Below are 110188 nucleotides of genomic sequence, written 5' to 3'. Positions count from 1 at the left end.
TTTCACCCGAGAACTGGACCCGTAACGGTTTTTCATCCGATCCGATTCTAAAAACCACCTCGTGCACTCACTCCTAAGCTTCTGTCAGGTCGGGTATGATTACCTCTGGGCTCCTGCCAGTTCGGGTGTCATCCCCTCTGCTGGACAGAACCGCCAGTGCTCCCTTTTGTCGGAGCCGTCTCTACGACTGGCGATGACGGTGGCAGGTGGCGGTGGCAAGTGACCGTTGAAGTGCGGCTGTCAAGCGTCAGATCCCAAGTCAGTCAGGTGCGCCGCCCTTGGATACGGACCTCCTCGGTGTCAGGTACGGTACGTTTGTTCAGTTCGGCGTCCCAGAGGCGAAGTGCTGGAGTGGCGAGCGAGGTGAAGTCTTGAGTTCGGATAGGGGAGTGTCCTGAACTGCCATGAGGCGGGTCAGTTCGGGTCATTGCCTTGTGTGGCTTGGGGCCTAAGGGAGAGTTCGGGCTCCTCGTAGGGAGTTCGGGCTCTTAGTAGGGAGATCGAGCTTCTCGTAGGGAGTTCAGGCTGCTAGTAGGGAGTTCGGGCTCCTCGTAGGGAGTTCAGGCTCCTTGTTCGAATTGCTGGTAGGGAGTTCGGGCTCCTTGTAGGGAATTTGGACTGCTGGTTTCCTCCCTTTGGTGCTCGCGCCCTGGGCGCGCTGTTGTGCCGAGCTGTTTGCCTTTGCCACATATTGAATGATTACGAGGTCGGGCCAAATCTTCCTTCATCAGATTGTGTAAACTAGTTGATGTGGCATGTGCAGATTCTACGTGCAAGAGGGAGAGATGATTAGAGTAAACTGTAAAAGAAAAGAAAATAAATAGAAAAAAACATGTTGTGCAACATTATATAGCAATAGATAGATGAGCAAACTTCTCGTCCCCTTGGGTGATGGCATTGTCCTCCTTAGCAATTTGGGTCAATTAAAAAGGGTTGGGTATTTAGCGCAAATAAAATAAAAAAAAAGGATTGGGTTAGATTGAGTAAGAATTCAGATTTCAAGAATTTTAGTTTCAATCTATTGTTTTTCTTTAATAATAATGGCTAGAGACCAGGATTAGTGTCCATGATGGCTCTGTTTTCCCAATTTTCTTTTCTTCATCGTCTTCTCTTCAAATTGGATAAAAATTGGAAAAAAGGGGCATTTGAATCCATTAAGAGGAACTAATGTAATGTTGAGCATAATCGGCTATGATATGAAAAAGATATAATATCTAAAAAACATCTGACCAATCAACTGAAATCACAAATGTAATAATAAATTTGATGTTATTTATCAAAATTTATGGGTGGATTTTGATTAATCAAAACTCTTTCCTCAATATATCTTTCTCACATTAGAGATTTTTCCTTGTTCTACACTAATTTTAGCAAAGAAAACTTGGTCGGCGAGAATTGGAAAAACAGAAATCTGAATTGAGGAACCCTGTTCATAGTGCGACTTTAGTATCAGATCCTATATGTTGAAAGCCTAGGATTGTCAATGAGTCAGGTCCGGATCGAACTGGGACAAGTCCCAACTACTCCCAAATCAATTATATTCAGGAAAATATCATAGACCCAGAGCCATCCCATTTAATAATCAGGAAAATTAGTTATGACCCAATGCACTTGGTTACAATAATGATACGTACATACATATTATATGAATAATAAATCAAAACTTGATTTTTGATAATATAATCTTAATAAAAAAAGACAGTAAAATGGTAAATTATAAATGACGTTTATAACTAAAATTATCTTATATATTGTTCAAACTCTCTTATTAATTAGGAAGCCTTTATATGCTATTAACAAAATAATTAATTCCGAACTGAATCAGTTTGGAACAAGCAAAAACCAGAAACGATCCAAGCGGTCGTAGGCAAAGTTCAGGCTTGTTAACCTTTTATTGGCCCTTACTCACCACAAATTCTTATTCTTAACCGATAGACCTCACGTCCCAACGAGCAGCGAGCGTCTTCCTTCATGGTTAGATCAAGCATTTTCTTTCTTTTCTAATCCAAAACATTAGATCAGATGACTGAAATAATAAAAGGGTAAATTGCTGAAGCCTCCCTGAATTTTCTGGTTGTGGAAACATTTCTTAAAGTTTGGTAATTGTAATTACATCCCCTGAATTTTATGATATAGTTGCAAGTAGATTCTCTTTGGTAGATTATTTAAAAAAAAAAAAACATAAAAATGTTCAAAATATTCATACAGTTAATTTGACAAAAATATTTATTTTCCAAAATTTCTCTTCATATGAATCACTACTTCAAATCCTTTCTATTTCTCTTTTGAAATTGATTTATTTTTCAAATTTACCCCTCATATCAATCACTCAAAGGTAAAGCTACGTTTTTTAATTCTCCTTCTTTTCTTTTTGTTTTTCATAAAGTTTGAATAATTATTTTTCCAAGAAATTGACATTAATAATAATTTTATGGGTATTTTGGATATTTTGGTGGCTCTTGTTAGAGGATTCTAAGGCCATGTTTGGGAGTGCTTAAGTTAAAAATAAGTACTTATTGAATAAGTACTTAAACAAGTGCTTATTCGAATAAGCTCTTATTTATATTTGACACCCAACTTTTTCAAGTGCTTAGTTTTTAAAATAAGCACTTATTTTATACTAGGGCGTTTGGTAGTCTTTTTCTCTAATAAGCACTTAAATAAGCATTTGTAACTATTTTGTCCTTCATTTTTCTTAGTTTTACGAAAGCACTTTTATAAAAGCATTTTAACAAAAACACTTTTAAGAAAGTACCCTTACGAAAGCACTTTTGTGAAACTACTTTTATGAAATTACTTTTACGAAAGCAAGCACTTTTATAAAGTGTTTTCATAAAAGTACTTTTGTAAAAATGCTTCCGTAAAAGTAATTTTATAAAAGTGCTTTTATAAAATTCTTTCATAAAGTACTTTTATAAAAATACTTTCATGAAAGCACTTTCATAAAATTCAACTAGGGGTAGTTTTGGAAGAAAAAAGATTGAACAAGTGCTTATTATATAAGCACTTAAAAACAGCTGGAAATTTGGGATTAAAAATAAGCCTTCTTTTTTAAAATAAGCACTTATTTCAGATTTATTTCCTAAATATCACTAAGTATTTAATGACCCAAATAAACACTTTTTAAGCAGCCTTAACCTTCTATTTTAATTATAATTAAAGAACATAAATATGAGTTTCCATGTCGTCTTATTAAAACTAAATTAATTAATTAATTGGATTGAGTTGTTTAGAAAATCTAATAATCTTTCTCGAATTAGGAGTTGTGCATGACGGTATTTTCATGGGTAATGTGCCAAGGACAAGGAGGGCTTCCATGGATCTATCGTGTTCGAACCGGGGAACATAGGCAGCGAAAATACAAGGTTGACGGCCTTGAAGCCTGAACTGCTGAAAGATTTTGTGATATAAATTTTGAAGCTATGGGATTTAGAGTAGCACAAGAAAAGATATGTCGACAAGTCGTAGTATAGTGGTGAGTATTCCCTCCTGTTATGCGGGCGAACCGGGTTCGATCCCCGGAAGCGGCGTCATTTTCTTTTTGAAAAATCAATAGTAGGATAAATAGGGAGTGAACTGCATTTTTTGGATACGTTAAACAATGGGTTTCTGGTCTGGCTACGTTGGTTATTATAGTTTGGACGGTGGGGAGAAGAATCGAAGATCCATTCAAATGACACTTGATAGAATAAATTAGTTAAACAGTTGGGATGGTACGCCAACGCACAAACACGCTTGCATTGGAATCATTATCATCCATCCAAAGGAGCTACGAATTTGGCAGTAGACTTTGATTCACAAATTTCTTTGTTGACCACTGATTATATTATATATATATATATATATATATATATATATATATATATGACGTGGAATGAGGAGGCTGTCCTTCCCTCTCATCTCATGGTTCGCAATTTTTTCCTCCAGTTTCTTAATTTGGTCAAAGCTCATGGGAAGATCACAGTAACCGGATGAATGAGATATGATGATATGTCATTAATTGATCCGTGTTGCTGGGCCATCCCAACTTCTGTCCTGTGCATTCATGCAAGTGGATGAGGATGAGACTTGAGAGATGAGAGTTGAGAGGCCCACCAACTTCAGAAATCAGAATTCAGAACGAATGAAGGTTGATGTGCTTTATTTAATTTGAAACTCATCCAACCAGCACATACCTAATACGATGTATACCACACCACACCACACCACGCCACGGCAACCAAACCAACCCTCCTCTTGAGTCTTGGCTCTTGGAAACTTCATGAGTGAGTATAAATACAAGCACATCAATCAATCAATTGTTGATTAATTTGGCATCCTTAAGTCAACTATTCTTTCTGTGCCTTCCAATTTCCAAAACAATAATAAAATATCATGGAACGAGGGACTATTGTACAAGAGAGAGAGAGAGAGAGATGGGGAAGCTGAATTATGATCCAGTGGTTCAACATTTCAGCCACCCACATCCCTTGGAGATCTGCTGCAATCACCAACAACAACAGAACTTACACGCTGTTTCATGCTCTGGGTGCAAGCTCAAGCTGGCCTCTGCTGGATCCATGTACACATGCAAGTCCTGCAACTTCTTCATATCTCATGTTCCCAGATGCCTCACCACATCATTCATCCCGTTGATCGAAATCATGTACTTGTTCTCCTTCCTCATCCCGCATGCCCAGAAGGTTTCTTCAACTGCAACAGGGTTATGGCTTCTCCTACCACTGCCAATTCTGCAGTATCGATATCCATACTGCCTGTGCTTCCATGCCCTTGTCCCTTACTCACCAATCCCACTATCACCCGCTCAACCTCACCTTCACCCCTCCCTACAACAACAGAAGTTTTAATTGTGATATATGCAACAACGTGGGGTCCAACCATTGGCTCTATAGGTTCAACGTATGCGGCTTCGACGCCCATTTAGCTTGTGCAGCAGCAACACCACCCAAAGCTGCTGTGCATACTCACAATTTAAATCATCCTACTACAGTGCTACCTAGAATAATGCCTTTGCAGTATCCGGCCCTTGGGACTACTCCATCCGTGGCCGCTGTTCAGCAGAAATACAATATGGGAATAATCCCATATAGGACCATTAATGGGCCTGGGAGGGTTTGGCAGGGAAACAATAATTTTTTTAATCAGGCACTTCAAGGTTTATTTACTAGTGCATCTCAGCAGCTAGGGCAGAGTCAGCAAGTGCAAGGCATCACCGGTGGCGGTTCTGCAGATAATTATGGCGGCACCAGTGATGATTATAATGGCGGAGAATGTGGTGGAGATTTTTCATCAGGGTTTGATGGCATGGGTGAATTCGGCGATTCTTTTAGCGGAATAGATGTGGGAGGATTTGCGGATTTTTCACTTTGAAACCTCTCGTTAGTTTGACAAAAAAGAAGCAACTGATGCGTTTTCTTTTTCTTTTTACTTTTGCATCTTTCCAATATTGCAATAAAATTTTAAATTAATCACTGTAAACCGTAAGGTGTATAGTGAGATCTTTGTCTTGATCGATATTTCAATAATCGACATTGTGTTCCAACAGGTGTATTGATCCTCCTCATGATATTTTCTTCTGCTGCCAAGACATCAAAGTCATTGCTGAGAAGAGAAATTTTAAGTTCCGCTGGTGTTCAAGAAACCAAAATATGGCTGCCAAGTCTGGTCTTGAATCGCGTTTTAATTCCTGAATCCCATCTGTTGGGACCTTCGTTCTGTTTTGTAATGCTGTTTTGGGGTTTTAATGAATATGTTGATTACCAAAAAAAAAAAGAAAAGATATTGTTACCCTAGACTTTAGTCCCCAATACCCTTCACATTATCATCAAAATATGAAGCACACTTACAAAGCATCATGTGGCAGATGTGTCGTATTTTCAACTAACAACAATGACACCAAACACCACCTCCAACGAGTCCTGTTTAGTCCAATCGTACGTCCAGACAGGAAAACGATCCATGGAGTTGCATGTAGCTTTCAATTTCTAAGTAATCCTTAAAAGTAACCAGACATCATCATCCACGACAAGGAGCTAGTCGAAATTAATGGCAATGATAGCTCAAGTCAGCTCCTATCATGTTACTCTCTCTACCCACACTGCCACTGCCACTGCCACTGGCACGGCACACACACTCTACCCGCCGTGAATTGCTAATCTGCGGAGAAGAAATTAGGTACTTATTTTGTCTAGCGGGTGAACTTAAAAGGATGTCCGTCCTTGGCATATAATATCTTTTCTTTAGAACGACAAGCCCATATTGGGCCTACTTAAAAACCAGTTGAAATTGTTCGGTCTACACCTAAAAAAAAGAGACCGGCTTCAGTCGGGGTAAATCAATAACAGTCTTTTCCAACCTTTGCATTGGAATATCTCTCCATGAAATCAAGCATACAAGTATGGAGATATTTTCAATGCAAGACAGTAAAGGGTTTGCCCTGATTGAAGCCCAACTCCTAAAAAAACATGTGGGTTGGATATATTAGCGCATTATTCACTATTCAAAGAAACAAGGCTAGGGTTGCAAGTCCGGGGGTTTTGTATATAATTCTCCGAATTTGTCTCAAATCCGATGATAAGTTTAAAATTAATTTTTAAAATATCTTTAAGTTTTTCTCAAATTCTTAAATTCCTAATATCCCATAATTCCATTTCTAAAATACCTTCAAATTTCTGTAATTCAATTCCTAAAATACTCTCAAATTCCCATAATCCTATTTTTAAAATATGTTGAAATTAAATGTATTTTAGGTGGTTGCCTCAGGATGGGGAAAATTTGGAGATTCCTCCATCCCTGATAGGGAGTGGGTGCCCCGCCCTGAACTCGCCCCATTGCCTTTTCTAGGCCCAACCTAAGAATTGGGCATAAGGCTTAAGCCTGAGGTCAAGCCTGAATTGCCAACCCGAGCCTGACCTGAACTAAAATTTGATGGGTTGGGCATGGGTCGTGGCTGGGCTCAGGTTGCATATATGTATGTACATAGGTGGGTTATGGGTAGGGCTTGGGCCGGGTCTAGGTTATCTAAAGGCTAGGCTCGGGTCCGGCCCAAAAATAAAAAAAAAAAACAAATTTTTGGGCCCAGGCCCAGTGCAAAGCCATAAAATCCCAACCCGTGTAAAATTGCAAGCCGTGTCAATCTGGGCTTGGGTTGGGCCCGCCCACGTTACACCCCTAACCAAGGCCTTTTGTTCTTTACTTATCTTCTCAGTAGATACTAGATACCAATACCATAGACGGTACCAGCAGTTAGGCTCTGTTTGTTCGGAGTGCAAATGAATATAAATGCATGAGTTTAAATGACAAAAAAAAGAAAAAAGATCGTCCACTTTTTCTTTTGGGTTTTACGCTTTTCACTTCGCCTTAGGTTATTTTACTTTATTTACAATGGGAACAAACAAAATAGAACAATGGCTGAAACAAAGAAAAAATAAAATAAATCAAACTTTTGACTGAAATCATTTATAATACTTTTGCACCAGTAGTGCAAAACTGCAAATGAAATTGCACTGCAAGCCTAATCCTAAATGAAAGTAACTTGAACAAAGACCAAGAATCTGTGGAGGAAACAACGATTCAATAAAAGCCTGGCATACATGTTATATCAATAATAGCCACCGCTACTTTTTTTTTTTTTTTTTTTTTATTTGTTCCTTTAGTTGGTAAGGTCTCTAATACTAACTATATATTATAGAAGAGTAGTATTGCATTTTATATGCTATGGCATGTTGGGCAACCGAGAAAAAACAATTCATTGATGGAATACTTGTGCATCGGGAAGAAAAGACTCTCTTGGGTGCGTGTGTTGCACATTCAGAGCCATTGGATGGATCCCACAAATGCTTCCATAAAAAAATTAGCTTAGCCATCTAATCAAACATACAATTCTTCATTCAAGCAGCTTTCTGAATTTGTGAAAGATTCGTTTCCTCCTTCCAAATGTGGACATTGATTACACTTAGAAGCATCAATCACTGTTTCAAGGCGTCTCACCATTTATATATTCTCAAGAAAAAACATTTCAAAGTTTTGTGTAGCTCTCCAATATATGGTTGGATGCCTTTTAGTATCTAATCATTATATAGTGCAAGTCGTCCAAATAAGCAATCCGCCCAAACCAATGTTTTAAAACCAATTTGGTTATTGGCTCGACTTTATGGTCTAAATGGATCAGCCTGCTGTGACGTTTTAAAAATAAATTGGCCCAAAAACAAATATGATTTTTAAGAAAATAATGCATGGTTCAGGGCTGCAACGGAACTTGCAAGTTGGAACCAATGACGGGTTTAAAACCAACCATGTCGCCCATAGTCGTTTGAGGGATTGCGCTCCAAAGTCCAAACCCCAGGCTAGGCTTTTCCCATAGAAAACTTGAGACAAGCTTTCGTGGCCGACTGCTTTTTAGTTGGATCTCCTACACAGCTGGTTGAAGACAAAAATATACAACTAAACGCTTTCTAGGGCGCCTGCTTGCAAATATTTTAAACATCAATCAACTATTTAAGTTAGAAAATATTCCTCCATAGCTTTTCTTTTAGTATCTTAGCACATGATAAGTAGGTCAAACTTACATGGTGGATGGGGTCCATCTGACTGATTAACAAACTATGCCACGCTCAGCTCATAGTCTTAATGCTAAAGGATATGCTGCACACCACCCAAATTATTTGACAAGATTGGGACTGGACCAACTCTTCGGAGAACTCGAATGCTCTCGAAACTGGGTACGTGGCCAGCTGAGTTTGAGTTTGAGTTTGAGGCCAACCCAACACCAACAATAACAACGAAAATGGTTTCCCCGGCCGGGCCGTGATGTCCGGACCTGGACTATGGACCCATTCAGCCACGGTGACGTGGCTCAATCCAGCTGGTCCATAAGCTGGGTTCATCTCTAGATTTGAATTTGGTACCAAAAGGGTATAGCTCAAGAGTCCAGAATAAATAACAGGTTTCATATAATTTGATCTCAGCATAATGGAAACATGGGAGATCAGGGAGTCTTGTCAAAGCAAACTTTAACTGTGCAATTAACAGTGTTATACGTGATTAATTCATACCTGTAATAAGCACCGCGCCACCAGTGCAGTAACCACCATCACCACCAATAAAGAAGCTCCAATAAATATCATCCTTTTTATAGCTCTTTACACTTTTGTTGCTCAATTGGCGTTCATAGTCTTCCATGGCTATTATCACTTCTTGTCGCGACTGTGTTTTCTGTTAGGCCTAGTAAACTGCTTATGGATCGAGCTTTCACTATTCCGATCTTCTTTCTTTTCTTTGTAATCATCAATGGCTTTTCTTCATCGTCATCGTCATCCTGGCCCTCGTGTAACAACGTCTGTTCATCATGTTTCTTCTCCGACGATAACGACCTCATACTTCTGTCTCCAGCAGCAGCGGCGGCGGCGGTAGAATCTTTCTTGGGCCTAGCAACGGCTGAAGTACGACTCCGAACGCTGCTCATGCTCCTGAGCCTTCCTTTACCCAGATGGTGCTCACATAGAGAGTACCCAACAAGTGTCTGTTGGCAACATCTCCATCCTCTCCCATTAACGCGACTGCACCTCGAACCCTCCATCACCACCCTTTCGCTCCCACTCCTCCTCGCGTTATTACTATTCTCGGTGCTGCTTCCCTCCTTCCCTTCTGGTTCTCGCTTTTGTTCTTCTTTATCCTCTTCCTCCTCCTTTGCTTGTTGAGCCAATCTCTTGTTCGTCTTTGTTTTCAGTTTACTCTTCATCTTCTTCTCGTTCCCCAGTGTCGTCGTCTCGTATGTTGCCCGCCGGTCAAAGCTCCCTCTTCTTTTCTTCAATGGGATTGCCTTCTCTCCTTCACCCCACCTCCCAACTGTGGTGGTGCAATAAAACAGAAACAAACAGCTCAATACTACCTGATGACAAAGCAATAAAAATGTTTCTCTTCGTGGCTACTGATCTCACCTTGGTCATAGCAAGACGATGACACAGAAATTCCGTCAGCAGCTTCTGCACCCAAGCTACTTTCCTTCCTGAAGAGGTAACCAAGAAGGAGAGCATCCACAACCATACAAGGAAATACGAAAGAAACTGTGAGTGCACAATTCGGAAAGGTGTATTACAGCTGGGGACCAGTCTCTCGTGCTAATGTGCACCTTGTGCGCATTTTGTTGAAAACAAGCAAAGAAGTCATGGTCATGCTAGGTCTGTGTTTTACACCGGGTGGGGGAGAAGCTTGGTCTTGGTAGAGTATAGCCAACCCCAATGAGTTTGCCTGAACTGAGTTGAGTTTCAGAGAGAGAGAGAGAGAGAGAGGGGGAGGGGGGGGGGGGAATGGCGGATAATGAAAGCGAACATGAAACAGAAGTGCTACTTTTTGTACAAGGGAAGAAGGGTAAATTGAATTCCTTCATTTCTCCCATATGTTCTCTTATTTTCAGTTTTTCCATGAAATCTGAGATTTTCCAAGAAAACGAAAACGAAACCAGCGAATATTCCTTTACCTGAGATTGTTGGTCTTAACTCTCCAGTTCTTCCTTTCTCTTTCATCTCCTCCTATCAATTCCTGCAAAGACCCCATTGGGAGAGACGAACTGAGCCTAAGTGACCCAACAAAGTTGCACCGGTGGAGAGATAAAGAGGGTAAAGCCGCTAATGCTAGCCGATTACAAAAGCGATTGAACTGAAGATTGCCCAACTAATGCAGTTTTCAAAAGAAAAAAAAAAATTACTAAAGAGGAACTTCTTTGGGGGAGAAAAAAATTTCAGAAGCCTACCTCGTCGACTTGGGTTGGACTATCGGAGGACTGCATCATGCAAAAATCTCTTTCGATTTTCTGGTCTTGGCCCTCCTTCCCATCGCAGAAAAACCATCCGTTACCTCCTCTCACGATCGTCAGAAGCAGATCCGGGCAAGGCTGGTGCTCTTCCACCTTCGAGGGAAGTTGGGGACATTGATCGGGGGAACGGCAGGGCCGATTAAGATAGGTATTCTGTTCTTGTACCACTAAATCCCTACCTGGCTGCAACCCCGTCGCCTTTTCCTCCTCTTCTTTCACTTGTGCATCACTTCCTACCTGGTTATGTTCAAGTGATGCCGGTGTGGATGGTTGGGGATCTAATAGAGTGACGGGGCAAAGGGAAGAGAACGGCAATGGCTGAGATCGCTTTCTGATCCTCATCGATGGGTTAGGGTTGACAGATTGAATAAAATATGATAGAGGAAACCAGAGCGAGAGAGACAAATTTTGCAGGTCGGATTCCGGGGAAGAGGAGCCTGATATGGTGAGAAGAGGTGCAAAAACCCCCCAAGAAAATTAATAGAAGAGGAAACCCCCTTCCCTTCCTTCTCTCTCTCTCCCCCTCTCCCTCTCTCTCTCTCTTACTTTATTTGTTGCACCACCACACAGGCATTACGCACGTACAGATGTGGGCGCTGAGCGCGTGTAGTCTCGCTTTCACCGCTTTTTGGTCGCACCGGTAACCGGGATAAATAGGTAGAGCAAGACGACAAGTACGGAAGACACTCCGAGGAGTAGGTGGTTTTTTACCTTTTTTATTGCATCGTTGATGGAGGTAGTGGGTCCCAGATTAACAACCACCAATCCAAATGGAAGAAGGAAAAGGAAGAGATCTCGGCTAGGCTGGACCACTACTTGTCAATAACTCAAACCACAGGGGATGTTTGCCTTTGCCTTCCACATCCCTTCGCCGGACGATCACCCATGCCACGTGTACGGAACATATTGTGTGGGTAATTCGAAATATCCGTCAGAAAAGGTTTTTCTTGTCATTTCAGCTGATGTGGCATAAAGCCCCTGCCATGTGGCAAACTAAAAATATACGGTATAACCGTATAAGTTTACAACGAATTAAGCACTTGGAGGTTAGAGACAAACAAAAAAAATAGTAAACTTGGAAATGTGAGCCAAACATGACTTCACAACTAATGGTGCACCATTTTGCATAGGAGTTCACTTTGTTGGGACATGGTTTTTAGCGAATCATGACCTTAGATTTAATGCTGTGGTCCACCACGATTTAACTTCATCTATTTCAAGGTGGGGCCACAAAAATACCATCTCAGAAGTTTTGATTTCAGTATTTCACGGTTTTAGCGCAGGGCTAAAACCATGTCCTAGAAAAAATAGTGATCTGTTTATATACATGATCGTATAAAAGGATCTGTTCACACTCACCTCATATGTATATCTTAGCATGCATTAGTAATGTCTTTTGTACTTATAAATTATTCATAAAAAGATATTCTCAATGTATGGTGAATGTGACTTTGAGGTGCCTATTTGTGAGGAGCAGATCTCGTTCTGAAAATCTCTTTCTATGACCTGGATTATATTGGTTGTGTTGGTTGGACTACAATAGCTATATGCCATGTGCTGTGCATTGATCATACTTCTACGAGGTTATTTTTCCCTATAAGGTGATGAATCAAAGTATATTCCATACGATTTGAGTTCTCCTGCCCACAAAAATCCTTTCCAACGCCTTCTAACATGACTTATGTCCATACATCCATGCATGGTGGGTTTCTAGTCTATGGTGGGTCTCACATATGATGCATGGACTGATGGACATAGTGTCACAGGTGACCCCTTCGCTGCGCCATCAAGCACCTACAGTGAGCAATCAGAGTACCAACCGCGTGCTTTCATGGTGTCAACATGTGTATCATGGGTGGGTTTTGCTTGTATTTTGTAAGGGGAACCGCCAATGGTGTTATTGTAATTACTTAGTGTGTTTTTCCGTCCTTTTGATGTTTCCTTTTGTCATTCCCCCAAAAGCTTAACGTACTCTTTGAGGGGAGGTAGGTAGTCGAGTGAGCTCATAAGCGTGTAAAGGTTAAGCACGAGATCCCCTCGACACTGTACTGTGTGCTTGTGCTTACCACTGATTGATGCAATACAAATAGCCTTTTGCTAATTCGTGTGCCATCTTGTTGCCTTTTTGTGTGTGTTTGCTTTGTTTCGTAGGCTTACTCGCCCATTTCGAGTGCCGCACGGGGCCCCAACAATTACCCCCGTGACAGTTGGTATCAGAGCAGGAGCTCCTACACACACTCTGGACCTTGCCTTCGTCCCTACATCAACACAATGAAGAGCAATCGGGGCATTGCCGATAACACACCGCATGGGCGGCTTCAAGCCCACGACTCTGATGACGCTCCACTTGACGATCCTACCAAGACACAAGCCCCAAAGGGGCGTACAACTAAAGCTAGCAAGCACGACAAATCAGTCGACCAACTAGCTACCGTGGACATGCGCCTCCTACATTGCGAGGTGACAGTGGGAGAAACTCGAGATCGGGTTGATGAACTCCACCTCAACCTAGAGATGGTTGAGAATGCAGTGGTGGAACTAGAAGGACGTTTCAATGGCACCTTCAGAGACATGCACACCACCATACAGAATTTGGGAGCTGGGCCTTCCCAAAGCAGCCTACAGGGCTTGCTAGACAGATTTCAAGCGCAATTAGATGAGATGAGAGATGAGATGACTTTCCTAAAGAGGGCAGTGGCCAATGCACCTAGCACTCCCTCCACCCTAGCTTCCATGAACATCAAGATCCGAGAGCCAACACCTTACTCGGGTGCTCGGGATGCTAGGGAGCTTGACAACTTCTTGTGGCAATTGGAGCAATATTTCTCCGCCATTGGCATCGTTGACAACCAAACTCAGGTACGTACAACTGCTATGTATTTGACTGATATCGCAATGTTATGGTGGCATAGGTGTTGTCAACGTGGAACCCGCACCATCGACACTTGGGTTGGATTCAAGCGTGAGATCAAGCGGCAGTTCTACCCAGAAAATGTGGAGTACTTGGCGCACCGAAGAATGAAGAATCTTAGACATCAAGAATCACTACATGACTATGTCAAGGAGTTTTCGGCCTTGACGTTGGAGATCACTGACATGTCAGACAAGGATCTTCTGTTCAATTTTATGGACGGTCTCAAGCCATGGGCCGAGCTCGAACTCCAGCGACGCGGGGTTGAGGACCTCGCCACCACCATGGCCGTAGCTGAGCAGCTTGTTGATCTGAGAACACCTAAGGAAGATGTGCAAAGACCATCCAGCCCAGGTACCATGAGTCTGAGTGGGGGAGATCCACAATCAACCTCTACAAAGGAGAAGCCAGTTCCCGCGGACAAGCCCTACAATTACCAACAAGGGAAGCAGCCACAAGGAAACCCAAGCTATCAGGGCCACCAATCCACTAGGAGACCTCCTCCTGCGCCTTGTTACCTTTGCAACGGGAAGCATTGGACGAGTGACTGTCCAACCCGAAAGAAAATAACTGCCCTCATCATCAAACTCAACGATAGTGAAGAGAGCGATGAGGAGAAGCCCACAACGGCGCCAAGAGTAGGCGCCCTCCAATTCATCAACGCCATGGTCAAGAAAGAGGCCACATCAAAGCGACCCACCAAAGCCCACAAGGGGCTGAATTATGTAGACATCACCCTCGGCGGGAGGCCGACCCAAGCCTTGGTGGACACTAGGGCCACCCACAACTTCATTTCTCTTGCGGAGGCAAAGCGACTCGGCTTGACCACCACCAAACAAACTGGGTGGGTCAAGGCTGTCAACTCTGGGGCCAAAGCAGTAGAGGGCACGACCTGTGGAGTAGAACTCTGAGTTGGACCATGGAAAGGACCCATCAATCTATCTGTGGTTCCCTTGGATGATTTTCAGGTTGTTCTTGGAGTGGAGTTCCTCAAGCAGGCGGAAGCAGCACTTATGCCACACATCAACGGTTTGCTTATTCTGGACGAACACTCCCCTTGCATGGTTCTTGTCTCATCAGTCTTGCAGATACTTGGGAAGCAACTTTCAGCCTTGCAGTTGTACCAAGAAACCAGCAACCATGAAGACAGCGCTACGTCAACAAGGAAGAACCCCTGTCAAGGACCTCACCTCGACACTGGAACTGGTTGGGAAGTCGTCACCAGGAATAAGTCACCCCCAAGACAGTTCCATTTCCAGCGCCAACGCCAATGCCAGCGCCCAAGTCAACATCAGCAGCAGCATTAGCTTCAACACCAACCACATCAGCAGAAGTTGACTTCGCAGCAGAAGCCGCAAGCGCCCGCAATTGGTGGGCCCAACAGAAGAAGACCCAAGGCCGTGTCAAACCTTGCCCACATTTACTACCACAACCACCGGGGAGAGTGAGTGCCACCCAAGCCATCTAGGGACCACATTTCACATCATCCCTAAGGCTAGTTCTCGTAGTATCCCTGTGAGTTACCCTTGGGGAAAAATGCATGGGAATCCATACCTTAATAATTCAAAACACCCATTTTGATCCTTACCTGGCCCAAACCTACCCCTTAGCCAAACTAAACCAGCCACTAACATACCTTGAGCTGCCAGGAAAGGACTTAGCCATAGGAAACCCCAAAAGAATGAGCCAACTCAACCATGCCACCAAAGTATAAACCTTGGCCTTGGACGACAACCGGTTCGGGGAGCAGTAGAAGAACCCTCCTTCCGCAATAGTGACTCTAAGGGACCAACCGAAGCCGATCTCCGAGGACGTAGATCAAATTGAGTAGGGGAGAATGTCACAGGTGACTCCTTCGCCGCGCCATCAAGCACTTACAGTGAGCCATCAGAGTGCCAACCACGTGCCTTCATGGTGTCAACATGTGTGTCATGGGTGGGCTTTGCTTATATTTTGTAAGGGGGACCGCCAATGGCGTTATTGTAATTACTTAGTATGTTTTTCCATCCTTTTGATATTTCCTTTTGTCACTCCCCCAAAAGCTTAACGTACTCTTTGAGGGGAGGTAGATAGTCGAGTGAGTTCATAAGCGTGTAAAGGTTAAGCACGAGATCCCCTCGACACTGTACTGTGTGCTTATGCTTACCACTGATTGATGCAATACAAATAGCATTTTGCTAATTCGTGTGCCATCTTGTTGCCTTTTTGTGTGTGTTTGCTTTGTTTCGTAGGTTTACTCGCCCATTTCGAGTGCTGCACGGGGCCCCAACGATTACCCCCATGACAATAGGTCATGCACTCATGCTAAAACACAACTGCCAACGCGTATTGGTGGGGTCCTTTCCCCCTTTCCAATTTTTTTGTTAAAATATTTACTTATATGGATATTTAGTGAAGGCTGGGTCAAAAAATGTAATAAAGTGGGTCTCTAAAATTTGAACTAAAATGTAAAGGATCATTTTAAATTTGTAGATCTAAACCTTTTCTTCCCATTTTTTCCAAACCCTATTTTTACTCCCTATCTAATTTTCTTGTTTAACTTAAACCCCTTAAAAGAAAATTCCTAGCTCCACCATTGGCTGGAAGGGATTTTTGTTGGCAAGAGATCCAAACTCCATTGACTCAGGCGTGCTATGTACAAAAGTTGTGTATCGTCCAATTCTAAACAACTGATCATAATCTATAAAAATGGCACTACTTAGGAACAAGATTTGATATCTTTGTTATCTATATTTTCAACATCTTTGTTCTCCCAATTTTCCTAAAACAAAGGGGTGCAATTTGGGTGGACTTGGGTTGGGACTTTGTCAAAATTTGAATGGGCTCAATCTGGAAACCCAAGCACGATGCAGTGTAAACTCTTTAAACCGGGTATGCAACCTGCACCTCTAGCTAAAGCTGTTATATATTGTAGAATATATTACGTTGTATTGGATGTTTTCTCCTTTATTACAAAGTATACAGCCCGTCCTAACATAATCTTGACATTATTAAGGCTGTGTTTGGTTTGAAGGAAAAAAATAGGGAAAGGAAGGAAAATGTAAGAAAACCTTTGCAAATCTTATATAGGTTTCTCTACCTTTTATTTCAAACCAAGCATAGTCTAAGGGATTCCTAATTTTCAATTTCCATTCTGCATTTACAAAACAGGGATTTGCTTCTCTCCTCACACCACATTGCAGCCGCACATCAGAAACATCTCCCATGCTTATGTTGTCACTCATTGATTCCTAATTGGATGTGGTGTGAAATTGTAAATTGGGCCATGCCACCCGTGGTCTGGCATGACAGATTGTGGGCCATGCCAAGTATATAGTACAATCATATGGGCCATATCGGGCCTGGGGTTCAGGTTCATGGGCAGGCACAACATGGCATGACCGAATGCTGATATGACCCAACACAATCCATAGTTTTATTTTCAAATTTATTATATCATTTCATTTTATTATTGCATATATAAACAATTGTATACATCAAAATTCATATAAAATAAAATTTTAAGATCTTTTTAATTTTTTGTCTATATTTTTAATTCATGTTACATTTTTCATTAATTTTTTTAAATTTAAAAAAAAAACATGACTTGACCTGATCCGCAACCTAGCCTGACCCAAGGCTTGGCTTATGGACGAGTGTGATCCACGGCATGGCATTGACCCATGTGAGCTCGATCCATAGGCCATGCCGAACCAACCCCCAAAATATGATAGAGAAGGGAAAACACAACCCGACTAATCCCACAAACTGATATGACATAACCTACACTTTACACAAACCACACGCAAGCCATGCCATAATGGCCCAACACGACCCAACACGACCCATGACATAACCTACTCTCAGCCTCATCTCATCCGATAACGAAACCATCTAATAATAAGTTGGATTTTAATTTAATGGATGGGAGGAAATGATTTATCAATAAGTGTGAGTTGAAGAGTTGGTTCTGGTAATTGACTGAATATTAATCTTTGATAATAGAAAGGCTTGAGAACTTAAGTATGTGTGTGTGTTTTGTTGCTTTCTAAATTGAAACAAAAAAAAAAAAAAATGTTTTTGGTTTCTTTTTTTCATCAGTACTCCATAATTTGTTTTTATTTTTTCAAAAAAAAAGGTTTAATCTTAAAAACCATTATCTTGATGATTAAAATCTTTTAGAAATAAACCATCTTAATTTTGCTAATGTATTAATATTCAAAAGAAATAAAAGAGAAAATTGTGACTGTTGGCCAGGTTGTTGAAAACGTTCTTGCGCATGACACGTCAATCCATTCCATTCAATCCCTGTTTGTCTTTATGGTCAAAAAGAAATATTGAAGACAAACTATCTCTTATCCCAAAAGCCCATGCTGCTGGCCATTAAAAGCCAAAAGTTTTTTTTGTTGTTTTCAAATAAAAACAAAAGCATTAATTAATATTGTGGAACCGAACGTCCCCTAATAAGAGTGCTAGTCCTCCATCCAAATCCTACTCGACTTGCGTGGAATGTACGCTAAGATTGGCCATGAAACGTTCTTAGAAAACACTTACAGTCCACTGCCATTCCATTATCAATCAAATGAATCATTGTAACAATCGATCTACTTTTTTTTTTTTTTCAAATAACATGACTATAATGGCAACTGCTTGACAAGCATGTAAACAAAGAACAACTGATAACTACAAGATTGCGATCTGTTGATAGCATGTGCACTGTCGACGGACTGCCCTGTACCGGGGGCGTTTTCCAATATGAATGTCTTTATTTTCACTTGTCTTTAGAATCGTTACATCATGATAAAAAAATAAGAGTATGTTATTGAGCTCTGTTTTTGTTTTCAACAGAAAAAAAAAAAAATAAATATATATATATATATATTAGTTTTTTGAAATTAATAAAATATTGGTTTTTAAAATAAAAATAAATTTTATAATATAGAAATTATATGATTTATGGAACATCATATTAAATAATCAAATGAAAACATGATTTTAAAATCAGATTCTCCAATATATTTTTCGCTTCAGTTTTAAAAACAAAAAATACATACACAACCAACAACGTATTTTTTGTGTTTTATTTTAAAAAACAATCTAATATCAAACAAGATAGTTTTAATTTATTTGTGAAATCAGTAACAAAAAACCATTCACATTGTAAAACGCCCTTACATTCTACTCCATACAATACACCCAATTGGAGTTAGCAATTCCATGGCTCTATTAATTGGTGAATGGATTGTCTTCCTCATACTGATCGTAATGGTACCGTTTCATCAGAGTAAGAAGACAAGTATAACAGAGGGTCAGTAAGTGCACATCACACACACAAAAGCGTATTCCAATTGAATATCGTCTGTCTTGCTAAGATTCTAATCCTCATTGCTGGAAAAGATTTGAGGAATACAGATTTAAAAATAAATAAATAAATAAATAAATAAAAAGATTTACATGCAGTCGGGATTTTGGAGAAGATGGAAAGGTCAGAGAAGAAGAAATTCTGTGCGTCTTATCTGATCTGCAGTAGCTTAGGATAGGTATGGGCTGCACGGAGCGTGAGGACGTAGCTTTTGGGTGACCGGCTACCGGAAAATTGGGTTTTAATATTAGATAAGTACGAGCAATGGCTCGATGCCAGGGTGGAGAGAACCAGAAATACCAAAATGACGGGATGGGGGTGGGTCCGCGGGACAGGGAGAGGAATGGCCAGTTGGTGTTCTTTTATCGTCGTGGGATAGTGTCTGGTCCCACTAAAAACACCCACCAAATACCACCAATTAATCTTTCTTTCATGTGTTCTTTGACAGTTGACAGCAGCTGAGTGCTTCGTAGCTTTTTTTTTTTCCTCTTATGGATTACTAAGCAAAAGCCCATGCCAGGTACACTGGATTAATATCTGTTTCAGAGCCCATAAGTTAGGGCCCATTATATAGATTGGGGGTAGGCCCATGCCAAATGGGTGCAAGTAGGGTGCCCGATTTTAAGAATTTATAGTGCATTGGCTCCAAATGACTACTAGAATTGGTCCAGACCTATTTAAATCTTAACAATTTTTCAATGTGGGCCCACCCAAGTTGCACCCTGGCCATTGACCTAACTACAGAACCTGTTAACTTATTAGATCCAAAAGGCTATTATTTATTTGATCATATGGAGTCTGACCCAAGAATAATTGATTATACTTGGCAAGCCTTTAGCTTTGTATTTTGATCATATATCTACTGATTTTTTGTCCACTTATCACTATAAAATGATAATCTAAGTTATTATGGATAAACCATAGGAAACAAGTTCAAAACATGGGGGATATTTTGTTTTTCACGTGTCATCATTCATATGTATTACACAATCAGTTCAGGGTTTGATCGGGTTAAAATATATAAATGAAACCAGTCCTGTCCCAATAATCGGAACGCAAGATTCAGATTCATACTCTGTATAATAGTGTCACTGTGTTGGATCAGGTGTATCGGGTTGACCCAAACAATTCGGTCTTAATCCAAAAATATATGATTTTGAAACAAATATTTAAACAATAACCAAACGTTCTGTTCAAAGTTTAACCTCTAGTGATTTGAGATTTGAGCTGCACGTGCAAGAGATTAGAGAAAAATGAATTGAGGGAAAAGCCAAAGGCAAACATACCAAGTCCAAATTGTGGCATTGACGTGAGGCCAAGACAATGCATGGATCAGATGGTCCAATTACATCTAATTAATCGTGTACACCCCTTGAAATGAAACCATTTTAGCATAAAAAGTGGGCGAGTGTGTCGTGGCCCGATTTTTGGTGACTAAAGCCAAAACCCACCTAACTCTTGAACCTAAGTTATGTTTGGTTTGAAAGGAAAAGTTAGGAAAAGAAAGGGAAAAATAGGGAACCTATTCAAGGTTTGTAAAGGTTTTCCTACCTTCTCCCTCCTTTTTTGTTAGGATTATAATTAGGATTGAAAGTCTCTGTTGTAATTGTAATTGAATCAGGAGTCTCCGATCCTTGTATACGTAGGAGACTCTTGAGTGTATATATTTGGGTATTGTTAGTGAATAAAATACGATGGTAGAAACCAGAGAAGCTCTGGTTTTACATGGTATCAGAGCAAGGGCACTCTGGAGATCAACGGTGGCAGCAACGATCGATCAGTGGCGACTTCGAACCAGTGATCAGCGGCGACTTCGGATCAGCGATCAGCGGCGACAACGTTCTGCGTTGTGCTTTTCAGTCCGGCGCTGTGTTTTCGGACCGGCGGCGGCACTTCGGTGATCGTTGTCTCCTTCGACTTCGAACAAGTGATCAGCGGTGACTTCGGATCAGCGATCAGTGGCGACAACGTTCTGCACTGTGGTTTTCAGTCCGGCGCTGTGTTTTCGGACAAGCGGTGGCACTTCGGTGATCATCGTCTCCTTCGGTGAACAGCAGTGGCGCTTCTTCTGGTTTCGGACCAGTGATCAACTGCGCTGTGTTTTTTAGTCTGGCGCTGTGTTTTCGGACCAGCGGTGGCACTTCGGTGATCATCGTCTCCTTCGGAGAACAACGGCAACACTTCTTCTGGTTTCTGAAGTATCACTGTTCATCGTCTTCTTCGGTGAACAGCAGCGGCACTTCGGACCAGTGATCAGCGACGACAACGTTCTGCGCTGTGCTTTTCAGTCTGACGCTGTGTTTTCGGACCAGTGGCGGCACTTCGGTGATCATTGTCTCCTTCGGTGAACAGCGGCGGCACTTCTTCTGGTTTCTAAAGTATCACTGTTCATCGTCTCATTCGGTGAACAACGGCGGCACTTCGGACCAGTGATCAGCGGCAACAACGTTCTGAGTTGTGTTTTTTAGTCCGGCGCTGTGTTTTTCACAGACCAAATCAGTGCGGCACTGTGATTTTTCGTAGTGTTCTTCCGGTGAATCAACATTCTGCGGCAGTTTCTCTTCAGCGACACCAACACTATACTCGACATGGTTGAAAACAAGGATCAGGGCGGCAGTCAATGTCCAAGGAACGTGATCTCACCCTATCTTCTATCAACCAAAGACAATCCAGGGAGCGTTATCACATAGATCCAGCTTAGAGGTGACGACTATGATGAATGGGCTCAAGCAATAAGAACAACGCTGCGAGCCAAGAAGAAATTCGGCTTCATCGATGGATCGGTGAAACAACCTTTGGAAGATTTAGTGGAATTAGAAGATTGGTGGATGGTGAATTCCATGCTTGTGTCATGGATTCTGAATACGATTGAACCAAATTTACGTTCAACCGTAACATACACAGAGATTGCGAAGACACTCTGGGATGACATAAAGGAGTGATTTTCTGTTGGTAATGGACCACGAGTCCAACAACTCAAATCCAAGCTGGCAAATTGCAAACAAAGAGGTATGACGATTCTGAATTACTATGGCAAACTCAAGATGATATGGGAGGAATTGGGAAATTATGAGCAATATCCCACTTGTCAATGTGGCAAGTGCAGCTGCGACATAAGCAGGGCGTGGGATAAGAAGCGAGATGAAGAGAAACTTCATCAATTTTTGATGGGGCTAGATGACACGGTCTATGGAGGTGTGTGTTTGCATATACTGAGTACGAAACCCTTGCCAAATTTGAATCGAGCCTATGCCATAGTGGTTCAAGAAGAGCAAGTTCGAACTATGACGCACGCAAAGGAAGAGAAAGCTGAAGCTGTGGCCTTCGCAGCCCACACAGGAAAGAGGCAAAGCGAAGACAGAGACAAGAACACAATATGTACTCACTGCAACAAGACAGACCACGATGTAGAATCTTGTTTCCAACTGATCAACTACCCTGAATGGTGGGGTGATCGGCCGAAAAATAATACCCGTGGAACAGGCCGAGGGCGTGGTGGACAGAAACAACGAACAGGGGCAGGAGGAAAAGGTTGTGACAGCCAAGCTAAGGCCAATACAACCAAAGCCTCGGCGCAAGGCAATACGTCTCAAGGAGAATCAGTCGATGCAGCCAAGACCGGGTTAAATGGACTAAGCAGTGAGCAATGGAACATGTTACTCAACCTTTTGAACACACAAAAAGAAGGGAGTCAACGACTAAGTGGTAAGCAAAAATTGTCAGAATGGATAATAGACACAAAGGCCTCTCATCATATGACAGGAAACCTCGAGTCGATGAGAGACATAAAGAATATCATTCCGTGCTCTGTCGGGCTGCCAGACGGGAAAGCGACGATAGCAGAAAAAGAAGGCACAATTGCACTGGACGATCACCTGAAACTGACTAGTGTTTTATATGTGCCTAGTTTGAATTGCAAATTACTTTCTGTATCACAATTAATTGAGGAATCGAATTATATCGTCCAGTTCACTAACAAATTCTGTGTGATACAGGACCGCACTACGAGGATGCTGATTGGAGCGGGTGAGCAGCGAGAGGGACTCTATTATTTCCAGAGCATTGCATCAACAAGAGCAATGAAGACTATAGAGTGCAGAACGTCGGATATTTGGCATCAAAGGTTGGGGCATCCTTCTTATAGAATTATTAAATTGCTACATTTTCGTACTAAGCATACTGACAGTATTAAGGGTTGTGATGTATGCTTCCGAGCTAAACAATGTCGGGAAGAGTTTGTTCCTAGTAATAATAAAGCATCCAATATTTTTGAGTTAATTCATTGTGATTTGTGGGGTCCTTATAGAACTGCAACTTCTTGTGGTGCACATTATTTCTTGTAGTGGACGATTTTTCTAGAGGCGTTTGGATTTATCTTCTGATTGATAAGAAGGAAGTGGGACAAGTCTTTTGAATTTTTTTTGCTATGGTTCAAAGGCAATTTAACAAACCTGTCAAGGTGATCCGTATTGACAATGGGACTGAGTTTGTTTGCTTGGCTGGTTATTTTGTTGAAAGTGGCATTATTCATCAAACCACTTGTGTCGGGACCTCTCAACAAAATGGGAGGGTTGAACGCAAGCACCACCACATACTCAATGTTGCCCGAGCCTTGCGCTTTTAAGCTAGATTGCCTATTGATTTTTTGGGGGAATGTGTCTTGACCGCATGTTATCTGATCAATCGGACACTGCCCATTCTGTTAAAGGGAAAGACTCCCTATGAAATGTTATTTGGGCAACCTCCTTCTTATGATAATGTGCGAGTCTTTGGTTGCTTAGCATATGCACACAATCCTGGTCATGGAGGGGATAAATTTGTTAGTTGAAGCAAACGATGTGTTTTTGTCGGCTTCTTTTGTTGAAGCCGTAAAGGATGAAAAATGGAGGGATGCTATGCAGAAAGAAATACCGGCACTTGAAAATAATCAGACATGGACTGTGGAACCTTTGCCATCCGGAAAACAAGCCATAGGATGCAAATGGGTTTATCGAATCAAGTATAACGCTGATGGGACAGTGGAAAGATATAAAGCTCGTCTCGTGGTTTTTGGGAACAAGCAAGTTGAGGGAATTGATTATAATGAAACTTTTGCTCCAGTTGCAAAAATGGTTACTGTCCGTACCTTCCTTGCAGTCGCTGCAGCTAGAAATTGGGAGCTTCATCAAATGGACGTACATAATGCATTTTTGCATGGTGATCTACATGAGGAAGTCTACATGCGAATGCCTCCGGGTTTTCAGTCAGATAAATCAGGTATGGTGTGTCGGTTGCGAAAATCTTTGTATGGGCTTGAAACAAGCGTCGTGATGTTGGTTTGCTAAATTAACCGCAGCCTTGAAGACATATGGGTTTCAGCAATCATGTTCAGATTACTCCCTCTTCACCTTTCGTCAGGACATGGTGCATGTGCTTGTTCTCGTATATGTGGACGATATTATCGTGTCGGTAATGATCGTATGGCAATTCAAGTCTTCAAGGAATATTTGAGTGACTGCTTCCATATAAAAGACTTGGGATCATTGAAATATTTTTTGGGCATTGAAGTTGCCCGAAACTCAACAGGAATTTTTCTGTCACAATGAAAGTATGCTTTGGATATTATCTCTGAAGTTGGATTACTTGGTGCAAAACCTGCTCCTTTTCCTCTGGAGCAGAATCACAATCTTGCCTTGACAGACGATGCCCTCTTATCTAATCCTGAGCAATACAAATGCTTGGTGGGGAGGCTTATTTATCTCTCAGCAACGCGTCCAGAGTGGTCTTATTGTGTGCATGTTCTGTCCCAATTCATGCAACAGCCGCAAGAAAGACATTGGGAGGCTGCGTTGTGAGTGGTGCGCTACTTGAAAGGAAATCCTAGTCAAGGAATTCTCTTGCGTTCAGATTGTGACTTGCAGTTATATGCATGGTGTGATTCAGACTGGGCGAGCTGCCATTTGTCCCGACGTTTTCTGTCTGGGTGGTTTGTTATGCTTGGGAAATCGCCGATTTCCTGGAAAACTAAGAAACAACACACTATGGCTCGTTCTTCAGCGGAAGCAGAGTATCGGTCTATGGCCACGGCCACATGTGAACTGAAATGGCTGAAGGGATTGTTATTGGCTCTTGGAGTTACACATTCAAACCCAATACGATTATATTGTGATAGTCAAGCAGCCTTGCATATTGCCGCAAACCCAGTGTTTCATGAGCATACGAAACATATTGAAGTTGATTGCCATTTTGTACGGGATGAGATTCAAAATGGTTGCATACGTCCTGCTTATGTGTCGACTACCGTTCAGCTGACTGACATTTTTACAAAGGCATTGGGTCGCAAAGAATTTGAGTACTTTCTCCGCAAGTTGGGCATTCACAATCTGCATGCTCCAACTTGAGGGGGGGGGGGGGGGGTGTTAGGACTACAATGGATTACAATTAGGATTGAAAGTCTCTGTTGTAATTGTAATTGAATTAGGAGTCTCCGATCCTTGTATACGTAGGAGACTCTCGAGTGTATATATTTGGGTATTGTTAGTGAATAAAATACGACAGTAGAAACCAGAGAAACTCTGGTTTTACCTTTTTCTATTTTTTCCTTCAAATCAAACACAGCCTTAAGTACCAACTAGGGGGGGCCATCTGGGGGATATTTCTGACCAATACCATAGAGGTCCTTGGCCAAATACCATTTGAGTCGTGTTAGTTTTAGCCCTATCTTTCTCTGTGTGCTTTGTGTTAACTGTCAAGGTTTCAAGGGAAGGGGTTTCAGTGGGTTGGGTTTACATGGGCCTCCGGTCTACATGGTAACAGTGGGTTTTGATTTTGGTAAAATCAAGTTGGGCATATTTCGGTTCAGCCCAACCAGTATTAAGCACAAATTATCACCATAGATCCCTGCTTACATAAGAACCCATATACAGAATGATAGTGCTGATCCTCTAAATGATTCACTCCCAAGCTCCTGTTGTAACTGTTTCTTTAAAGGATAATGGTCCAATATTAAGATTGTGTTTGGTTTGAAGGGAAAGGGATGATTATTTACACGGAGAAATATATTCAATCGATGGGTGGTTTGGTTTGATAGGAAATAAGAGAGAAACAAAAAAATTGAGGTCTCTTAATTATTTCTGTCAAATCATATGAAGTCTAATATTTATTTAGATTTTTTAATAAGAGAAAAATTTATTCAAATATTTGTTTGGATTTTATTGGTAGACTAAAATAACAATAACACTGTTGTTGTGATATTAAACTTGGATCCAAGACAGGGCTGCAACTTGGACTGGGTTAGCCCAAATCCAAACCGAATTCAGCCCAAAAAACTATGGTCGTGTTGAGTTCAATTTAGATTAGGGTTAGGGTTAAAAGTATGAATCTCACTTAACTTTATATTTACATGTTTAAATGTGTATTTACACATGTAAGTAATTATGTATGTGTATTCACTATTCATACATCTGCAACTATTCATCCTTAAATGTATATATTTTATATATTTATGTATTTTTTTATTGCAAGTATTAATATATTTATCTATTTACATATTAAAAATTTTAACTTTAAAGGCGAAGTTCTTCGTTGAATTAATATGAACCCCGAGAATCTTAGAAGCAAGTACATCTAATACAAGGAAAAGGAAATAGAAGAATGGACCAACCCGAGAAAGCGAGACCAACCTGAACCCAACCTGAGCCCAGCCTTGGGTTAAGGTTTGTGTGGCTTCTCAAACCAAAAAGTAATGCCCTTGGATGAGCTTTTATTAATGGTGTAGAATATTTTATTTTATTTCATTTCTACTTTATTCTACCAAGACTTGCCTATGGTCTGGCCAGCCGGTTCTGGCCTCAACTCTGAACCATCTACCAGCAGAGAGTAAGATTACTTACAAATTGCCTACAATTACAGGAAGAAAAGCTGGGGACTCAAAGAGGCAGGCCCGGCCCCTACAAAGAAGTTAAGAACTTAAGGATAAGAAAAAAACCCCTGTTATAGAGAGACCCTTGATATGGATAGTTCATGAGTTCTGACATTAATAAAATGCAAAATAAATTGGAAAAACAAAGTACCAACCAGCTGGTTGATAAAGTCTTCTACTAAGGTCCCATTCGCTTTCGGTAAGTTATTTATCCGGATAAATGTAGTTATGTAGGTAAGTTTTTCCTGGGAAGTGCATTTACCCATGCTCTTTTATTTCTCATGTAAATAAGGTAATGACTATTTTAGCCATAAAAATTCATTATTAAAAAGGTATTTTTGTCCCATTCAAGTCTTGACAACTTTCCCCCTATATGGAAAAGTTATTTGTCCACCTAGGAGATGGTACCCAAGAAAATAAAATTTCCTTAGCCCCTACATAAATCTGAAAAAAATAAAATAAAATTCTTAATTAATGAAAACCAAAATTCTATTGACCAACTTTATCCCCTCTCAAAATCTAAAAAATGAACACCCCCTAAATGTAACAAACACTTGAGATCCATCGGTTCCTGCCTGCACCTGAATTGAGGGCTTATGAATTGGGGGATGGGCTACAAACAGGCTGCAGCATGCATATTCCTACATAATATACTAGTGCATCTGGGTAATGCATCTTTAAGTTGTATCTTAACCACTAGCACCGAATATCAAAATATATATATATCTTAATCACTCGGTACGTACGGTTGACCATTTGTGCCAAACCAACCTGTGTAAGAAAAGATAGGAGCGAAGGGACAAAACAATGGGCGAAAGTGCATTCCCACTCATTCCTCACACCTCACGTACATTAACGGGTGGCACCAACTCTGGTCATACTTGTCATGTATCGGATGTATTTGGGTTCGAAATACTTTTTTACAAGTGTTTTCCAAAATTCCTTTTTTTAATAAAATTTATATATATAAAAACCAAATTTTAAAACTAAAAAGCATATGATAGGACTTGCGAAATGGTAACCTATCTATTTTGATATAGTGAACAACCTTGAATTGAATTAATTGATGACCAGTCCTATCTATTTTGAGCTAGGCTATGGTAGCCTATCCCGAAAATGGATGGAATTATAAACTTGAGATTGTCTTCTATAAGGGAAAACCTGTGCTTACACTGTTTTAATAAACCTTTTTGTAACTTTGCATTGCATTGAGAATATCTCCCCGTAAAATACAACATTTAAGTATAGAGATATTCTTAATGGAAGGCAAGATGGGTTTTGCCCCGACTGAAGCCGAACTCTATGAACTTTCCTATCGATGCAATGGTCAATAGTACGTACCGAGATTTAATGGTAATCGAGGTTTAAGGAAACAGAGATGGGAGGTTGTAGAGTAGCAGATGGGGAAGTAGAGCTCCTACAGAAAAAGGAAAAAGGTTTGGGTGAAGGGAGAGATGGAGAAGAGATGAAGAATCGTGCAATTATAGGATTCTCATGTATGGTTTAATGTTAAAGCCCAACCCAACGGTGGAATCTGTTAAGTTAATCACACATGAGAAGAACACCACTTGTGCAAAGAACAAGTGACGATCGGTGATTCGATCTATACAGATGATCGGGATTTACTAAAGCACGCTTGATCATACAAGTGGTGTTCCAACTTTTAGAACATGAACTCATGAACTGATAAAGCATTACCGACCTAAAAAAAGTCTAGAATAATTCTTCAACTTTTTTTAATGGAATTCATGAAGAACCACCACGAATGATCAATTAATAGTAATAGATAGCAAACAAACAAGCAAAGCCCGTCAGTTTAAAACGTGCACGCAAGTGTCAATTAAATAATACAACCCACGTTTCTCCTCTTGTTTTTATGTAAGCACTAATGGCTTGTTAGTGTGCATGCAGTGCAATTCCCTTATATTTTTTCCTCTTTCGGTAATGGTGCTCTTCGGTTCATGACCTTGCTTTGTGTTGGATGCTTATGTCAAATGCAATCTGATAGCTATTATCTCCATAATCACCTCAGCGTCGGCACTATTAAAACCCTACTCACTCAACTTTTTTCAGTACTAAACTAAGATTAATGTGGACTAATGAAGTCTGTGACTCGAATACAGCCAAACGCCATTCACAGCCGCCTTACCTCACACACTCAGAGCACTAATCATCTTTTATAAATGTGACTTATATACATAGTTTTATTATTTATTTCGTCTCGTAGAGTTTTGGTTATAAATATGTTCCCAAATCCCAATGGAGGGTGGTGGATCACAAACACATTAACCTATACTACTACTAATACATTTGTTGCAGTAAGGCTCTCTCTGCCTGTCAACTTTCCTCTGGGTTTCATCAACGTGAAGCAACCATGAGGAACTGGACCAGTTTTGGTGGTCAGGCTTTGCTTGTATCATTACTGATCTTGTGTTTAGGTATACCAGATGTAGTGAAGTCCCAGTTAAGCACTGACGTCTATGATGCAACATGCCCAAATGTTTTCCAAATCGTTCGGAAAGAGGTGAAGAAAGCTCTCAGGAGCGAAATGCGAATGGCAGCCTCTTTGCTTCGGCTTCACTTCCATGATTGCTTTGTTAATGTGAGTTTTAGGAACCTACCTAGCTTGGTTGATGAGCCTATATATGCTATCTCTCTCTCTATCCCCTTCATCATTACCCTTATTTAATTGTTTATACAGGGGTGCGACGGTTCAGTTCTCTTGGATGGAAGTGATGGCGAGAAGTTTGCACTCCCAAACCTAAACTCAGCGAGGGGGTTCGACGTTGTGGACACAATCAAGAGCGCCGTTGAGAGTGCATGCCCAAAAACGGTATCATGTGCCGATATACTAGCCATAGCAGCCAGAGACGCAGTTCTCTTAGTATGTCCATTTCTTCTTCAGTTTGCTAATTAAGCTTGATTGAGCTACAAACGCAACCAGCCAATGACATTAATTAATTGTTAACGATTGACGACTACTTTAATTAATTTGCAGAGTGGAGGACCTTTTTGGAAAGTTCTTCTAGGAAGAAAAGATGGTTTGGTGGCAAACCAGACAGGAGCCAACAATGGTCTTCCTTCTCCATTTGAATCACTCGATCAAATAACCGCAAAGTTCGCTGCTGTAGGCCTCGACCTCACAGATGTTGTAGCCTTATCAGGTACTTGTAGTGTTGCATCTCCATCTGTTTTTAATCCTGGCCAATCAGTCCTAGACTGATCGATTGAATGAGCTTAATTACTTGTCTTTTTTGTATGTGTGTGTGTGCGTGTGCATAGGTGGGCATACAATCGGATTAGCTAAGTGTGCCACCTTCAATACGAGATTGTTCAACTCTAGTACTAATGGTACTACTGACAAGAGCAGCATGGACGCAGATATGTTGACTGATCTGCAGAACCTGTGCCCACAGAATGGTGATGGCAACAAGACCACCGCTCTTGATCGTAATTCAAGGGATCTATTCGATACCCATTACTTCACCAACTTGCTCAATAACAAGGGTCTTCTCCTTTCAGATACCAGTCTGTTGTCTAGCGACGCAGCCGAAACGCTTGTCGAGAATTATAGCACAAATCCTACGCTATTTTTCAAGGATTTCGCCAAATCCATGATCAAAATGGGGAACATAAGCCCTCTAATTGCACCCAATGGGGAAATACGAACAAACTGCAGGGTCGTCAACTAAATGGAACAATTTGGAAACCCCTTAGATACTCTTCTACTTTGCTGACAACTTAGACCAATCGCATTTTCTATTGTCTAGCAATTACTCAAATTATGTGCGTGCTTCTGTTCGTAAAACCATTACTTAATTTCTTGTAATTTACTTCTCTCTCTCTCTTGCTCCAAGTTAAATAAGAAAAAAATAACTCGTTGTATTCGGATATTCAACCTACAATTGTGAAGTTTATTTCCTATATCTGTAAAAGATTACAGCATTTAAACCGACCAGGGCCCAATGAGGAATGATATATATCAGTACCCATGTATATGTAGTTAGGAGTGTCAATGGACCGGTTTTGGGTTGGACTCCGTGCAAATCAAAATCTATTTGAACGGATTGAACGGATCAATAACACATATTGAATTTGAATGGACTGGATGGACCAACGTGACATATTAGATTGGACCTGGTCCGTCATAATGAATTTATATTGGATTGAGCCAATATCTGGTCCCTTGATAGAAGATAAGAACATAGCTGTCAATAGACCAGGTTTGAATTGAAACCAATCTAAATAAATAGGAATTTGAACAGATTAGACAGTCTCTGGACTGGTCCAAAATATTCATTGGACTGGATTGGACCAGGTCCATTTGTAATGGACTCACATTGGACTGGACTGGATTGGACCAAATCTAGTCCAATTGACACCCCTATATGTACTTTGTTACACCTTAAGTCCAAACTAAAAGAAGCTATAAACTTTAACATTTTCTTTGATAAAATAGAAAAAGGTCATCCTTATGATTTAGTTAATTGACTAGCTATATGCTTACTGTTTACATCAATGTTTTCAAACCATCGTTGACCCGGACGGTCGGACCGTTCGGACCAGAAACCGTTCAGGTGACCAGCCCTATTTTACCCCAAATCCGGTTTCTAGTAAAAAACCGTTGAATTAGTCAATGAACCGTTGACCCGGACGATTTATTAACTTGTCACAACAAAATGAAAAGGGAAGAAGATCTCTCAAATCTGAGATCTCTTAGATCTAAGATCTACTGAGAGAGATGTGTGAGACAGTGAAAGAGATTCACATTTAGAGATCTGGGAGAGAAGTTTAGACTCTAGATGACAGATCTACGAGAGAGAGAGTGTGAGATCTGAGACTGAGAAATCTCATATCTACTCTAGTTTTTCACCATCGCCACCGTTGTTGCCTTCAAGCCCTCCTCCTCCTCTTCCTTCTTTGTCTTCTTCTTAACTCTTTCAGCCAACAACTTCTCAAATACCTCTGATTCCATCTTTATTTTCTCTTATATTTATATGGATTTTACTCTAATATTCTAATCTAATGGGTAAGACGGCATATTACTGTTAAAATATTCAAACCGTTCGAACTGTTTGACCCAGACGATCGAACCGCTGACCCAAAAACCGGTGGGCAGAACGGTTCCATTTCCTGATCGATTTTTAAAACCTTGATTTACATATTGTCTTAGAGTATCTCTAAGCTTATTGACAATTGATTAGCTCTATCTCTGATGTTAGCATTCGTTAATGTTCCATCAAAATCGGTATACACGTGACAACATATATGTGACGTATAAACTTTTTATAACCTAATATTATCCTTCGTCCCTTTTTTGTAAGTTGGGTAGAAATCACCACCGGTGAACTGGACTGTTACCGGCTCTCAGAAGAGATATTCGGTTCCTTTCCATTCCCCGTCAAGTTCAATACAATTGATTTTCTAACAAACAAATATAACATGAATTCATGTTTCTTCTCTACAGAGCTTTTTCGTCCTCTTTTAATAATGAAATCGCTTACAGACACCATAATATAATTTCTTTGAACTTCAGCCATTGTAGATGGAGGTCGGGGAGTTGAAAGGAAGGCTGATTGAGATAATCAATTGTGCATAAGAGCTTTGGTGGAAGTATTCTTAGTTGAAAAGCAGGTCTTTAGAAAAGCTCTGAACAAGTAGGATTCTCAATTGGTGCCAACTAAGAATTTCTAGGGTTAACAGCTTTGGTGGATGGAGATAATGCTGAAGGTGTCTCCTCGATCTCTTGGGGATTAAGAAGACCAGAATAACCACTACTACCAGAAGATATGAACCTCGCAAACATGCTCTCTTCTTCAGGGCTTGGAGGAAATCCTCCATCCATCTTCGATATTACCACAACTAAAGTCAATAAAAAACGTAAGCAATGAACTCAGTGGACCAGTGCCTAACTTTTGTTGCTGTAACTACCCTCCAATCGATGCTTCAATATAGGTTGAATGCATTTGAGAAATTTCTTAGAATGGAGGAACTCAAGTGGTTGGACAGCAAGAAGGATGCATGTGGAGACAAAAATATATGGGGACCATTGTTTTTAAAAACGAACTGGTGATTGAACCGGTCAGGAGTCCGGTTACCGGTTCGAATGGTTCGACCGTTCGACCTGAATGGTTGGCCTATTCTGACAAAAAATAAAAAAAAAATTAAAAATTTAAAAAAAATTGAAAAACGGCCAAAACCGTTCGAATGGTTAACCGGCCGGTTCAGCGGTTTGCTGACCAAAATCAACGGTTTTGGGGAAAAACGGAACTGGTCAAGTGACTGGTTCCCAGTTTTCCGGTCTGACCGTCTGGTCTGGTCCGGTTTTGAAAACCATGGTAGGAACGGAAACGGAGCAGCGATCTTCCTATCTTCCAGAATTTTTCATCAATTGGCTTTTATTTTAAAATTTTGAAGAAGTAGGGAGCAAATTTAATATTTCATTTTTTCATTAAGACTTAACGACAATATCAATTGTCAGAAACAGAAGGGTACTCTAAGACAATATCTAAACAATAAGACTATTATTAGTCAATTAGCTAAATTATAAGGCGTAGTTTAAGAAATTTGACTTTAAATTAAATTACTAAAAAGACAAAGCTATATATATAATATATATATAGAGAGAGAGAGAGAGAGCGCTTGGATATCCTACCTCCAAACTTTTTCCACATCCCTACCCACATGACACATACAGCTGTGCATTGGAAAAATCCCCTGACAATCATAGGAAGATGCCAAATCCATGCGTAGGATGCGGTTTATAAGAAGAATTCTGAGGTGGGCTGAACAGTTATTCTCCCTACTATCTATCAAAATAACCATTTTAATCATAAAATATGATAAAAATATAAAAAAAAGAAAAATATTATAATATTTAATAAAATAATCAATTTACATTGGAATATAGGTTCTGAACAAACAAGAATGGAAACCAAGCCAATTATTAATCAGATAAAATCATGAAACCAGAAGTGGCATATAATCAGTTCGATTCGATATAGGCAGTCGGGTATGTAGAACCGATTCAATGACTCATTGACCCCTAACTTGGCCAATTACGCCACTGCGGGTCAAGAGCATTGGATTGGTACTGGTCTATGTTATGAAAGGCATTATTTTGAACAAATGAAGTTAATTCTCAGGCTACAGATTCCAAGGCATTCAAACAAACCAAAAAGCATTTTCTCTTTTTTTTTTTTCCAAACATACTTAATTGTAATTTTCAACTTGTATTCAGAAAATCCAGCTGCATGCCATGGGTTATAGAATCAACGTTGGGTCAATAACGTTCACACCAGAGAGTGGTCAATATGATCAAATATACTGTAAATTATTAGTTCAAAATAAAATAATTAAATTTTTATGAGAAGAACTGAAGAAGGCAAATGTTCACGCCATATGATCACAAATTCAAATTTGAATCCTAATATATTAATTTATATTGACAATAGCTGAGCCGAACGAGCCAGAGCCAACCAGCTAGCTGTGTTGTTAATTATAATGGGTTGCTTGGATCAGACCTATTCAAATTATGTGGTCGAGCTCGGTTCCATCATGGCCATGCATGAAGGCACGAATGGTCGAATTAATTTTGTTTAACAAAAAAAAAGTGAAACGATCTAGATCAAACCATTAAATGCAAAGAAGAGATTCCGTCCAGATCTTCCGTTTACATATTTGGGCCACAACCAGATTGCTTAATTTCAAAAGTGGCATGGAGTTTCCAGGTGGGTTCTCAAATCTCAACTCTCATGGAGCCAGTCAACTATTACTTACAGACTTCGTCCAAGCCCTTATTTTTTTCTTCTCTGACTGAGGTTTATCGACAAATCAACAAGTTCTCAGTCATCAATACCCCACCTATCCATCAAATCGAGAAGCCAAGAACATATAATTATATGAGTTAATTACGAGACCGCGTTATTTGGACAATATTATTCCTACGAAGTTGGACACTTTTTTTTTCCCGTTGAATCTGCAAACTTGGGTTTATAGTTCTTTCAATATGATAGATATCTACGTCGTTGTTCATCGATCGTTTCATGGAATTATAAGTCAAAGATTGTAGCTTCAGACTTAAAGATAATTGACCTAATTAACAAGGGAATCGCATGTAAGACGTTTTTGTGAGTGAGGTAATGGTCATGGCCATTACGATTAATTAACCCCATTTAGAGACAATCAATCGATAAGTTGATGTATACAGAGAAAGCGAGAGTTCCACAGGGAAGAATTATTCCAACTGAACTGAGAGTTATTAATTGTCAACTTAAAAGAAAAGTAAACGCAGCGAAGTTTGCTGACCTCCAAAGGCTCTACCTGGTCATAGCTCCCTGTGCTCCATCTCTATAAAAAGGGTGAAGGTTGCACTGGAAAACGCATCCCATTCAACAGGAAGATCGAAACAAAGAAATATGTCTTCTCAGTTTTCAATGGCGGCAATGGCAGCTCTCTTTCTGGCTTTGATGTTTGCAGGAACAGACGCTCAGTTGAGCGCCACATTTTATTCTAGCACTTGTCCTAACGTGTCTACCATCGTACGTAATGTCATCCAGCAAGAACTACGATCTGATGTTCGAATAGCTGCCAGCCTTATTCGTCTTCACTTCCACGATTGCTTTGTCGACGTAAACTACGTACTCTAGTTGCTTGAGTCATTTCCTCAATTATATACATGCAGTTTACTACTTTGTTGTTTATTTCCATTGCCTAGCTATGACAAAGTATAGGATTGAGAACCCATGCATCTTGTTTCAGGGCTGCGATGGATCGATTTTGCTAGACGACAGCGATACCATCCAGAGCGAGAAAACTGCCCGGCCCAATGATGACTCTGTTAGAGGCTTCCCAGTTGTCGATGACATCAAGACTGCTGTGGAGAATGTTTGCCCTGGCGTCGTTTCCTGTGCAGATATTTTAGCAATTGCAGCGGAGGCCTCTGTTTCTCTGGTCAGTTGGAATATATATATATATATATATATATATATCTTTCTGCTTCTTCTCTGGCCTTTAATTGGTCTTCCCATTAATGTGTGCATACATATGACTTTATCAGTACTGAAAACCCATTAATATTAATGCAGTCTGGAGGCCCCAGTTGGGATGTTCTACTTGGAAGAAGAGACAGCAGGACGGCAAACCGACAAGGAGCAAATGATTCTCTTCCATCTCCCTTCGAAAGCTTAGACCGAATTACAACCAAGTTCTCCAATGTTGGCCTTGACACGACTGATCTAGTCGCATTATCCGGTGAGGATCCAACCAAAGAAATTTTATTTATCTAATAAGTCGAATAATCTAATATCACTACCCATAAGTAAATAAAGCTTATCATATAATTTTGGTTATGATATTCTCAGGAGCTCACACATTCGGACGAGCCCAGTGCCGGACTTTCAGACAACGCCTGAACACCAGTAACCCCGACCCAAATCTGGACGCCGACTACTTGGAAACTCTTCGTCAGACATGCGGCGGCGCTGACAACACATTAACCGATATGGACCCTTCAAGTCCGGATGATTTCGATAACAACTACTTCACGAACCTTCAGAACAACCGTGGTCTTCTCCAAACTGATCAGGATCTGTTCTCAACTCCCGGGGCTAACACCGTTGCCATTGTTAACCGCTTCGCAAGTAGCCAGAGCGACTTCTTTGATAGCTTCGTTCAGTCCATGATAAAAATGGGGAACATAAGCCCATTGACGGGGAGCAGTGGAGAAATCCGTTCAGATTGCAAGAGGGTTAATTAAAATTAAGTTGGATCCCAGATTCATTAAGATGAAAGAAAATAAAGTGTAATACCTAGTGGAAGTATTGTTGTTATTGTCTGTTTTGATTCTTTTATCCTGAGTTGAAAAAGCCCTGAAATTTGATTTGATTTTACCATTGATGATAAATATATTAGATTAGCCAGAAATGAGAAATCAAAAGCTGGTACAACTGGAACTTTATTTATTTTGTTTTTAAATCCTCCATGACTGTTTTCATAGCTCATATTCATCCAGAAAAGTGTTCCACTGTAAGATTTATGTAGTATATATCAGTGTTTTCATAACCGGACAGGACGTACGATAGGACTGGAAAAACCGGGAATCTGTTATTTGACCGATTTTGTTTTATCCCAAAATTTTTGACTAAAGACCGTTGTTGATTTGATCAGTGATCTGCTAACGCAAATAGTTGATTAGTTGAATCATTGAACCATCGTCCCGGATATCGATTTTTAGCATTTTTTTAAATTTTTTTATTTTTTGTCAGAGCAGGGCATCCATTCAGATGAGATGGTCGGAACCGTTTCACCCGAGAACCGGACCCGTAACGGTTTTTCATCCGATCCGATTCTAAAAACCTTGATATATATTTCATTGAACAATCAATAACCTTATAAGACTGCAACTCATGAGCTTTCTTTCAGGCCCGCTGGTCCTGTCAATGGCCAAACTTTGCTTTGTTGCTAACTTGTTTAGAATTAAACCTTTCATCAAGGAGTGGCGAAGACGAGACGCCATAAAATAAGTTGACCTTAGAAATTAGGAAGAGCCCAGTATCTTTGGGCTTTGTGCTTAGTTCTGAATCTTTTGATGCAAAACATCGGAGCTTATGTAAATCCATTAATATGTCAAAGACTCTAGGTACAAGTGAAAATGGGGTTTAGATGCTTAGTAAGAAATCCACCAGTGACCTTCGGTAACGCACGATGTTGTGTCATGGACCTCAAACCCTCTATACAAATCTAAGAATATAGCGTCCGTTGGATCGGTAGCAGATGGAAATTAACACCTTCATTGTCAAAACTTGGAGCCTAAGGTGCCATTTCGTAAGTATTTTTTAGTAGAATTTTTGACAGACTTGACAATCAAAAAATGATGTAAGATTTTGTAGTAAGATCGTAGCCGCTTGAAGACGCTTTGGTTAAAGCGTGTTTTTTGGCACAAAGGTGAAACTTTTCACTTGGAATTTCCTAAACATAGCTCAAAACGAGCTTCTTACATCTTTTTGGGACTATCACAATTAGATATTTTCTCAACTGATGTAGGCACATGTGGCAGGGTCAGAATGGTGCCACATGGCATCGGCTGGATGCAATCTTGGTCGTCCGCTGCTAATATAACCTCCAACCAACTCTCAGGCAAGCTCATGTATAAATAGGAGTATCCCTTCATTGGTAAGATATCTTGATTTGCTCTTAAACTCTTTAGTTCTCCGGTGATTTTGTCTGAGCTCTCTCCTCAGGCTTCCTTTAACCCTCTTTGCATGCTTAACTAACTTGATCGTCAGAATCTTCACCTCTGGGATAACACCCAAAGCCTCTAATATGCTTTCTGCTCCACAGGTCAGACACATCAATCCTCGACTAAAGAAAACATATTTACCTATTTACCCTTGGCCCATCCTCAACAGCAACGACAACCAAATGAAAAAAAGACGAAAAGCTCCACCAAGTAGGCAGGAGCTGACACTTTGATTCCGATGCAATTTTAATCGCACAAGTACAAATACATGAAAGTGCAAAAATGTGAATGTGAAGAATGAAACTTAGACAGCCAATTTTTGGTTTTGCCGTATACTTTGTTTCGATTCAGGCTTTATTTTGTTTCATCCGCACCGCAAACGAACAGACAAAATAAGGTAAAATTAAAATGAAGAAAAACAAAATACTCTCTTACTGTTGTAATTATACACCATGCGGAGTAATGATAGACTATACAATGTGTCAAAACCGCACCGACCGTAATCGTATGTACAATTATCACACCGACATAAACGTTTTGGAAGATGAAGAAGAAGAAGAAGAAAATGGGACAAGTAAACTGCAGTCAACCTATAACAATTTTGAGGTGCAATTCAAAATTTCAAATACTTAGCCCATATAATGGCATCAATTCAGAATTGACATCTACCCTAATTATAATCAGGTGGAACTAAGATTTGTGAAAATGGATTGAACAGTAAAAACCCAAAAAAAAAGAAAAAAATTAGTTCGATTAGATTTATTTCTAGAATTGGAATTGAAATTATCTATTCTTATAAATTGTTTGGTTCAGATGAAAATGGGAGTCAAAAGTGGAATAAAAAAAAAATGGGATCTTATTCGGTTATTTCCAAGGGAAAGGAGGCAAGGGCCATTCTCTCAAATAGGGAAATGAAAATGGAATTTCAATTCCAATTCCAATTCCAGACCCCTAATCCTATTAAATAATAAATGTCCTTGGATTTTAAGTGAAAATTTGGTTACTTGTGTATTCACAACTCCAACATGCATTGTAATTTCGATGCAGTTTCACGTTTCGATCAAGTAATTTGTATCCTTTTGCCTTCGATTTTAAATAAATGAAAATTAAAGCATGCATACTCCCGAAAGGAAAGAGGCAAGTCTTGGGGGTATAGATCTCTTTCAAAAGATCGGAGTCGGCCAGTCGGGAATAAATTCTATTGAGCTTACAAGACAAGAGAGCAAATATTGTTAGGTAGAAAGATGGCTTTTCCCTGACTCATTGTTCTTCCTATTTAATCAATTTGCTCCTTTTGTTACATCAAGAAGCATCCTAAAGATTGGAATTTAATCCTGATTTTATTCTTTATTCTTAGAGAAGAATCCTAATTTGATTAATCACCTGTTGTTGTTTAAGAACATAGTTACTTGAGCTGGCTCTACCCCCACCCCAACAATTTAAATTAAGACCCAATTGCTCAAGCAATCCAAGATTGATAAATTAACCTGTAAAAATCTGACCAACAGGATCTTAAATCTTACGCCCGTCGAAATAATTTTCAACTTTATATAACATGGAACCACTGTCTTCGTTCATAAATCTTAATCAATTGACATGCATCGATCATTATTGGAAGATGTGACTGGTGTTCTAGAAAGGTTGAAATGTGACCAAATATCACTAAAGAAGAGACAAACAACCTCAAAGCCAAAGGAAACTTCCTCTGATTGCGGAGGAGAAACAGACGAGGAACGAGTCAAATACATGAACTCGTTCATCCATCTTACTCTACATCTTCTTCGAAAATCACGTTAAACAAAACTACAAAGACACGTACTTTTTGCTAGCCAATTACTCAAAAACGCGTCCAAACTAGTGATAAAGCAATTAGGTAACAAGTCTTTTATATCATCGCTGGAGTACTGGAATCTTGACTCTGTACGCATGTAAGACCTTTTAAGCAGTAAGGAAATGTTGTCTATAAACCATAAGCTTCAAATTCAATTGACGCAGACTGGAGAGACCCCTCCACTTCACTATTAAATTAAAGTAGGTTACTTACTCCCATTAACAATATATTCCTTCCTTTCTGACTAACTCTACGGTCATAAGTTCTTTAGTTGGATTCCTTCTTGTTAATGAAAAAAAAAATCCCCCAGTTGCTAAATAGTTGTGAATAAGTAGAACATCAAGTATGGACTATATGTCTCTATAAAAAGGTAGTTCCTGGCCTCAGAAAAGCAGCTTAATGAAATAGAGATCCAGGTTTATTTGTTACTGACCGGAGGGAGAGCTAGAAAAACAGAATTATGTCTTCTCAGTTAAGGGTGGCAGCTCTTCTCGTGGTATTATTATTCTTGTTGGAGAGGTCGAGTGCTCAGTTGAATGCAACATTCTATTCTATCTCCTGCCCGAATGTGTCGAGCATTGTGCGTGGAGTCATCCAGCAGGCTTTACAGTCTGATGCTCGAAACGGTGCTAGCCTCATTCGACTTCATTTCCATGATTGTTTTGTTAATGTAAGTTAATTTGAATTACTTTGCTCATGCTAGCTTGCTAGCCGAGAAATTAAAGGTTGCCAGGTGGCAAATATATTTACCGCCTGCCGCCTGCTAATTTGTGTTGTAAATTAATTAAAGCTGATGAAACCCATCCCATTTGTTTGTTTCTTGTTACGTTCCTGGATATATATATATATATATATATATATATATATATATATATATAGGGATGCGATGGGTCGATACTGTTGGACAACAGCGGCAGTATTCAGAGCGAGAAAGATGCTGCACCCAATGCGAACTCAACAAGGGGATTCGATGTTGTCGACGACATCAAGACTGCTTTAGAGAATTCTTGCCCTGGCGTTGTCTCCTGTGCAGATATTCTCGCCCTTGCAGCAGAAGCTTCTGTATCTTTGGTATGCTTGCTCCCTTCCTCTTGTATTCATGTTTCAAATTTCAGACATGATTGGAGAATCATCAGGTCCCGACTCGGTTGAATCGCCGAGTTATGTCATGGTTAACCAGAAACAGGTCTCTAAAGTAATAAAATCAACCAAGACTTGGTCTGAATCTAACTGAGATTAACCAATTTTACCAAGTTGGACCGGGTCATGTTGTCCTCCATTTTTCTTAACTATGTATGCGGGTTTTAAGATGTTGGAAATTTGAAATTTTCGAAAATTAAAGAAAAAAAAAACATACACTGAACCCAGTGTATTGTTAATTTTATATACGAGAACCCAGTGATGAAGTGAGAATTTCCAATTTTTCTGATCATATGTGGTTTCAATTTCCTCCCGTCGAGCATTAGAAAAAGGAGTTCGGCGTCGGTCAGTGACAAGCCAGAGTGCTCACACAGTTCGAAGAGCCTCTTGCAACCTTTTGATTTGGGAATATTTGTCATGAAATAAAGCATATGTGTATGGAGATATTCAATGCAAGGCTGTAAAGGCTGTTGAGCCGAAATCGAGAATGTTTGGTTTGAACTTTGAAGGAAAAGGGAAAGACAAAAAACCTAAAGAGAAGTTACATAAAAAAAATCATTTCTAATTTAATATTAAAAGAAAGTACCATTGTCACTTATTCACATAATCATCTTGCTAACTTCTGTCTCAAAAATGTGTTTCTATATAATAGGTGGGAGGTAATTGAGGGACAGGTGTGAACATAGTGGTTATTTATACTTTGTGCATGGCTGGCCTTGGGTTGAGCTTTTGCTAAAATCTAAATGAATTCAGTTCCAAATCTAAACCAAACCCGAAACAGTGCAAGATGCATGTTCATAAGCCGAACCCAAAGTCCGGTCTAATGTTTAACTCCATTAATATAGATAGTATTTGTATGGGTGCAGGCAGGGGGTCCATCATGGAATGTGCTATTAGGGAGGAGAGATAGCACAACAGCCAACCAAGCTGGAGCCAACACCTCCATTCCATCGCCTTTCGAAAACTTAACGGAAATTACAGCTAAGTTTTCAGCTGTGGGCCTCGACACCACTGATCTTGTCGCTTTATCTGGTATGTTTATATCTATCTATCTATATATTAATTTCTATATATGAATTTGCAGTTATATGTTGCCATTTAAAAAATTTCACTTGTTTTAAGTAAATCTATTTTTAAAAATAATTTTAATTCGGATTCCTATCAGGAATTGGCGACCCACCCCGTTGAAATTCCTACTAATCAAAGAATTACAAAAAAAAAAAAATAGTAAAGTAGGGGAAAAATAACCAATGACGGAGGTTGTGTAGGTGCCCACACATTTGGACGTGCTCAATGTCGGACCTTCAGCAGTCGTCTATACAACTTCAGCGGCAGCGGTAACCCGGACCCAACACTAAATTCTTCCTACTTGGCTACACTCCAACAGACCTGTCCTCAAAATGGGAGTAGCACAACATTGGCCAATCTGGATCCCACAACGCCCGACACTTTCGACAACAACTACTTCTCCAACCTTGAAAACAACCAAGGCCTTCTTCTATCGGATCAAGAGTTGCTTTCTACCAGTGGAGCTGCCACCATCTCCATTGTTAACAACTTCAGCGCTAACCAGACTGCATTCTTTCAAAGCTTTGCCCAATCCATGATAAATATGGGTAATATTAGCCCATTAACAGGCTCCAGCGGTCAGATTCGATCGGATTGCAAAAAGGTTAATGGAGGCTAGCTAGCTAGCTTTATACTTGTTTGGTTTTGGACAAGCTTACTAGGTTAGTTTATTAAGGTTTTGCTTGGTATCATATTTTGTAATTTCATCAGGCTCAAATGTTTAGAGAGATAGTTGGCATTTTATATCAAAACACCATGCTTTGATATCAAACTTCTTTGGTTGGTAATTAGGCTGATTAAGCATTGAACAAGTGTATTGTGTGGTGTTTGATATTGGCATTGCTACCTGGAATGTTTGAATGAAATGTTTGTATTCAATTAATTCAGGTAAGTGGATTTATTCATGCTCTTTTATTTCTCTGGTATATAAGAAATGATTATTTTAGCTATAAAAAGCTATTATTAAAAAAGACAATTTTATCCCATTTAAATGTTAAGTACATGGTTTGTAAAATTGACCCGGAGACTGAAACGGTCAGGGGTCCGGTTATCGGGTCAAATGGTCGGCCTATTCTGACAAAAAAATAAAAAACGGTCAAAATCATTTGAACGGTTAACCGCCCAGTTCAGCAGTTTGCTTACCAAAATCAACATCTTTTGAGAAAATTCGGTTTTGGGGGGAAATGGAACCGGTCACCTAACCAACAATTGCTATGTATCTTGATCAATGAGAACCAAAATTCTATTGACCAACCCCTACCCCCCTCAAAATCCAAAAACAAAATGCAATGGCTATTGGGATCTCTGTTGGGCCCTATATTGGAACCCTATATTGACATGAAAGTCGATATAATTTTTCAAAAATGGAAAGTTGGTCGAATACTCGAATTATTCAAAGAGCAAAAGGGTATTGGTATAATTTAGTCCCAAAATCCTATTCTTTAGAATGTATTTGTGTATATTTTATTATTACTCCTCTTTGAAATACATTAAATCTTTCAGAATTTAAAAAGGCTGTTCCTAATTTTTTTAGCTTGAACTCTACTCATTTTAATTTTGTTTACTTTAAATGAAATGCAAGCTTTACAAAATATTTTGCAATTTCAACAAAATAACTTTGGAGTGAAAGGTTAAATTATGTGTGAATAGGGGTGTGATGCTACTCAATCTGAGGTAGTGCACAAATCGAGGAAGGCGATCAGATAGTCCTTGTTGGCAGGTTGGGGCCAAGCTCTAAGGATGAGGCCGCGCTTCAAGATCTACGATCAAGAAAAAAGTCAAAGGCCCGAGGAATTACCCCCGAGTAAGTACTCTGACGTTCAAGTCAGTAGGAGGTGGTGGATGTCTAGACTGAGCTATAGGGATGCTGGTTCAGGCTAATTAGCAATGTGTACGACCTCCCTTTTGGGTCGTGTGGGGTGATCCTTGACCGAACTTGACTTGGCGATGGAGACCACGAAGGGCGGTGTCCTTTTGCCGAGCCTTTCTTTGGCGAGGATGCGCGCTGACTGGTGTGTCTGGCTACGGTAGTCCCGTCCGCGGGAATGGGTAGTGGCGGCGGGCCTTCGGGTCGTGTTCTGCCTCAAATGCTTAGACCGCTCTCCCCTTATGTTTGGCCAACGCGCTTTGGGGTCCGAGGTCCGAGGATCGTCCTTTGTGCGCATTGGGGTGTGAGGGGGGACAGCCCAATTGGGTGGCGCAACAAATCCTAGTGCTTGCATGAGTTCGAAGATCCTATCAACCTTTTCTTGCATGACTCGGAATTGCGCTTGATCTACCGTGGTTGAAGGTTGTGGGACTTCTTGGTGCGGGGAGTCATGGTGTCAGTTCTCCTGAGACGGGGAATGGCCAGTTGATCGTTCAGACTGGTTTTTAGGCATCTTAATCTTTTTCTTAATCGTGCGGCAAGGAACGAGATTTTCGGGGAAGGCTTTTTGTGTCATTTCCACAAACGGTGCCAATTTGATGTTGCTCAATCCAAGGTTGTGCACGAACTGAGGGGAGCAATCAGATAGTTCTTGCTAACAGGCGGGGCCGAGCTACGAGGACGAGGCCACGCTTCAAGACCTGTAACCAAGAAAGGAGGAGTTAGAGGCCCGAGGAGTTATCTCTGGGTAGGTACTCCGACACTCAAGTCAATAGGATGTGATGGATGGCGGGCTGAGCTATAGGGATGTTGGTCCGAGCTAATTAGTAGTATGGGTGTTAGAAGTTGGGGATCCCTTACCTAGAGCATGGGGTACCCTTTTATAGCCGAAGATCTATGTCCTGCTCGGATTGGACTTCCGGGGTTGTCAGGATGAGGTTAGACGCTGAGGTATTCGGGATAGAGTCCCATTCCCCGGTGGAGTCATCTTCCTTATTCCTCTTTATCCATAGTTGTGCTCATCCACGTGATGTATAGTTGACGTGGTTGAAAGGAGAAGATGGGGGGACACCATAATTGCGTAGCTCGGCCAAGCTATGCCGACGTGCCCGAGCTAGGCCGTCGTGGCCGAGCGATAACTAGGTGGCCACATGTCTCGCAGGGCCAGCTCAGCCATGACCCGAACAGGGTGTAACTGTAAACAAAGCAAATTTGGATCGAATCAAGCACGACTTCAATTCTAATTCAAATTTGATTGCAGAAGTTCTTCTGATTCTCCTAGTTCCATCTAGTTTTTTGTTCTTCTTGAGAATGTATTTCTATTTTTTTGTTCTTTATTTGGCCTGGTTGGTATCTATTTGTACTAATCTCTTGAATGAATGAAACATAATTGAAATCTTCAAAATCTATATATATATATATATATATATATATATATATTGAAAAATGAAAACTGAATTCAAATTTGATTAAATAATTGAATATTTAATTCTATTCAAATTCAACCGATTTTGGGTAAATATTATATATAATAAATTAATTTATGCATTTCATAAGTGTATGTTCTAGTCAGTTAATAATAAATAAATGCCCAAAACGGATTAAGGTTATATTATCAAAACATACTTTTAAATTGTTATCATCACGGTAATTATAGATCTCAAGTATAATCGGGTCAGACCCGATTTCTCGATCTGAGATATGTAACCGTCTAAAAAGGGCCTATTTGGGACTGTCGGACTGTCTACAGTCTGTCCCGAGACCAATCCGACCCATTGACAGTTCTATATTGATTCCGTGGAGACCAAACAGACCATGGATTCAATAGATTGATCTTGGCAATTGCATTGAATGGCTCAGATTTTTTTTTTTTTTTTTTTTTTATAGATGGATCTCCAACTACATGCTTCACTTCATTCATCACGACCGTGTGATGTTTTCTAACGTACACACTAGGTGGCCGTGGGCCATGGCCCATTGGCACAGAAGTGAGAGAGTCCTTCTCTTAACGATTTGTTCCAATCGGAGGGATAGGAACTCTACGTTAAACTATCTTGGATGAGTCAGAATGAAGGCAATCTTTTTTTGGAAGTTGCTAATTTACCGTTTGGCACCTACCAAAATCGTGCGGGAAGATTCATACAAAAAACTTGGAAGCAGTTTCCTAAATCCTAAAGCCAGCCAGCGAAAGGCTGCAGCAGGTGGGCAAGGCCAGAGATTTTGGTAATGGTGAGTCATAATGAAGCAAGGATTTTAGATTGGAAGGGAACTAAGGAGAAGAAAAGCCGTGATCGGAATAGGAAATTTCAGTCAGTCGGAGAGTGACTGCTTATTTAACCCCCATACAGCTTCCAATCCATGTACCACTTGGGCGGAGCTGAGACAGGTCTCCCTGTTAGATTTCTGGGTTTCTTCCAGTTCCAGGATTCGTTCAACTTATCTCTATTGAGAGGGAGCATCCTTTCTTTTCTTTTTCGGGTACGGAAGTTGGATGTTCTTTCATTCTTTGGTTTTTAGTTTTAATTAAGCATTAGATTAATTCGTTTTTCTTTTAAGCATGATATTTGCAGTAGATTACGTTTTCTAGTATTTTTTAGGAATTTAATTAAGTTTGTTTGGTTTTATATTTCAAAAAGAAAGACGATTTTGAGTGGTTTGGCGTTCTTGGCCGTCTTCTAGGTTGGATTTGGATTTCATTCTTACTTTTTAGTAATGGAGAATAGGAGGATAAGGGAACTTGATTTGAATGTTGGACCTTTCGATGCTGAATACGATCAAACATTATCACAATTGATGGCGTCGGAACCTGAAAACCTGTGTCCTGTAACACATGAGCGGATTGAAGCTACTATGTTCGATCCTGAGCGTCAGTTGTCGGTGGGAGAAGCGATTGGCGATGTTGTAGGTGGCCAGGGGTCACTGCAGCAGTCTAGGCAGCGCAATGTAACAGCGGGAGAAGGAGACATCTACGTCAATGGCAATGCTGCCGGTCATGCGACAACCCACGTATTGGAGATTGGCAACGATCACGACAACGAGAATACTGGCGATGGCGGGAGCTTTTTCGAATGCAATATATGCATGGACATGGCGAAGGACCCAGTAATCACCCGTTGTGGCCACTTGTTCTGTTGGCCATGTCTTTATCGGTGGCTGTATATTCACTCGGATTTCAATGAATGTCCCGTTTGCAAAGGAGACGTCGAAGATACAGACATCATACCAATTTATGGTCGTGGAATCAATTCGACGGAGGAGCAGGAGAATGCAGCAGCGGAGCCGAGGCTGATAATCCCTCCTAGGCCTCATGGACGTCGTAGCGAGGGGACCAGCCAGAACGTTCCTGGGGAATTCCCCACCTTTGAGTTTGAGGAATTGTCCGATGGAGATTTTGAAATGACGGGAGGGTGGCCTGGACATCATTTTTCTGCCACCATTTCGATGATTGCTCCTCCTGGTTCAATGCCTATTCGAATTATTAGAGGCACGGGAGAATATCCATATCACTTTTCGTGGCAGAATACAGAGCTGGTTACAATGGATTTCACGCAGGGTGATCCTTCTACCAGTACTGAAGCAGAGGTTAACCTGCGTTATCTTCACATGCAGTTTTTGAGAATTCAAGAACAAAGAGACACTGAATATTATTACTTTACGTCTACTGCAAGTATAGCTCAGGAATATTTGAACCATATTCTGCATCATTCACACTTCAATCAGCGTGCTCAACACCTTGTTCAGCAGCCCCCACATTTTGATCAGCCTGCTCTACACCATGCTCAGCGCTCTCAGCACTTTAATCGGTCAGCTCCATACCTTGCTCGGTATCCTTCGCACTTCAATCAGCCTGCCCCAGACATTCCTTCAAGCTTCAATTTCCATGCCCTAGACTATGTTCAGCGTCATCCAGACCTTAATCTTCCTTATAAATTCCTTATTCAGTGTCCACACTCTAATTATCTTGTTCGATATGACTTTACTGACTGTCAACACTTTTCTCAGCCGCCTCCACACCTTAATCAACGACCTCCATTCTTTACTCAGCCTCCACCACCCGACGCTAGAGTTTCCTTTTCAGACATTGCCGCTGGAGCACGATCAGGAAACCAGGCTGCGGATGGTGCTGTAGAGATGGATTGGATGAGAACCCTATCTGCCTCATCTTCCAGAGGAAGAGCTGCTTACCCGAGGGCTCCAGATGTGAACATTGCAAAGTTCCCTGCAAGTAGAAGAATGTTTAACTGATATTTATCCACATCTACTTATTGTCACAATATTTCTTGAAAGTTTTGGTATCCTTCCAGATTTAGTCACAATGTCTTTTGGGCATTTGTGTGTAAGTTCCAGATTCTGTTAAGAGTTTTGGCTTCAATTGTCAGTTCTCAGAAGTTACTTTTTTCCCCATTTCCTTATCTCCCTTCCCTCACTTTTCTATTTTTTCTTCATCTGCTGCGAATCAATGTATTTGCTTAACCATTTCTGGGTATAAATTTCCTTTTCTATGGATGATGGCTTCAACATTCATTTCCCTTCTTTATGGGCTTGAATTGTTCATTTGCATATCGTGTCTGCTTTTAGTAACATGTAAATTTATCTGTAAGTTTTATATATTTATCTTCAAGATTTATACTTCCATATGTGTTTTCTTTTAAAGGATATAATACACTTGGCTTTGGTGTTCCAAAGTACTTCAGTGCTTGATACTTCGATAATTTAGCTTGTTGGGGTTCTCGGTTTCGTGTATGTTTCCACCTACCTGGCTTTTAGTTTCGAGATTGAGAATAAGATTGGATGTTTGTTGCATTCAGTTAATGGATCCCGTATGGGTTTTGATTGGTTTATCATAATTACTGTTTGTTATGTTTGTTGTACTTTTTTACTTCTGATTCTTTGTCCTTTGCCTACTTCTGGTTCCTTACACACTCAATGTGTAAAAGTTGACGAATAAAGAAGCGAAAACTTGCTAGGAGTTAAGTCCTTTGATGCTGTTTTTGGTCGTGTTGATCGATTTAAGAGTATATGTTACTGGTAATTGCAAGATTTAATACACGTTTGCACTGGGCGGGGTCAGGTTTGGTTCAGTCAGATGAAACCCAATGTGTAAACCAGGAAAAGGAGGGAGAAGAAAAGATAAAACCCAATATAAACAACAGTCGTTTGAGGATTTGGGTTCGCTATCAGCATGGTTTTTCTGATGTATTGAATTGTTACGTTGGTTTAGAGACCTAATTACATTTGTATGTAACATTTTATGGATTTTAAATCGTAGCAATCTGCTCTAGTTTGTTTGTTTTGACCTTTCCTTTTTTTTCTTTCCTTTTTTGCCATTGCCACATCTTGTATTATATCAAACCCATATTGCATGTAACTCTATTATTTTCATTGTTGCCACCAGCACCATTGCCATCATCAGCGTTTTCATGTGTTACTATCTTGTTTTATGTCTGAAACAATGAAGTCTAGCCAATACTATTTATGAACATAATTATGTATTTATTTTGATTCTGGAATTATATTGGCCACCTTTTGTCCACATGGAGGTCCCCCCACCCCCAAGTACAATTTTCATCAATTATTTAGCTGAATAAATATAATCTATTTGCAAATATCTCCCTCTTTTCATTTACACTAGAAATCATGTCATTTAATCAGTGATACCCAGGTCCTTGATTTTACCTCAAGTACCTGTGTTAGAATATGACATTGGTATAAGCATGGAATGTGTCTCGGATCCACCAAGTCGGTGTCTGTTTGTTCAATGTGAGAATTTGACAGATTGTGTATATACCCACTTAGTTAGAGAACACCCAACAAAAGCTACTTGATGAAAGCTTGAGTGAACATAGCTGACTCCCTGTACCCAAAGGTTTTGAGGTCAAATGAATCTGACTCTTCGACACATAACCTCACCTGAGACCCAATACCCACATCAAGTCTGTGTAGCATAGCAATAAAAGGATTATAAAAAGTTTTAGCTTTTTGTTTATTATTTTAGGACAGTATGAACCTTTTGTCCAGCTGTTTTTTTCTATTTAGAATGGAAATTTGTGTTTCCACATGCATTTTACTTTTGCTTCTTAATCCCTGGAAATGCTCTTTTAACTTTTCCATTTTTGGGAACTCATCATATTCAAGCACTTCATAAAGTATATTTAGGTATGGCTTCTAAGCTGGCTAGTTGGTTTATCTAATTACATTTTTATGTAATTGTGTTCATGATATCTGATCCGCCTTTCCCTTTTTGTGTTTTTTAGATTACTGAAGGAAATTTTCTGTATTAAATTATTACTTTCTCGTTTTTGGTGGTGTCTTATTGTTCTGGAATTATACAGCTACATATACTGCCCCTTCTCATCATGTGTCTTCTTGTTACTTGTGTGATTTTTTATAATGTACAAAATCTTAGAATACCTTTCCTTCTATTTTCACCATGCCTCCGTTTCCTCTATACACTTCTGTATTTGAAATCAATGGCCATTGCAACAACTTGAATCAAAGAATTAGCATTTTCTTCTGGTGTGTGATTCTTCAATACCAAGCAGAATAGTTTATATGGTTTTTGTTTAATTTTGAAGTATTACTCATATGATATGGGTTGGCCCAAACAGCCAATTTCTTTTTGGCCAACTTGTGGAATTGTATGAAAGTTGCTTGTATAAAAACTAAGGGTAAAATACAGAGAACTACCTTGTACCATAGAGAGCTAGCCTTTACTTTCAGATTCCAACACTTAGCTCCTTCCGTTAGCATTCCAGCAGTTTTGAACCTATGAGGCCATTTTTCCCCCTGGTTTGTTGTTGGTTAGAACAAACAACGGTGGACAGTCTACCTCTTTCAACTCTCTTTTGTCTCCCTCTTAAACAAATGGAAAGAAAAAAAAAAGAAAAAGAAGGGAAATTTACAAAAGCTGGATTTTGGAGATGCAATATAGGGAAGGGAAAAATGGTCTCGTGGAGTGCCCTGTGTCATGTCTCCACGTTTATATATATATATACTGGAATTAAAATAGAAAATGATTTTCTGAATAAAACCTTAAACCATGATTAATATGGAACTCAAATATGGATTTTTATGAAAAGTGGTTATTTTTCCATCATTTTATACTAATTTCCAGTTCAAGTGTAGAAACACTTGTTGTTCAACAAGAACATCAGCTAGTCAACTATATTGGGTCAGCCCTGATAACCAAATCCACCAATGTTTACCTTAGTCCAATGGTGGAACTTATCTTTTGTTTTGATCAGTAACTGAAAACTTTTATTAAAGAAGTGAAATTTAAGTACAAGAAAGGGGGAGATAAAATGACTTAGCTCCCCACCATTAGAATACAAGAAAAGACTTAGAAATTAGCCCAAAATAAAGAATCCCTATTCGCCCCTTGTTTGGCTAGACCATTAGAAAGTGAGTTGGCATTTCTTTTCACCCAGTTGTACTTCACCTCAATACCCCTAGTAAGCCATTTAAATTTCTTCCTTTCATTGCTAAACCTCCACAAGCTGCTGTTATCTTCCTTTAGCCATCTAATCACCACCTCTGAATCACCTTCAAGGATCAAACTCCTGATGCTCAGGTCCCTAGCTTTTTGGATACCTTCCAGAGCCGCAAAGATCTTAGCTCTAAATGAGTCTCCTTCTCCAATAGGGCCTGAAAACAAAGCTAAAATAATCCCCTCCTCATTCCTGAACACATCCCCAATTCTAGAAGGCCCTGGATTCCCCACGCTACAGCCTTCAAAATTCAGTTTTATGGATCCAGAAGGCGGGGATGTCCAAGAGGGGCTAGAAGGTCTATCCCTTGAAAAGTAAACAGAGCAGACCTTTCATCACAATGGCTAACTCAGAATTGGAAATTTGAACAGATTCCTAGTTGTTTCTGAGTTCAAATATGTGTCTATGTCATAGTTATAGTTTTTTTGATAAATTATGTCATAGTTATAGTTAATCAATGAAAATTGCATACATTGTTTTAGGGGTCAAATTTTGATGGTTCTTCAATTTGACAGGAACCACATTCAAGTGAGAAGAGTCACCTACGTCCAATTTCAAGTTCCCTTGGTTCCCAAATTCAATCCCACTGCTTTGTGTGCTTGAGCAAAGGTAGCTGCCAAACAGTTCGCTCAAAAACAAAACTAATGAACATTTTGATTGAAAGAGGGAAACCCCATGAAGTGCAATTCATTTTTTATGGCTTAATAGAAGAGGGCCACAGGCCATCCTTGATAACATACACAACTCTCTTAACTGCCTTGACCATGCTGAAGCGCTTCAAGTCAATCCCTTCACTCATCTCTAAAGTGGAAGAGAGTGGGATGAAACCTGATTCAATTTTTTTTTAATGCCATTATCAATGCTTTCTCAGAATCTAGAAATTTTGAGGAAGCCATGAAAACCTTTTGGAAGATGAAAGGGAGCAAATCTAAACCTACAACAAGCACTTTCAACACCTTGATCAAAGGATATGGAATTGCAGGTAGGCCTGAAGAGTTGTTGAAACTACTAGATCTAATGTCCCGGGAGGAAAATTTAAAACCCAACCACAGAACATATAATATCCTTGTTAGAGCTTGGTGTAACAAGAACAACTTTAAAGAAGCATGGAATATGGTGTATAAGATGGTGGCATCTGGTTTGCAACCTGATGTTGTCACATATAACACACTGGCAAGAGCTTATGCTCAGAATGGGGACACTAAGATGGCTGAAAGGATGATATTGGAGATGCAGAATAACAAGGTGCAGCCCAATGAACGAACTTGTGGTATCATTATAAATGGGTATTGTAAAGAGGGTAATATGAAGGATGCTTTGAGATTTGTTTACAGGATGAAGGATCTTGGAATACATCCAAATCTTGTTGTTTTCAACTCACTGATCAAAGGTTTCCTAGATACCACAGACACAGATGGCGTGGATGAGGTGAGTTTTGATATGCAATTATTTGTCATTTTTTAATTGATTGTGATATTTGTCATTTAGTTCTATATTGTTCCTTGATATGCATTATTTATTACTTCCAGATTCAGAAGGTTCTCATTAGAATAATGCACCAGAGACTCATTGATGCCATTATGATTTTCCGTTTGACTCATTGACATGGTTCTTAGTTCAAAAGCTTAACTATTTTAAGTGGTAAAGGTTCCCAAGTCCCTAGGTTTTGACATACCCTGACATTCAATGCTTTACATTCAGATGTTTACACAATAGAAATAGATCTTTTTATTTTTTTACACTGGAATTCCTAGGGCTCTGGGTTGGTTGGATCATTAAATTTTATGCATAAAAAAAAGGGTTTACAACCTTGGTGAGGGGGACTAGGCCTTAGCTTACAACCCCTATACATCAAAGTATCAAAGTATTTCTTTCACTACTCTCCCCCCCCCCCCAAAAAAAAAAAAAAAAAAAAACCATTGGGGGCGACATGTAGCCTTACTCCAATGGATTATGATAACCATAATTCTCAAATGCATTGTCCTATTCCTACTGTATCAATCAACTGGTGTACCATTGGCGAACATGGATCTGAACCTTTCATTGTTACCATTCTCTTATGTCAGTAAACCCCACATTATCTGTAGAATAATGCCCTCTTTCCAAACACAGAAGATCACCTACTGTGTGAAATATCCTTTTGCTTTGCTCCATTGCTCATATATTTGCAAGTGTGTCTGCTATTTTGTTCTCTTCCCTGTAAATGCTTGTTCTATGGACATATCTTGGATTTTACTTATCTATCCCACTAACACCCAAGATCAATTACCATTTCCTATTAAAAGCTCCCGCCAACATCACTGAATCACTTTCAATATGTAGCACAATAGATCTTGATTCTCTTGATCTGGGTGTCTTTATTTTACAAATCAAACAATTTGGAATATGTTCTACGATATTTGTTTGATTATTATAGGATTTAATCTGATAATGACTTTAAAGCCAGCATGGCTTTATCAATTTTAAACGGTGTGTCTTTTCCATAACCAGTTTGCTTGTAATTAAAATATTGTAAGGGTTATTGAGCACCAACTTGTGTCTATATCTAGGTTATAAAGCAAATTACCTGTTTGTATTTGCATTCCAATATATTAATATTTTTTCTTTTAAATTCTTTCTTTCATTCTTCTTATCAATTTTTCCAATTTCCACTTTTTAAATTTCAACTTGATCATGCTATTATGGATTTATAAGTTATTGAGTTTTCAGAAACTGTGTTTTCCTCACAAACCACTAAATTTTGCTAGGAGTTATGATGGTTATTATTTGGGCAGGTTCTAACATTGATGGAAGAATTTGGCGTCAAACCAGATGTGACAACATTTAGCACTATCATGAATGCATGGAGTGCAGCAGGACTCATGGATAGATGCAGGGAGATATTTGATGACATGTTGAAGGCTGGTATTGAACCTGATACCCATGCATACAGCATTATTGCAAAAGGTTATGTGTGTGCACGAGAACCTGAGAAGGCTGAGGCACTCTTGACAGCCATGGTTGAATCAGATGTAGTCCCTAATGTTGTAATTTTTACTACTATAATCAGTGGATGGTGCAGTGCATCCAAAATGGAATATGCAATGAGAGTTTTTGAGAAGATGTGTGAATTTGGTGTTTCTCCCAATTTGAAGACATTTGATACCCTGATATGGGGATATGGAGAAGCAAAACAGCCATGGAAAGCAGAAGAGATGCTCCAAACCATGGAAGAGGTGGGTGTCTTGCCTGAGGAAAACACTATCCAACTTGTAGCAGAGGCTTGGCGTGCCATTGGTTTGGTGAGTGAGGCCACTAGAGTACTGAATACCATGAAAGAACAGGAAGTGATCCAAACATCGGATACAAAGAGGGATGAGATACCAGTGGAGAGTATGGAGAAGATTTATCAAAAGCAAAATCTGAGTGCTTATCCCAATGTGTTACAGATACCAGGAGTAGTTATGAATGACCAACATGGATCTGCTGCTACCATCAGAAGAAGCCGGATGGTGTTGAGAGACACAGAAGTCTCATCAGAAAGCCTCTGGACTGCTACCAAATCCATGTATCTTATGCATACATGTAAATTTGGGGCAAAAGCACCTATGAGATGCAAGAAACAGTCACTTATTCAGCTCAGGATACGTCCACAGAATGTAAATTCATATAGAGTGGCCTTCCTGAACTAAGACGTGGCAACGGATGGCCTGTGTTTATTGATTTGTTTATAGATATGACAGTGCTGTGGTATTTCATTGATTTTCCATTGGAGTGACAACTTTTGATGTTGCAGCAGCTGCATCTACTCCTAAGAAACTGCAAAGGAAAAGGGTCATTTTCTACTCACCAGTTGTAGATAGTAGCAAGGGCATTGCATCTTCTCATCAATCTTGCAGAATCACACAAAACTTGGTTTTGATAGCAGTGCAAGCCAACTTGTAGTCCACTATGTATTCTTTCATGATGCATGTACACAAATGTTGATATGCTATGGGCAGACAAAGAAAATGTCAAATTCTGTATGTAACAGATGAAAATGCTATACTGTTAATGGAAAATATTTATCCCATCTTCAACTATCTTTCAAATATCATCTGTTGTTGCTGGAAATGGTTGCCCGCATGTTTTTCATATGCTGATTTCGGAAGAGAAGCAGACGTGAGCCATGACACCTAGTTACCTCAAACTTCATACATGACTATTATCTGTCTGAGTTTACCAGGGCTTTTAAAACTTTTCATCTCACCAGAACTTTGGTTGAACTGGGCTGGGTTGTGGTGCATTTAGATGGAGAAATTATCCCAAATGAAACAGCCAAGAAACCATTGTCAACTGTTGCTGAACTTGATCCTTATAGTGTATTTTATGAATTTACGATGAAGAGCTACTAGAATTTCAGAAATTCTATTTCTGGTGATTGTTTTCAGAAGATTATACAAATTCCATTCTCTGTGAATATATTTCTGTTGCCAAATCCAACATGCAGTAATTCTAAGAGAGAAACCAGAAGTTCATACCTATGCCACTTCCGAATCCGTATCACGTTTGAGTCTCCTTTGCGTGCCCATGACATTTACCTGTCAAAAAAATCCAGTCAAAAAGAGGTGGAGAAAAAAATAGTTCAAGAAGTGAATGTAGAGGAAGCTGGTTATTCTAGCTCATTCTAGGCTCCACTGGATGCGAGGGCATGGTTCATCACTGCTCCAATTTGAAAGCTTGGATCATCTTCACCAACGCAATCTCCCAAAAGTTCCAATGCCTGAAGATGTCCAGATGAGTTTAAAAACTAAGAAAAATTGCAAGGACAACAATGGCAATAAAGAAATGGCAGTCCTTTAAAAAAGTTTTAGCATATACAAATAACATTGGCTTACAAGATCGTAGTCAATCCTGATACCACAATTGGCAATGTGAACTCATAAGAATGCGCCTGCAATGACAAGGCTGAAATTGCTTTAGAAGTATTTATTAATTTGTGTGAGTCCAAAATCAACATTGCACGACATAATCATATGCTACAATAGCAAAAGTTTGAATTGAGTATGGGTTAGAAAGGTCCTTACCTAGAAGAGCAGATCCCAATGGAGAAGAAAAAGAGATACCAACTTGTTGCAGCACCAGCCATCCCATCTTCTGTTTCTTGGAAGGGCTGTCAACGATTTAGGTCTACCCAATGGGCCCGAACAGACTGAGCCAATTATAAAGGTTTCGCTTCCATGATTTTGTCGGAATTAATAATTGGGTTGGTTTTGGTCTCACCCCTCTCGAATCGATTAATACTCAAACCAATTATTTTGTTAGCTATATATAATATTTCCTTCATTTTCTTACATTTTTTTTATCATATTATAGGTTTAAAGTGTCAAATATGATGGATAGATAGATAAATGTTACCATAATTTAGATTTTTTCTATCAATTTTATTAAAGTCATATGATCAAAATTTTAATTTTAGGTTACCATTTAAATAAGAAAGTGACTTTAAGTTTAACTGGACCTGTGATTCTTTTGCACCATTTCAGCAGATCCCTGTAAATATATAACAAAACATGAAAAATAATGACATCTGTTGGGGTCTTATTATGCACAGAGTTGCTAGAGAGGCACTATCTACCTTAAAGAGAACCTGCTTAAAACAGCAGAAAAAGCAGGAAAACCAACACATCCTCCAGGCTGGTAAGATGGAGAAGAGTTGACCTTTCCAAATGTCTCTGACACAACAGAAATCAATTTTGTAAGGATTATATTAGTCTTGAAAGCACCAGCATACAAGAACAGCAGAGAATACCTATAAGTTTCTCAGCAATAGTCTCCTAATTTGGATACCATGCATTCACTATATCAAACAGATCTTCACGGTTTGACAGTCCAATCATCACTCTTATCAAAAGGACACCAAAGGAGATATTGCCTGTTACTAAAAAGTACTCTTTGGTCAATAAACAAAATACTAATGTACTAAGTGTTGACTAGCAACCATTGCTTTAATCTATCATCATAAGTTGAGCAAACTACAAACATTCAGACCCAAATAAAAGAACTGTAACAAACATGGACTTAAAATATTTGACTCTCATTTCTAAGGATAGTGGCTCTGTGTTATCATAGAAGTTAAAACAACAGACCTAATAGTTCCAGATAGTCTTGCATTTTTCAAAAATGTATATACTACCAAATATTTTAAAAAGTAGGTTTATTGTCAAATTATTACAGGCTAAAAGTATAGCTGTCAATTGTAATAAGGTGTTATCAGGTCAGACCCAATAGTCCCAATTAATAATTACCTAGGTTCTGGGTTTGTTACCACAGACACATATGGAACCCGGTTTCAAACTGGTTCTGCACATTTACAATACAAAGTCAGGTCAAGCCTGACCAAAACCAAACCCAACCCCATTGACAGAGCACCAAGTCATATCCATTTGTCCAGGCAAAGGACACTAATAAGACTGCTAGTGGAGAATTTTCTAATTCCACAGCACTCATGTTGCTTTCACAAAATAGAAAACTGGAATAAAGCTACTCAGAGTAATGAAACTGATTAAGTGTTTTGTGTTTACTGTGAGAAACCAAAATAGGTTATAGTTGTTAAAATCCTGTCTCTAATAAATGTTTTGTTACCAGGGATTTGTCCTTTTTGAGTCTCGCCTTTCTATGCTACTTCCATCTCTCTTCAGGAGGAGATTTTACACTAAGAGAGCGGAGTGCTTATTTATACCTATTCTAGTACCTATGTCCAACAACTCACTTTCTACTAGTCCACTTCCTACTTACGGCTCTGACTCTAGCTCTAATATGCAGCGAAAAGATTTGCAGGTGCACAGTTGTCACCAGAAAGTAGTCCCCAAAATTGATCTATGACAACCATCAAATACCTTGATCCAAAGTGACTCAGGTGCTTCCCTTGCTGCTCCAACAGCTCCTTCTAATCATGTTACTCCTTTTGATATCTACTTACCTGTGTTTGGTCCGACAGAAAATAGGAGAGAAATAAAAAGTTTAAATTTCCTTAAGAAATTTCCCTCAATCCAACTTTAAGGACACCATGAATCAGAAAATGAAGACACTAATAAATAATAAGACAAAGATCTCATCAATCTTCCTCAGGATAAAAAACCAGTCAGCTCTAAGTGAAATATTATTGTGAAGTATAAAGCTAATGGATCCATAGAGAGATACAAAGTAAGGCTGATTGCCAAGGGATATAAATAGACCTATGAGATTTACTATCAAGACATGCTCACACTAGTGACATAAATAAAATCAATCCATATTCTGCTTCCTCTAGCTTCTTATTATTATTTTTCCTCTAGCAACTACATGTCAAAAATGCATTATTGAATGGAGCTATCCCAAAAGTCCCAAAACAGGTGCATGTATAATTACCTCCAGGAGTTGAACTAGTTGAACAAGGATTACAAGAAAAAAGTGTGCATGCTAAAGAAGTCAATATATGAGCTGAAGCAATTGTTGGTAAAGAGGGGTGATGACTCCTAAACAATCATGATTAGAACAATGACGGCATTTAGGTTACATGGAAACATCCTACTAAGATAGACAACTTAAGGGAAGCCCTGGCTTCTAGGCATAGTTGTCAAGAGTCATGACATCGCATTGCCTATTGCCTATCCTGAACACCTTGATTTTCTTTCTTGAGTATATAAATTTTTACCAAAAAAACAATAAGGACAAAATACAACGCTGGATGAAGAAACATCACTGAGGCAAGAAGAACCCAAAGAGAACCCAACTTAAGCACCCTCACCACTCACTACCCTGCCACCTACCAAAAAGTAAGATGTAGAAGTACAACCATCACCCAACAAAACCCCCTCCCACCTTCATCCTTGTGTCCAACTGATCAGTCACACGACTCACACCACCTTGCACATTCAAATACCTCTTAACACCACTGACCACCCCCCAATAAGACTTCACAACCCTCCATTAATAACCAAATCCCTTTTTAAACATCTCCAAATCCAAACCTGTATTACTTTTTTTCTTCTTTCTCCCTTTCTCTTATAGCTCCAAGAAAGTTGTCCTTGCAGAGTCTTCACCTCCAACAAAGTACAAACACAGTCTCCTACTCACGACTACTGCTTTCACAGTTACCCTATTGAACAATGAGTGCGGTTTTGAAAGGTCCTTACCTTGAAGTACAGGTCCGAAGGGAGAAGAAAAAGGGATACCAACCTTGCTGCAGCACAATCGCTCTCATCGTTCGTGTTCTTGAAGGGGCTATCAACGCTTTAGGTCTAGCCGACTGGCCCGAATAGACCCAACCATTTATAAAGGATCCAGTTCCATGATTATGTTGAAATAAATAATTGGGTTGGTTCCGGTTCTCGCCCCTCCCGAATCGATTCATGCCCAAAACCGATTATTTTATTAGCCATATATATTATTTCCTTCATTTTCTTATAGTTTTTCTCTTATCATAGCTTTAAAGTGTCGAATCTGATAGATATATAGATAAATAAAGGTGTTTAATGTTTTAACATATAAGTGACTTAGTATTTTTCTATCAATTTTATTAACGATATATGATTAAAGTTTAAAATTTAGTTTGCGATTTAAATAAGAAAAGTGGTTTTTTTAGATTAAATGGTTTGGTTTTAAACCTATGTTATTGTTTCAACCTAAATTTTAAGTTAAAATGGACGGTTTTGGGTCTAAGATTTTGTCCCAATTAATGATCTGTTCGGGAGTGCTTCTACCTAGACCGGACCCGGATCCCACTCGTTGACAACCCTATCTTGAATGGCGGCCAATTTCCGGTCGAGCCACCACTCAAAGCTTGATGAGAAATAGTCAGTCACTTATCTGAAGGAATTAAAAGAAAAGGGAAGTCCATTAAGCAAGGGATGTGTCCTATATACTTACATTGTTATCAGAAACCGGAAACAATAGTAAGGCGCAATAGTCGGAAAGCCCTCCCCAAAAGTAGCAACACTTCGAGCAATCCAAAACTACACATATAACCAGAGCAAATTAGTAAGCCATACACCCAAAAGAGGACACAGAATGAAGTGGAGAGTTGAGAAACTTACACCGAAGATTGGACTAGCTTCCTTATAGTAAAGCCGTGAGAGCTTCCACAGCTTGCCTGCAAATCGAGCATTCTTCGTGCCTGCCCAGAGGAGCCAAGGATATTATGGCCACCTCCACAACCGGCAAAGTTATATTCCAAAAGTGTTAAAATATAGGAATGCAAACATTCTACAACAATCACATACCTGTGCCGCTTCCGAATCCGTATCACTTCAGAGTCTCCTTTCCGCGCCCACGCCATTCACCTGTCATGAATATCTAATCAGAAATAGGTGAAGAAGAAAAGGTTTAAGAGTGTATATAGAAGAAATGGGTTGGAGTGACTCATTTTGGACTCCAGCATATGCGAGGCCGTGGCTGGTTGCTACAACAATTTGAATGCTTGAATCAGCTCCGCGGACACAATTTCCTGAAAGCGGCAATGCCTGAATATGCCAGCCAAGAGGAGTATTAAAAAATTAAGAATTGTTACATGCACAACTATCGGAACAGAGCAATTAGTAACCCTCACACCCACAAGAAACATCCAGTCACTTATCCTACGGAATTAAAAGATAAAAAAAGTCAATTAAGCAAGGGATGTTTTGTATACTTACATTGATATCGAAAACCAGAATCAATGGTAAGGCGCGGGAGTCGGCAAGCCCATCCCCAAAATTTGCAACGCCCCAAGCAATCTAAAACTGCACATATAACCCAAGCAAATTAGGAACCAGAACAACCACAAGAGAACACCGAATGAACCGGAGATTTGAGAAATTTACATCGAAGAGTTGATCGGCTTCCTTATAATATTGCCGCGAGAGGTTGCGTGTCTTGCTTGCACCCATAAGAACCAAGGATATTATTGTCACATCCACAACCGGCAAACATTTTCTTCTAAAAATTTTAAAATTTAGGGATGCACACATTCGACAAAAATCACATACCTATGCCGCTTCCGAATCCGTATCACTTTCGAGTCTCCTTTCCGCGCACACGCCATTCACCTATCAAGAATTTCTAATCAGAAACAGGTGAAGAAATAAAAAGTCTAAGAGAGAATAAAGAAGAAATGTGTTAAAGTGGCTCATTCTGGACTCCAGCATAAGAGAGGCTTTGGCTGATCACTGTTACAATTCGAACGCTTGAATCAGCTCCGCGGATGCAATCTCCCGAAAGTGGCAATGCATGAAGGTGTCAGTCATGATGATTATTAATAAATTAAGAAAAGTTACAAACAAAACAACGACAATTGAGCAGTTAGTAACCCACATACCCACAACAACATTCAGTCATTTATCCTATGGAATTAAAAGGAAACGGAACTGAATAAAGCACGGGATGTTTCCTATACTTTCATTGATATCGAAAACCGGGAACAATAGTAAGGCGTAAGAGCCGGCAAGCCGATCGCCAAAAGTAGCAAAGCCTTGAGCAATCTAAAACTATGCATATAACCAAAGCAAAATAGTAACCCATACACCCAAATGAGAACACCGAATGAAGTTGAGAATTGAGAAGCTTACACCGAAGAGTTGATCGGCTTCGTTATAGTATTGCCGCGAGAGGTTGCGCATCTTGCCCGCAAGTCGAGCATTCTTCGTGCTTGCACCCATAGGAACCAAGGATATTGATAAGAATAAAAATTATCATATTTTTATCCCTAAATATTCAGTCTTTTATACTTAATTAGTACTTAATTGGACTCATTATGCTTGTATTTCGATTCTGGGCATGAAAGAAGGCGTCATGAGAAAAACAAGGCTAATCGGGTAATTTTGCATAGTTTCGGCACCGTGTAGAAATCTATGCACAACTCTCCCATCCAGACTCCAATTGAGATGATTCAAGATGCATTAGAAATATAAGGAAAAAATCTACAACTTTCATGTTTTGAGTTTTGATAGGTTCGGACTGCATCAAAGTCAAAATCGGGTCCGAAGTCTGAGCAAATTCAAAGAGAAGCCCAATTCACAGCAGAAGCCCAGTTCACTGAGAAGCCTTGCAGCAGCCCAATTCGTTGAAGAAGCCCAATACAAATACAAGAATAAGCAAACTGCAAAGAGTCCTATCAGATTTAATTTTCTGATGTAATTCTAGAAAGATAAAGGAGATTGAGATTACCGGATAAGAGATATGATAGGATTAGATCTAAACTAATAATTAGGAATTAGGACTTTTTATTTTTGAGAAAGAACTCCAAAAATGAGTTGGAAACAACCCCTCCTCCTAAAGCTATATAAAGGGGGGGGGGGGGGGGGGACTAGCACTAGGCATCAATCAATTTCTGGAGCAATCAAGGAAAAATCCTCCAAGAGAGCTTCAGCCTTCAAGAAGGCAGTCGACAACACATGAGGAGAAAAGGAGGAAGGCGGCAACAAGGAGAAGAAGTTCATCGATCTCAACCTCAAGGGGCGACATCATGAGTTCTTTCTTGTACCTTGTTTGTTTAATTTCCTTTATCATGAACTAATCTATTTGTAGCTACGGCTGTGGAAAGCCTAACCACGATCATGGATTGATTTTTATTTAATTCAACCAAGTTGTTTTTATTTTCATATTGTCTATGAGTTATTATGCATAATGCAATTAGGAGCTTGGCCACCTCCTAGTTGAATTGGTTTATATGAATGAACCGGAATGGGAATTCATATAAAAGACTAAATAACTCATAGTGTGAATTGAATGATATATAGGAATATATATACATGATTCATCTGATGACACAGGTTTTTCATAGAACTTAATGCACTTTCTATCTTGAGAACCCTAATCGAAGGATCGAAGGGTTACTTGATAGAAGTATGTCTGGTATATCCTAGGAGGGAATATCGGATAAATTAGGAAAGACTTCAGTTTATGAAAATAATAAATCATCTTGGTTAATTTAATAAATTGATGTTCATTGGGATGGTTAGGTGAACCAATAGTCCTAATACTTTTCAATTAAATCGTTGCAAATTCAGTCGTTGATTGCCTTTGTGAAAGGATAGAAAGAGAAGTTTTATATATAGCATTCTAACTCTTCTTTTTCTCTTTCTTTGTAGAATGGGGTGGTTAGCCATGAGGTCTGTTCCTTCCTGTTGACCGGGAATGTCTATAACCTCCTCTTTTCACATTCTCTAGTGAATACATCTGATCTAACTACCAATAAAATTTAAAAAGAAAAAAAAAAAAAGCTATTCTGTTTACCAAATAATGCTGCTTTCTCCTCTCTTTGTTACTACATGCATCGGAGGTAGGCTAGTTTCTCAATTTCTGAAGCCATAAATGCAGTCCATGAAATAGTCCGCACAGCAGAAGCCTCTTAATCAAATATACATTTGAATTCGTCTTCAAAATTAATGTAGGAAGTTCCAACATGATCAAACCATGACATGATCAAACCATGTCATGGCACACCATGGCAAACTGAGCTTGTTTTGGGCTCTTTTTGTTTTTTAAAGTTGAGAAGTTCTATCCCAATTCTGCGTTAGTCTTGGAAATTGTATAAATAATAAATTACCTATTTTCTTTTGGTTTTAAAGAATATATTCGTTTCCTTTTATTCTCTTTTATTTATTTATGCTCATTTTCTTTCGGTGCTTAATATCTAAAATATGTCATGTTTCTTTAGATTTGATTGGGCCGGTCAAGGTCAATTATGAAGTAGGACAAGACCATTCATTTACTGGCCTGCATGTGAATTATATTACTATTAGCCTTGGATTTGTATACTCTTTGCATGAGTTAGCTCAACACATGTTCCTCTTCTTTTTCTCTCATTCACAGTTTAATTGAGCTATGTTTGGTTTGAAGAAAAAGGTAAGGAAATCTTTACAATTCTTGTATAGATTTGCTTATCTTTTCCTACTTTTTCCTCCAAATCAAACACAGACTAAAAGGTTTGGTTCCTCTAGTTTTTGCAGAAGCTGTCAATGGAATGGATATGGCATCAAATAGAACAGAATGGCAAATGGGATTCATGTAGCAATCCCCCATAAATTTGGACGACGACAATGACGATGATGATGATTCATTCTATTATCAAAGCAAATTTTGAGTTTTTGTTACCCAAGTTTCTGAAATCAAATTTGATCTATAATTTTTAGAGTTGAGTTAGCAATGAAAACAAATCCAAGATATAAAATTAAGTAGTAATTCTAAACAAATCTGAGGCTTTGTATAGATATATAACATAAATACATAGAATCAAAGTTCAAAGTATTGATACGTATCGTATTGATGGCTTTTCGATACACCCCTATAAGGATTGTATTGGGTCAGACCATGATTCAGAGGATAACGGAGACTTAAACCAATCCCTCTGATCCAGTGTTGAGAAAGAATATATAAATAACACAGGAAAACACCGATACAGGCCGATATACTTTGAACCTTGCATAGAATATTGACAATATCTTATATTTAAAGTTGAATGTGAATATTTAATAAATAAAAATATAACAGCACGTGCACGACATAAAATACTAATCATTATCTTAATAATTAATACAACAACTGTTGTTTGGTAAAACTGCTAGACATTTTTCGCACATGTTTTATAGTTTGGTATGAATTTTTGTCCCACCGAGGCACCGAATACCTTCCAGAATCCAACCCAACATTAATTGGGCTGGGATTGGGTTAGTGACTTGGCCAATTTTGGATGTAGGCCCTTCTAAACGATTGCGCTGAGTTTGGGAAAACCTCAGCCTGGTCCATCAAGACCTGAGTTGCAATTCCAAATTTCGAATGAGGGAAGTTTATCAGCTGTCCAAGCATTCTTTCATTTAAGATGTTCGAGGTGTCTAGTTCACAAAGTTATCACACTTGTAGGAAGTTTAATTTCAATCAATCGGCTCCCTCTAATTTTGAGTGCAACAAAGACTTTGGTGAAATGGTTCTACTATATTTGGCTGAAATTAGAATGTTGTTTTACAAGATTATGAGAAGGGACACATGAGAATCGGGTTCCATACACGATACATGGTTCAAAGTATTAATACACCGATATACAAGCATGCGTTTTGGGAGTTTCGCAAATATTCTAACAACTGTCAAAAGTGGTTTTTAATCTTTTTCAAGGGTAGGTTGGGTGTCAAAAAAATTTCTAAATGCTCATTGAACGTATTTACAATTAACGTTTTGCCTACCTGATCCGGACTACCCAGAAACACTGAAAATGCTAATGGTCATTAAATTCACGTATTTGTATGCCCCCGATACAATACGCCTGATATGAGGTGTATTGAGTCAAATTTTGAATCATGTCCAGTGAATGATTTGGATTGGCTGATTAAAATATAATGGATGTGAGGACTAGGTATCTAGGGCTTTTAGGGTATTCATGGCATATTGAAATGAATAGAATTTCTATTATCATCATAATCATAATCATCATCATCATATAAGCCTTGTCCCAACCCTATGGCGTAGTGACATTAATTTTATTTTGCCATTGCTTTCTATTTTGTGTTATATCCATCGTTAAATTAATTATTAGGTGTTTAACTTACTACTTCCACCCAATTCCTTTCTCATCTATCCCTAGTGCTTCTAATACCTTCAACTTGTTAAAGGTCACTTAGGCTGCGTTTGGAAACGATACAAATGGAGTGTAAATCCCGGTTCAGGGTAAATTTGCACTCTAGTTCACTTTTGCCTGTGTTTAGCAACACTCATTTATGCATTTACAAATGACACACCAATGCATATTTACATTGATAATAAGATATAAAAGTACATCAATAAAAAAAAGTAGTAGATTTGTATTCAAGTGGGCTTTTGATAAAAAAAAAAAAGAAAAAAATAAAGAACATATGCTTTATTGGAATTCATGTTTGCATCCATTACAGTTTAAAGTCTGTTTGGTAAGAAGGTAAATTTGTCAGTGCAAAACTAACTCAACTTTACAATTTATATAAACCGTTTTACACTTTACATATTTGCATTATTTGCAAATGCAGCCTAAAGTTCTAACAGGTATTGTAGATGATCTTCTATTCACATAACCAAACCACCATATATACAAAGAGCCAAATGGCTCATTAGTAAGGTCTCTGCAGAGACAGGTAGGGGTGTCAACGGACTGGTTTTGGGTTGGACTCCATCCAAATTAAAATCCATTTGGACGGATTGAATAGACCAATAAGACATATTGAATATGGACAGACTGGACGGACCAATATGAAATATTGGATTGGACCTGGTCCATCCATAATGAATATATATTGCATTGAGCCAATATCTGGTCCATTGATAGAAGATAAGAACATAGGGGTCAGTGGACAAAGTTTGAGTTGAAATCAATCTAAATTAATATGAATTTGAACAGATTGGACAGTCTTTGGACCAGTCCAAAATGGTCCAAAATATTCACTGGACTGGATTGGACCAGGTCCATTTGTAATGGACTCACATCGGACTTGACCTGATTGGACCAAATCCAGTCCAATTGACCCTCCTAGAGACAGGATAATATCCCGCCTACATCATGGTTGGGGGCTTATGGGCTATTCCATTGTGTAGACCCATGGAGCCCAGAAAAAAAACAAACAAACAAACAGAATCTACTTTATCTCATTTTATCAAAAATTTAGATGGGATCAACCGGTGGGCCGAAGCCCAAAGAAGTGTAAACGTCCGAGTTTCACCTAAGCATGGATACATAAAATCTTATTGTTATTTCATTTGTAGTGGAGTCTGAACACAATGTAACCCATCAATCCCTACACACAGGGTCTCAACCCAACAATTTATTATGGGCAAGGACCCAGCCATGAGCCAAGCAACTTTTTTGTCATAAACTAGCTCGGTTGCCAAAATGGTGGGACAAAAGTACTTCCACCTCCATGGTTGTGGTCCACGTCAGCTTTACACCTATTGCTTATAAAATTCTTTTCCTCCCTAAGTTGTTTCCCTTTAGATAAACTCTAAGGTTGTTCTCCACTTTCATGTACTTGTATAGTTATTCTCTCTCTCTCGTATTCGGGCAGGCTACAAACAAATAACTGTACAAAACCTACTGTAGTGTAGAAACCTCGAGCCCATAGGCGCTTGTAATTGCTGTTCGGCTGTTGTTTGGGAGATGCTGTTTTTTTTTTTTTTTTCAAGAAAAGAAAAAGAGAGATAGCAAATGGGTCTATCTGTCAGACTACAACTCTTTTCATACAAGATAGTCTGAACTCTGAACTGATAAGGTGAGGTGAGGTGAGATGAGATGGGGGCCATGTTATGCCGCATATTCAGAGCAGAGACCATCAGACCATTTCTCAATGCACATAGCCTCTACACCATCACCCAACAGCGTTTCTTAGCTCTCGGGGGTGATGAGGGGATTCCAGGAGACAGGATTTAGCATGCCCCCCCTCCCCCCATTGCCATGGTCTTTGTTAACCCACCTCTTTTCAGATTTCAGAAATCAGAATACTAATTTCAATCATTCCATGAGTCCCACTTCCTGCTTACCCTTATAATTTCTATATACAAAATTATTCCATTTAGTGTTTTTAGCATTCATCGTTAAAAATATAATATTGAAATATTATATGTATATAGAAGAATAAAATTTAATTGATTAGTGTGGTAGTGGTAGGGTGGAAAACTAATAATGGGCAGCGGAGGGATGTTCAGGTGGTGTCTCCAGTCTCCTGTCTCTCTCCATTCCTTTTATTTTATTTGAAATAAAAATAAAATGATCAATTAAATGGGGCGGGGCGTGGATGGAATGGGAATTGGGAAATGAGAAGAGGCAGCCCCCTTCTTGAACAGAACGCCCTACAATCAAAGCTAGAGCTAGAGCTACATCTATCTATAGAACCCTATTTATAGTAAGTAATAAAATAATTAATAATTCTATACCATCAATCTATCTATATCTATCTGCTGTTGCCTGCCTGGTGGGACGAGGTTGGGATGGTAAATAGTAATATAATAATGGCTACTTGCGAGTCTGGTAATTGTAATAAGTTGGTTGGTGAGGGGGGTGGAGGGGTGGGCCGGAGGCATCTGATGACGATCATCATGATGATGGATGGGCCTTACCTGACAAAAGCCCTTCTCTCTCTCCTCCCCATACATGATTGCTCGGCCCAATAGTTATGATTGACCACACGAGAGACGTATATCCCAAGCCAAACCCTCCGTCCTTTCTTCCTCTTTTTGTTCTCTTTCCTCTTCCCTCATCATCCCCACCTCCCTTTTCCTTTGCTCTATGAAAAGTCGTCCTTACCCCTCCACTCCTCGACAATTGCACGAGAATGCCACTCCCCATTACACGTGGTCCCCGTGGATGTGGCCATGTGCATGGTAATACACATGTACCTTTGCATCATGTATGCGGCACATTTTCTGCATTCTCGTGGTGGTTTTTGGTCTGTTTGTTCCAAGGCTCATGTAGTGATCAGTTGATTACTTGATATGTAGGTTATGATTACACATGCATAATTAATTCATTCTTCTTCTTGCTTGCATCCTTGATGTCCACTCAGTAGGGTTTTTTTTTTATTTTTTTGTTATCATCTCCCCACCATTACCACCATCATAATCATCCTCCATGTATTGGTATTATTTCCATTAATTCATAATAATAAACATAGAGACAGAGACTGGTGTATCATGGGCAGAAGGGATGGGAATGTAGGATTATGATGATGATGATGATAGTGCATGACAAATGCTTAATCATGATGTCGAAAGTCTTTTTAAGGGTTTCCAAATTTGCATGCGCAGTTTCCCTTTTTCCTATTGTTGTCATTTTAATCGAAGTTTTTAAAAAAGAAAGAAATGAAGAGGGTGGCATGACAAATATTCCTACCCTCCTCTCTTCTATCTCTTAGTCTTAGCAAACGACCAAGGAACAAGGAGAGAAGAAAGAGAGAGAGAGAAGGGACACTTTTCGTTTATTTAATCCTCATTTACAATCATATAACGATATAAATGATAGGAAGAAAAGTTTGGCAAACGACAACCCACGACAGTAGAAGGCCTTTTCTATCACACACATCAGGGAAGAATTTGACACTTGTTTTCTCTTTACTGGTGCTCAACAAAAGTTCTCTCTCCTTGTCCACTTCTTCTTTCTTCTTCTTCTTTTTAGAATAAGAATGTGCAGAGCCCATCAAAAAATCAGGAAAGAGAGAGAGAGAAATACAAATCTCTTTTTGCAGGGGAGAGAAGAGAGAGAAGAGAGATGGAGAAGACATGTATATTACAATGGGCCCAGGAATTCTCAAAAGGTAATGAGCAACAATGTATGTGGTAATGCTATCCATCCTGGCCCCGAATGGATGGGCCACTGCTTGAGTTGACCAGAGCCCAAAAAAACGGTTATAAATATTAGATGGTCCACAAAGGTTATTGGCATCGAGTGGTCCAACGCCAACCCATGCTTGTTCAAATCAAATCAGGTGCTTTTGCCCAATGAATGCAAACTAGTGGATTAGTGCTTGGGTTTGCTTCTTTTTCGCTTAGTTTCCATAAATTTCTGGGTTTCTTTTTGGTGGATAAAGAAGTAAAAGATTTGGGTTCGGATCCGCTCACGTGAGGACGGAACTTTTTTTTTTTTGTTTGTTTCACGTGGAATTGGACCGATCAACTGAACACCCATGGCCCACCTTGCATTATTATCCTCCATGAATCTCTCTCTCATGACAGCTTCTCCGTTTTCCTTCTCCTCTAGAAATTCAATGTGAACTACATACGATCTCAAAGGATGGGTTTGGACCGGGTCTGCTACATTGGATCTGGATGGGTATCCATGGTCTGGATCCATTTCATCGATCTCCAATTCTCCAAGTGTGAATTGCCAACAATAGTCAAGGGTTCTTTCCATTTCGAACATGGGACTACAGACTAATGTGTGAGAAGTTTTTGATTGCTGAGCAGGCAATTATTGCATGAAGGAACTTGGGAGTTATTCTATTGCTGCTACCTTTATCAATAAAATAAATGCAACGGTGAATAATAGGGGACCCACCACTATTATTAACTAGATCAACCGTTGGATTTATTGTGATTGTGTACCAAGAACATGCCAGTTTGGTATGTCTTAATGCTTCTAATGTATACGCACGCATCAGATAAGAGATTAAGAGAGAGAGAGAGAGAGAGAGAGTAGATGTATTGTAACCGAAGAAAACCGTTGAACTGTTGAAAATTCTGAGGATGAAATTGTGAAATAGAAATAGGTATTGTGTTCATACAAAAAGAAATCAACGGTGGAGAGAGCAGCAGGCGCCAGGCGGGGAGGGACTAGGGAGTGAGGAGATGAAAGAGAGTGAAGGTGCAGACTGAGAGTGCAGGAAGGCAGAGGCAGCCTGGACTCACGACTCACGAGGGAGGTGTGTAAAGAGAGAGTGATTGGAAATGAAATGCATCGAAAAGGGGAGACTGGAGAGCAGCTGGAGAAGCTCACCGTTGGCTTAGGTGTAAGAATAAGTAATCATGACGGTTGACTGACACGCACGCTTTCGCTTGGCTGACGGAGTGACGGGACTCTCTCTCTCTCTCTGCTGTGCTGTGCAACTGGTCCATCCCGAATCCGAGAAGGACGGTCCTGAGATCCTCTCATTGGGCGGATCCCCTCATAGCCGTCGATTTCGTACGACCTAACCCCTCCGCCCACTGAGTTGATCAATCACTGCTTCACTATTACCCAATTACTATGGCCATGATTTGGGCACATCTCATCCTGTGTTTTGATATATCGTCGTAACTCGAATAGTTGACAGGTTAAAACACCAAAATGCCCCCATTGAGTATGTCTTCTATTTACTTGATTTTGAGCGGGCACCAGGGGTAAAATGTATAGATTCAAACCACCACCACCCATTTACATTTACACCTCATCTGCATCTGGACATGGTTTTCGAGTAAATTATTTTCCGTTAAATCTAGCAAAAAACAGGGGGAACAGAAAAGAAAAACTTATCTATTGGACTCAAAAGGCCTTTGCTGGAACTTAAGGTGAATTGTCTGATGGGGTATACGCTTTAAGCCTTTAAACTGGATTCCAATTTGACAAGCCAAAAAATAAAAATGGAAAAAAACAAAGGAGGGCGGGCCCCTCGTACAAGGGGGGGAGGAGAATAGTCAGTTTGCCGTTGAATGAAAATGCTTGCAAGAATTAGAATCCAAGGAAAAAGCAAAAGCATGTATAATATAAGGGTTCTTTCCAATATCAATCAATTTAAGGAATCGCAATGGGTCCCCGTCTCTCCACAATCTATCCATGTTTCCACGGTTGTTACTTTGGCAAATTTTATTCAATTTTAGAATTTATGGGATATGTCCCCTCCTATCTTATCAATTTCTATTCTTTCCATACGCAATTGGCTACAGTTCGTTTTGGAGTTTTGGATTTTAATAATATAAATATTTATTGTATACAATAACTAGCAATCATCAAAGTATTAATATCAAGTAAGCGTGGATATGGATGGACATGCATATTCTTTACAAACAAATAGATACGGTTGAAATACACGAAAATACAGTAATATATACAAATTTTCTAAATATATCAATTACATTAATTTTAAAATTAAAATAACTACAAATAGAATATAAATATATAAAAAATATATATTTTTAATGGAAAATATATTACAATTAATATAACAAAATAAATAAATATTATATAATTTTATTAATAATCCACCAATAAAAAATCTAAGACTCATATTATATAATTTTACAAATTAATATATGCATAAAACCATTATATATTTTATTGTATTTAAGTTCATGTCACTATTAGGTTGGCTCCGTCACTAGTCACCATTGGTTCAAATTTTCTCAAACCGATATTAATTGAGATAGTTGAACCATTCAAGCCATTTGAACATGATGGTTAAACTTGTATGTTTTGGTAAAACCACAAGTTGGTTGAAGGCCAACTAACCCAAGAAATTGAACTACTGACCCATCTCCACTTGCAAAGTGCGATTTGTTGTTTTAACTTTTAAATAATAAATATGTTGATTACCATTTTTTTCGCATTAAAAAATATATCCACAGTATGGTTTTTGAATGAAGTTTGTTATTCAACATTATTATTATTATTATTATTATTACTATTATTATTATTACTATTATTATTATTATTACTATTATTATTATTATTATTATGTTGTGGATATGTCAAAGACACGTGCCGTTTACGAGTTTTGCGGTCATTTGGTATTCCCATTATCTTCATTAAATATTTGGTTAACACGTAGGGTTGAGATGCTTAATAATGGTGATTAAGACTTAGGAGGAGATTAATTAGGGTGTTTTACAAGTTATTAGAGATATTAAAGTTAAAGGTGGACCAAGTCTGGGCAAGTAATCATGAGCAGCGAAGCTTGAATGGAAAGGACGTGAGAGAGGGAGAGAGAGATGACGAAGAGAGACCATTCAATCACCCCATAATAATTTGCTGGGGTTCTGGGGAGGGCCCCACCAGAGAACGGGTAATAGAGGGCAAGCGCGGCCGTACTAATGATTGCTGCTGTGGAGTTGTCCCCTCTGGACGGGCAACTGTCCCCTCTCCGCCGCAACCATTATCATTGCCTTCACTGCCTCGCGCCCCCCACCTTCGTCCTCTCATTGGTCCACGTCATCCGTCTGTTCCCCTTTTCACCAATCATCTTCTCTTTCCCATGCCTCCCTCACGTGACTCTCCTGCCCCACTCTCCACGCCACCATCTGCGCATCCCTCCGTTTCTGATCTCTCTCTCTCTCTTTTTATTAATTTTTTATAAAATCGAATAAGATACGAGATTCTGTCTGCTCCAACGCAGAGAGCGAGTAGCGACTAGTCACATACTCACATGAGCACGATCAACAGGCGTATGGATGGACCACCGTTTATAACTTGACACGTATGACTCTTTCTTCACTGCCTTCCTTCGTTGCGTTATCTGCCAAACAATACCTAGTCGTCTAGCCCTGGCCTCTTGGGCCTCACCTCATACCTAATAAAATCACAAAATTACCCTTCTTAATTGCAATGGCGAGTTTTGGGATTCATTCGCAATCTTCTCCGGTGCTATAGCCTATAGTGGCTTACTTTCTTCCTAACTATAGATTTGGAAGACATTTCTATTAATTAGGGAGAGAGAAAGATTCTCTCCCGTTGTTTAAAGGTTGTGTTTTGATTTGAATGAAAAAAGTAGGAAAAGGCAAAAAAATCTTTACAAACTTTATATAAATTTCTCTATCTTTCCCTTCAAACCAAATATAGCTTAAGCGAACCATCTGTTTGGCAGAGCAAATTGGATTTTACATTTTAGGGGGTGCATCATATGCGTAGGTATATATAGTTATATATAAAGGAAAAAGAGAGATGGGTGTCCAGGTTTCCACTTTCCACCACCGTTGATTTGTAATACTCTGTCTCTTGTTATAAAAGAATGGGACCCGCATAATTGATTTCTACAGAAGTAATTAGTTCTGAGGCTGGGAATGGGGACTGGGGTGGGGGGAGGGGGAGAGGGAGAAACGAGTGGTACGGACACACCACCACCACCATAACTTGTGGTACACGACATCCAAGGTGGACGGTGGACCCATGATCGGTTCATCCACATCCGTTCCATAATCCCTCCTCCTTGCTTGATTCTCACTGTGAGCCAGGACTTGGTGCGTGTTTCATAGCATTACATGTGAGCCACGTGTACAATTAAATATACTCCATCGTTCAATAGCGTTTCAACCTTCAAAGGAAGAGAGGAAGAGAGAGGGGCTACTGCAATTGGCTGGATTCTCAAACGCAAAGGCAAGAAAAGGGTGGGGTCAGTTTCGTTGGACAGCACCACCTCTCCCACAATTCATGCTTCTCCCATGGGCCATGGCCTCTCCGGTCTCAGTCTCCACTCTCCACCACCTCACCTGTTCCTCTCCTCCCAACCCATTCCTTACCCTCTTATCATTAAAGTGTGCATGACTTCTATTATTGCAATGAACTAATAGTATGACATTTGTGACCTCATCTTCACTGGTAATCGCCGGTCACCCTTCGCCCCCTTTTACCACATAAGTACATAACTATACCTCTACGGCTCTGAAGCGATTACGGGGACCACCACAACCCCACAAGGCCACAGCTACCATCCAATTCCTGTCTTGGGCCTTATCGCCTTTATCTTTGACTTCTCTTCAAATCTATTTTATAGTAGATTGAAGATGAAGGGTAATTTTGGTCAAATATCCATATCCTCCCCCAATTAATAATTAATTAATTAATTATTATTATCGTCTTTGCTTAAATTAATTAAATTCACGCTGGGCGAGGGTTCAGACTTCAAAAGTAATTTTTCGGTTCGTTCAATCGCTTCACGACACGTGTCTCAAACGATGCCTTTCCAATGTAGGTGGTGTTGGTTGGTGAGTCAGCGTTTCCGCTGTCTGCGAACTGCAATCCAGTCTCAAGAGTCACTTCGCCTCCATTTTACTCTGCTGCTGCTGCTGCTGGTTCCTCTGCGACGAAATGCAAAAGATTAGTGATTAGTATGTAAAACAGCACTCACTCGGCTCGGGAACCACCAACTCGCTATCTCTCTTTCCCATTACTCTCTTAATGATCTAGTAGACGGAGACAGAGTCTACTTTGTGTAGGTCAGAAAGTCAATATCATCGGGATAATCATAGCCGTCTGATGGAGATTACATGATCTAGCATGTAATCTTTTTCGTTTAGCGCATCTTTTCGACAAGTATAAAAGGGAACAGCTAGATGACGTGGCGCATGTTGGTAAAGTTTGCAATTACTGTATAGTTCTTGACTAATTAATGTCTTGATTGACTGAACCTTTCTTTTTTATGGTCACATACTTGGTCAGGCCTAGTTTAACTCTCCTTCCATTTTCTCTCTTTTTTTTTTTTTCTACCTGAAAATCGTTTTTCTTTTGAAGAGAAGTAGAAAACAAAACAAAACAAAGCAAAGCAAAACCCTGTTTGATTCCACATTTTGATGACAGAAAGATCGTCCTTCTACTTTGTTTCCATCCTGTTGTGACTTGTGAGTTATTAATGGCAACAATAAAATAAGGGAAAACAACGTTACCGAGATCACTAATTCTCTCTGGTGATTCTTTTTATTTTCCTTGATTTTTTTTTTGTATTTAAATTTTAAATTGATTTCAGGTGTGTTTGTCAACCTGGGTTTGTCGGTCAAACTTCTTTTGCACAAGGCAAAAGAAAAAGGACTGTTTGTTTATATGCGTTTATATTAAGAGACCAGATAGAGTCTTTATAAAGACTCTTTTTCAAGCCAACTCTATCCCTCCTCTCGCTGACTGAGACTCTTCTTCTGGCTCTTTTTATCTCCTGTTTGTTTGGGTTTCTTCTTGGTCTGTACGAGACAGAGATGGAGTTGGGTTTGAGCTTGGGAGACGCCTCCAACGCCTTCGCTTTTGTGGACAAGAGTCATAAGGTTAGCGCCAAAGGTCTAGGGTTTTGCATGGGCTTAGGTGTTGGGATTGTTAACAGTAGAGAGGACGAGAAACTAGAAGCTGATGAACGGGATTCTGCTTTAAAGGATTCAGATGAAATGGAGGAGAAAAAGGATTCTACCGATCCGCCTATTCAGCTCGATCTTCTCCCTCCTGGTCCCGTCCCTCGTAAACCGCCTTCTTCTTCGCAGCTAATCTTTCCATGGCCAACTGAAAATGGTAATACCTGACGCGGCCAAGCGTCCACCCATATCTCCACTTTTGTTTTGTTATATTTGTTCTGTTAGGCGTCTTCATGTATTGTTTGTCTTGACGGGTTTTGGGCTGTCGCAGGTAATTCTGAAGCGGGTTCATCGGGTCACCTAGGGGCAACGGCGAGAGGGTTCGACGTCAACCGGTTGCCTGCGGCAGAGGATGCTGATGATGGGGCCGCAGTTTCTTCTCCCAACAGTACTGTTTCTTCGTTTCAGATGGATTTTTCCATTTATAGAGGCGGTAGTGGAGGCAACAAGAGAGATGCAGAAACTTCGGGAAATGAAGTTGAGGCGGAGAGAGCGTCCTCAAGAGCCAGTGACGAGGAGGAGAACGGCCTGACTAGGAAGAAGCTGAGACTCTCCAAAGAACAATCAGCCTTTCTCGAAGAAAGCTTCAAGGAACATAATACTCTTAACCCGGTAAGTAGAAATCCCGAGAGAGAGAGAGAGGGGGGGGGAACTTCATTCTATTTCTTTTGATTCATTTAGTTCATTTACTTTTAATGTATAGCAGAAACAAAAGCTTGCTCTTGCGAAGCAACTTAATCTTCGTCCTCGCCAAGTAGAGGTGTGGTTTCAGAACAGAAGAGCCAGGTACTTGGTTTGTTTATATTCATTAGTTTTTCTATTTTAAGCATATGTATTAAACGGCAATATCCTCGGTGACCATGTTTTGGGAAATGGCCGGGTTTGAATTAAATTACCTTTTTTATTCTTTGGTTTAACATTTGCAGGACGAAGTTGAAGCAAACAGAGGTAGACTGCGAGTATTTAAAGCGGTGCTGCGAGACACTGACGGAAGAGAACAGAAGGTTGCAGAAGGAACTGCAAGAGTTAAGAGCCTTGAAGACTTCCCACCCATTCTATATGCAGCTTCCAGCAACTACCTTGACCATGTGCCCTTCTTGCGAGCGCGTCGCCACCACCTCCACCACTCCATCCCCCACGACCGACGCAACCGCTGCTACCACCACCCCAATCCCCAACAAAGCCTCCGCCCTTTCTCTCACCAAACATAGGTTTTATCCCTTCTCTCATGCCTATGCCCACCCGTCTGCAGCTTCATGAGATAACGCGTAGCATAGCAGGTGGTCCTGAACTCCTGATGATGATTGTTGGTTCTGATCTGTGAATATCAAGACTTTCAGCTTCTTTTTGCAATTTATTAAACAGTTTCCAATATCGAATAGAGTGTCATTAATGATGGGGATTCTGAAATTAGCATTATTATTTATTTTTTGCTTCCTTTTCTGTGTTTTGTGGCCTTGTGGGGAAGATAGAAATAGAATTATAGAGAGAGAGAGAGAGATTAGGTCCTAAGCTAAAATCCAAACTTTTTTTTTTTTCTGATATTTTTGTACTAAATTTGGTATGGAAAAAAATACAGGAAATCAGATTAAACGGTTCTGTAAATAGACTATATAGTCATTATTAACGTGGACAATGTGGTCATTTTGAGAGAAGATGGAAGGGTTGTTGTACTGGAGAGGTAACCTTTAGGCCTTGTGCTTCAGGTTGTCTTTTTAATCCATTCACTCCTAAAAAGAAAAAAAGGACCTTTAAATTCCATACACGAGAAGATATGTGGAGTACATATTAATGTAAGGGGTTCATCCATCGCCCATCACAGCGGTCACGTGAGGTCCCATATCCTTATGGACGTTATTAGTAAGCCCAACCAAGCTAGGCAGCAAAGCATTCGTTGTGATGATAAAAGAAGGTTTTAATTATTATTAGTTAATTCTGGGGCTTAATCAAGGGATTATAATATTGGCCGACCAGGAAACTCCTTAGGCTTTGAGGAACAAATGGGGACACGGGTGACCTAAAAGATGGAAGGATCAACACCCATAAAACCATTATTTTAAGTCATCCAATGATTTGTGCTGGGTTAGTGTTGCTAAAACTTTCCACAATGGTAAAAAGGGTACATATAAACAAGTAACATTTTGTCTATTTCCACGTGTCGGGCAAAGGATATGGGACTGCTAGGGTCCCACTAATGCAAAAACATCAACTTGACCAGATCCAGATGGGTTCTAGCCATTTGATTTGTGCACAACTTTTGGACCTTTCCTATGGTAGACATCAATGGTTGCTAATGGAAACAGTAAAAGTAGGTTCAAGCTTATCATTTTTAGCCCATCAATTCATTTAATATGTTGGGCTTGATCCTTTCTATTGTCGTAATGCACTCAGTTATTGTCTTCTTGTTTAGCCCATCAATTCATTTTTTTTTCTTTCTTATTTTATAAGAATTTTTTTAACTAAAACCATATCTAAGACTAAGAGTTTAATAATATGATTTAAGAGGTCAGTTTATAAGTTGAAGTGGCTAGTACAAGGGCTAGGGTAGGGCGAGGAATGATAAGGCTAGGATAAGGCTTAGATGATGATGTTTATACTTTATACCCAAGAGTTAGAGATTAGAGAATGGTAGTTATAGTTGGGGGGACATTCATATTAGGTAGAGGATCCAGGAATGATGTAACCCACAGACGGGATGTGGTTCCATGTTCGGCAGGGCCATTTATATATATATATATATATATATATACCCAGCCCAGTAGTTCCTTGTCCTAGTTTAACTAATAACATCTGGGTCGGTTGGTTGGTTGACCCGACTCTAGCCCGGATGTTATTAGCCGCTCCTTTTTCATAATCCGGTTGTGAATGGTTGAGTACTCACCAATCAATCGTAATTGTTGGAATGGGAATAGCTGACGAAGGATAAAAAGTAGTAGTAGATGGTGGCAAAGGCAGCGTCAGCGTTAAAAAGAAGTGGGGAGTTGGGAAGCATGAAAAAGATTAAAAGCATTAAGCATGGGGAGTAATGAGATTGAGGTATCAGTTCTGGCCGAGTCCCACTTGGGGTAGGTTGCCATCTTCTGCACGAAAATGTGGAATGATTGGGGGATTTAACGCAAAGAAAGGAAACATCAAACATGGGACGGGAGAAGGAGATGAGAAGTTAATCACAAGTTGTTTTTCTGTTTGTTTGGGGAGTTGAGATATAAAAAGCAAGTGGCTTTTGACTTTTACGAAAGATCTTTGTAAATCTTCCTTATCCGTTAAATCAAGAATAAAGATCCACCATGATTTAAGCAATTAGGTTGTATTGGTTGGTAGTGGTGATGGTGGCGGTGGCGGTGGTGGTGGTGGCTTTATAACAATAGAATAAGATTATTAGTATATTATACATATATAGTTGACGAAAGATGGAAATGTTCATAGGACCTAGTCCTCCCAAACATGCTGCTGTCCTTCCTTTTTAATTTTGGCTGGGAGCTGTGACATCACTGCCTTTATCCTCTTGATTCCGATTGACTCTCATCCATCATCCACCTCATCCCTTCGCCACTTCTTTGTTCTCCAACGCCGGAGACAACCCGACCAAATCCAACTGAACTGGATATAGCCACCCAATGCTACCAAAATCATCTATCTTGCTTTTTCTTTTTCCTTCTTTTTTTCTTTTAACCAAAGACCAGTTCGGATCCATTGTATTGTAGCGGATCACTTTGCATTTTGCAAGTGCCCTTTGAATCTATTTCTGTTATCAAGTAGGTTAAAATTTTGATTTCTAAATTGTCTTTTCTAGGCAATTTACTACATATGTTATTGTTGTCGCGCGGGTTGGCCGAGGGCAACAAGGTAAATTCATCCTTCAAGTTCTTAACATTAGTCGAGGACCTCGAGGCCTCGGAAGAGGTTGACCGAAGTCGAGGGCGGCAAGCCAAAGTGAAGTACTCCTTCCGAGGACTATGGTAGCCGAGGACTGCAGTCGAAGCGAGGTCTACGATGACCTGAGATGCTGCAAGGCAGGAAGTGTCAGAGACCTCGGGGTGGATACCCGTGGCTGAGGCTCCGACGCTCAAGTTAATAAGAGGTGTGAAGTAGGGGAGAGTGCAAAAGTGCTCCCTGAGATAGTCCTCGGGTGCACCAGGTCTCCTTGAATTAATGCTAGGTAGACAATGTAGGTGCAAAAAGTAAATGAGTGAGTGATGTTGGAGTTACTCCATTCTAGCAGCCCCTTTTAAGGGGTAGTTACCTCTTATTTATACTTGAGCGTGCTAGTGGTAGGTGAAGATGAACGCCTCGGATGAGAGCCATATGAGGTCAGGTTGCAGGTCCTGGCGGTACCGCCAGATAGTTATGTGATTGGCTCCGTACGAAGGCAGTAGGGCTCTCGCCTACTGTGGCTGACGTGAGCAAACATTAATGGGCTAGGCCTTCCAGCCCTATGAGGATTGGGCCAACCTAACCCACATCACTTGCCCCCCACTCCTGAGACCGAGGTGACGCCTCGGCGTTTACCCGTAATGAGGGTGGTAATCGAAGTGAGGCTTGGTTTCAGTCATTGGGAGTAGTAGTCATTATGCCTTCAGAATCGTCATCCGAGGGATGCCCTATAGTGGCGTCGTCTTCTCTATTCACGTCGTCACTCTTCAGTTTGAAAGCGCGAGTGAAGTGGATGCTTTGGCCTGGCGGGGTGTCCCATATACCGCACGGGCAGTCACGTTAGCGGGGCTACCGTGGAGGGGGCGGCCATCCCAGGAGTCCTGTCTTTGCGGTTCACCCAACGTCGTTTCGCCTTCTGAGGGCCTACGCTAGGAGGTGCGGTGAGACTGATTCGCAGGAGCGGGGGGCTCCCGTGTCCGTTGGATCTGCGTCGATCTGAATCGTTGCTTTGAGCGTCATTTCGTCTTCCGAGGGCCAGCTCTAGGGGGCTCCCGCGTCCGTTGGATCTGCGCTGATCTGAACCGTTGCTTTGGGTGTCGTTTCATCTTCCGAGGGCTTGCGCTAGGTGGTGCGTCGCAGTTGGATGGTGGGAGCGGATTGGTTTCAACCGTCGGATTTAGAGAAATCCTGGCCGCTCATTTTCCTTTAAATAGGGACCCTAACAGTGGTTTTCTTCCCAATTTGAACTTAGACGCCCTAGCTCTCGAGTGAATGCAGCTCCCCAACTCCCAAGTCTCTAGAACTTCTTTACTTCTTTCCTTCTTCGAGACATTCTACCATCTTTTAGGTAATCTTAATCATGTCATTTTTAGACTCTGGTCTTGAGTGCCATGAGCTCTCGAAAATCTCGGGAGGGAGCTCTCTTGCAACCCCCTCTCCCTTGTCCTCTCTAGGTTGTTTAGCTATAGTCCCCCATCGACGGGAGGTGGCCATTTTGAGAGAGGTTAACCTTGGGGGGGGGGGTAGTCACCGGGGAAATGGCTCTCCCATGAAAGCGCCGTCGAGGGAGCCTGAGGGACCTCCTTTCTCCAAGGGTGATGCCGCGGAACTCGTCGCCGGACAAGTAGATGGAGTGTTGTCCAAAGGGTGGCTGATGCTAGTGTCCAACGTTCGGAGTTTGACAGCTCCTTGGACGTGTGCCAGGTCAAATCCCTGGCAAATATACCTTGGTCTTACTGCTTGAGGGTCCCCGACATGGGAGATAGGCCGTGGAGGGAAATCTATATCTACCAGCATTTTTTAGAGTCTGGCCTTACGTTTCCCCTCCCAACCCTAATATCCGAACTGTTGGAGTGGTACAACATCACTATCAGCTAGCTCGTACCTAACGCCCTCAGGACCATTTTGGCGATGATGGTGTGGGCTCAGCTCAGGGGCATGGAGTTGACGTTGAGACTATTCCGTGCCATGTTCGTGTCAAGGAAGCACGCTTCCGAGGCCAACATGTACTACTTTCACCCGAGGAGAGGGAAGCCAGTGCACAACCCCTCTTCCGTTCACGGGTGGAAGGACAAGTTCTTTTACGTCTCCTGCCCCGAAGGCTGGCGCTTCAAGTCCGACTGGGGGGAGGTCCGCGTCGTTGTCAAGAAATGTCCCCCACCGCTCCGAAATGAAGAGGTTGCAGCAGTGGCTCATCTACTTGTGATGGGAACATTCCATGTGATGTCGGTGGAGGAGGAGGTCCCTATAGTCTTCGCTGGGATTAGCCCTGCCTCTCTTGGTAGGAGAGGTTCTGTAGTTAGTGCATCTTCCATGTTCTTTTCTTTTCCTTTTTGCTGATGTGCTAACTACTTTCCTTTGCTATTTCGCAAAAGTGCCAATGGACGTCAATGAATGCTTGTTGGTGAAGGCCCGGGCAAAGAGTGCTGGGAAGAAGGCCAGTGGACAGACGCCGAAGAGGCCCAACGATGAAGCTGCCCCCTGCCCTGAGGAAGGGGGGATATTTGCAAATACCCGCCAAGGGGAAGTAGTCGGTGGTGGCACTGTAGAGGATGGTGGAGGTGCCGAAGAAGCCCACCACCCGGAAAGAGGCGCCGAAAAGGCCCATGGAGGGGCCTGAGGCGGGAAAGAAGAGGTCCACCACTGACACATCGGAGGAGGAGCCCCTGCGGAAGCTTGCCAACACAAATAGGCGGGTCAAAGAGGTGGTGCCGAGGTCCGGTACTAGGAACGCCCATCCGTGCCTTTATCAGCCCCTCCATTAGTACAGGGTGCATCCGAGCGGACCAAAGGGGCTGGTAAGACTTTCTGCTGAGGGAGCGCTACTGCCTTCTGCAAAGCGACTCCAAGTTGATTTACGACGAGGGCCTGTACAACTTGGCCGAGGTAAGACTTTTTTCAATATTTCATCATATATATGTTTCTTTTTATTTTTTATTTTCGATGATCGATTTTGTGATAGGCCTATCTACACTTCCTTGGATTGGGGGAACAAACAAGGCTGGCCATGGGTCGCACCGACAAGGCCGAGAAGGAGAAGAAGGCCGCGGAGGAGAAGCTTCATAAGGTAACTGCCGCCACCGAGGAGAAGCACCAGAAGGTCCACAAGGCGCTTCTGGACAAACAATCGCTTCGGGACCACCTCGAAGTTCAGCTGCAAGAGGCGTGGCAAGGGCTCTGCAAAGAGCAAGTGGAGCGGGTGCAGCTGGAGAGCATCGTCATGGAGGGGGAGAGACTAGCTGCCGAGGCGGAGGTGAAGTCTGCCGAAAAGAGAGCGCCCGAGGCAGTGGAGGCGTACAAAAAGTCTTCCAACTACCTGGATGCGTTGGCAGAGTACACTTCGTCATCTTACCTCGACAGTATTGAAGATACTAAGAAGGCACTCCTACTAGTGCTGCCGGATTTTGATGTCGAGGAACTGCAAGTGATCCCCGATGCTCCTATCGAGGCTCCCCCTACCGAAGACGCCGCTCCCCCTCCTACCAATGGTGAGGCACGGGCGTAGACTTCCCCCCTTCTTATTTTGTTCTGTTGCTGTAATAGTTGCCATCTATTTTGTTTTGTTTTTTTTTTTTGTTTTTTTTTCCGAACACAATACAAAATTTTGTAAAGGCTGTACAAGATCAAAATTGAATAGTGAATGAAGTGAATGAAGTCATTTTATGTGTACATTGTGTTTGGTGAATGAAGTCATTTGTAAAGGCTGTACAAGATCAAAATCGTGCCGAACACACGATTCAGCCGTAGTATTCGTTTATTTGCATGCTCATCTCGGCTTGTTGGGGTATTGGGAGTCGAGGCGGAGTCATACGCTCAAGGCAAGGCTCGCTTGGCCTCCAAATCCTGTGCTATCTCAGACAAGGCCAAAGAGACCTGGCACCCTAGCCGAGGTTTAAGGCCGAAGTATACCACCGAGGTACTTGGGTGGATGAAGAGACACGACGGAGTAGCATCATCAGGGTGCAGCTCCCCTGACTCGTTCTTACCAAGTGCTTTCTTGGGGGAGGCCGAGGGCCTTGTCTCGTTATTTTCTTTGCGTTAAGTGCAGATAGTCGAGGGGGTCACCACACTCCGAGGTGACAAGGTGATGAGGTGAAGTGAAGATAATCTTTGCTTCATTTATTCATTACTTTCATAAAAAAATTACATTCATCTATAGTACATTTGGAGGTTCTCTGTGTTCCACGTCCGAGAGACGGGTCTTCCATCTATGCTTTCCAACCAAAATGTGTCGGGGCCGAGAGCTTGCTTAATCCGGTAGGGGCCTTCCCAATTGGGGCCAAACTTCCATACTCCAGGTTCGGGAACCATAACCTTCTTGAGGACGAGGTCTCCCTCTCTGTACTGCTTTTTTTTTTCACTCTAGAGTTGTAGTAGCGGGCCACTTGCTGCTGATAGACAGTGATCCAAATCTGTGCTCATCACTCTCATCCTTGGTATACCCTTGGATCCGAAGCATTGGTTGGCCAATCTCCACTGGGATCATTGCTTCTATGCCATAGGTCAGGCCGAAAGGGGTTTCGTCCGTCGCTGTCCGACGTGTGGTTCGGTACGCCTAGAGGACGCTGTGTAGTTCATCGACCCACATGCCTTTAGCTCTATCCAACCTGGTCTTCAGTCTGTCCAGAATGGTTCTATTCGTGACCTCGGCCAAACCGTTCGTCTAGGGGTACCCCATCGAGGTGTACTGTTGCCTAATGCCGAGGGAGGTGCACCATTCTTGGAATTTAGCGTCATCAAACTATTTTCTGTTGTTCGTAACCATCATGTGGGGGAGGCTGAAGCGACAAATAATGTTCTTCCAAAAGAAGTTCTGAATTACTCGTGTAGTGATAGTGGATAGGGGTTCAGCCTCTACCCATTTAGTAAAGTAATCCACAACAACGACGAGGTACTTCCTACCTCCCATTGCTTGAGGGAAGGGGTCGAAGAGGTTCATCCCCCACTAAACAAAGGGCCAGGGGTTACTGAGGGCCGAGAGGGTGGTGGCTGGTTGATGGCAAAGGTTGGGATGTCTCTAACACTAATCACATTTCCACACCATCTCGACCGCATCCTTGTGAAGTGTCGGCTGATGTACCTTTGCCTCAAAGGTTTTTGGGCTAGGGTCCGGCCGCAGATGCCTTCATGAATATCCCGAAGCATGTACTCGCCCTCCTCCCTGCGGAGGCATCGTAGGTAAGGCAAGGTGAAGGACCTCCTACACAACTTTCCTTCTAACAAAGTGTAGTGTGTTGCCTGTCATTGGAGTTTCCGGGCTTCGTTCTTGTCATCGGGTAGCCGCTCCGTCAGTAGGAAGACGATGATAGGATCCATCCAAGATGGTTCAGCCTCCACGGCTAGGATTTGGAGGTCTTTCATGGAGGGCCGGGCTAGTCTTTCCACGCACACAGTGAGGCCGAGGACCGCATCCGAGGTGTTCACCAATTTGGAGAGGGCATTGACTCAGGAGTTCTCAGCTCACGGGACTTGCTGTAGAGAGAAGAGCGAGGTAAATAGCCATGCTTTGTTCTCTGGCCTCGTACTCACCGTTGACTTGATTCACCACCAGCTACGAGTCGCTGAGGACTTCGACGTGCTTGGAATCGAGGTCTCGGGCGAGTTGCAACCCCGCCAAGAGGGCTTCGTACTCGACTTTGTTGTTGGATGTAGGGAACTTGAATCTCAACTCATACTCTATGACAACATTGTCGGAGGTGAGGAGAATGAGGCCCGCTCCACTCTCTTTGGCATTGGATGAACCATCAACAAAAAGTCTCCACACGGGGGGGACCTCCTCGGCCAATCATGCTTCTTCTGGCTCATCTTCGCGAGGTCGGCCGAGGGGCTTGCTGAAAGTGCTTTCTGCTAAAAAGTCAGCCAAGGCTTGCGCATTGATTGCGGGCCTCGGCTGGTACGGTATGTCAAACTTTGACAGTTCTATTGCCCACTTAATCAAGCATCCCGAAGTCTCTAGATTGGCGAGGATGGCCCTGAGGGGCTAATTTGTCAAGACCACTATGGAGTGGGCTTGGAAATATGGCCTGAGCTTTTTGGCCGAGGTCATGAGGGCATAAGCTAGATTTTCCACTTCGGGGTACCGACTCTCGGCGTCACTGATGACCTTACAAACATAGTATACAGGTCTTTGGACTTCATCATCTTTCACCAGGACCGAGCTGATGGCCTCGTCTCCGGATGATAGGTACAAGTATAGGGTTCCCCCTGATACTGGCCAAGTGAGCTCATTAAAAGCACGTTGGCACTCCTCCGTTCACTGAAAATCTTTCAGTTTCTTGATGGCACAGAAGAAGGCCAGGCAGTGGTCTGCTAATTTCGACATGAATCGGTTGAGGGCGGCTACCCTGCCGGTGAGTCTTTGAGTCTCCTTTACTGACCAAGGGGGTGCCATGTCTAGTATGGCCTGCACCTTGCTTGGGTTGGCTTTAATGCCTCTTTGAATGACAACAAAGCCTAAGAATTTCCTCGAGGTAACCCTGAAGGCACACTTGCTCGGATTGAGCTTTATGCTGAATTTACGCAGAGTATCAAAGGTCTCGGCCAAGTCTGAAGTATGCGCTTTGCCCTTCAGGCTCTTCACCACCATGTCGTCCAGGTAGGCTTCGACGTTCCTCCCCATCTGATTCTTGAAAATCTTGTTGACAAGGCACTGGTAAGTGGCCCGTGCATTCTTAAGGCCGAACTGCATTACCTTGTAGTAATACACGCCATACTCGGTGATCAAAGATGTCTTTCCTCGTCGTCGGGGTGCATTTAGATCTGCTTGTACCCTGAGAAGGCATCCATGAAGCTAAGTAGTTCATACCCTGCTGTGGCATCGACGAGGTGGTCTATCCTCAACAAAGGAAAACTGCCCATCGGGCAGGCTTAGTTAAGGTATGTGAAGTTAATACAGATCCACTATTTCCCATTAGCTTTCCTTACCAAAACCACATTAGACAGCCAATTAGGGTAATGTACCTCATTGATGAAGCCGGCGTCGAGTAGCTTATCAACTTACTCTCCTATAGCCTCCATCATTCCATTGCAAAGTTCATCTTCTTTTGCCAAACTAGCTTAGAGCTCGGGTCCACGCTCAGCTTGTGAGTAATGGCCGAAGGGTCAATCCCGGGCATGTGAGTGGCGGACCAAGCAAAGATGTCGACGTTAGCTCTGAGGAAACTTACTAGTTCAGATAGGCGTTCAGGGAGCAGACTGTCCTTTCTGGGGATGACTCATCCAGGAGAACCGAGATGAGGTCCTCGGCTGGTTGGCCTTGGCTCGCTTGTTCTTCTCGGGGGTCGAGGCCTTTTAGTGATATGGCCTCCTTTATTCTTTCCTTTTAGCGCCGCCACGTAGCATTGGTGGGCGATCTGTTGGTTCCCACGAATGACTCCGACGCAATGCTCGGTGGGAAACTTAACGACTAGGTGATAAGAGGAGATGGCTGCCCCTAGTGCATAAAGGGTTGGTCTTCCCATTATTGCGTTGTAGGGAGAGGCAACCCTCACCACTAAGAACTCATGCATCCAAGTCACCTAGTGTGGCGTTGTCCCTACTGAGATGGGTAGGATAATCTTTTCTTCCGGCCTGATGACGCTACGAGAGAAGCCGACGAGGGGAGCGTCAACTGGCTGGAGTCTCTCTGGCGTGAGCTTCATTCTCTCATAGGTGTCATAGAAAATGATATCGATTGACGAGCCGCTATCCACCAAGATCTTCTTCACCATAAAATTGGGGATGATGGTTGTGATCAGGAGGGCATCGTCGTGGGGGACAGTAACCCCCTCTAAGCCCTCATCGGTAAAGACGAGGGCGTGTGGACAACTCGGCCTCTATGGAGCGTCTGGGCACTTCTGCTTCTTCGGGGTAGGCTCCTAGATGTTGAGTTGCCTGGCGTAGGATTTTCGAGCCAAGGCCGAAGCTCCACTCGAGGCCATGCCCTTGGCGATGATGTTGATGACGCCTGCCACTTGCTAATGCTGTTGGGATGATGAGGCACTTGCCTCTCCTCCAACGAACTGCTTGAAGTGTCCTCGACGAATGAGGGACTCTATTTCATTTCTTAGGTCGTAACAGTCCTCGATGTCATGCCCGGTGCCGCGGTGGTACTTGCAATACTTCGTAGGGTTCCCCCTCTTGGGGTTCCGCTTCAATTTCGTTGGCCACTTTACGAACTTCTCTTCCCCTATCTGCATCAATATCTAGGTGCGGGTGGATTTGAGTGGCGTGTAGTCCCTATAGGCCAGGGTGGCAGGCTTCTTGTTGTCTTTGCCGCCATTGTTGCCAGGGTGGCGCTGGTCTCCACCTTTCCTCTTCTTATCTAGGAGCCCGTCATGGTGCTCGGGTACCCTTTCTCGGTCGTCCCCGGCCGAAGCCTCTTCAACCGCAATGTATTTTTGGGCCTTTTTGAGGAATTCGAGTTTAGTCTTCGGCGGGGTCTTGGCAACCAAGCACTTGAGAGCCGAGCCGGGGCGGAGTCCATTGAAGGCTGCATGCATAGAGACCATAGGGTCGAGGTCACACACTTCGAGCTCTTCTTTCTTGAAGCGATCGATGTAAGACTGCAGGCTTTCACCCGACTCTTGTTTGATCGACATCAGAGAAACTACGCTCTTCTGGCGTCGTGTGCTGCTGATGAAGCAGGCAAGGAATAGAGTTGTAAATTGCTCCCACGAGCTGATTGATCGAGGAGGAAGGCTGGAGAACCAACGATGAGCAGGCCCCCCTGAAGGTAGCCTGGAAGGTCTAGCACGTCAAGGCATCATAATAGCCATATAGTATCATGAGCACCCTGAAACCTTCCAGGTGGCCATCGGGGTCAATGCTTTCGTCGTACGTCTCTAGTGTGGGAGCCTTGAAGTGCGGGGGGAGAGGTTCCAAGATGATTTCTGGGGTGAACGCATCAACGGGACCGGCGGAGTCATCGTGACCGGTTGAGGCGTCGGCTCGTCTCTCCTTGAATTAGCGGAGCTCATCCTTGATGGCCCTAATCTCGACTCGCAACTCGGAAATCCCTAGGTCAGCACGGGCATGGGCCATGCTCCTGTCTTCGCAGACCCGATGAGAGTCGGCTCGGACTCCCGAATACTCTGAGACTGGGTCGCGCGCTCTTCTACGGGCTTAACGGTCATTCAAAACGTCCCTAAGGTCTGAGACAGAAGGTGGAGTGGTATGGCGTCGGCTCTCGCCTCGAGAGCGAACTCCAGGGCGGCTGAACTGCCCGCCATTGTCTTGGGGGGCCTCCCTACGACGACGGTGGTGCTGATCCAAAGATTGATGACTGTCTTCGGATTGAGTGGGCATACTCTCCCTTCGGCTAGAAGGACAAACATTCCTTCAAGGTGAGTCGGGGAGGCGATTATTGCCCGATTCTGACGGTTCGACCAGCGGATTACAATGGCCGAGGGTCGGTACCTTGATGTTCTCATGTCGGCACTGATCCTCTGACACCCCAGCGGAGCAGTCGCTTTGAGAGGGGCCTCTTGCTCGGGGGTAGACTTCTTACATTCATTGGGTGAGGCGGTCCAAGCGATCGAGGACGACCTGAAACTGTTCGTAGGTAACCAGGTTCGGATTGTTCCTGGCTCTCCTCACCATGACTTCCGAACTTAAAGGGGTTTTGGATCTAGAGTGTTATTATTGTTTATCTTGGAGTGGGGGTCGTCTTAGCAACCACTTTCCCACAGATGGCGCCAATTGTTGCCGCATGGGTTGGTCAAGGGCAACAAGGTAAATTCACCCTTCAAGTTCTGAGCATTAGCTAAAGACCTCAAGGCCTCGGAAGAGGTTGACCGAAGCCGATGGTGGCAAGCTGAAGCGAAGTACTCCTTCTGAGGACTATGGTAGTCGAGGACTGCTAGTCAAGGCGGGGTCACCGGTGACCTGAGATGCTGCAAGGCAGGAAGTGTCAGAGACCTTGGGGTGTATACCCGAGGCGGAGGCTCCAACGCTCAAGTTAGTAATAGGTGTGAAGTAGGGGAGAGTGCAAAAGTGCTCCTGGAGAGAGTCCTCGGATGCACCAGATCTCCCTGAATTAAAAGAAATAACCTTAAAATTCCAAATATAAAATAAAAAGCTTGAACATTTAACAATTTAATGAGTAAACAATAAAAAGTAAAGACTAAATAGAAAAAATTAAAGAGTGGAAACTTCTAACAATTTATAAATAATACCAATTAGACTTGACAATCGGGTCAGCGGGTTGACCCATGACCCAACCCAACCTAACCTAGTTTTTCGGGTCGGGTCATGTCATGTCATTTTCACATTCGGGTAGATAACTATGAGACCCTGACCTAGTTTTTTTGGGTTGGGTCGGGTCGGGTTCGCGGGTTGGGTCAACTTTTTGCCAAGTCTACTTACAATGTTTTAAAATTGTCGTTGATCTGGACAGTTAGACCATTCGGCCCAAGGACCGGTCAGTGTATGGATTTAGTTTCAACCCTAAAATTGTTATTTTCTAAAAAGAAAAAAAAATCTTTGAATTGGTCAATAACCTGTTGACCCAAATAGTTGATCCGTTGATTCATTCAACTCAGACAATTTTGGGCCAATTTTTATTTTAATATTTTTTATACTTGTTTTAAAATGCCATGGATTGACTCATTTGAACCGAATGATCAAACCGGAAACCAGTGGTCATAAGTGATTCTGGTTTCAGGTGGGTTTTTAAAATATTTCCATATTATATTTATTGGCTACCACTAAATTATTACCCAAGGTCATGAAGGACAAAGCCAACCACTACCATTACAGTAGTCTTTAGGGTTGACTTAGGTGTTGTAGAGAAGTGAAAAAGAAATTTTGAGGACTTAATTTCTTTTAAAAAAGCACGACTGATTATAGAAATGGAATGGCAGAGAAGTAGCTAGATTGCTATATATGAGGCTATGACGAACCCCATAATAACAACTTCAAATTAAGTAATCCTGTATTTGAGAAGAAAATGATTAAACTAGATCACTGAAGGAAACAAACCAGTGACAGTTCAAACTCATTAATGTTACTCATACATACTTAGCAAATATGAAATAAGTAATAAATATATGTGTAAAATATGATTTAAAACTTGGACCAAAAATCCATTTTATTCATTTTATGCTTGTTGTTGCATATATAGCAAGAGCATGAGTCAGGTGTGGATGTGATGTGTGAATGTGTATATCTTCATCTTCTCCCTCTCCCTCGTATTATTTTTATTGTGATGGTCCCATCTCCCATGCATTAGCCAAGGCCTAAGGGAGATGTATCGAGTTTGAAAGCAATCGTTACGCCATTAAAACACTTCTCTAGATTGATATAAAATAAATAAAACGATCGAGAAGTAGTGTGTCTAAGAAGAGAATTTGTGGGTTTATATTTAGGTTCTCTCTCTCGGTGCTTTTTCACGTGGCCTTGAGTCAGAAATTGGGACTGCCCATGTGTTTAATGCGCACCGCTTCCAATCTCTACCTGTCATCTTCATTTTGGACTAAGTATCTAACTTTGGACTACTAATTATAACTCGAATTTAATTTGAATTGAATTGCCAGTTGGGTGAGCAGAGCTGAACTGAGGATAATCTTTCTTTGGTTCAACTGCATAAATAACATAAGCTATTATTACAATTAACTTAGCTGCCTAAAAAGTCAGAGAAGATAATGTTTTGACAAACTGTCTGATCAATAGAAGATTTGGGCCTTCGATCAGATTTTTCAACAAACATAACTTATATAAGGCTGTTCATGTGAACTACACATATGGGTCCAGATTTGCTGCAAACACTGATGTGCCAAATGATGACTATCTAAAGTCTAAACCAATAACTGATTTATACGATTGCAGCAGATCCCAACACCTGCTAAAGGAGGAGCACTTGGACCATGTGTTGCAGCAGGACTCTTCTCTTGGATGGATCCATTTTAGATTATTATTATTATCTACCTCCACTCCTGGGACCTTTATAATTTAACAGGTCAATAGTCAAATCCCAGCTTTATCGCTAACCATTCTATTTGTCTAAACATCAATTACGCATGATTGGTCACATAATACAACGCCCAAAACTTAAGGAAGAAAAAAAAAAAAAAGAAAGAAATTCAGACACTATTCGAACAAATCAAAAGAGCAAACAATGAAGAGTATTGTTGTGGTACAAAATGAATAGAGCCCAAGTACATACAGATACAGTCAAGGTGGATTGGATCAGTCCAAGCTGGATGCATGGGTATCAGTGGGTGGTCCCAATTCACAGTTCCCACGAACACAAACACAGTTAATAAGATGACACCAGTTTGTTTGGACAAGACGATGGAGCCCAAATTCAATGGTCTATGTTACCCGAGCTGGATTGTTAGAATCTTCTTGTATTGCTTATCTCTATTATTTCTGGGCTCTAGCTGTGGCCAAGCTTGGACCTTTAATTGAACAGTGATCCTAGATGATGACAATGACGATGTACCCAAGTCCATTTACAAATATAATTCTGCTGCTTGGTTTGAATGTAATTCATTCAAACCGATATTTTCTTTTCTTTTCGTAGGGAATCGATAGGTGGATAAGCCGTCCCGTCTATATCACCGTCTTGTAGTGTTATATATATATATAGAGAGAGAGAAACCCCACATCTTACATGGAGACAAGGGGAAGGTTCTTCATCCATCAAATCAACTCTCACACGACAATTCCTGTCATAAGCGATCCTCAGAAAAGTAAGGCATGCAAATGATAGTTCCACATTAAAATCAAATGAAACCTCCTCACACTCATGCTTATCTCATTATTATTAATTGCACCTGAGACCTGACCCTTTTACTGTATTGTATGTACACTCTTTGTCCTTTTTTAACCTTTCCTTGTTTCAGTTTGCAGCTATGTACCTAAGCTACTCCCCCCCCCCCCCTATGTCACATATTCCTCCTAGCTATTCTCTGCTGTGCTCTGCAGCTGTTTATTGCCGAATTCCCCTTCATTCCTTTTCAATTCCTTGCAACCAAAGTTGCGTTTCCAAATTGGAAATTGGAATTACCATCCACTGAAATCACTTCATAATATTCTACCCAGTGCTTTTGTGCTTTTTGTACTGCCCAATCCAACCAAATCAAGTATTTGATAATTAAGAAGTGATTAAAAGCGAAAATCCCTCTTACTTGGTCGGTTGTCCTTAATTACCAGAGTTTCTAGTGGCTTCCAAGAAACCAAGTTGAAGTTGGGATTAGAGAGATATCGAACATCAGCTTGGCTCCTTGAGTTAGGCTCCATTCATTTATCAGTATTTCATAGAATAAATTGGTCAACCGAATAATTGATCATGATCTCTGTATTCTTATGCTGTTATATTGGATCTTATGGTAAGCGAGTTTCAATACCCTCTTGGCGGGTAAATAAATTGTTTATCTGTCTACTTGAATTCTCTCCTGTAGTCCTGTTTCTTTCTTTACCTATATATAAGTGAAAATATACACACACAAGAATTAATCATAAACACTGACACTGAAGTTACTTGGGTAACTTTTGCCCAGATAAATTCAGCTTAGATCAACATGGGGACGAGAGAATATATATGGTGATTGGTGGAAGAGACAGAGAGAGAGAGAGAGAAAATCATCTAATCATGCGCGGAAAATAATTGCATGGTTTGGTTTAAGCAAAGCTTTCAAGAGCAGACGACCCCAGTGACAGTGGTAGTGGTGGGTTACGGGCCGCTGTTGATGAGATAGCACGGCTGCCGCAGACGGGATGTGTTGAGTCCGAATACACACTCAACAGATCAAGTCGTTGTCTGAGAAGAGAAAATAACAAAAAAAGAAGACTGGGTAACTCAAAAAGTGGACAAAGGCGTCTTTGATTCTTTCAAGTTACAACAATTTAGCCAATGTACTCCCAGTCCAATTATATTACATAAGCTAGCAGCAAGCACAAGACACGGCCGACACAGCTCTTCAAAAGCTTGGCCTTCACATGGAAACACACTGACAGCACTTGTTGTGTTGTGGCCAATATAATGGCCATTACCCATACAACAACACCAAACCAAAAATATTGATTGTTATTTTTTGTGAAATATGAATATGCTGAAGGAGATCGAGGGAGGTACCTGAGCTACCATTAAGCTCTACCTTGGTCCTTTAACTAAAGTCCCTTTTTGAGATTGGACAAATTAATTTGATCTATTGCTACTTTTTTTTTTTTTTGCTAACAAAAATAGACATCCATTCTATTAAGCATGCATCATCGGTCAAGCCATCCAAGTCCAACTGCTTTCCAGTACTAAACAATTCATCATCATCGTCATCACTAAACCCAATTCCAACAACTGCACTATAAAGTTATCAGTTTGATAACAATGTCTCCAACCAAAAATTGAATTATGGCCAATTGGACAAATCAAAATTAAATGGTATGGTAAAATCTCATGCTAGCATATATGAGAACCTGGTTTAACCGATTAAGTCTCAGAGCAGCCATTTTGTGCCAAAGAAATGTCGAAGGAGTTGCTACCCTGCCCAACAGGGCAGCCTAGGGATTTGATCCCAAAAAAAATCAAGGATGATGGTGACGGTACATGCATAAGAAAACCCGATCAGGCACGACATTGTAAGCATGTTAAATAAGCACTTAGAAATTTTTTTGACACCTGTCCCGCGATTAATACCTATTGTCAAAATACTTATCAAGTACTCATTTGACGTGTTTACTTTGTTGTTCTTACTAAACCCGGTCCCAAATGTGATTGGAGTATATGGCGCTGTTTTTACTTTCGTGTTTTTGCCTCGAAAACCGTTTGAGTAAAAAATTTTGTAAAGTGTGCTTTTCGGAACAAAAAGAACTATTTCATGTTTGGTAAAAGCACATTCTTCGTACTTCTAGTGATAGTTTCCGATGGTATGGTGGCCGAGACCGGCGATGGTGGTGTAACTCCTATAGCGGCAAACAGAGATAGGGCCGAGAGTTGTATTGGAAGGTGGTCACACGTAAATACTATTTCGCCAAAAGTACTCTCGGCCAGAGGTAGGGCCGAGAGTTGGCCGAAAGTACTATTTCGCCAAAAGCACAAAATATAAAAATTCGACTTCACACTTTTGGGAGTTTTTGTACTTTTAAAAAGTATAAAAGTAAAAACACAAAATATACAATACAAGCACTATATTATACTTTTTGTACTTTTGTACTTTCAAAAGTATGAAAGTACTTTATAAAAATCTATCCAAACAGGACCTAAAGCTTCATGGGTTTGCTGTTGGTGAATAGTCGACTCCAGTTGCATTTGTTGACGCCCCCTCAACATTATACAACCTTGCAAAATATAGCATGCGCCAAGTGACCAACCATGAATAGCCAAAGGGAGGAAGGGAGGCAACTAGGTTGAATCTTAAACGAGGATTTCTGGAAGTGGTGAACGTAGGGATCACAATTCTTCTACCCTATCTGGTGGATACCCACCCCTATCCTACCGAATGGGGTGGTTTTTTTTTTTTTCACTTGAACGATGGGTTTTAGGATTCTACAACTCGTACGGGTAGGGTAGGGTATGGTATTAGGCTTAACCCAATCCGCATATTATTGAAAAGCATATAAACTTTATGTATAATAATATTGAATATAATAATATTTTGAATTTTATGTAAAAGATAATTGATAGTTTATGTGTTTTCTACATATCTTAATCAAATAATTGAAAATTTTATTGTTTATTTGTATTATTTTTACTTATTTATTTTTTATATCTGACAAGAAATAATAGAAAATTAAATACAGGTTCTAAATCCAACCCGCCCTTACCCTTGAATGCAGGGAGGGTTTTGTATTTTCATGTGCAGATAGGGTTTGGATTCTCAAAATCCAAACCATTACGAGTTTTGGGACAAATACGGGTTGGGAGGTTTAAGGAAAAGGGTAATGTTTAGAATTTACAAAACCCTCCCCAAACCCATCCCATTGCTATCCCTAAGTGAACGATGAGACAGACTGTGCCCACCTGAACCTGATTCATCAGAAATCCAATCCTGTTGGCCTTGGACCTACTTTTTATGGCCCACCTGCTAAACAATCTAGTTGCACCAAACTTCTGAGACCCAGTGATCCATCTGCTATTTCGGCCTCATAATCTTTGCATGTTGATATTGCTATATTCATAATGGCTTTAATACTATGTTTGATGCAAGGTTGTAGATGTACATGTTGACAACCCACTTTTGATATTATTAGTATTTTTATTTTTTGCCACAGGTGACTGCATATTACATTCCATTCATCAATGGGCGAGTTATGCCTTTGCTTTGAGAGCCCAGATGCTGCTGCATCTTTTTCCCAGTGGATCATGAGAAAAAAAAAATAAAAAATCGCTCCTTCAATCCCAGCCTCAGAAACAGCAGTATAGGTTAGGCCTGGTTCTGGCCTGGCCAGGACTAATCTTGGTTTTATCATATAAAACTTATGCACAAAATATACATGTAGATTGTGTTTATAGGAAAAAGGTATTCTAAATGGGTCGAGCAGGGAGTTCCCCTCTATAACCTATCTAATTTCTGGCACATGGATGGGTTTTGTGGCCAACCAAACTGTCCACTGAGCAGAGGACCACCCTTTCGATTCTGGCAATTACTTAATCCTTTAATCCTCATCAGCCTCATGCCCCACCTTGTATCGGCGGTTTTCTCAATTCTCAGATAATAATGTTTAGCTATTCGAAGTTTTAAATTTTAAAACATTTTTTAAACTCAATTACCTCATAATGCCGCAATTTATTATGAGGTATTTTAAATTTCCCTACAGCATAGTTGAGGAGATTGACAAAGCTCTGAGAAATTTTGTTTGGAACAATGCTAGTGGTAAAAAGCTCATTCATCTAATGGATTCATTAGAACCTTTGGAACAATGCTAATGCTTATGAGAAGTCTATCAAACTTGGACTGATAATTGGGTAGGTGGAGACTCCCTTGTAATGTGCTTGGCACCTTTGCAGTGCTCTCATGAAAATGAGTTCGTGTGTGATTACATTGATAAAGACAAAGGAGTGTGGAAGGATAGTCAAATTCAAAATATAGTCCCTGTGAATATTTGGAATAAAAATAAATCAATTTTTATCCCTATCGGTCCTAGAGAAGATAAATTAATTTGGGATATGAACCCTAAGGGTTCTTCCATTAGGAAATCAGCATATAAACTAAAAATGTGAAGCCTTAAACCACCAAAGATTAAAGTTTTCATATATCTTCTTTTGAATAATAAGCTGCCATCGAAAACCCTCCTAAGAAGGAGGGATTTTGATATTTATGGTGGTTGTAGTAGGTGGAGCACTGCCCAAACATATTTTTTTGGAATGCATTTCATCAAAACAAATTTGGATCTTGAGAATTCAAATGGGGATAACATCAAAATATTAGATTGTTGGACTGAAATCCATAAGAAAGATTTGTTAGACAAGAATCATGTGAAGGAAAAGTGTGCCTTCGTCCTCTGGCATATATAGAAGAATAGAAATTAAAAGATTTTCAATAACAAAGAAGACCCACCTCAATATATTTTGGATAGAGCTTTGAGGGCTTTCTCTGAGTGTGGGGAGCTCTCAGAAAAATCGTCTAACATCAAGAATTAGGAAAATAGAAATATGGTGGCCAACTTTTGCAACCATTCAATCATAATTTAAGGAGATTTGAATCCGGTTATTCGTTGTCTCAAAGGTCTAACCTCTCCTCCTCGGAACCTAAGGAATATCATTTCTGAATTCTGATTGCTTGCAGATGAAGGAGAAGCTGGATGGTGGAGTTAGCTATAGGCATGTGTACAGGGTGGAGAACCAAGCGACGAAATGGATTGCAAACCGAGCTCTTTTCTTCGAGATGGTCTTGTTTAGTTTAATCTTTGTAATCTCCCTGAGGACCTTGTCTTCATTTTTTTGAGTGATGTTTGGGGGCGTGCTACCCCCCAGTCTTGTGTAGTACCATTTGTTTTCATAAAAAAAAAATTAAATATAAATTAATTTTATCTCAAAAAAAGGCCTGAAACTAGCGGTGTCAATTGATTGGTTTTGGGTTGGGGTGTCAATCAATTTGGACTTATATATAGGGGTGTCAACGGTATCCAAAAATCTGATTTTAAACTCGAGATTCGACATAATCGAATCGAATTCGGATAATTCGAATATTTAATCGGTTGGATTTGAATATCCTATTCATACTGAATAGCTAATTGGACTCGAATTCGGATATGACCTGATTAAATTCGATAAATATCTGAATTCGACCGATTATTTAATTCTTATATATAATATATAAAGCTTTTAAATGTTTTATATAATTTATATATATAATAATTAAATTATATATGTATATACTTTATATAAATAAGATATTTATTTTATATATTTATTGATTACCTAAAATAATTAATTAATTGAATTCGAATCGAATCGATTATTTAAATATTTAATCGGATTCAAATTCAAATATTAATTTTCAATATCCGTTGGATATCGAATCAAATTCAGATATCAAAATTTTTAATCAGATTCAAATTTGAATATTGCCTGATCCGATTCCAATTTAATCCGTTTACACCCCTACTTATATGGACCAATAAGGCAATAAGACATATTGAATTGGACCAGTCCAGACTCACTTAATGGTCCAATATATTTATTGGATAGGATTGGACCTGGTCCTTCCATAATAGATTTATATTGGATTGGGTCAGATTACACCAATATCTGATCTAATAAGATTATAGGTGTCAATGGACTACCTAGGTTTGGGTTGGAATCAATCTAAATTAAATTAAAACTAATTTGAACAGATTGGACGGTCCAGACATTGAATTGGACCGATCCAAAATGGTCCAAAGTATTCAATGGATTAGACTGGAACTGGTCCATTTGTAATGGACTCATATTGCAGTGAGTCGGACTGGACGAAATTGGGTACAATTAACACCCCTACCTGAAACATGGATAACCTATAGGAAAGATTTCTGAGCTGTTTTGGTAGCTTCTTTAAATAACTCCATAGGCATTAGGGGTGCTCATGGTTTGGTTAACTGAACCGTGGGCCTATTTTTGAAACCAAACCAGTTCTACCAGTTTGTAAAAAATCGGTAACCAAAACTAAACTGAAGCCAATCAGTTAATTGGTAGCTTGATTCATCGGTTTTTTTATTTTTATAATAAATATTATAAAAAAATATAAATATATAATAAAAGCTAAAAATATATATTTATATATAATACATATTTATTAATTTATAATATATAAAAATATAAAATATATATACATAAATAAATATAAAATATATGTATACTGGTGAATTCGATTAACCGAATTTTCGGTTGGTTTTTTTATTCGGTTCGATATTTTTTTTCTTGCTCACCCCTAAAAAAAGGCATGGCTAACAATTTACTGCTTAAACAATATTTTGGTCTAGCCACAACTTGAGAAGTATTTTGAAATTGTGCACTTGGTTGGATAGGCCAGTCAGCAGAACCAGTTCTCCAGCACATCCCAAAATGCGCTCCAAAGGTAAGCCAAGTCCTTCTCCCTTTGTAGTTCTTGGCCTAGTCTGGACCTCACAAATTGCCTCCCCCATGGCCCTACACAGTGGAAAGATAGACATCAATATTATTATGAGGTCAAAACGGCAGTTCTGTCCATTTGTTGAAATCACAGTGATGAACAATTTGGCTACTAGTCCAAGTATCTTTCTATCACTTGGATTTTTTATACGAGTCCAGAAAGTAGCTTTATGTGCTGTTAACAACCCCGGATTTTCTACGTTTTCTTCTTCTCGCTTCCTGCATTCACTGAGTAATAGCTACCGCATTATGCATGGCAAATTATGGGTTTCCCAGACAATTGTATGGGCTCAGCAGGACAAAACCCACCTATTTGAAATCTATTATATAATGAGGTATCCAGCCCAAAGTTCTATTGTTAGCCTGCACTCACTCTAGACAGCTTATCTATCCCAACTCTGCCAAGGAGGTTAAGCCATTAAGGGTTCTATAACTTTTTAAATTTTAAAGCCCATTTGCAATATTTAGCATAGATGATAGTCTGACCTCATATTAGAGGTACTGCTATGCTTGGGTTGGGCCTGGCGTTTAAACGTTTTGAACACGAACTCAGATTTTCTATTCATTTTTCTTATCCACTCTCTACCCGCTGTGAATTACAGCCACACATCTCTCAATCCATAATAGAGATATGTGACTGCAATTCACAGCGGGTAGAAAGTGGGTAGGAAAAGTGAATAGGAAATCCCGTTTGTCTGAACACAACTGCACTATCCTGAGTCCTGACCCACAGGCACCAGTAAGCTGTAGCTTTGTATGCTTAATGGGGTGCCGTTATTTTATCCTTGCTATTGGGGTTTAACAACCAGCTCCTGTGTATGCTCGACAGATCATGTATCACCCTCTGTTTTTCAAACACACTTTACACCCCTGAGGGTCAAATTTACGCTGCAACCACATCATTTGCATCTCAGTTTCTAAAATATGCATCAACGCAATCCGGGACCATCCTGTTAGCCCAGTTGGTCACTTCTTTTCAGATGGTTTGACGTTTGAGTCTCCAACCCGGGACAAACCTGTTAGCCCAGTTGACATAGTATAGGTTCATTAACTAGTTGTGTTACACATGAAATGTAGTGTAAGAAGAGAGGGTTTGGAAGTGTCCATTGGAGCAATTGAAACTCCAGAAAATACAACCAGGATTGGCGTAATTCGAACTCTCACTTGCACAAGAGCTAAATTATCCTCTCTTGACTTGGCAAAGTCTAGATCCAACTCTGTTGTTTCTCCGTGTCAGTGTGTGTCTGTCCACCTAGAGAAACCAATTCAATAATGGAGGCAATACATTGGCCAAATGATTTGTACGCTATACCGTAAATCATGAGGACATACATATGTGATATGGCCACTCATTCCTTGGTCCCCACTTGGCCATCAAGGCCTGAGATGGTGATCAAGGTGCCAACAAAATAATTTCTTTTGGTGGAGACTTAAAGAAACCTCAGAGGAGTGGAGGTTTGCATAAGGCTCACCTTAGTGTCAATGAAATAAGGAGTTGAAAGGGGGAGACGGGAAAGCCCATTTTGCCATCTTTGCTATCGGAATCTGGAGATGTAGAAGAGAAGAGCTGAAGGATTCTAGGGTTTCATAACATTCTACTGCAACTCGATCTCTATCACAAGGCCATTGCCACGGCCACCATCCAAATGGACTTGGATCTTTGGGTTAGACTTTAGAGTAAGATAAAAGAAGTTTTTTTTTTTTATTTGTTTTCTTGGATGTTTTCTTTTTTAAAACAATTATTTAATAGAAGACCAAGATTAATTTAATCATTAAAAAGTAATTAATGGCCTACCCGGACTTCCTTTTTTTATTTGTTTTCTTTTAATATAATTATTTAATAGAAGATCAAGATTAATTTAATCATTAAAAAGTAATTGATGCCCTATTCAGACTTCCTTTAGGCTGTATTTGGTTTGAAGGAAAAAATAGGGAAAGGCAGGAAAACCTATACAAACCAATCATAGTCTTAATGGTCATTAATGATGTCATTCTTTGCCTGCTTTTTACTTTTTCTTTTTTTAATCTTTTCAAACCCATTCAGGGGTTATTAAGGCCCATCTATGAATTGGGATCTGATCCTCACACAGGGTGCCTCAACGATCTCACAAACCCATCCCACCATGCATTAGAAACATCTCCCGTAAATAATAATACACAAGTATGGGAGATGTTCCCAATGCACGATGGGATGTACCTGTGAGGTTGGTGCGAGGCACTATGTGTGAGGAGCAGATCCTGTCTCCCATCTATCCCGTGAAACAGGTCAGACACCAAAACACTCAAGTGTAGGATTGCATCATAGAGTCACAAATATGATATATATCAACCAATACTCCCCTTATAAGTTGTGTGAAATTTTAATCCTTAGATAAAACGAGTAGAATGGCTCGTGCGATGCATGAGATATTTGAACTAATGAATGAAATCACAACTAGATATAGATCTTAACCAAGTTGGGTGTAGGCACTTGTTTGATTCTTCACTTGTGTTAGTGCCGATCTATTTGATTGTCCTAAAATAAAATCATACTTCAATTACTTTATCCTATCTGAGTGTGAGTGGTAATGTTAAAGAAAATAAAACCGACTTAAAACATGATCAAGGATTCCATTTGACATATAATGTAATGCGTGTGTATATAAGTATGCAAAAAGCTCCATATTGCAACATTAGCACAATGGCTTAGAGGGCTACGGAACCAACCATAATGTTTCGTGCCAGTCATAAATTAAAATCCAAATACCAATCTTAGTTGGAACGATGTGGCATAGATTCAATTCAATTAAAGAGCCTAGCATCAGGGGGTTTTCTCTCAACTTTCCAATGCAGGATATTGAAGACAAACCTAGAGGATGCCAAAAGCAAACTAGCACGGGGCTTTTGCTCTTACCTTGCAAGTGCAAGATGTTGAAAACAAACAACTTGGATCCTCATGTAGAACAAGTACTAAGTTTTGGTAATTTTATAGTGTCTTTTGTTGATGGTTAAGAGAATTAAGTGTGTGTGTGTGTGTGTGAGAGAGAGAGAGAGAGAGAACTTACAAATTACAAAACACCAGAAAGATGCTTAGAAATTACTAATACAAACTTGATTTGGGCAAATATAAGCCTGCTAAAGACACAAGATTAAACATTGAATTAAACCCAAAGATGAAAAGTGCTTGAAACTTATAAATCAAAACTTATTAAACCAAAACCCTAATTGCTTAAAATTAATTAAACAGAAATAATTATCAAAGAAACTCAATTTTAAACTAAAGCATGATGTGAAACCAAAGTTCCTATTGCATTTTCATAACTTAAAAGAGTGAAAGAGATAATAGAACTTTGTAGTTGTTTTAAAGATGATATTGAATACGATTTTGGCATATATTGTTGTTGAAACTTCTTGAGGTGAAAGGCAAAAGGCTAAATATGATCGAAAATGAAGAGCAAAAACACTTGGAACTCCATTAGTTCCAAGTGTTTAAAAACCTACATTATTTATGTTCACATATTTTCCAATCAATCACCTAGAGGTGTAAATCGGGCCATACTGGGCCAACACGGCACGACCCGCATGTGGCCCATGCAAAGTGCAAGCCGTGCTCTGTCGGCCCGTGGGCCATGCTTCCCTCCCCTAAGATATTTTGGAGGGTCGGTCCAGCACAACTCATGTCTTGAGCCCACACGCAAATCAGGCCAAGTCATGTTTTTTAAAATTTTTGAAAAAATAATGAAAATTTTAACATAAATTAAAAATATATACAAAAAATTAAAAAAATCTTAAATTTTTATTTTTATATGAATTTGATGTATACAATTGTTTATATATGCAATAATATAATATAATTGAAAATAAAATTACATATATTAACATATTATATTTTATATATATATATGTGTGTGTGTGTGTGTGTGTATGTAAATGTTGCATACATATTTACATAAATATGTATATATATTTGCATAAATACATTTATATATGTATAATTTTAGAGTGGATTCATTGACCAACCCGAGCCCGAGCCCAACCCGAGTGCATCAAATTATAGTGCGGGTTGGACTCGAGTTGGAAAAATCGGGCTTGACCTCAGGCTCAAGCCTTAAGCCCAAATTTTAGGGTCAGGCCTGGGTTGACCATAAACCCGGCCCAACCTACCCAACCTGTCCAACTTGCACCCCTACTCTACGGTCACCCCTTATTATTGATTTTTAATAAAATAAATTAATAAACATAGTTATAGGAGTAAAGCATATAAATGAGAATAATTTTAAAAATAAAAATCAGAATTTCCAAGACAAAAACTAATAGACTTTTAAACAACGGTAAGACAAATAAAAATAATGGTGAAGGATAACTTTGAAATTTAAAATCATGGAGTTTTGAGGAATGAGACTATTACCATTTCCATTTTTATTAATGGTAAATAGAGATAATGGAAAAGTGATACACAACAAAAATTCTAGACGATCTAGAATATTAATTTTGAGTGCCCCATCCCGTGTATCGCATATATATTAATTTTGAACAATACTAGCATTATCATTAGATAGCGCTCTAATAATCAGAAAAGACAAGCTAATCAGTCCTAAATGGCTAAACCCTAGGTGTCTGATATCTTCAAAAAACTCCACGTTGAGCTAATTGTCTTTTTGCGTATTTAGGTCTACCAACAACCATACAAACTACAGCAATCCGGCACCACATCCCACTAGCACTGATCAGACCATTTTTTCAACTATTATTTAGCAGATTAACAATAAATTAATTGCCACCTCTTTTCTTAACACCTATTATAATGTTTATCAATCAAAACAAACAGAGTGCTCTTGCCAGCCTAGGTTAGGTTAGGTCACGGGTCACCCCCATAATTGAGCTCCTACTTATTTAGCCCGTTACAGACAGATAAAGCTAAATTTATATTTCATGCTCTATGGCCCATGCATGAGAGCAAAGATTAATGGCCCTTGAGCTCCTACTTATTTAGCCCGTTACACACAGATAAAGCTAAATTTATATTTCATGTTCTATGGCCCATGCATGAGAGCAAAGATTAATGGCCCTTAAGAAATGTTCTTTTTATTTTTATTTTAAACCAGATAAGCATGATTTGGGACAAGACACCAACCCTAACTAACTGACTAGCGTTCTTCCATGCCACCAAATCCATCCAGCAAATGCCCCATCAGATTTTGTCTTTAATTTATTTGATTTGATTATGTCTTACCAAACTAATCGTCAAGCACTGATTAGAAAAATACAATTATAAATAAAATGGATAATTACACCCTCATATAACATTGTTTTATTTTTTAAAATAATAAACAATCTCAAAAATAAAATAAAAAAAAGAAGGGATTTACAACCTCAGCTTTTGGATTATTACAGCTCAGAGGAGAAAACTAACTCCTGTTGTCTTCCTCCTCCAGCCCTCTCCCGTCTCTCGAATGGTTATGGAGAAAAGGGGACTCTTTCTTGGATCCTCTCCTGGTTTATTCTATGTTTGCAAAGGGAAGATTGCTATAATACAGATGCCCATTAATTTAATAAATAATGAACATTATATTACCTTGTAATATCTGTGTCTTCTCTGCCTTGTATGTATTTATTTCTGTTGCTGTTTCTGATTGTGTCTAATGAGGAGCTCAGCATAGAGGAGCTCGTTCCATGAATCGGGCACTCCAGGAAGGCACCAATGACTGCAATCCTGGTACCTTAAAGGTGACCGCCGTTCTTCCTCTGTCAAACTCTGCTTCCGGTAGATTGATGGGTGGGCGTCCTTCCTGTAATCTGTCATTCTTGTGATGTTCAAGTAGGAAACATGTGTTTTCATCCCTTTCATTACCGACTCCAGCACTTTCATCTTAGGTGGATATGGGTTGAGATAAGTCTCGTTCTTTATGGGCTCAGTCTCGTGGTCACATTGCCCACCAGAGTTCCACTGCCCACCACTGTAACAGCCGGAACAGAACAAAACACACAGTTACCTTCTGTTTCATTTTTTAATTTTTGAATTTCAATCTGATAAAAAAAAAAAAAAAAAAGAAATCAAAGCTTATGAAACAGAGAAAAAGGTACGAGTTAAATGTAAGTTTCACTTGAAACTGATCATAATTTCAAACTTACCTGAAATGAGAGGCAGAATAACCCCTGAAGAAAACCATGGTGTTACTGGGATCTATATTCGCATCGACCCATCTAGCCCACGTCGTCAAGGCTTTCCGAAACGCCTCAACGACGTTCAACTCGCCGTAAATATGGCTACCTTCTTGATAATAATCCTTCCTGCAAGTTGTAATCACTGGGTTTTAATTTTTCTTACGTAACAATTTGATCTCCGGAGTCTGGACCCAACCACGAAAGGTAAGGGCCAGATACTATCACAAGGAAAAGAGAAACTATTATGGGAATACCCTTTAGAAGTCTTCTTGTGAGTCCACCAGTGTCCTGTGTTGAAGACGATGATGTCTGCTGTCTTGTACTTGTCAAACTTCCTCTCGATTACGTCCAGACGAAGGGTTTCCTTCTTCGATCCATTCGTGTCGGGCATCTCCCATTCTTGAACCAGGAAGGGAGATCGAAAGAACTCCACGGAGCAGTTATAATCCTGCGGATTCATCCCAATTCCCAACCAAAACAGAAAAAAGGATGTATTTTTACTCAATAAACAGAGATCAAAGAAATCATGATAAAGAAACAAGACAAAAAAAATCATCAAATTTAACATGAAGAAGAACAACCCACTTCGAATATGAAAGAGTAAGAACCTTCTGTTCGAAATTCTCGTCTACCAGAAGCTTCAAAGACTCTGCTTTTGTCTTTCACCGAGTGTCTAAGAATGCAAACCAGAGATTCCCACATATTCCTATTAAGAGAATCACCGACAAAAACCAGACGTTTTCCTCTTAACAATTCTAGCATATCCCTCCCATTCAATCTGCATAACAGGACCAATTGAATTACTCTCAGTAGAACCGAATTCGCAAAGAAAGATTCAAATGTTATTTTCTTCCCCTTCTATATTCTAATATAACCACATACCTTGGGATATTGCAACCCTTGGGTTGCCATCTGAGTTTCTGATAATTTCCATCAGGCCTACTGTTCAGGAAACAATTAAAAGACTCGTCGATGTGAGGACAAGAACCAGGTGGATAGAGCGGATACGAATCATCCCTCACCCATCTCCCATAAAAAATGTTACAATGCATCAGAGAATCCATCGAGTTCTCTTTTGATTGCTTCACTGATGAACCCTCAGAAGATCCACTATCCCCCTTCGTCAGCGAAGCCGTGAGGTTCGTCGTCTTCCCTGGTTCTGCAACCACCTTATCCGACGCATTGTTAACCAGACCCACGCTTACAGGAGACACCTTCGGCACACTCACTGTATCATTCCCTGTTGAAGGGCGAGGTGCAGTAGTACTAATAGTACTCGTAGTATTAGAAGTAGAAGCGATAGTGTTAGCCTTGACTGGGCTCACCGGTACTTGTTTCGTATCTACAGGTTGTAATTTCAGAGAGGGGGATGGTGTAATCTGCGACTGGTTTTTTCCACTTGAACCTTCTTTTCTTCCAGGAAGTACAAAGGGCGTCGTCGTCGTAATGTTAGGAGATGTGGAGTTACTAAAACTGCATTGCAACGGAGGAGCATGATAACCATAAATGGGTTGGGAGGAATTGGGGAAAAAGTAGGAGAAAATGGAAGAAAACTGAGATCTGTAAGAAGAACTGGAACTGGAAGAAGCACCAAAGATGTTAGTAAACCGTGGGGAAGAACTCGTGGAAGGGTTGAAAGCGAGGAACGCAGTACAAGCAACGAAAGTGAACATGAATCCGTAAGCGAACATCATTATTCTTCTGGTTCTGAGGACAGAAAACAGGCCCTTCAGGTCGGAGACTAGGCTTCCGGTACCGGAGAGTTCCTTTGTCGCTTCCGCCATGGCGGATTTTGCATTGCCCGCCTTTCAAAACACCAGAGAGAGAGAGAGAGACAGAGAGGGAGAGGGGTGTTTAAACTTTACTTTAAAGCTGGGGACTGAATGTCTTCTCCAGTTCTCCCTCTGAGGAATGAGGAGCGGACGACGACCTCACAACGATACTAGATTGGGAAAGGAGACCGGGGACGGCTTCTCTCCAGTCTTTCACTTACATACAAATTATTATGCCCTTGGGTTTTTGAGTTAATATCGCAAACGCCACTACCAGTTGCCCACTCTTTTCTCATTCTCTGAATTTGAGGAAAGAAATTGGAACGAATCCGGACTCCGGAGGGTAGAAGAAGTAGTACCGTAAGAGCCTAGGAGGATAAGAACCGAAAAAAGAACTAAAGAAGAGATCCCTTATTATTATTAGGGCAAAAACCTCCCTTCTAGTTTCTGCCAATCATTAAAACCTTCCTTATAGTACCACTTTAGTAAAAACCCCTTCTATTTTTTTAAAAAAATCGATAGATACCTCTCTTCCGTCGATGATCAAAGATGGAAAACGTTAAACCAATGATCATAAAATACTTATTTTACCCTTTTATGAATTAATGTATATATGTTTTTATTAAAATACCCCTATCTACATTATACTCATTGCCCCTTTTATTATCCCAAATTCAACCTTTTATGTCGAAAGAGGAGCAACTCGAGGAATGAACCCAGGATAACGAACTCAAGAATCTTTCCAAAAAAAAGGAGAACCAACCAAGGATTTCGGTCAGGTGGGTTCTCTATTTTCAATTTAACACACAATGGTCCTATAAGAATACAAAAAACAAGAAATCATAATAAAGAAATGAACAAATTGAACTCCTACTAGAAAACATAGCAAAGAAATACGAATCCAACTTAGTAAAGAAATCGAAAATGAATAAACATATACACTACAGAAAATGAAGCAAAGAAATACAAAAAATGAACACACATAACAGAAATCGAACTCCTGGATTCGCAGAGAATGAACACAGATATGTTGATCAATACTTCGATTCTTAGAGAAAGAACGATGATAGATTCTAAGAGAATAAACAACAATGAAGAATGACATTAGTCTCTCGTGAAGAACGGTCTAGATTCTCAAGAATGAAAGTAAAATAGTCTCTAGTGAAGAACAAAGAAAGAACGACAGTCTCTGGTGAAAAACGGTCCGGATTCTTAGAGAATGAATGGCAAAATGGTCTTCAGTAAAGAATGGTGAAGAATGCCGATAGTCCACGATGAAGAAAGTTCTGAATTCTCAGAGAGTGAAAAATTGTTTGGTTTATCAGAGAATGAACAAAATAATAGTCTTTGATGAAGAACGATAAAGAAATGTGGAAAATGATTGTCTACGATGAAGTACGGTTGTCAAAAAATGGATGGATTATTTTGAGTAATATTGCTATGCAACTGCTAGGGTTTGCGTTAGTGTTTTGTAAAAAAAGAATAGGAATTCTAGCAGTTTCTCGATTAAGGGCAAATGCAGAATTTTGCAAATTGATCAAATAATGCCTAAGGGTAAAAATGTAATTATACATGTTTCTACCTTGGTCATTGATGGAAGGGAGGTATTTGTTGATTTTTTAAAAAATAAAGGAGAGGTTTTTGCTAAAGTGAAAGTATAGGAAAAGTTTTTATGATTGTCAAAAACTTTTTAGGGGAGGTTTTTGTATTTTACCCTTATTATTATCATGTCAAGTTACGAATATCTCCCCAAACCTTTGAGTAAATTACTAAGACCTCCCTCACGCTCATGTTTACTTGCCTATTAACTAGGGGTGATCATTTCAGCCCGGCCCGCACAAGCCCCCCCTGAAAATTCCGAGCTTGGGCGCGAGTTTTATGTTCAAGCCCGACCCGGGCCCGGGCCCACATCAGGCCCACAAATTTTAGGGTCAAGTTTGGACTTAATACTTCAAGCCCCGCCCAACCTGCATATATTTAAACTTACACATTTTGTGTATAATGTATACATGTTATTTTATATTATATTATATATTTTATATATAAATATTATAACATGATATGTATAATTTATATTATATAATGTATAAAATAAGTTTATATTCATGTTATGTCATTTAATATATGGATATATAATGTTTTATATATGAGTGACATTGGCCCAAAATCAGGCCTAGCCTGGCCCGAACACGTATAGACCTGAGCTAGGGCTTATGTTTTAAGCCCAGAACCCCGGGGCCTAAGCTATAGCCCTTACCATAAGTGCAAAGCCCAACCCAGGCTCGGCCCATGATCACCCCTACTATTAACTTTACTCATTATCTACTCATCGTGTAAATTTTAAAATAAAGGCTTTAAATTTAAAGTATAAAATACAAAAACCTCCTGTGCAGTTTCTGACAATCATAAAAATCTACTTTATAGTTTTGCTTAAGCAAAAAATTTCTCTATTTTTTAAAAATTCAACAAATACCTCCCTTCTGTCGATTACCAAGATGGAAAACGTTAAAGCCATGATCAATTTTTTCAAAATACGTATTTTACCATTTTACGAATTAATATGTATCTGTTTTTACTAAAATAGCCCTGTCTCGGATACTGTTTATCTTCTTCCTCACGACGGCAAAATGGCGGTGCACTCCCCCTCCAACCTTCCCTCTTCTTTAATGAGTGGGCAACCATCGCGGCAGATGGATGACAATGTCAGACGTCCAACGATGGTACTGGAAATTTCGTTCAGCAACAAAAACGGTACTCTGTTTTCTCGTTCCTTACAGAG

General features: G+C 40.3%; 9 protein-coding genes and 2 long non-coding RNA genes across 14 annotated transcripts; 7 read left to right on the top strand and 4 right to left on the bottom strand.

Moving 5' to 3' along the window:
• Nucleotides 1-8916: 8916 nt before the first annotated feature.
• LOC104597563 (uncharacterized) lies at nt 8917-11347 on the bottom strand. Of its 2 annotated transcripts, none has more exons than XM_010259180.2 (4): nt 10751-11347; nt 10478-10539; nt 9939-10006; nt 8917-9846 (listed from the first exon to the last, which is right to left on the bottom strand). In XM_010259180.2, exons 1-4 carry the CDS (start codon nt 11153-11155, stop codon nt 9167-9169), a joined length of 1215 nt encoding a protein of 404 aa, XP_010257482.1. In that variant the 5' UTR covers nt 11156-11347; the 3' UTR covers nt 8917-9166. The 2 variants fall into 2 exon arrangements, with proteins under 2 accessions (XP_010257482.1, XP_088747105.1); XM_088890979.1 differs by having other exon boundaries at nt 10478-10671; nt 10751-11343.
• Nucleotides 11348-22076: 10729 nt separating this feature from the next.
• On the top strand, nt 22077-25550 carry LOC104597773 (uncharacterized). Its single transcript, XM_088891445.1, has 5 exons — nt 22077-23267; nt 23847-24321; nt 24437-24513; nt 24966-25411; nt 25526-25550. The coding sequence occupies exons 1-5, from the start codon at nt 22077-22079 to the stop codon at nt 25548-25550; spliced, it is 2214 nt and encodes a 737-aa protein (XP_088747571.1).
• Nucleotides 25551-29198: 3648 nt separating this feature from the next.
• LOC104597564 (peroxidase N-like) lies at nt 29199-30891 on the top strand. The gene is made up of 4 exons (XM_010259181.2): nt 29199-29567; nt 29667-29849; nt 29964-30129; nt 30248-30891. The coding sequence occupies exons 1-4, from the start codon at nt 29340-29342 to the stop codon at nt 30655-30657; spliced, it is 987 nt and encodes a 328-aa protein (XP_010257483.1). The 5' UTR covers nt 29199-29339; the 3' UTR covers nt 30658-30891.
• Nucleotides 30892-35297: 4406 nt separating this feature from the next.
• Nucleotides 35298-36974, top strand: LOC104597565 (peroxidase 15-like). The gene is made up of 4 exons (XM_010259182.2): nt 35298-35595; nt 35726-35917; nt 36052-36217; nt 36328-36974. Exons 1-4 carry the CDS (start codon nt 35383-35385, stop codon nt 36720-36722), a joined length of 966 nt encoding a protein of 321 aa, XP_010257484.1. The 5' UTR covers nt 35298-35382; the 3' UTR covers nt 36723-36974.
• A 3319-nt stretch (nt 36975-40293) lies between these two features.
• LOC104597566 (peroxidase A2-like) lies at nt 40294-43135 on the top strand. Its single transcript, XM_010259183.3, has 4 exons — nt 40294-40705; nt 40915-41106; nt 42042-42207; nt 42444-43135. The coding sequence occupies exons 1-4, from the start codon at nt 40496-40498 to the stop codon at nt 42860-42862; spliced, it is 987 nt and encodes a 328-aa protein (XP_010257485.1). The 5' UTR covers nt 40294-40495; the 3' UTR covers nt 42863-43135.
• A 2388-nt stretch (nt 43136-45523) lies between these two features.
• Nucleotides 45524-48608, top strand: LOC104597567 (uncharacterized). Of its 2 annotated transcripts, none has more exons than XM_010259184.3 (2): nt 45524-46588; nt 46790-48608. In XM_010259184.3, the coding sequence occupies exons 1-2, from the start codon at nt 46469-46471 to the stop codon at nt 48353-48355; spliced, it is 1686 nt and encodes a 561-aa protein (XP_010257486.1). In that variant the 5' UTR covers nt 45524-46468; the 3' UTR covers nt 48356-48608. The 2 variants fall into 2 exon arrangements, with proteins under 2 accessions (XP_010257486.1, XP_010257488.1); XM_010259186.2 differs by having other exon boundaries at nt 46458-46588; nt 46834-48608.
• A 1503-nt stretch (nt 48609-50111) lies between these two features.
• On the top strand, nt 50112-55669 carry LOC104592189 (uncharacterized). Its single transcript, XM_088892062.1, is given in 3 exon segments — nt 50112-52436; nt 52438-53025; nt 54372-55669. Coding segments are annotated over 3 exon segments (1680 nt in total). The 5' UTR covers nt 50112-52241; the 3' UTR covers nt 55269-55669.
• Nucleotides 55670-55820: 151 nt separating this feature from the next.
• Nucleotides 55821-58809, bottom strand: LOC148790095 (uncharacterized). The gene is made up of 5 exons (XR_016078754.1): nt 57368-58809; nt 57194-57290; nt 56643-57108; nt 56454-56509; nt 55821-56338 (listed from the first exon to the last, which is right to left on the bottom strand). It is a non-coding gene; the product is annotated as an uncharacterized LOC148790095 (long non-coding RNA).
• Nucleotides 58810-75839: 17030 nt separating this feature from the next.
• LOC104597569 (homeobox-leucine zipper protein HAT14) lies at nt 75840-77750 on the top strand. 2 transcript variants are annotated; one of them, XM_010259187.3, is made up of 4 exons: nt 75840-76252; nt 76367-76707; nt 76799-76881; nt 77022-77750. In XM_010259187.3, the coding sequence occupies exons 1-4, from the start codon at nt 75949-75951 to the stop codon at nt 77353-77355; spliced, it is 1062 nt and encodes a 353-aa protein (XP_010257489.1). In that variant the 5' UTR covers nt 75840-75948; the 3' UTR covers nt 77356-77750. The 2 variants fall into 2 exon arrangements, with proteins under 2 accessions (XP_010257489.1, XP_010257490.1); XM_010259188.3 differs by having other exon boundaries at nt 75842-76252; nt 76802-76881; nt 77022-77533.
• A 21556-nt stretch (nt 77751-99306) lies between these two features.
• On the bottom strand, nt 99307-102611 carry LOC148790094 (uncharacterized). Its single transcript, XR_016078777.1, has 2 exons — nt 102538-102611; nt 99307-99511 (listed from the first exon to the last, which is right to left on the bottom strand). It is a non-coding gene; the product is annotated as an uncharacterized LOC148790094 (long non-coding RNA).
• Nucleotides 102612-104727: 2116 nt separating this feature from the next.
• LOC104597570 (protein trichome birefringence) lies at nt 104728-107599 on the bottom strand. The gene is made up of 5 exons (XM_010259190.3): nt 106520-107599; nt 106223-106415; nt 105892-106085; nt 105605-105763; nt 104728-105429 (listed from the first exon to the last, which is right to left on the bottom strand). Exons 1-5 carry the CDS (start codon nt 107419-107421, stop codon nt 105084-105086), a joined length of 1794 nt encoding a protein of 597 aa, XP_010257492.1. The 5' UTR covers nt 107422-107599; the 3' UTR covers nt 104728-105083.
• Nucleotides 107600-110188: the final 2589 nt, after the last annotated feature.

Source organism: Nelumbo nucifera, chromosome 7 (genome assembly GCF_055504915.1).
Source record: "Nelumbo nucifera cultivar China Antique chromosome 7, China Antique-T2T, whole genome shotgun sequence".
In the NCBI taxonomy this organism is placed as follows: domain Eukaryota; kingdom Viridiplantae; phylum Streptophyta; class Magnoliopsida; order Proteales; family Nelumbonaceae; genus Nelumbo; species Nelumbo nucifera.
The sequence above is the reverse complement of the archived record's forward strand: the minus strand, read 5'-3'. Positions and strand labels throughout refer to the sequence as shown.

Bases quoted from the DNA above. Each gene is read 5' to 3' on its own strand.
- LOC104597773 (XM_088891445.1), top strand. From the start codon at position 22,077: ATGACGATTCTGAATTACTATGGCAAACTCAAGATGATATGGGAGGAA. The intron at 23,268-23,846 runs GTATGCTTCCGA...TTGGTTGCTTAG, and splicing joins ACAGTATTAAGGGTTGTGAT to CATATGCACACAATCCTGGT. The intron at 24,514-24,965 runs GTAATGATCGTA...TGTGACTTGCAG, and splicing joins TGGACGATATTATCGTGTCG to TTATATGCATGGTGTGATTC.
- LOC104597569 (XM_010259187.3), top strand. From the start codon at position 75,949: ATGGAGTTGGGTTTGAGCTTGGGAGACGCCTCCAACGCCTTCGCTTTT. The intron at 76,253-76,366 runs GTAATACCTGAC...GGGCTGTCGCAG, and splicing joins TCCATGGCCAACTGAAAATG to GTAATTCTGAAGCGGGTTCA. The intron at 76,708-76,798 runs GTAAGTAGAAAT...TTTAATGTATAG, and splicing joins AACATAATACTCTTAACCCG to CAGAAACAAAAGCTTGCTCT.
- LOC104597566 (XM_010259183.3), top strand. From the start codon at position 40,496: ATGTCTTCTCAGTTAAGGGTGGCAGCTCTTCTCGTGGTATTATTATTC. The intron at 41,107-42,041 runs GTATGCTTGCTC...GTATGGGTGCAG, and splicing joins CAGAAGCTTCTGTATCTTTG to GCAGGGGGTCCATCATGGAA. The intron at 42,208-42,443 runs GTATGTTTATAT...GAGGTTGTGTAG, and splicing joins TGATCTTGTCGCTTTATCTG to GTGCCCACACATTTGGACGT.
- LOC104597565 (XM_010259182.2), top strand. From the start codon at position 35,383: ATGTCTTCTCAGTTTTCAATGGCGGCAATGGCAGCTCTCTTTCTGGCT. The intron at 35,596-35,725 runs GTAAACTACGTA...ATCTTGTTTCAG, and splicing joins TCCACGATTGCTTTGTCGAC to GGCTGCGATGGATCGATTTT. The intron at 35,918-36,051 runs GTCAGTTGGAAT...ATATTAATGCAG, and splicing joins CGGAGGCCTCTGTTTCTCTG to TCTGGAGGCCCCAGTTGGGA.
- LOC104597564 (XM_010259181.2), top strand. From the start codon at position 29,340: ATGAGGAACTGGACCAGTTTTGGTGGTCAGGCTTTGCTTGTATCATTA. The intron at 29,850-29,963 runs GTATGTCCATTT...ATTAATTTGCAG, and splicing joins CCAGAGACGCAGTTCTCTTA to AGTGGAGGACCTTTTTGGAA. The intron at 30,130-30,247 runs GTACTTGTAGTG...GCGTGTGCATAG, and splicing joins AGATGTTGTAGCCTTATCAG to GTGGGCATACAATCGGATTA.
- LOC104597570 (XM_010259190.3), bottom strand. From the start codon at position 107,421: ATGGCGGAAGCGACAAAGGAACTCTCCGGTACCGGAAGCCTAGTCTCC. The intron at 106,086-106,222 runs GTGGGTTGTTCT...ATGAATCCGCAG, and splicing joins CTTACTCTTTCATATTCGAA to GATTATAACTGCTCCGTGGA. The intron at 105,764-105,891 runs GTATTCCCATAA...TACAACTTGCAG, and splicing joins CACAAGAAGACTTCTAAAGG to GAAGGATTATTATCAAGAAG.
- LOC104597563 (XM_088890979.1), bottom strand. From the start codon at position 11,155: ATGAGGATCAGAAAGCGATCTCAGCCATTGCCGTTCTCTTCCCTTTGC. The intron at 10,672-10,750 runs GTAGGCTTCTGA...AAACTGCATTAG, and splicing joins GTCCAACCCAAGTCGACGAG to TTGGGCAATCTTCAGTTCAA. The intron at 10,007-10,477 runs GTAAAGGAATAT...TTACCTCTTCAG, and splicing joins GTTAAGACCAACAATCTCAG to GAAGGAAAGTAGCTTGGGTG.
- LOC104597567 (XM_010259184.3), top strand. From the start codon at position 46,469: ATGTACCACTTGGGCGGAGCTGAGACAGGTCTCCCTGTTAGATTTCTG. The intron at 46,589-46,789 runs GTACGGAAGTTG...GCCGTCTTCTAG, and splicing joins TCCTTTCTTTTCTTTTTCGG to GTTGGATTTGGATTTCATTC.